This window comes from Cheilinus undulatus, linkage group 3, assembly GCF_018320785.1.
Source record: "Cheilinus undulatus linkage group 3, ASM1832078v1, whole genome shotgun sequence".
Lineage (NCBI taxonomy): Eukaryota > Metazoa > Chordata > Actinopteri > Labriformes > Labridae > Cheilinus > Cheilinus undulatus.
In genome coordinates, this window is record NC_054867.1 from 35362191 (window position 1) to 35506369 (window position 144179).

Below are 144179 nucleotides of genomic sequence, written 5' to 3' on the forward strand. Positions count from 1 at the left end.
ATTGTTTTTCAGGGAAGTAGTAAAATGTCTCAATTTTCATTTTGTTTCTATTTAAATTTCACTCAGCACCCCAACTTTTTTTGGAATTTGGGCTGTAATTAATAATCAAATTTTATCATAAGTTTTTAAAGAAAGTTTTATGCTAAGAGAGACAGGAAAGAAAGAAAGAAAGAAAATCACCAGTTACACTAATAACCAAAGAAAGAAGTATACAGATCCAGTATCTTGATGTTTATTTTAGTCCATTTTACATTGTGTCATAAATCACTTGAATCTTCAACCTACAGTTAAAATGCATCTCTCTCAGTCTTAGATGATATGTCATGTTTATTATAGTGCATATCTCTCATAATTTCAAATTACCTTTTCACAGTAGGGGTGCCAGACTGGCATCTATCTCTTGTTCAAATTCAATCTTCAAGCTATCATGGAGGTAAGTGACATTGCACTGAATGCAAAAAGCTCACCACAGTGAGTGGTATATTAGAGGAGCCCTCCTCTCTGCTAAATAAAATCTATGAATAAATGATTAACTCAGTTGCAAACCTTGACTCCCCGCTGTGTTGCTCTCTGTCAGTCATGTTGCTGATAAACGACTCCAAACAATTCTTCAAGACCCTTCTTCTGTGAGTTAAAATGATCTAACAGAGGGGATCTGTAATTGTTAGAGCTTCTTTAATGCTAAAATCTTAATTTGTTTCTGGACAGGAAACACCACCTGAGCAACTGGGCGTCTGCAGCCAAATACACCATGGCCTTCACTTCCTCTTTATTACCAGCTAATTAGCGTGGTTAATCAGGCTGATAATGAGCCGGGGAGCCATGCCATTTCAATCTGACACCAGGCCAGGGTTCAGATCCACGCTGGGAGAGCACACGCAAGACCTCCCTGAAGGTGAGTCCTTCAGGTCAAAGGAGTAGGAGTAAGAAAGGTGTAAATCCTCCAGCTTTGTTGCTGCAGGGATGATAAAAACATCCACTTTTCTGCAGAGGACTTAAGGTACATGTTTGTATTTTATCTCAACAGATTGTCCCCTCTCCTCCTCCTCCTCAGAGAAAAAGAAATTCCGCTCTGTGTAACCCATCCTTTTGACCCCTTCAGACACATATCATAAGCCTCATGACACTTTCATCCCCAACATTTTTTCTTATCACAGCGCTGTAATCGAAAACAATCCAGTACTATCACCTCCCATCTGCTTCACTCCCCTCCTCCCTTCATCTATCCCTCCCTCTCTCTCTGCTGCCTCACTCAGACCCCGAGCGGCACACGGAGCTGGATAAACGTCTCCTTCAGCCCGCAGCACACAGGCTCATTTCTCCTCACACCAGCTCTGAGTGGATGCTCAGCAGGGGTGTGTGAGATATTAGTGCGCTGTCAGCGGGAGGGGGGAAACTCCTCAGGGACTTCAACCATCCTCATACAGACAGAAGGTAAGCCTGGGGATATTTTTTTAAGATAAAAATTCTTTTTGGATCTCAAGTGTCAAAGTGAAGTGTAATTGCTAGATTGTCAGGAGGCCCTGGATGGATTTTAAAAGTGCTTCATGAAGATGTTTGAGCTTTTTTGACATTTTTACTGGTGCATATGTAAGAAGTGCGCGGAGTTGTCAGCCTGACCTGCATGTGTTAATCCTTGTTTTGTGTGTGCAAGTTCACAGACAAAAAGTACCAGTCAGTGCACATGTAATCCTAATGTGCTTAAAACAAGGAGAATTCAAAACATTGAGCCAGATTAGTCTCGCTTTCTGTTAGAGGGTTTTATTTTTGACACACTGACCTGTTAGATTGTCAGTGTAGTAAGAAAACTTGTACATCTGACAATATGCATGACTACATATATGTTGTTGACCCTCATACTAACTCCCTGTGTTTGGATGGAGTAGGACAAACACTTAAATTTGCATTTCATTCCTCCTTTAAAGTGGAGGGACTTGAAAGTTTCAGAGCTGACTTGCACTTGTGAACTTAAATCAGTCAAAAAAAGGTCTGGAAAGAGGAATTTTTGCTCAGAATGTCTGCAAAAGGATGTTTTTTAAAGGGAGATGCAGCATAGATGGATGTTGCCCATACTTTTGCAGTTATCTTTAATAGCTGAAGTGGTTTGTGTTGAATATTATAATAACATTTTAATGTTGTGCTGTGTGACTGTATCATCTGCAGAGGCCTGCTGAGCCACACTGAGATGTTCTGCAGAGCTGATGCTGGGGGAGAGAAGCACATTTTCTCTGTCACTGCAGATTCTTATTCTGCTGTCTCTCTTCGTTTATAAATATGGAAATACAGTTGTGAGGTTCACTAGCACCTCAAGCTCACTGCAGTAAGTGGCAGCGATATGTTCTTTTCAGCCCTGGGTCTTGTCTTAAGATTTAGGGGTTAAAGCAACCACTCTGGTCCTTTAGTCAAGCAGAAAGGTTTACTTCCATATTTTTTCCTTGAAAATACACTCTCATAGTTATATCTGGGTAGCAACGTGTGACAAGAAGTTTGTGTCATCTTTCTTTAGAGTAGGTTTAACGGATTGGATCCAACACTACAAGAAATTAATGTAAGGCCTAAACAATCCTTAAAAACTTATAACAAGGACTGAGCCTTATCTTTCCAGAAGTCAGCAGCAAACAGATCTACTTTGATCATGATCTGTCCAGCTAAAGGAAACTACTCCATTTACAGTACTTTTTAGATTTCATTTTTACATGTTGTCTGTACAACACACTTCCCAGTGTTCACTGCACTTAAGACCAGAACAGTACGATTAGGTTGTGTTAACTTTAATATCTAAAATAGTTGTTTTTAAACTCCATTTTTCTGACTTGAACAAGTTTTTAGTCGTAAGTAAACAGTACTCAATCATTCTAAGTGTTTTTTTGCCATTGTACTATGTTATTTGACAATAATCCCTTAATCTGCATAGTTTTCCCAGAATGCCTTTGCACTGTACACTTTTCATCCATTAGTGAAGTTACTGACTCAGTTAGACAAGTCCTGCCTGTAGGGAGAAACTATAATATACAATGGATAATCTACTGATCATGATGGAAGAGGACTTCCTGTTTTAGTGCGCATCTTTTGGTTGATGTCACTTTAGTTGGTGGAACTAAAGTGGCATAAATGTTCAAGATTAACAAAGCTTATTTGATAAAAAAAAAAAAAAAAAGGAAAATTGCAGAGGATCAAGAACATGTAGCTTTACCAAAAATGTTTTAACATGTTGCTTTGAGTAAACAGAATTTTAAGTGTAGGAAAATTTCCCTAGTGTAAAATAAAAAGTCCAGTTAACCCAACATAAGTATGAGTAGAACTGAGTTGATATAACTCAAAATTGCTAGGAACCTGCCACTAGACAAATACTGTCTTTCATTTTCAATCTTTCGGGTGCTTCTAGTGTTTTGGGCTCCATTAACTCTTTGAGGATTTTTGTGTAAGATATGAATATTAACCTGAGTATACTCAAAAATGTATTTGCACTACTTAAAAACGTTGACGTCATCAGTTTCAACAAATAATTTGAGTATATTTAACTTATTTGGTTTTACGGTGTAGTTTTTTTCATAGAGGCATTTACAAAGACAAAAGTGGAAGCTTCTTGTAACGGAAAGTAGCATTTTTTGTCAGTTTGGGATGGAAATACAATTTACAAAAAAAAAGAAAAAAGATCCCATGTATTAGAGGCCATATATTAGTTTTAGTAGCTTTACTAGTTTGTTTGGGATACAGACCTGCTATTTTTGAAAGAAAATAAGACACCTGAGGTAGATCAAATTTTATGACATAAACTTAACCATGGGAAAAAAGAACTAGCTATGGATTGAAAAAGAAATAATGGAACCATAAAAAGTGAAATGTTTGACGTCACAATACGCAGATGATGTTTAGCCTATCCTCTTAGATTTTTTTTTTACACTAGAACCAAAATCAGGAAAAAAATATGAGGCTGTTTTTTAATAGTGTCTAGATTTAAAGTCCGCCAGTCTTTGACTTTTCCTAAAGATTTATTTTAGTTTATTTGGTTGTCATAGAAACATGTTTGCATAACTTAAATTTTGATGATTTTATCAATGACCATTTATACCTAGAACTGCCATGCAGGTAAAATTTACCCCATTAGAAACCCTTCATTTATTCCACACTAATAGATAAACAAAGGATGAAAACATGAAAACACCTTCTCTCTCTAACTGTGTTGTCTAATCAGAAGTCATGGATCAACCTTCAATGTTGATACCACAGGCAAAAAATAAGATTCCTTATTATAAAACGTTGATAGAGTTTCTCAATGCTTTGTAGGAAGGAGAATCTGATGGTGGGAAAGTTTCAGGAATATGCGATCAGTCCTACAACAGTTTTGAATGAGAAGGATCATCATCCACCAGTTATCTAGGTCTTTTTCTTTGGTTAATGAACTGTTCTTTGTTGGTGGCTAAATAGTTGCTCTTGAGCATTGCTGTTAATGAAAATCAATTAACTCAAATAAATTTTACCCACTGGTTGTTTTAGGTAAATAGATCCTTGGCAGTTCTAGTGTTAAAGTGAAATGAAACATAAGGGAGCAGTGGTGGACTTATTTTACACCACTGCCGCTGTAGGTAGATGCTGCAGTGACTAAACTAAAGTGTGGTAAAACGGAAAATCACATCCTGATTGATGTCACTGATGCTGACAGATTCTAAACAAGGTTACCAAATGTAGAAACTGAACACTTATTTCTAAGATCTACAGTGTTTTTAAGATATAAACAGCAATCATAACGATATAAGTAAATGCAAGACCTTTAATCACTATATTATTGTGCTCTGTATTATCGAGTTGGCCGGTCTTTATTGGCCATTCAAAGGAAAATTTATTGGCCTATCCCTATTTATAGGGCTAGACTCAGTCTGCTCTAGTCATACTTGTGTGATTTTATTCAAGTGCTGGAACTTTCACTCTCCTCTGTGACTCATTCATGAGGCTTACTTTGCTCTGTGTCCATAAAGTGCAGTTTGAAATGAGTAAGAGGAGTTTCAGGTACGCTGCTTCTGCATCTCTGAATCTTTAGAAGCTGGTCTTGTAATCTTAAGATTAAAAGTGTTGGAGGAAGATGCATGAGATTGTAGATGTTTTGACTGGTGACTTTTCTGCTTTGTGAACTTACTTAAATGTGATGCTGCTTGTTTTAGCAAGGACTCTTTTGTGAACAAGAGTAACCTCACTGAGGATTTACTGGTTAAATACACTGTAATAAAGACAATTAATTTAAAAAATTGAGTTGTGTTAACTTAAAAACCTGGAGCAGCTATTTCAGCTCTATTTTTCCGAGTTGACTGAACACATTCGTAGCCATAAGTAAACAGTACTCAATCAATTAAGATATGTCATTGCACTCAAATTATTTGACAATCATCCTTTAACCTGCAGAGATTTTCTAAAGTGTTTTACAACATTAGACATTTTACAAGATGAGTGAAGTTACCCCCTGAGTTAGAGAAGTCCTGTCTGTGGATAAATTCAACATGGCATGGATGGTGTGCTAAACATGATGGAAGAGCTCTTCCTGAATCAGTGTGCTCCTTTCAGTCATTTTTCCAGTATTTCTTCCTGCGGAGAGAGAAGTTAGACTGCCTTAGGTGGCATGAATGTTCAAACTTAAACTGTGAAAGATAAAAGTGAAAATTTCAGAGGATACAACATGTAGCTTTGATAAAAGTACTTAAACAAGTTGCAGTAAGTTGGGTTTAAACTGAATTTTTAGAGCAGGAAAGTTTCCACATGCAGATTAGTTAAACTTAAAAAAGTGAAGTTAACTTAACTTAAATATACAAGTAAAACTGAGTTGATTTAACTTAAAATGGTCGAGCACCTGCTACTATTCATAGAGTATTACTTTTTCCAGTAATCAGTTTCCTTTAATATTTTAAGTTCTATTAACTTATCAGGGCTTACAGTGTAACTTTTAAATCAAGTCAAATATAGACATGCTATGCTGTGTTTTCTGATCATGATTATTTCTTCTTGTTTCCTTAACAGAGGGATTCTTCTCATTTGAATGCAGTTAATCTTAAATTATGTAAAAATGCTCCCCATGATGTGCTGACATAATCTGATAAAACTGTTTGGATGTGAACCTAATTTCCTGCTCCGATTTCTTTTTATAAAATCAAATCACCCAGGCTGAAAATAAACAGATAAGATTCTCCTATTAATTTGTGCTGTATTTAAATGAAAATAAGTCATGGATGCTTTGCTTGTATCTCCCAGTTCTACCTTCTCCTGTCCTGAAAACAAGGAGTAATCCAAGTGTAATGCATCACCGCAATCTGCAGTCATTTAAAGATGTTAATCTGCCTTCTTATTAGGCAACTGATCTTGTATTGTATTGACACGGAATGTACATTATGGCACATTTTTCCATAAAGTGTGGCCCCTCTTTAATGCAGTTTAACAGGATTTGCCCTCAGAAGCACTTTCTGAAGCTCTAACAAGCCCCTGCCTGCTCTTCATCACTGTAGAGCCAGATATGTGCCCATGAGTATTCATCAGGCAGGGCTAATGGGGCACAGCAGCATGAGCATCTGATTTACAGCGCGGCCCCTGTCAGACCTAATGATAGGGCGATGGGGCGGGTTATGGAGAAACAGGTGCTGCACAATGAATAGATGCAAAGCAATGCTGCTGAAAGCCATTGGTGATTGTCGTTTTGTCCCCTGCACAAATGCTCATTTGCAATATTGTGTTCACACATACGTAATTATTGTGCATAGAAATTAGTTCTCTGAAGTAAGACTACAGGCCTGGTGTGTGCGTTTGTGTGTGGGGGCAGATATTTTAGCCAACAATAGTCAGTGAAAGTAAGTTTAATGGTTAATTTACTGCTCCCTAAATTGTTTCTAGAGTAAAAGTCACATTCAGTAAAGCCCCTGTCAAAGATTTTATTAAGAACAGATGGAGCTTAATGATAAATAATGTTGGAAATAAACACAGAACAAATGTTTTGAATTATTTCAGCTAATTAAACAGGTGGGCTGGGCCCTGGAGAGATATTGTTTTTATTAAGTAAACTAATCATTTTAACAACCAAGACATCATATGGTGTTAGGGCCAGACCATATGGACCAAGCACAACATTACTGATCGAACAACTGCTGAATTTACAATGGGAAAATAGATCATAGCTGCGCAGCACTGCTGGATTATGAAAACAGATATAGTGTAAACTTGAAAACTTTATTATGTCATGATGCCTGGTGAATAAAGACAGCTACTAAATGACCTCTTTAAAATGAGCACACAGAAATATTGTTGTGGGAATAAAGCAGTAGATCCCAACGTGGGGCTCAGAACCCTCCAGGGGGGTTCTGAGAGACTGGGAGGGGGGATCACAGGACGTGAAGGTAGTTCAGTTCAAAATAAAACATGGTCATTTGGTGATATTTAAGCTGAAATCAAAATAATGTTTAGAAAACAATTAAAATATAAGTCTGCTCATGGTTATACTTCAACTTTGCCTCAACCACCCATAGTTATAGTGGGGTCACTTTGGTTAAGCCACGTCAGCATCTCCCTGTAGCCTCAGTGATGTATAATAAGTCTACCACCACTACTCCTTAAAGTCTCATTTCACTTTTAAAAACTCACAGACAGCTCAGTGGAAGAGTCAGACGTCATCATTGTGTAATCAAAAATGTACCCTTTTACTGTTCCCCTATTATCCTGTTCAATCCAAAGCAAGTTCCTTTTTCCATGGTTAAGTCCATGTCATAATCATCAATCCACCCAAAGTTTTTATATACTTTCAAAATAAAAGCAGGTCTGTATCCAAACAGTAAGTTAATCCCTTAAAGCCTGTTGTATCATATTTGATACTTTTATGATACCTCTACCTAATCAATATGATCATAAATGACTAAAAAAAACCGTCTGAATACAATCAGATAAATGATCAAAATGCCCTCAAGTGTATTATCAGTTACCGACAACACCTAATGAATCAAATGAGATACAAAAAATATATATTTTAAATTTTATGGAAATTTAGATTTTTTTGGATTTCATTAGAAAGTGAAATAAACATTTCAGTTCCAAAAAATTTGAATTTTCTGGTTGTAAATATACATTTTCAGGCTTTAAAGGGTTAATTACCATCACTTTAAGACAGTACAAAAATCCAAATGAAACAAAAGCATTTTTATTTCAAAGGAGAGGAATTCATAAAGCTTACAGAAAAGGTGATCCATGGTCAACTGTATGGTGTATATACAGTAGTTTGCATAAGTTTAAGTTTTTTAGGGGGCTAAGTATTCATCACAGACCCCAATGTACCCCACACCCACTCACACCTGGAGTAGGCCAGAGTCAAGATCGACACGTGTCGCTCTGCAGCCAAGGTCAAGCTCGACCACATCTCTTTTTTCAGGGCCTGTTGACACCTGGTAATACGCCTGGAGACTACCAGGGGTTTTCAGGCCCTTGGGACATCCACAGCACAACCAGGGGTTCATGGCAACCCTTAAACCCACCCAGATGGTATCAAAGGCCGTATTTTCACCACATACACTCCTCACTCCACCCTAAATGTGGGGACTTTATTTTTTTTTCAACAGTTTATTTTCATGCACGCCTGGTAATATGCAAGGACATCCAGAGAACGACGGGGGTTGTGTAAATCTTCATTCCTGCCTGATGGCGCCCTCAGGCAGCATACTTGCCACATCTACGCCTTAGTTCAGGCTCAATTTTTGGCTCAAGCATGCCTAAAAGTTCTGCACAGTACTGCACATATGTACACACATGCATGTAAATATAATGATGTTTTTTATGGCATGCAATTTACCCTTCTACTTCACTGCACATTCATGGCTAACTTAAACTCAAGTTTTGAAGGATAAGAAAAGGAACAAGTCCAGTTTTGTGGTTGCAGCAGAATTAAAAATTGTGTGAGGAGGGCTTTTCAAATGAAAACCTGAGCTGAAACAGCCACTTTAGAAAAGTAAAGCACCATAAGTGACAAACTGTCCTCATGCACTGAGACGCAGTTTCACAACTCCTGTCAGTGAAGTAGTTGTAGGTGTTCAGCAGTTGAAGCTCACTCACTGCAGGTCAGCTGGCACAGTTTACCGTTGGATCACTGCACAGCCCACACACATACACACACACATAGATAAATATGCACACTGGTAGCTCTCTGCCTGGACCATCCCACACTCACACGCTGTCTTTCCTACAGAGCCGGCAGTCGTCAGGAGGAATATGGGCAAATCCGAAAGCCAAATGGATATCATGGAGAAATCGAGTAAACCTGGGAAGCGTCGCTGGACTGTTGCAGAGATCGGTCTCTCAGTGCTGCTGCTGTTGGTCAGCTGTGCCTTGGCTGGGCTGGTGGTCCTCTACACGTCAGTGGTGAAAGGTAATGTCTCTGCCAGGCTCACGATTGAAAGATGTAGATTTTACAGATGGCAGCGGTATTGACAAGTGTCTGTCTGATTTGATTTTGTGAGGACACTGAGAAAGATCCTGATCCTAGGGAAGCTCAAGAACTGCAGGACTGATGCATGAGTTCAAATAACGGTTAAAAGGTTAATTTTACTCAAAAGAATTTTTAAAAGTACAGGCTTTTCCAAACCAACTTACAGGAATACTTTTGACGAGCAGCTCAAGGCTCTTGTTTAGAGTATGTGTTAGAAAATACTAAACTTTTGGGTTGCAGATGGTGAAGGCGCACCCCTTGTACTACCTGTGGCTCTTTTCCTGCTTGTCCCTCCCCTACTCTTTTATCCCTGTTTCCAACTCTATCCACAGTCCTCCTCTCTGAACAAAGGCACAAAAGCCCTGCAAAATATATATAAGAAAAAGAAGAAAATACTGAACCTTTATGGACTTTTAAAGCACAAATACAATGATGCACAAGACTTAAACATCTCTCTGATCTTAAATGTTACAAATCATTACAGTGATCATTCCAAATAAGGACAGAGTTATCTTAAATGTGGCAAATGTTCTCTAACCCCTTCTTCCTTCCATTCATTTTAGAACATGCCACCAGGACGAGCGTGTCAAAGAGCTCAACAAGTGAAGGTGAGCTTGGGTTGTGTTAAGCCTGTGAGTATAAAGTGCGGGATAAGTGGGTTGGCATGTGTCATATTGGAGGTTGCACTTCTGATAGTCACCCTGTAATACTGTAATTCCCTTTACTGCCTCATCAGCAGAGCCACACAAAAGTGAGCAGAGTCATTGCTGACACAGACATTGCTTGTCCCTCTCTAACACACACACACATGGAAAGAGCAGCATGGATTAAGGCTTTAGAAATGACTTATTGTTGCACACAGAAAAATCTTGATTTTCAAAGCATGGGTGCAGTTGATCAAAAATGCTTTCTTAAAATCGTTGATTCTGATTTCTGCAGGTCAGCTGTTACGCTCTAGCCCCAGGGAAGTGTGCACGACTGCAGACTGTGTCATTGCAGGTGAAAGGAACTACTTTCTTCACACTCAAACAAAGAACCCTCTAGATGCATGCATTAAAGCTGAGGTTCCTATCTCTCTGTTTTGTCCCTGTAAAGCTGCTCGACTCCTCCAGAACATGGACCAGTCAGCGAAGCCCTGCGATAACTTCTATCAGTATGCTTGCGGGGGCTGGCTGGAGAGACATGTCATCCCAGAGACGAGCTCCCGCCACAGCGTCTTTGACATTCTGAGGGACAAACTGGAGATTGTCCTCAAAGGTCAGCTCAGTGTACGTGGGTCATTGGGTGACTGAGTTTGGAGCTGAGAGTGAGGAAATATCTGCATGTGTTTTTCTTGTTGCAGGTGTTCTGGAAACAAAGAGTGAACAGGACAGAGACGCAATAAAGAAGGCCAAAATCCTGTATGGCTCCTGCATGAACGATAGTAAGAATCTCTTCATGCAATCCTCATTAAATCTGGTTAGATTTACTTGATAGATCTCGCGAGAAAATCTGTTCTGAGCAACAGTGTAAAAGAAATACAGCTCTGTGCAGTTGCTGTAACATAATAGCAAATGCAACACACAAAATCATTAATACAAGTAAAATTAAGCTTACTGGAGCTTTGTTGGTACTTTAAGTCTATTCCTACAACCTTCTATTTATGAAAAAAAAATACATTTTGAGGGAATAACAGGATATTTAATTATCTTTTGCAGTTTTGCTCTTCCTGAAACATTCTCTTCTTTTGAAGTAACATTGGCTTTAAACATTGAAAAATGAAAATTGGAACCTTTTATCTTTCATGCAACAAAGGGTTGAAAGAAGGAAGAAGAAAAGTAATAACAGCAAGCTATTGAAGGGGACAAAAATGTTATATTCTCTTGTTTTAACTCTTATAAATCACATAAAGTCTGGCCATAAACAATAGGTTAGACATGCTGGGTTTGACTGGATGAGAAGCGGAGAAGATAACCTTTGCATGAACGATATCTTATAGAAATTTCAACCAATCCATTGAAAGATGGTAGGTCAGATTTTTTCAGTTTTAGACAAATGATGATAATAATAGCAAGAAATACTATAAACATGCTACACATATATAAGCTTTGACACATGCACATGCACAAATAGGATGCTATGGTCATGCATTAATGCAGGGATGTCAGATTTAAGGGCTGCATAAGTGAGCCTGCCAAGAGTAGTTAGGGGTTCTGTGCCTTGCTCAAGGGCAGCCCAACAGTACTCAGTCAATGAACTGACATCATTCCAGCTACAGGGGAATTTTGAGTCTCCGTCCCACTGGTCTCTTATTGTTTACATGCCACCCACTGTGTGAACTGTAGCAATTATACAGTGAGTTAAAAAACATATCAAGACCCCCTAACTTTTTATAATTTTATTACATTGCAGCCTGATGCTACAGTTGTTTTAATTAATTTTCTCTCATTAATCTACACTAAGTACTCTATAATGACAAAGGGAAAACTTATTTTTAGATTTTTTTTTTTTTTGCAGATTGATTAAAAAGAAAAAACTGAAATTGCCCATTGACATAAGAATCCAGACCCTTCCCTTAGCACTTAGTTGAAGCACCTTTGACGCCAACCAGTCAGAGGTCATGGGCGCTCTAGAACAGGTTTTCATTGAGGATAGCTCTGTACTTTGCTCCATTCAGCTTTCCCTCAGACCTGAACAGTCTCCCAGTCGCTGCTGCTGAAAAACACCCTCACAGCATGATGCTGCCACCACCATGCTTCACCATTGGGATGGTATTATGCAGGTCATGACCGGTGCCTGGTTTCCTCCAGACATAACCTGTAGAACTGAGGTCAAACATTTAAATCTTGGTTTCATCACACAGGAGAATCCTGTTTCTCACAGTCCTTCATGTGCTTTTTTTGCAAACTCCGAGTGGGTTTTCATGTGGTTTGCATTAAGGAGAGGCTTCCATCTTGCCACTTCACCATAAAGCCCAGATCAGTGGAGGGCTGCAGTATGGTTAGCCTTCTGGAAATTTGTCCCATCTCCACACAGGATCTCAGTCAGAGTGACCTTCGCGTTCTTGGTCACATCTCTTACTAAGGCCCTTGTCTGCTGATTGCTCAGTTTGGCTGGGTGACCATTTCTTGGAAGAGTCCGTCTTCCATTTGAGAATTATGGAGGTCACTGTCCTCTTGGGAACCTTCAGTGCCGCAGAAAATGTTTTTTAAGCCTTCCCTAGAACTGTGCCTTGCAACAATCTGAGCTCTACAGGCAGTTCCTCTGACCTTATGACAGAGCGATCAGGCCGTCATAGAGATGTTGATCTTTGTCTAAACACTGTGAAGGCTCTTATCCATGTCATGTGAAAGTCAAGTCTTGCTAAAACTATGTTTGTCTTTGCTGTGCTCTCTTGTAGTTCTGCAATGCCATAACGAAATGTAAATTAACAGACAAGGACACCACACTGTCACAAAATCAATTTGTGTGTAAGGCATCATGACTTACTGATGTACTGTCACAGAAATGCACTGTGAAGACATATTCATAAGAAGTTTTTTTTTTTTACCCTGCAGGTCTCATAGAGCAGCGGGACTCACAGCCCCTTCTGAAACTCATCGACAGTGTCGGAGACTGGCCTGTGGCGTCAGATGACTGGAACATCACAACAGGTATGAAGAAATACCCCTGAACTATACTCTGATTTGTGTTTACAGTTTGTCTTGTATGCTGTGCACATGCAACACATCCACACAAACATCTCCGCTCAAAAACGTGCTCACACAGAGCTCGTGGGGCTATATTTGTAGTCAGTGAACTGCTGAGTACGAGCTTTGTTGGCAGGATGGAGAGGCTGGACGAAGCTCCTCAGCTAAGCAGCCAGGTGTGGAGTTGTGGAGCGTGATGAGTGGGCAGAGGAGCGGGGCCTCACTCAGGACTGTGAAGGAGGAGGCTTTAAATAGTCTACTCTTCTCTTCCCAAAGCTCCTGGCTTCTGTCACTTCAGTTTAAATGTAATCATGGACAGTGGCTCAGACCAAATTGACTGCATATAGCTGCATCTGGCCAGGACACTCTTGTAAATGAGATTCTTGATCTCAGTGAGGTTCTCCTGGATAAATAAATTTAAATAAATAAATCTGCACATACAGAGAGCTTGCTTAAATGAGCAGAAGAGGGAAAGGAGGGGGTCTGGTTTTGCTGGCTGCCATGCTGAAAAGCTCTTCACGCCAAAGCTGTGTATAACTTAAGAACCAGCTGTGTCTTCTTGTTGCAGAGGAATCATGGAGCCTAGAGGACACACTTGCAACCCTCACTGGACGTTTCCACAAGAAAACTCTGCTGGACATGTATGTGTGGACAGATGATCGTGACTCTCGACGTCATATTATTTATGTAAGATTGCTGTCTACTGGAGTACAAACAACCATTTACAGATCAACTGTCACGCAGCAGTCATTGGTTGTTATTTATTTTTCTTTAGAAACAAATCCCATGAAAAGACAGAGAGCAACTATGTATATTTTAAAGTGTGGTTTAGGAACAAGAAACAAACATCAGCCTTTGGCCACAAAGACAAGACATTTTTAAATTAAAATATCTTCATTTGGCTTTCTGGACAAAAAAATACAGAAAAATCTCTTTGTCAATGTAAAAACAGATTTAAAAGTGACATCAATAAATAAGAATATGTCATGTAAAATAAGTTCATGAATATTCACTCCCTTCGAGTCAGTATTTAGTAGATGTACCTGTGACTGCAATAACAGCACTGAGTCTATGTGGATAGGTCTCAATCAGGTTTGCACATCTGGACACTACAATTTTACTCCATTCTTCTTCGCTAAACTGCTCAAACTCTGTCAGGTTGCACAGGGATCTGACATGATCAGCCTTTTCTAAATCCAGCCACAAATTCTCTATTTGATTGATGTCTGGGCTTTAATTGACTTGTAGAACATTTTCTTTGTTGTCTTTAAACCATTTCTGTGTAGCTTTAGCTGTATGCTCTGGGTCATTGTCTTGCTGGAAAATAAATCTTCTCCCAAGCCGTAATTCTCATGCAGCTTGAATAACATTGTCCTCCAAGGTTTTCCTTAATTTTGACATATTTATTTTACCTCTACCTTTACAAGCCTTCCAGGGCTGGTTGACGAGAAGCATCCCCACAGCATGATGCTGCCACCATCGTGTTTCACAGTGGGGATGGTGTGTTTGATGTCTGCCAAAAGAAGCATTATGTCTGTTGGCCAAAAAGCACCATTTTGTCTCATCAGATCTAAGAACTTTCTTCCACTTGACCGTGGAGTCTCCCACATGTCTTTTGGCGAACTGTAGACGAGATTTAATATGAGCTTCCCTCAACTGTGGCTTTCTCTTTGCTGCTCTCCCATGAAGCTTTGACTGGTGAAGAACATGGGCAACAGCTGTATTCAGAGTTTCTCCCATGTTAGCTTCTGAAGCTTGTAGCTCCTTCAGTGAAGTCACAGGTGTCTTGGTGGCCTCTCTCATCTTTTCTCTGAGTTGCTTGAAGTGTTCTGTTCTCTCCATGATGCAATGGTAGCCAGGAATAATGATAAACCAGAGACTGATCCTTCAAGACACATGTCTCTATACTGCAATGACTTGAAACACATTCACTGCATTCAGGTGATCCCAATTTGACTAACTGTGACACTACTAGCACCAATTGACTGGACCTCTGTTTAATAGGGTAAGTCACTTTAAAGGAATGAATATTTATGCAATCACTTATTTTACATTACATAATTTTTAATTGACAGTACTCTGTAGAAATCAGTTTTCACTTTGACATTAGAGAGGTTTTTGTAATTTTTCTGTCAAAAAAGCCAATTTGCATTGACCATGATTTTTTTTATAAAATCAACAAAAGGGTAAAACATTAAAAGGGATTTTTGGTACTTTTTTAGGCACTGTATTCACTCCTTGTGTGTGAACAGGAAATGCCTAGAATGCTGTGACAAACTGGTGAAATTTTGGAGGTAATGGTTCAAAGTAAGGTCACTGAGTCTCATAGTTATTCCAAGCTTGTAAACCCTTATCTGTAGAGCCAGTTGGGGGATTTCTTTTTTAAACTTTGCCCAAATGTCCACTCAAGCTTATTAGATTTTGGGGGTGGTGGTTTTGATCCATCACTGTACTTTCACAGCCTGCCAGGCGGTGGTTCTAGAATTTAAATTACACTGCTGAAATGTTGAGATGTTGAAATATTCATGTCATAAGGTTATGTACAAAATATGCTTAAAAACATCTTACATTCTATCTAGATTGACCAGCCAGGACTTGGAATGCCATCAAGAGATTATTACTTCAATGACGGAAACTACAAAAAGGTATGGCCTGAAAGGACATGTCCACCGAAATGGAAAAAAACATGTCACCCTATTGAACTAGGTATCTTAAAATGCAGAAGTTTGGTTTTCCCTATACAACTGAGGTGAATGGCAATATGTTTGTGGGTTTTAACAACCAGTGGCACATAAAACATCAAGTTGAAGTAACTGAAATTGTTCAAATTAGTAAAACTTTGGAAAACAAACTTTGGTTTAAGTTTAGTAACATTGTTTCCCTGTTTTGGCATTAGCTGTCCTGACACAACCTTAAATTTGTTCTGAAAACAAGTTTTATAGCTTTTGATTGCATCACAGGTTCGGGAGGCCTACCTTCATTTCATGGTTTCCATCGCAAAGATAACCCGAGAGGACAGGAACTTGACTCAGGATGACGACCGCGTGTGGGAGGAAATGATGCAAGTGCTGGATCTGGAGACAGACATTGCCAATGTGAGTGCCAGACAGAACAAGAAATCAAACTGTGTGAAGAGGGATAAAGAAAATGAATAATGACAAGATGAAAATGAGCACCTGCTCTCTGCTTCTATTAAATGAGAGAACCAGCTCATATTTAGTTTGAGTATAGGCAATCAGCCAGGCTTTTAACCTTCATTTCTGTACCTGTCAAGAGTATAACTAATAAGACTTTTCTGATGTAAGGAGAGAAAAATGTTAATATATAAACTTTATATAGCAAAGTTTGAGTTGACAGAGGAACTTCTCCTTCCTGTTGCTGAACAGGCTACATCACCAGCAGAGGAGCGTCAAGATGTGACCGTCCTCTACAACAAGATGACTCTGGGAGAGCTACAGAGCACTTACAGCCTTAATGTAAGTCTACATTTCTTTCTTTTTCATGCAGTACTTTAAGTTATCATTCAACATTAATGTCTTTGATAGTCAGGGTAAGGACATAGTATGGCAGTCTTTGATCAACTTTGTGGTGAAACAAAATTATTTAAAGCAGACATTTCCATGAAAAGTTTATCTAAGGAAAGCAAGTCATTCAAAATAAAGATAAGTTTCAGAACGCGAAGTTTGTTTCCTTTTTTAAAAAATTATTACTAAAGCTAACAATCAGCAAAAGACAGTGGATAAACAACAGAATTTTACACTTCATCCGAGGGGTTTGCATGACGGATAGTTGAAGATTTTCTCCTCAGCTTCCCAAAAAATAGTACTTTAATTTCTGTGCAGTAAATGTGAATCTAACTGTTTAGCCATCAATATAACTTAGTTAGTTAGTTATAAATAAGAAAGTAAGTTATAAATAGACGTTAGGTGATGAATATGGAAATTTGGCAGTTATTTGTACTTACTATAAAATTCACGTAACTTGTATTTTATGTTAACATTAATTGCTTAAAGAAAACAAACTTATTTTGCCTTAAATATCCTTTTCTAGACTGAGATCTGCTGTTGTTGCTAATAACATGTTAGCTAACTAGCAGATGCTAACATTAGCTACCACACTAGCATGCTAACATTATCTGCTACATCTCCAGTATGGCATTCACTCAGGCTGCCAAGTGTCCATTGTTGCACACTCAGTTCTTCGACGTTTTTTAGTGTGCCTGTAATATACTGCATTTTAGTATGGTCTCTGTTTGAACAAACTTTCTGCATTTATGCAGTCAGAATGTTTAGTATTAAGTACAGAAGTATGCAATTTGGGACACGCTAACTCAAAATGTTCAACCCACCAACACTTCTACATGTTTTATCTTGTATGTTCTATCTCAAAAAAAGTTGCCAAAAGAAAATTGTAGCTGGAGCTTAAGGGTGATAGGAACTAGATCTTTTTGATTTTAATCAAGATTATGGTCAAACCTGTTTGCATCCTTTGTGATTATCTAAGCTGAAGGCCACTGGCTCAAGCTAGCTCTTGGAAAGAATGCAAATAAGTGTATTATCAATGTTTCTTTCATAGTGTAAAATACAAACAGTAAGTATTGATAAAATTAGCAGTTAACATTTTTACAGGTAGAGATATTTTACCTCTGATCAAGGGTAGTGGAGTCTCCTGATTCACCAGTCTTTTGGCTACTGGCTAAGTTAAATACTGCTACCTTAACCTTTGTCTCTGCAAGAAAACAACCAAGTGTATTTCCATGAATGTAGAGCAGAGCTACCACTTTATGCTGAAGAAACTCAAAATGACTTAGGTAACAAGCTAAGTGTAGCTACAAAACCAGAAAAACCAGCCCAAAGGCCGATAAAAACTAGCCCAAAACTAGCCCAAAACCAAGCCCAATGCTGAAATTCAAAATAATACAATAAAACCTCTGCCACACTTGCTTGATTGCCTGCAGACATTCTGCTTCTCTGTAGGTGGTGTGTATGTCTTTGTGCCATGTTCCATGGTTTCTTGCCTCTCTGCTGGTTGTTTTAGTTGTACTTGAATGTAAATAGAGTAGGTTGTTCTGCTACAGAAATTAAATACCCATACACGTCATAAAAAATTAGTCTGCTAAACCCGCGGACAAAAAAATCTACCCGCGGCAGTATGTTAAAAGTAGCCCAATTCTGCGGGAAAACCGCGGATCTGGCAACCCTGACCGCTGGTGTGTTGCACCTGTAAATGTAATAACTGCCCACAAAAATAACAAACCACAAATGTAACTCAAGTCTCGAGCTTTTAATGTAACAATCCCACAGATATAATACATTTAACCACAAATGCAACAGCAGCAGTGCAAATGTAACAACAAATTCCAACCAATGCAATAACACTTGCAGGGATTTAATTTATTTGTTGAAAGGTAAAAATAGCGGCTTAAATATTTCTTGATAATCATGAAAACTAAATGTTTATAATTTTTGTTTGTTGTAGCCTACAATTGCCAGTGGGTTCAAGTCAGTTTAAGCTCAAGTCACATCAAAAAAACATTGTTATTTTTTTTTGCCATGAAAAAAAAAACTGCCATGACAATTTTTAATGTGACATGAGCTTAAGCTGGCTTGAACCCACTGGCAGTTTTAAAAAGCTTACAACAACCAATGACCACAAAATTCATTTTTCATGTTCACTTTACATTTGAGAGGAGCTAATATAATTTTGAGAGGCAGTGATTTTTAATGAAAATGTCATAGTTATAAATTTTCAGTTAGCAAACTTAGAACATAGCAGGTTACTCAGCTAACTTAGTGGAAGTTTGAACAAACACCATGTATATACAGGGGTTTACAAGTCTTATTGCATGTAGACTTAATGTTCCTGGAAGCTAAATGTCAGCCTACGACCAACAGACTTGAGACCATGCTGTTGTTTCTGTTCACTGACTTTTATGATATAAATGCAGGCATTCAATGACAGGCAAATTTGACAAATAAGAAAGAAAACATCATTTTATGCATTAAAGATATCTTCTCTCCTTTGTTTGTCAGGGTTTTAACTGGACACGATTTATTCAAGGAGTGCTGTCAGGTGTGTCTATCGAAGTGCAGCTGGAGGAGGAGGTGGTGGTTTACAGCTCTCCCTACCTCGAGAAGATGGATGACGTACTCTCCAGACACAGTGCCAGGTCTGTCCAAGAGTGTTATGCAAAAAGTAGCCTGTTAAGGTTTTATTGTAACAGATTATCCACAGCGAAGCCCACCATCTATCAAAAAGTAATTTATGTTTCCAGAACTATGCAGAACTACCTCATCTGGCAGCTCATCATCGACAGGGTAAACAGCCTGAGCCGTCGTTTCAAAGATGCCAGAGCACGTTACCGAAAGGTGAGATGAGCATGAACACAAGACAGCACACATTAATACAAGCCTGTTTATAAAATTAAACCACAGTGTGTTTCTGTGGTATCAGACTCTCTATGGGACCACTGTTGAGGATGCTTGGTGGAGGGAATGTGTCCGTTATGTTCAGAGCAGCATGGAGAACGCAGTGGGAGCTCTGTATGTTCGAGAGACCTTCGCTGGTGAGAGCAAACAAATGGTGAGTCCTTTTTACAGTAGCTGACACTGGAATAAGACTTCTTCAAGAACAAGTACACAAGCTCAAAATTGACACAACAATGAAGAAAACCAGTCTTTATAATGCCATTCTTTGAAATGCATATTTACAGTGGATTTTGTGTGTTGGTTCTTTAAAATTAAAGATTTTCTGGACATGCAGCCTGTATCATAATTTAAGTCATTTTGTTCTTCGCAAACCTTGTCAGCCACTGTAGTCAGCTCCATAATAGTAACAGAAACATTGCACTGGTGTCGGGCCAAAACCTCATATCTCCAAAATCACCACTTTTCAGGGAATGAAAAAAATGGTCAGCATATTGTGACACTGTATAGCTTTAAAATTAAAAACTACTGACAGGTATAAAGAGTGATGAGATGAGGTTTTGGTCTGATGCCAGTGATTGGCTTTTTAATGGTATGACAATTAGCTATCAGCTGATCAGATTTAGCTAACGTTATTGATCCTAAGAGGCAATTCATTTGTCTCATAAGCAACATTCAGCTGCAACATGTCAGCACTTAAAGCAGATGTCAGATGGATTTGCCAGACTCCATGTCTGTCGCCAGGGAAATACATCTTGCAAAGCTTCAGTCTATAAGGTTATACCAGACCAAGGCCAATGGTTTTGACCAATTGGCGTCATTTGAGGAGAACGGGGATTGGGGTTAAGTTGTACCAAAGCCAATAGCAATGGCTGTCAAGGGAGTACCAGTTAGCTTAAAAGGAGCTATAGTTTGGTAGCAGTTTTATCAGAACTGAACCACATTCGGTTATGAAATAAATAGGAAAGAACACCACTGAAAGCATTTAGTGATGGAAAAAGTATTTTTGCTCTTCTGCCAACCATCTTTATGAGTTTGTGATCATTACATGTAGGGTTATGTTGTACTTTAAGCCAGTGTCTACAATGGCTTCTACTACTGTACCAATTAGCTTGGATGTAGCTGTAGAAAAGCGGCAGTTTGATCACATTTGTTTATTAAAACAAGAGCAAAGAGCCACTCTGAAAGCTTCTCTCAGTAGAGAAGATGTTTTTGCACGTCTCCAGTTAGGCTACAGAATGAATTTTCTGAGGAGCACTAGCCTATAAAACTCAGGTTTGTACTGGTAGTACTAAGTACAAAATGTATCATGTTGGTAAAGATCCCATAATAATAGCATGGTGCTTTTTCACTGCTTACAGGTCAGCGATCTTATCAGTAAGATCCAGCAGGCGTATGTGGAAACACTGGAAGAGTTAAACTGGATGGATGCTCCCTCCAAGGAGAAGGCAAGAGAGAAGGTAAAATCACAAAGAGAAATTTAAGATAAGGATTTATCATCAGGAAGTTGTAGTTTTTAACCATTTGACTCCTGTAAACACCTCAGTGTGATCAGAGTTTGTTGTAATGTCCCTGCATCTTTTGTAGGCCATGGCAATCAAGGAGCACATTGGTTACCCAGATCATATTCTGCAGGACAGCAACAAGAAGCTTGACCAGGAGTATGCTCATGTAAGTAAAAACAGGTCTTCATCTAGAATCTGTGTTAGTAGCTGAAGGAGGCACTTGTTAATGATTTGACCTGTTTGTCTTCCCAGCTTAATTTTAGTGAAGAGCTCTATTTTGAGAACATCCTGGAGAACCTGAGGTCGGAAGCACAGAGGAGCCTGAAGAAGCTCAGAGAGCCGGTTGACCCTGACCTGTGAGCTCTTGTTGCACCCGCCATCACATCCTGTTTTTATTTTTAAAACACTCAGGCAGTCTCTGTGTTTTAAGTGCACGCTGTAGAAACATGCAGAATAATGCTCCTTGTTAAGACAGGAAACAATATTTGTTCTCAGTTGGAGAATGACTGTGCAAATCACGTTCACTTGAAGTGAACACGCCGGAAGCTAAGCGCATGGTCCAGTCCCATGCTTGACAAATACAAACGAAAGATAAGAGTCAAATTCTATAGTTTAAAGTAAGGATTGGAGGATGGTACATTTAGGTTCAAATAGAAGGATTGCTTTAAAAAAAAAATCCAAAATATACGACCATGTGCCAAAGTTTTTCACATCCACAGAAAATATTTTACCAGTTGCTCTATTTTGCCCATTTATCAAACAGTTAAAATGCATTTTACACATGCCTAAAGTATTAAAATAAGGAGAGACGGGAGTTACCAATAATTTGTTTTTCAAGTTTGGAAATAATTTGGATATCTGAAATGTCTTTGTCAAATAGACTCCATCGGGATGTCTTTAAGTACTTAAAAAGGTAGTGAGGCCGGCAGCAGGGTAGGATACCTCCCAGTGGAGTCTAGACACTGGTGGTAGTGATTGAAATAGTAGGATAAGATGACTTCTTAGGAGCTTGACACAGATACTGATGAGATGACTTGGAGGTGGTGATGAAAGAATACAGGATGGCACGAAGGAGCGGGACTTGGATACCAAGTAATAGAGGTGGCTGGGGTGGAGGAGGGTTGCAGCGGCCACACTGAAACAACAGACTGACTGCTGACAGCAGCAGGATGATTGGATTGAGAAAGATCATGACAGAATGGGACTGGCTCAGAATTTAGGTGGGTTGACGCCCATACCAGCTGATTACCAGAGCAGGAAACAGAGTGGGGAAAGGGAGACACGTGAATGTGTGAAAGGATGAATGGAAATGAAGCTGTCTTTACACATGTGAAGTTTTGTGTACACAAAACCTTATAACACATGATTTAAATGTTTTTAGTGACATATTCACACAAAACTCTACAAGCTCAGAGTCTTTATGACTCATATTTTCTTCAAGCTAAGCTAAGACTAACATTGAATGGCAACGTTTATTTGCTTGTTTCAGATGTTTAATTACAAACAAAAATTGCCCTGTGTTCTCATCAGGTAGTTCCAAAAGCACAACAGAAGTAAGACTTAAAAAGTACACAGTGGTGGTCTCTATTGTATTTGTTTTGTTCATTATAAAACATTTGTCAATCACTCCACAGGTGGATCATTGGTGCTGCTGTGGTGAATGCCTTTTACTCTCCCAACAGAAACCAGATAGGTCAGTTCTTCAAAGGCTGCCACAAGCCTCTATAACGAATCACTCTCTTTAAGTAGCATATTGAATTGTTTTCTCTTTGGTGTTTTCACTGCTGTTGTTTCTTTTCATATCAGTGTTTCCAGCAGGAATCCTGCAGCCGCCTTTCTTCAGTAAACAGCAGCACCAAGCCCTCAACTTTGGAGGGATTGGAATGGTTATCGGCCATGAGATCACACATGGATTTGACGATAACGGTGAGACAGGAGTGATTCATCATAGAAATGTTTTGTGATGTAAGCTAATGAATGCTGTTTGTCATTTTTGTGGCAGTTTATCATAACAGTTTCTCTAAAGTGTGCTTTTTACCTACTTCCATGCATCATGTTTTATAAACACTACGTTACTTGATGAACTATGTCTCTCTGCAGGGCGTAATTTTGACAAGGATGGTAATATGCTAAACTGGTGGAGTAATTACTCTGCGGAGCATTTTAAAGAGCAGTCACAGTGCATGGTGCAACAGTATGGCAACTTCAACTGGAAGCTAGCAGGTGGACAAAACGTAAGTATAACAGAGAAATGTACGACCACACATGTTTACTTCCTACTGAGTGTAATCCCTGACAGTGTCAACCACATATTAAGTCACTGCCTGAATGAGAGTTTTCATCTTTGCTCTGACTGCAGGTTAGTGGTATCAGCACTCTGGGGGAGAATATTGCAGACAATGGAGGCGTTCGTCAAGCATATAAGGTAACAGACAAGTAGGAATGCCGCAATAACAGCTGGGCCTTTGAAAAACCCAACAAATGGGTCCTCTCAGGTGTGATTTATTGATATCAGGGCATGTGTGGAGGATCAGTAGCATTAGGGCAATATTTCTAGCTAACATTTGCTACTTTCTGAGCTCAAAAGTAGGTTAACAAGTTATTGTTGGGTTTAAATGTTCTTCTCAGATGCCATATTTCTCAGAAAGGAAATGCTGTAATTTGCAGGTACAACATACTGCATATCCAGTTTAGATTTTTTTTTTTAATTCAAATTATTCATAAACCCAGTCTAGCAGTTACATCCATGAAATAACCACATTGCAAACAATACAGATTAAAAAACATTTCATGAATAAGGTAGAGAAAAAAGTCAAAGGTCTAATCCAACATAAAATTATGTACAGACCCATTTTAAAAGTAGCTACATGAACAGCGACTTGCTTAAGCTTTGTTGCCAGCATAGCTACATAATTTAACGTTACTACATGAGCCAATATAACTAAGTTAGCTTTAGCAATGTGAGCTTTATCAAACATAGCTATATAGACAATGCATTGCAATATATTTACATAGATACATAGTATTAGCTTTAGCTATGTTAGCTTTGTAACTATGTTATCTATTGCTAGGTGAGCTTTAGCAATGTGGGCTTTAATAAATGTAGCTAAAGCTAACTAAGCTACATAGATAATGTAGATATGTGTCTTATATGGCTGCTTTGTGAGCTTAGCCTTTAGTATGTTAGTTACTGGGGTGTAAATCACCAGTTTCATCACGATACGATACGATCATCAATTCTCAGAACACTGATTCGATATTTGCCGATATTTGCCAATCGATTTCAATTTGATTGGATTTAGAAGAAATAAACACAATATTGATACATTTTAAGAATTTTATTGCCAAATGTTTAAGGCATTTACATGAAAAACTTTCTTTAACAAAGTGAACAAATGCTTGTGTTTCACTTTAAAGTGCTGCAGTTTTCAGTTTTAAATACACAGTGTTTATTCAGCATTGTGACTCGTGGCTGGGCGAAACTGTTATAACGAAACGGGGGGGGGGGGGGGTTTCAAAATTAAAGCATAAGGTAAAAATGGCCATGAATATTGATTATTATACTTTCAATCGATTTGACTGAATCATTGCTCAAACAATCGATATATCGATCCAGTTCGATGAATCGTTACACCCCTATTAGTTACATAGCTTCATTATCTTTGACTGAGTTAGTTTTAGAAAATATAACTAAAGCTACCTTTGCTTCGTAGACAACATAGGTACGTACACTATATTGCCAAAAGTTTTCGCTCACCTGCCTTGCCTCGCATATGAACTTAAATGACAACCCATTCTTAATCCATAGGGTTTAATATGCTGTCGATCCACCCTTTGCAGCTATAACAGCTTTAACTCTTCTGGGAAGGCTTTCCACAAGGTTAAGGAGTGTGTTTATGGGAATTTTGGACCATTCTTCTAGAAGCACATTTGTGAGGTCACACACTGATGTTGGACGAGAAGGTCTGGCTCTCAGTCTCTGCTCTAATTCATCCCAAAGGTGTTCTATTGGGTTGAGGTCAGGACTGTGTGCAGGCCAGTCAAGTTCATCCACACCCAAACTCTCTCTCATCCATGTCTTTATGGACCTTGCTTTGTCCACTGGTGCACAGTCATGTTGGAACAGGAAGGGGCCATCCCCAAACTGTTCCCACAAAGTTGGGAGCATGGAATTGTCCAAAATCTCTTGGTATGCTGAAGCATTCAGAGGGAACTAAGGGGCCAAGCCCAGCTCCTGAAAAACAACCCCACACCATAATCCCCCCTCCACCAAACGTTACACTTGGCACAATGCAGTTAGACAAGTACTGTTCTCCTGGCAACTGCCAGACCCAGACATGTCCATCAGATTGCCAGATGGAGAAGTGCGATTCGTCACTCCCAAGAACGCGTCTCCACTGCTTTAGAGTCCAGTGGCGGTGTGCTTTACACCACTGCATCTGACGCTTTGCATTGCACTCAGTGATGTATGGCTTGGATGCAGCTGCTCGGCCATGGAAACACATTCCATAAAGCTCTTTTCGCACTGTTCTAGACCTAATCTGAAGGCCACATGAAGTTTTGAGGTCTGTAGTGATTGACTCTGCAGAAAGTTGGCGACCTCTGCACACTATGCGCCTCAGCATCCACTGACCCCGCTCAGTCATTTTACGTGGCCTACCACTTCATGGCAAAGTTGCTGTCATTCTCAATCACTTCCACTTTGTTATAATACCACTGACAGTTCACTGAGCTCCTGAGAGCGACCCATTCTTTCACAAATGTTTGTAGAAACAGTCTGCATGCCAAGGAGCTTGATTTTATACACCTGTGGCCATGGAAGTGATTAGAACACCTGATTTCAATTATTTGGATGTGTGAGTGAATACTTTTGGCAATATAGTGTATCTTACATAGGTTATTTGTGAGCTTAGGTTTAGCTATATTTTCTACATTAGCTACATAGCTCCGTTATCCATAGCTAAGTGACTCTTGGCGATTTGAGCTTTAGTAATTGTAGCTAAAGCTAGCTACGTAGATAACATAGATATGTATCTTACATAGCTTCTTTGTGAGCTTAGCTTTAGATATGTTAGCTACATAGCTATGTTATCTATGTAGTTTATGGAGAAACATAACTATGCTTGCTGTGTTAGACTGTTTTCATGGAGGATAAGGTTTTTTCCTGGAAGCAGACTGTTTACTTGGCTTTATTAAACATTTAGTAATAAGGATTTGCAGGTCAGAGTTTTAACTTGTAACCTAACCCTTACAATATCCCCAAACGTAAGTTTAATTTGATTTTATTTCTTAAGTTTTAGCATGCACTTCCATTCTGAGATATACAGCATCTCAGATGAACAGTCTGTAAGAGTGGCTGTCAGAAATGAACGGTCTGCAGCCAGACTGTCTTGTTCTTTACAGGCATCCTGACTTTAATGCATGTCATGACTTTGTTACCAAAAGAAAAGAAAGACTTATTCTATTTAGGAAAGGGGGGGGTTACATTTTGAAACAGGCTATGCTTTACTGAAGCAACAACAAATACAAGGTGCATTTTTGTTGCTTTGATAAGATGGTTAGGGTTAGGTTAAATTTACGATACTGTAGTTGTCATAGCTTGACTATGTTTTTGCTGTCCTACTCTGGACCCCGATGTGGCTGTGCCCAAAAAAAGCGCTCCGCTTTTCTCCGTCTTTCCCCTCCAGCCTTGAAGATAACATTGCAAAAATACATCATCACTTGTTGCTATTTTAACCATTCATCATAAACATCCTGCAAATGTGAAATGTGTTTAAAACATGTATTTAAATGTGTGTGTTTGTTTACAGGCCTATCTGAAGTGGGTGGAGATGCAGGGTGAAGAGCCTCATCTTCCTGGCTTAGACATGGACCACAAGCAACTTTTCTTTCTTAACTTTGCCCAAGTAAGTACCAAAACTCTGGAAAAATGTGATTTCCAAATGTCCTATTGTAGTCGACAGAGGACAGATTGGGGTTAAACGATCTGGAGTCGGGAGTCCAATGCAGGAGGTGCATTTTTCAGTGAGAGGTAAACATTGGGACAAAGTGAAAGGGTCAGAGGGGTGAAGTGCTGTAGCAATCCCAGAACAAATAAGTGTTCAACCGCACACACAGGGGACAAGATGAGGGGCCAAAGAAAAGAGCAAGCCTCTGCCAGGGAATTTACAGAATAAGCAGAAAACTGTCAGTGACATTACGCAGGTCAAAGCACTGAATTTTTAACAGCAGACGCAGTACCTCTCCTTACTTAGTGGGTGTTTGGTGGTTGTCAGTGGTGGGCATATACTTTCGTTTGAAGACATAATACTTACATATCTGTTACACACTACTAGCAATTTTTCGCACACAGAGGCAGAATGGTGAGGAAGTCATCTCACCCTTCATCCATCACTGGAGGTAGTAACAGAGGCATAATGGGGGAAGGAACTGGCAATGGGTTATGTATGAGTCAGTGAGGTGGATTAGTTCTGTGTGTGTGCATACTTGAGTGTATGTTAAACTCCTATTGCATGCTTAGATGCCGTGACTGTGACTCTCATGTTCCCTTTCACTGTCATGATATAATATGAATCTACACAGTTGGAATTACTTTTGTGCCACTACAGATGCATAGGATAAGTGAAAAGCTGTACTGATGGTGGAACATCGTCACAGCATTGTTTCTGAACTGGATGATATAAGCAGCTTTAATCTTCTAATATAAATAACTTCTATAAAACTACCACATGAAGAAGTTTAAATTTTTTTAGGCAAAAAACAGTATACATGTATAACTTAAGCTGAGGGTATATTTGTGCTGCAATACAAATTTTGCTGTCTGTTGTTTTGTTTATTGGTAAAGACCCTCTAAATGAGTGTTTTCACATCTGTCTTTTTCTTCAGGTGTGGTGTGGTGCTTATCGGCCTGAGTACGCCAGCCAGTCAATCAAGACTGACTCACACAGTCCCTTGGAATACAGGTAAAGAGCTAAAGTACGCTAGCATGTAAAGTACAGAACCAATTTAAATAGATTAATAGGTAGTTCAGAGGATCCTATAGGTTCTTTGCAGATGAGCAAAGTGCCAAAGTTTTGGGGTGCAGATAGCCTAGCGGTTAGGTCGCGCCCCATGTATGCCAGAGGTCTGGGTTCAAGTCCAGCGTGTGGCTCCTTTCCTGCATGTCACTCCCCCACTCTCTCATCACTATTTCCAACTCTATCCACTGTCCTCCTCCCTAATTAAAGGCATAAAAGCCCAAAAATATATCTTTAAAAAAGTCAAAGTTATGTGCTGTTAACAACTGTGCCAAGTGTTCAAAATATGAAAAAAAATCTTAGGATATTTTTTTGTCTCCAAAGTAGTGACACATTCAGGCAAAAAAGTGGCAGGATAGCATTGATTAAAAGCCTCCATCTAAAGCCTGGATGCATGGTGTTGAACAATGCTCGAGCACGGTCCCTTTCAACCAAGTGGTTTGCTTTGGTTCTGCACAATTTTAAATGATATTTTGGGGGCTCTTACCCTTATTTAGATAGAATAACTGAAGAGTTCGGAAACAGGGAGGGAGCTGGGTGGGACGTGAACCAGGCAGCACTGTGCTGGGAATTGATCCTGCGACAAGTGCATTAAGGACTATAGCCTCTGTATATGGCTGACTGCTCTACCCACTGAGATAAACTGGCACCCATTTCAGCACATATTGGCACGGTAAACCCTGATCTGCCTGTCTGACCATCCTTGCACATTGCAATGGGAAATCCATCTCTTTCTAGAGATCTGGATCATTTGGTGCAGCTCAGTATTAAGAACTGGTCTCTTGGCCCCCAAATGCCTTGTCACTTTGGCTTTTTAAAGGTGTTAAAGAAACACTAAAAATGATGGAAAGGGGACTCGTCTTAAATGGGTTCCAGCTCAAGAATCTCATTAACAAGAGCCCTGGCCAAGACAGGCAGCAGGCATCATCCTTCAATGCCTTCAATCTATTTTAAAAAGATTTAAAGAGACTAGCTTCCCAAGACAGGGGAGCTGCAGGAGCAGCAACCCTGAAACTCCTTTTACCTAACCTGACACGCCAGATTGATTTGTTTCACACGTCCATCTGGGAAAGCTTCAATAGGACACATTTGAGAAAAGCAGAGGCTTTGAAAAAAACTCAGAGTGTGATTGGGTGAACGTTCTGTCTGCCACATCTCTAAGGGCCAATGAGAGCAAAAAAACATGTGACATAGCCGCTATCAAGCAAAACATGGCGACTATATACATGCAAGTACTCGACTTTCGTCGTTTTTGAAAAGTAAACAACTCACTGCTGTTCTTTGTTCTTCTTTTGACAAAGAAATGTTGTCAAGTTCTGATAAAACTGATGCTCTAGCAGCATCCATGCTAAGCTCTTCCTCCAAAACTGCACCGCATCTTGCTGCTGCTTGTTAACGTCACAACTCTGCTGCCCCTGAAAGTACTGCCCCTTGTCGCTGATTGGTCCTGTCACTTTCTAACTGGCCCAAACGGTTCAGATGGGAGCTTTGCAAGATAGATTCGCCAGTGAGAAACAAGGAAATGGGCATATCCATCTGCTTTGCAAGGTTACCTTTTACCCGTTTCAAGAAAAACTTTGGGCACAGCTAATAATAGTCACCAAGAAACAAAAAAATTAAGGGGTCAATGTGCAAACATGACTGGCACAACATTAAGTCGTACTTCTTCTTAGACCTGCTGTTGTTTTGTGTTGAAAGCTCTGTTGAGCATGTGGACTGTATCATTCCAGCCCAACAATCACCATGACTCTTTGAAGATCCATTTCTAAGCATAATGCTATGAATCATGACTTAAACCTGATGTATTTTCTTTGTCTTTAGGGTGCTCGGCTCTCTCCAGAACTTCGAAGCGTTCTCAGAAGCTTTTCAGTGCCAAAAGGGGAGTCCAATGAACCCCAAGCAGAAGTGTCGTGTCTGGTAGAAAGTTTTACTCTCCAGATGTTTATTTCTAGACAGGACACCTCAAATGTAAAAGAGGAAGTAGTTCTTGTTCAACCTACAGAGACATTGTCCTTATTTCAATATATTGGAGCAGAGTGATGACAGATGTTTGCATATAATGTAGATGTATTTAAATTGGCTAAAATCCCAGACCACACACTAGTTAAATTCTACAAGCATGTATACTATAAAAAAACTTGAGTTTCTTCTCAAGTTTAACGTGTTATGGAAAAGTTGGTCATCTGTCAGAATAACAGATGAGAAAGAAGAGTGACTTACGTGAAAAGGTTAGCGCCTTAGAGGATGCCACTTTTGAAAGAATCCATACATTTTGTCTGTTAAAATCTTGTGACTTAAAAATTTACATCTGGCACAGAGTTACCTCTGTCTGACTGAATGTTTTCAAGATGTGCCGCCACAGAAGTGACATGGGTGAAAAAAAATCCAACTCTATCACTAGACTATAAAATAAATGAAATCTGTGGGCTTTGCTGAAGTTATGCTTCGATAGTATTAGTCACACTCTGAGAGTTTTGCTCATTCACTGTTACATTTAACAAATTATCTAAAGACTTTAAGACTGTTAAATCTTTGCAGCTTTAACCTTAAATTAACTTTCTGCTAAAGCTGCTGCTTTCAGCATTTTTACACTGACAGAGTGGAAAAAATATTTAATATTTATGAACCTATTGAGTTCTTTTTGAGGGACATTTTTTTCTAAGTTTCTTTATTAGGTTCTGCAAAGGATCATTGCTGAAAACTCACTGCAGAAATTTCTATGTATATCATGACTGTTTGCTGTTAAAAACATATTTAGGTATTTTGAAAAATATTGATGGTCTTCTGCTTTGTAGCTTGAGTTCAACACAGCTGTTAGTGAAAGAGTGGTGAGATGATGAAAACTCTTACCCTGTTGCTAATTGTTAATTTTTCAGATGGCTGCTAATCACATGATTCTATTTACCCCTTAAGTACAGTTTTAAGAGGCTTTGAAGTGTTTAAAATGGGCCACCAAAATGATTCACATGTGCCATTTGTAGGACGGTGCTTGCATACATTTATTTAGATTAAACATGTTTAAATTAGAATTAAATCACCCATATTAGTGCTGCAAATGGGCAGTGTTGGGTAGCGTTACTTTTGAAACTAACTCATTAGATTACTGCATTACATACTGAGAAAAGTAATTCATTACGTTACTGCGTTACCTACTTCTAAAAAAACACATTAGAGTACTTTTGCATTACTAAATAGTAAAACCCTTTAGCCACTTGTTCTACTCTGCGGTTGTAAAAACAGATAACAACCGCACATCTGCATTTGAATGTGCAGACTCTAATGCCAATGTACAGCCTGAACACCAATTTACAGCCCATAATCTGTATCTCTGCGGCCTGAGAACACCGCTAACAGAAAGGAAAACCTTCACAGCTCTCTAACATGTTCACAATCTGACAACAAGCTGAGCAGAGGCAGACAGAATTACTCAAATGCTGTGCGTAATAACAGCGCGTAATTGAAACAGCTGCACAGCTGAATCAATGATAGCAAACGGAGCTTTTAAACTTATGTTTCACTGTGATGCTGTTATTGTCACTTTTATCTAAAAATCCATAATAATTGGGATAATTCCCCAGTGTCATGCTGTCCTCTCTATCATCGGGCTGGTTCAACAAGCTAACAACGGGCACGTAATGGCACAGAATGTTTACCTTCTCTGGCACGGCACTACGTGCCAACGTGACTACGGGAAGAAAGAAGGCCAGACAGAGCAGATGCTTCAAGGAGCTTCTTTTTTTTCTTCCTCTCTTTTTGAAGCCACGGAAGAGAGAGGAAATTTGGGATTTTTCTTTCAGTAACGGATTACTTTTATGAAAATGTAACGATTAACGGAATTACTTGAGTTTTAAAACCAATGCGTTACATTACTCGTTACAACAAAAAAGTAATCTGAGAACTCTAATGGATTACTTTGTAACATGTTATCCCCAACACTGCAAATGGGGGTTAGTTGTTCACAGCAGCAAACAATAAAAGCAAAACAGATGAAGAACATTTAAAGATCTGCAGTTGTTCCCAGTGTCATATCACACAATCACAGAAAAAATATTTAAAATATATTTTAAAAGTTTCTTTTTAACTTGAAATACTGACTGATTTGATAAGAAACGGTACTTTCCTCTATACCCTGGTGATTATAAAGCTGTTTGCCTCTAGGCATGGCCAATTACATGCTAAAGGGGGCAGCAGGAAGAACCTTCACAGATAGCATCACACATGGACGAGCAGCAGATGAAGTGGTTTGCCCTCTGATTGACTCAATTGACATTGATCAGCTCTGTGTAAGATAAAAGGATGGAGTGCAGTAAGCTGAAGCATGGTGACCGCTGCAAGCTGAACCACAAGCTCTGTGACAGAAAGGCAGGACAAAGGGGGCTTGCCATTATAAAGCCGGCCAGGGACAGGACTGTTATTTTGTATCTTTATTAACAAGTAATGATGGGAGAATCAAAGCAGAAAGGATGGATGTTGTATCTGCAGGATGTTTTTTTTTTTCATGCTGAACAGAGCTTTCATTTAGCAGAAAAAAACAGCCTGTTTTGTTTGTTTGCTTGTCATTGGTCAGATTCAAAATGCTGTGGTAACCCGAGCAAGACTTTAAGCCCTCAACAGAGGCTGTTGAATTGAATGTGCATATTGAAGCTTTAAGCTCTCAGTCTTCACACATTGGCATTTACTGTTGCTTTTAGCTACTCAGAATGTAAATGTTGATAACATGCTGCCACGTTTAAGCTGAACTTTGGCATTTTGGGAAATACACCAGTGGACTTTCTGGAGATAAGATGAAAGGTAACACTTAAGACACAATCCTGATTATTAATCATGAATTACAGTCAGAAAGTTAGGTGAGGTTAGGTTAGGTTAGGCTAACTTAGGTCAGGTTAGGTTAGGTTAAGTTATTTTAAGTTAGGTTAGATAAGGTTGTTATTTTAAGTTAGGTTAGGTTAAGTTATTTTAAGTTAGGTTAGGTTAGGTTTGCTTTGGTTAGGTGTGCTTAGGTTAGATTAGATTAGGTTAGGTTAGGTTGAGTTAGGTTTGGTTAGGTTAGGCTAGGCTAGGCTAGGCTAACGTTAGGTCAGGTTAGGTTGAGTTAGGCTAGGCTAGGTTGAGTTAGGGTTAGGTTAGGCTAGGCTAGGCTAACGTTAGGTCAGATCAGGTTAGGCTAGGCTAGGTTAGGTTAGGTTTGGTGAGTTAACATTAGGTTAGGTTAGGCTAGGCAAGAATAGGTTAGGTCAGGTTAGGTGAGGGGATGTTAGGTCAGGATAGGTTAAGTTAGATCTAGGCTTGGTTAGATCAGGCTAGGTTAGGTTATGATAGGTTATATAAGGTTACATTAGGTTAGGTTAGGTCTGGTTAGACAAGGTAAGGAAACATTAGGTTAGGCTAGGTTAGATTAGATTAATTTAGGTTAGGTCAGGTTAGGTTAGACAAGGCGAGGTAACATTTTGTCAGGTTAGGTCAGGTTATGTTAGGTTAGGTTAGGCTAGGCAAGGTTAAGCAAGGTTTGATTAGGTGAGGATAGATTAGGTTAGGCTCCTAGGCTATGTGACGTCAGGTCAGGATAGGTTAGCTTGGGCTAGGTATGGTAACATTAGGTTAGGTCAGATTAGGTTAGGCTAGGTTAGGTCAGGTTAGGTTAAATTAGGTTAGGTAAGATTAAGGTTAGGTCAGCTAGTCGGTTACACTAGCTTAACATTAAGTAGTTTAAGTTACTCTGCGCAATATATGCTACCACGACTTCGTCCACACCTAAATCAACCTTTATGTCCAAGTTAAATTCTTACAAAATCTTGAAATACATCATTTTGAGGGGCTGATGTTCTGAAAAAGCTTTCATTGGACTTCCCAGTTTATTTTTGATTTCCAAGCGGAACAGACCAAACTGAATATGGATGTTAACCAACCATCTGATCAGATCCTTAAAATCTGTGATGCAGCAGTTGATGGAATAGCTACATAGTTTGTTCCAACCAAGTGGTAACCTCTGATTTAAAAAATTAACCCACTGCAGGAGTGCAAACACCTGCCATCCCCTTAGCATCTGCTTGATGCTGACTGCAAAAGTCCCAGAAGTCATCAAGACTGTAGAAGATATAGGATCAGGCCCAAGTAACGTCAGCCATTAAGTTACTGGAGGGGACTTTAGCGACTGCCATATTGACAACAAAGCCTCAGACTTCAGAAGCTGGAAAAGCAGTGAGCAAGCTGAGGAGAGTCTACACCACTTGCTTATAGTTATGTTAATTTGACCTTTATTTATACTCAGGAGATAACTGAGGGTCAGCCAATTAAAAGACAGAAAACAAATCATTACAACACAGATATATGCAAGGCTATTAAAACATCTCAAACCAAAGGATTTACAAGAAGCCAGGGGAGTTAAAGAGTTATTTAAACAAGAATATAAGAAATTAAAATGTCAGCCCCTAATCATGCATAGCTTGAATCCTTTTAAAAACCAAAACTGATGAGTTTAGACTCTAAACCCCTGATCTAGATGTTTGAAATACAACAGCTGGGATGAGACCTGTTTCATTTTAGATCAACTCTTGTGACTGGCTGGACATGAATTGGGGTTTAGTAGAAATCTGTGTGAACTAGGAGGAGCAAAGGTAAGCTAAATACCCTCCAGTGTTATAATTTCCTGACACACGACAGTGGGAACAATCCTATGACTTTCTCTTTCCGAATAAGTGAGCTAGTGTATTTCTTCAAATGTCAAAGTCTTTTGAACAACTAGGCGCATGTATCATGTCTGGTACAAAGGCATGCTGGAGGATAAATCATTAGGTATGGTGCCACACAGGGCTGCTGTTTAAAGGGGAACAGCTGAAGCTTTGACTGTTGTTTATTTTGTCTATTTTTATTCAAAGTGGAAGAAGAAAAATAAAAACAGTTAACCAAACACAAATGGGAACAGTATAATCACGGTTTATTGTAGATACTCGATGTTCTATAATGCAGTATTTACATATGAAGAAAGAGAGCTTCTTTTTCTTGCCTTAGTTCTAGCGTCACATCGGGTGAATTTGTGTTTAGAAATTAAAGAGCCAAGAACAAATACATTTTTGTAATATATCAACATGTCTATCTGTATACTCATCAGAGGATTTTATTTATCTACATGAATATTTATAACATTGTTGCTTTGCAAGAATTCAGATGTCTAAGATGTTTTATGAATGTTTCTGCTGCTATGTAATTATCTAGATTGCCATTAAAGTGACTGTCTCTACTGTTAAAACCTCATCTCTCTTCTTGTAATGTACTTTAACCTCATTAATTCATACACCAGCACAACAGTAAGTGAAACATAGTTTTTCATTCACTAAGGGTTGTAAATTAATTATGTTGTTGTTTTTTACCCAGACATAACTGGGAATAATGCCTGTCTGCAGGTATCCTCATAAGGCTTACAGGTGCATCTAAAAAGATTAGAATATCATGAAAAAGTTCATTTATTCTTGTGATACATCAAGAAGAGAAATTGTCGTATATGCTAGATACATCTTATACAAAGTGACACAAGACTTTTTTTTGTTTTGATCTTGATTACAGCATACAGCTCAAAAAAATCTAAAATCCACTATTTCAAAATATTAGAATATCATGTAACTTTAGTCCAAAAAAATTATTTACAGTGTAGGTATGTTGAGCTTCCGTAAAATTATGCTAATATATCAACTCAGTGATTGCTTAGAGCTTAGTTTAGATAAATTACTGCATCTATGGGGTGTGTTTCGGAGCCAGTCAGTCTGTTGCTTTGAAGCAGCCTTCAGCTCTTCTGTCTTGTTGAGTCCGGTCTCTCATCTTCCTCTTCACATCTCCCCAGAGATTCTCCATGGGTTTCAGGTCAGACCATTTGGCTGGCTAATCAAGCACAGTAATACCATGGCCAGTAACCAGTTTTTGGTAGTTTTGGCTTACTGAGGAAAGGTACCTAGTCCTGCTTTGAAAAAGAAATCGGTATTGCCATAAAGCTTCTCAGCACATTGGAGCATTAAGTACTCTAAAATCTCCTGGTAGGTGGCTGACAGTGTTGACTCTGGACTTGATATAGCACAGTGGACCAACAGCAGCAGAAGACATGGCACCTAAAACCATTACTGATTGTGTGTGGACTTCAAGCACCTTGGATTCTGTGCCTCTCTGAGCCTTCGCCAGATTATGGGACCTTAATTTCCAAATGAAATTCAGAATTTAATTTCATCTGAAAAGAGGACTTTGAACTACTGAACAATGGTCCAGGTGAGGTGCTGATAGCACTGTCTGTGGTTCAGGACTGGCTTGACAGCGGTCTTCCCCATGACTGCAGGTGCTGAACCAGAATGACAGAATGAGGGCTCAGGAGACCTTTGTCAGTTAGACTTTTCCACTGTATTCTCATATTTTTAGATAGAGTTTTGTGAGCTGTAAGGTCAAGATTAAAACAAAAAAGTCTTGAATGTGTCACTTTGTATGAGATGAATCTAGAATTTATAAAAGTTAAACTTTTATAAACTCGATTCAGTCGGACTCAAGAAAGTTGTCTAAATGATGTTATATTCGAGTAACAATTAGCTTAATAATTCCTCCCGTAGATACTTCAGTTCACTTTGGTTGCTTCATGAGCCAACGCGTGTCTGCATTAACGTAGTGGTCTGATATGAGGCAGACGGACAGACAGCAATGTATGGAGAGAGATGAGTAGAGAACCTTTACAGTCAGTAGTAAAACACAATGCAGCATCAAACTGCATGGACTGTCACAGACTGTGAGAATAAAGAAAAGTTTAGGTAACAGGTTTACTTTTAACCATTTAAATTTAATGTAGCCTTCTTATTAAGTCTATCACTCTGTGTTTGAGAGAACAGAAGGATTTCTTAATTTACATTATAAACATCAGTTAGGACCCAGTATGATTATACATGTGGATGTGTCTTAAAGTGTTGGAAATATCTAACTGGTTGTATTTATTTTATATCAGGGTTATGAAAACTGTGGCTCCTGGGCCAATTGTGGCCCCTTTTCTAATAAATTTAAGGTTATTTCTATTTAATTAGTGAAAATTTTATTCATTTATGTAAACAAGACACTCTTTCTTTATGGTAAAATTTATGGAAATGTTAAAAAACGGAATTCCAAAAGATTAAAACAGAAAAAAAAGGAATTTGGAAAAAAAAAACAAAACAGATTTTTATAGGGCCCTAAGAAAGGCCCCAACCGGGAAGCGAACCAGGGACCTTCTTGCTGTGAGGCAACAGTGCTAATCCCTGTGCTGCTGTGCAAAAAAAACAATTCACACAAAAAAAGCACAACAAGATTCTACCAAGCAGGGATCCCTGGTACTGAAAAATTCAGTCATTGCAATCTGCAAAAAAACAAAAAACAAAAAACAAAACAAAAAACAAAAACTGCAGCTTCTCAAGTTTCCACTAGAGCAGTGGTTCTCAAAAAGTCAAGCCTGGGGACTCACCATCAACTCTTCAATGACACAGTGCGACCCAAATTTTGTTTGGACCTTATGAAGTCAAAACAAGTGGCAAATCAAAGAGAAAGGACAAAACAGTCGTTTTAAAAGTTTCATGGACTTTTTTGAACATTTTTTGCTTCCAGAAACCCATTTGTGACCCACTGAAAAGGGCTCCACAACCCTGAGTCCTGGCCCACCAGTTGAGAACCACTGTACTAGAGGCTGGCTCCAAAAGCCAGTAAATCTCCACATGAACCCTGAATATAATGCCAATTATTACAGCTGAAATGCAGCTGTGTTAAAAATCAATTTGGTGTGAGCAGCTCATTTCTTCACTGCTGAACACAGTATGTGGATGATCTGTTAATTCATCATCTGTTCTGATTTTAACAGACCTAAAATTCATTCATACATCTTCATAATTTGGGCCATGACAGTACGATGTACTACAGCTGTTTACCAGGCTTCAGGCACATCTCCAACTCTTTACTTCCTTCTATAATATCACACTGATGAGGAGTAAACATTGATGTATACATATGTGATTTGTTGAATGGTATCATAAACACTTTAATGGTACTGTGTAATCCTTGATAGAAATTTGACCGTTGTCCACAACACAACCTTGACTTAATCTGACAGTGATATCTACTTGCCTTCATTAAAACTCCATTCAGTCAAGACTCTGCTCACTGCCTGATGCAATGTGTTAGTTTTCACTTTAATACAACATAATTATTTCAAATCAGAAACTGCGAGTGCAATAGAGGTATATTCATAAAAAGCTAGTAAAAAACAATCATAATTCATCATAATTAACTTATAACAATTAAAGAGGGAGGTCACTATAGCTTTTACAGAATATAATATATTAATAAGAGTAAAAAAGGAGTATCAAGCAGTTAAGAATTTTGGCAAACATTCGTGAGTTCACTGTTGCATTTGGAGTCACTGCGCTTTTTCAATTTCCATTTCAGCCTGTCGGTGTGTCTGATAGGCAGCTCCTTCTTCATCGCGTACAGACATCATCATTGCACTGCAGGAAAAAGCACAAGGATTTAACATCAACAGTGACCAATTTATGGTGTTTCAACATGGATTTACAAGCATAAGAGTCATTTGTTCAATGAAGTTACAGTTTAGCAAAAAGCCAATATGGATAATGTCTGACAGAAAAGATGAGTAGATAAGTCAAATGATCAGGCAACTAATCCTTTACAAATGCATGCTGATTTAAAAACACCAACCATTAATCCTTAATGTCAATACCTCCAATACAGCTGACAGGGATTTAAACTTTGAGCAAGTTCACCTTTCGGAAGGGAAATGGTTTCTCTCACATTTAAAAAATAGATTCAAACCTCCATAACCCCAGAGGTGTTATAAATGCAGAGGGCACATAGGGTGCATACAGACAGACAAGAACTAATCTGTCTTGTGAACTTAGATGGAAACGTGTTTATTCATTTCTTGCTTAAAGCCTAACAAGTATCTACTAAAACAGAGCTGTCCAACCTCATATTCTGTTTGCCATCCTAGATGTTTTTAGCATCTTAAAAACTCACTCAGCAGTGTTTCATACCCTCGATTCTTGATGAGGTTTTCAGATGTTATGTGTGCATATGAGCTGCTTGATCAGATTATTCATATGAGATTATGTGTCAAACTGACAGAGATAGTGTGTATTTTTGGCTTGCTAGTTAAGTATATCATAGGATTTTTTGTTAATGTAATTGTTGTCAATATTTTCATACAAATTTAACTTTTGTATTTCTGCTTATTAAAGTTCGACAGACTGTGTTTATTTGATAAACATTACACAAGTATAGGTCGAAAAGAACATCTGTTTCTTGCCTCCGAAATGTGACAACCTCTCTACGTTGGCAAACAAGGACAAATGATGGTGAATGGCAACATATATTATAAAAGTCAACATATTTAGAAATGTTGCAACTTCAAAGCAAACATCCATAACAAACAAAACATCTGAAACATACTGCAAATGAAACAGACCAGAAAAACTATAATGCCAATAAAAAGTATTTACCCCCTTGGATGGTTAGTGTTGATTTTATAAATCAATCATGGCTTTTGTGACAAAAAAAAATATATGTATATCAAAACAGATTTCTAAAAAGTAATCAGCCAATTGCTGCTAATAGTCTCACAATTAGTGAAATGGGGATCACCTGAGTGCAGTGAATGTGTCTCGAGTGATTGTAGTAAAGAGACGCCTATGTCTGGAAGGTCCAGTCACTGGTTAATCAGTATTCCTGGCTACCATTACACCATGGAGGACAAAAGAACACTCCAAGCATCTCAGAGGTTATTGAAAGGTCGAAGGTTACTGAAAAGTAAGTCAGGGGATGATACAAAAAAATCCAAGACACTGAACATCTGCCAGAGTTCAGTTGAATCCATCAAGAAGATATTGAATGAATATGGCACATGTGTAAATCTGCCTAGATCAGGCTGTTCCCCCCCCAATCGAGTGACTGTGCAACAATAAGACTAGTGAAAAAGGCCACCAAGACACCTATGACTACTCTGAAGGAGTTATGAGCTTCAGCAGCTGAGATGGGAGAGACTCTGCATACAAAAACTGTTGCCCAGGTTCTTCACCAGTCAGAGATTATGGGAGATTAGCAAAGCGAAAGCCACTGTTGAAGAAAACTCAAAATCTTGATTAGACTTCACCAAAAGGCATGTGGGAGACTCCATAGTCAAGTGGAAGAAAGCTCTTTGGACTGATGAGTCCAAAATGGTGCTTTTTAGCCATCAGAAAAGCCAATATGTTTGCCAGACACCAAACACTACACATTACCACAAAAACCACCCCCACTGTGAAGCACGGTGGTGGCAGCATCATGCTGTGGGGATATGTCTTGTCAGCCGGCCCCGGAAGGTTTGTAAAGGTAGGGGGTAAAATAAATGAATATCATGGAGGATAATCTTATTCATTCTGCAAATGAGCTACAGCTTGAGAGAAGATGATTTCCCAGCAAGACAATGACCTGAGGCCTATCATGAAAGCTACACAGAAATGGTTTAAAGACAACAAGGTGAATGTTCTGGAGTGACAGACTCTAGGCCAATAGAGTATTTATGGCTGGACTATACACTCACTTATTTTACATGACATATTTTTATTAAATTGACATTACTTTGCAGAGATCTGTTTTCATTTTGACATTAAAAGTTTTATTGTATTTTTTATTTGAAAAAAAAAACTTAATTATATAGCCCATGATTGGATTATAAAATCAATAAAATGGTAAGACATCCAAGGGGGTGAATAGTATTTTTTATAGGTACTGTATCTAGGTCTGATAAGCACAACAGGCTGCTTGTGACTTTTTTTATTGTCACATTTTGACCTGTTTGAAAAAACAAGGCTCAGTCTGTTCCTTAGCTGCTCTGTTGATCTTCAGCCTCTTGTATACGATGCAACATCTCTGAAACGCTGTATTTTGACGCAAGCAACAGAGCTGCAGGGCAGATGTTGTTCTTGATGTCATGGACATGCTGAACGCCCTGATGATCACAGGACAAAACTAATAAAAGCTCTGGACTAGAAACATAAGGCCAGTGATAATGTTCACAAGGAATTTCTCTTTGAATGTGCTTTTTGGTGTGAGCGGATATCCCATTCTAAGTTGTGATCACACAATCCGAGTCAACAATGTGACTCATTTCTCCTTGAGAGTAAGATACTGTGTGTTTGTTTCATTCATGTTGAAGGACAATGCTGCTTAAGCAAATGTTTGGACACCCTCTGTGCTTTGCTTTTGCTGTCTTGTAATTTGTTTGGTGTTCTCAAGTGCAAACTCCTTTTTTCTGTTGTCTTTTGTCTGAGGTAAAATTCTGTCTATTTATAAAGGTAAAAAGAAACTCCTGAATTGATGAAGACCAAAAAGCTACTCCTGGGTGAATATCAAAATCCTCACTTTCCTTATTATTCTAAAAAAAAAACATGAACAACATCATTATCATCACAAACTGAGACTGAGTTTCTGTACAAGAAAGCATTTGAAAATATTAGACAAGACAATTGTTCTGAATCAGTAACATTTTCTTCAGTACAAACTGATGAAGTTCAATCATTTCAAAGGTTTTAACTGTACGATGTACAAAGTCCTACATGGGTTGGCACCACCTCCACACATCAAACGGAAGCCATCTTTATTTAACTCAAGTGATTTTTGTGAAGGCGTCTCCTTTTCATCTGCTAATGACGTGCATATTTTTCTCTTGTCTCAAGCTGAGTTCTCTCTGAGCCTCCATCGATGAAATGTTATAAAAGACCCAATTGACCTGTGGTTCCCAGCACTTAATCTCTTCCTGAAGATTTTTCTTGTTTTCCCACCAGAGAGAGAAATATTATTATGCTTTGCTTGTGGCCTGCAGGGGAAGATTGCTTCATTTACATGTTATCGTTGGGAAATGGCATGTAAAATGTTTTTTTTCTTTTTTTTTTTTGTCCTATCTCTGTTGTCAGTCATACGTTTTGTTTTATCCAAGATTCAAACTTCAACAGGTTTCATTTAATAAATAGGAACTGTTGGAGGCTGGAGTCCTCAACGCACTATTTATTTAAATTTATTTATCCAGGAGAACCTCATTGAGATCAAGAATCTCATTTACAAGAGTGTCCTGGCCAAAAGTTGCTGGGAACCCCCCCCCCCAGCTATCCTAGCTGCATAACGCCTAAAAATGAGTCTAAAAAACATGGATTATTATATGGATATCTGTAAACTAATGTACAGTTAATTATGTTTGGTTTCAGCTAGTTGTGCTAACTGTGCTTTTTAAGATTCGATGTACATTTATTATGCACTATCAGCCTGCCAGCAGAATAGATGGATGGAAATTGGCTTAAGGCTACAATCTGGCATATTAACAGGCTTTTGTGCATTAATGTGACTCTTCCCATTTTATTTTGATAACACAGGTAAGCCCTAATAACACAAGACATTCTGAATGATAAAAAATGATTTTGCATTTTTAAATATCTTTGTCCTGACTAAAAAAATATTACACCTTATGGTGTATGGTGCTGTATCCACAGAATATCCCAAAAAAATATATTTTCCAGGGTGAGATTGAGACAGCAAATTTTTTCACCCCAATTTTAGTAGGAGTACTTCCTCCCAGGCCCCTGGAAAAAATTCCGTGTGAAGTTGCAGATGTGAAAGTGCTGCTGGAAATATTCAGGAACACTGACTGTAAAAGAACTGGCAGTTTTAATATTGTTACTAATGCGATCACATAATGTATTTGGTTCATTATGTTTTCTGTACCATTGTGTTGATTTCCACTCATTCTTTGATTAAAAAAAGAACAAGCGAGGACTTAGCATGAAGATTGCAAACAACGGCAAAAGTTAGCCCAGAATCTGACAGTTACAAAGCCCCCTGCAGCAAAGCTTATGTTTAAAATGAACACAACAGTTACTTTAGTGTTGTTTGTGAAAAAGCCAGAGGGGTGCGTTTTTAACTGGTTAAACAAAAAATATAATGACACCTGAATGAGTGAACTTTAGCTACAGTTAGGCAGAATTTTAAGCCGTTTAGTTATAATCTCATTTCAATTTTTGTGCAAGGTTACACTTGCAGCAGCAAGGTAGTAGTTTCATATTCCTGTAAAAGCATAATGCATTTTTTGTCAAAATCTTGGCAGAAGAAGAAAGAATTTTAAAGCTAAAGTCTTAAATTAATCATTTATTTTCATAAAGAGTGTTATTTTCTGTCCAAATGAGTAATCAGACCTTAGCACTTGTTTTTCTCTTTTCTTCAGGCACAACATGTTGGACTTTTGATTATTTTTGTGCTACAATAACATGAGCAAACGTTTCATAACTTGTGGGAAAGGCTGCCGATATGTTTCCAACTTATACTGCAACTAGTCAAACTTTTAAATCCTGATTTGCCTCAGAGGAATTAAATGGTATATGTTTAATAACTTCTTTGTTTGTGTTGCCGAGAATTTTTAAATATAATTATTTACAGACTGAGATCATTGCTGAAGTTCAAACTGTTTTTCGGGGCTGAATTGAGACACTAACAGACCATGAAGATGGAGTAATAAGTGTGAAATTGTCTTTGAACGAGATGCTGTGTGGGCTGCTACTGACGTAAAACAAAATCTACTGGAAAAACATCAGTCCAGTGTGCTTCAGTAAACCCAGAGATAACATTTTCTTCTATTTTACTTGACTCTTCACGAAACAACATAAAAGGAGTTTAAAAGGACACGTGAAGAAAAAAGTGTGAGGAAAAGGAAGATAATCCTAATAGTATGTAAAGACAGATACTATCTTTTGTTATGGGACGTCTTACCACCGGCTTTTCTCCTGCTTTTGCTGTGGTGGAGATAGTCAAAGCATTGGAAATATCCTCCAGAGGTACGTAGTCTCCAGGTGATTCCTGGACAAAGTGTAGCAACACCTTTTCCCCACCTTTGAAAATACACCAGAATGGAAACACTGAGTAAGAACCTTATCCCCATTTATATGCCTCCATTTAGATTTGGAAAACGGGGGGGGGCATCCCTGAGGACAACAGCTTCTTCACATGGGATGTGCCCCTCATTTTCACATAACTAATCCTTCCTTCAAATGTGTAGAGGCAACAGAGAAACAGTGATGGGTGAGAACTAAGGATGAGCAATCAATTTAAATTATCAATAAATTGCAGTTATGTTTTACTGTAAGGTTTTTAATTTGCAGAAGGTGCAATATTTATCTACATTTAAATGTGTGTAAAAATCCAGTTTAGAACTACCTTTTCTGCAGCAGAGATGTTATGCTCTACATATCATTGCAAACATTCAAGTGTATTTTTTAACAGTTAGCAATAAATCCTCCTTTCATTATTATTGCCTGTTTTCTTTAAAAAAACGAGAGTCACATAAAAACGGTAATTCCCTTCAATACAACAATTCGTATCAAATTTGCAATAAGAGTCAAAATAATTACTATTAGGTTTTTTTAATGGTTCATCCCTGGTTTAATCTATCTGATATTGTGTTTGTGTTTGTTTTAATTTGGAATCATTTATTGCTTGTGTGTGCTGAAAAGTACAAAAGATGACACCAGGGTTCACACACTTTTAAAATCAGATTTAAGAATTTTAAATACCCTTTAAAGAATCAATAATCCAAAGGAAGTTGCAAGTCTAAAAACTTTAGACGTTGTAGAAAGAAAACATAAAGAGGAAAGAAAAGCCATAAACTGTGTAAAATACCGACACTGATGAAAATATTCTGCCCAATCTACTTAGAAAAACCTAGGCAACTTTTTGCATCAATTTGTTTTTTGTGGATTAGCCAGATTAATCTTTCTAAAACTAGTTCAAGAACAAAAAAATCGAAGTGAAATCTACTTACATTTTCAAGTACATTCAACAAGACTTAACTTGATTAAAAAAAAAAAAAGCAGTTCATCTATTCCTGATTGTTAGAAAAGGCATTTATCACCAATTTGCAATATCCACAATACACCACAAGGGGCATTTATTCATGGATAATGTAGTTTATTTAGTTAGTTTGTAGTTTGTAGTTTTGAAAAACCGAATGAAACTGAGTAAAGGTAAAAAAGTCAGGCTTATTTATGTGGATACATTTTGGAAGATTGGCTTACATTACCTAAATTATTCTTGTTTAGGAAAAAATTCACAGTGTTTTGTACTTTTAACAAAAGAAACTGACAACAGAATTAGATCTACTTATGTCAAGCTAAAAACATGGATTTTTATTGTTGATATCAAAGATTAAATTAAGTTAAATTTACTTTTGCCCAGATTTATTATACTCAATGTAGTGAGAGTAGTTTGAAAAGATCCCTGAGAACTTTTAGCACCATTTCAAAAATGTGATGCAACAGTGCTCTCTACAGGACAAAATGAAAAATGCAGTTTATTTCTTCATATCAAATTAACAGGGCAAACTCAACCATTACTGATACTGGACTACAAGGTAATTAATGTGTTAATGTGTCCATTCAACTAGGCCATTTTCACACATGCAACCTACTCAGACAATTTCCTGACTTCTTGTTTACACTAGTCTTCTAAGCAGGACATTTTCCAGCAGTTTGCCTGTCAGGTAAGGGAGGGTGGGAGAGGAGCAAACACTCGAGGGCTAGTAGGAAAATTTCAGGGGTGAAGCATTTGTCTGTTTGCGTTAGCACATGCAGCTCATCCAGGTCAATTTGTAAACATTTCTGGAGTTTTGTGCAAGTTTAAATAGGGAAGAGAACCTAACTAATACTCTCCTCTTGTGTGTATTGAATGTACCTTTGGCTACAATAAGCATGCCTCCACTTTGGAGTAGATCCCCAGAGAAGTTGCCCTGGATGCCATCAGCTTTGGCCTGAAAACAGCAGAAGAAACACACAGTCAGAGTCTAGTGTGCTACTCTTCATCTCAGTGGCTAAATAAAGCCTATTAACATAAAAATCATTGCCCATATGCTTGAGTTACCTACCTTGGCAGCTACTTCTCGAACTTTCTTCCCGATAGCAGCAGGCAGCACACTAATAGCTGTGTACCTGAATTTGAAAAGGCACAGTTTTTCAGTATAAGATTTAAGGAGAGCTAATCTATTGCATCTAATCCTCATATTTGAAATGCTGGAACTAATACAGGTTGTATTATTTGCTTAAGAACAATTCGTAATTTGTAATCTAAAGGGAGCTGGATTTATTTATTTTGCGCAACTAGCACATTAGTCAGCTACTTCTTAGAAGTTTGAAATATTCATTTTTATAATATTAAAGCAAAATTGTTGCATGTGAAATTAATATGCATTTTAGATTTTCTGCACTCACCTCTTGAAGCCTAAATCCTTGTAGGTTTTCTTTTGTTCATCGACATAAATGGCTAAAAGAGAAGGTGAATTTTGATTATTTATAACTAAACAAAATGACAAGCCAGCGAGAGTAAACAGTCATAATAAGGGCTTTGCATCAGAGTTTGAACTAAGTAAAATATTAGTGATTTTGTTTTATTTCCAACGTGTCATAAATGTACTTCTTTCCAAAGTTAGGGGGAGAGGACAAGCAAGTTTCTGGTATTACTTTACTACAACTAGTCTCATACAAGAAAAGTAATGTAGGTTAGTTTACTTTTTGAGGCACAGTTCGTGAAACACATGACAGATTGCATTTTGGTCTTGCTGTTTGGTTATTTTTTTCTTAGAAAAAGTTTCTGCTCATATTACACAATGACCAGCTATACAAAACAAAAAATGACCAATTAAGGTTGTAGAGTTACAATAGGTTTACTTTATCCGATTAAGGCCTTTGGAAAGAAGCCATGTATGAAGATTTGTTGGTGTTATTTTCTTGTTTATTTCTGTTAATGCAGCACATACTGTTCAATTCAGAGAATTAAATCGGTGAACACAACTAAAGGAAAAGACCTGCAACTGTACTTGATGAGTGAGAACAGCTTACATCCTTTGAAAAAGCCTCCATCCTTGAACTCCTTTAATCCAAACTCTTCTGGTCCAACACCTACCAGGGCTACCCCACTGGCCCTTAGGTCTGGCTCTAGTTTGCTGACCTCTGATGCAGTCCACCGACACACCTGACAGCCAAACCTGCGCAGGAAGAAGAAGACCACTGGCTGATCCTGCCACAGAGACTGAAGCTCCACATTCTGAAAGGGAAAGACTCGGGATGAGATCATAAAACAGGTAACATATGGGAAAGGCTTATTAGTAGATAGATCCAAAATACAATGTAATCTTTAGTCATGGAGCCAAAAACAGCAGTATCATGATTCATAGTCACATTACTTCCCTGAAGGTCATCCTAACGTCACCCTGGGGGCTTCATTTAACAGCAGCTATTTAAATGCAGAGAGCTAATTACAGGTTAAATACAATATTTAGGCCTCAGCAGGGAACACACACCTCTGAGGGGAATATGTCAACCTCACAGTAGGAAGCATTATCAGACTAAAGCTGCTTAAATATCAACCCGAATTCATATGTCAGCGATACGAATGTTAAAAGATATGCCTCTAGCTCTTTCGCTTAAAATTTGTACATGTAATAATAAAGTTATTACCTCTCCAGTTTCACCGCTTTTCAACAAGTTTTTTCCAACTTGGGCGAGGTCGACGTTTGTCATTTTTAACGAGAGAGACACACGTACCGTAAGCTGCCGAGAAAGTTACAAATGACTCAGACATTCAATGGAAGTCTATAAAATCTTATACAAATGTGTTTGAGTAACGCCCGCACAGCCAGTTGCAAAACAACCATATCCTGATACGCCCACCAAACGATGACGTCCAATCAGAATATTTTGGCGCTGAAAAATCCGCCAATCACAGCGCACCCTGCTTAAAATCGAGGCGTAGCTTCTGAAGGGCCACCTTGAGCACGTGCACATTTCATACAGATGATAGTAAATTATGTTCTACAGTAATTAGACAAATCGGTTTTGTTTTATGGTCAGTACTCGTCAAGTTTCCCCCATGACGTTAAACTGGATGTGAAACCTTTGTTGACAGGACTCAGAGCATACGATTAGAAAATATTAAGTTTTTATAATAAAAAAAAGCGTTATATTGCACAACTGTTGCATAAGGTGTTTTATAGCTGAGCTCAAAGGTAATACCTTGTCTTTGTTAGCTGCCTTCATAGACTGCGCTGATTTACTTTATAGCTGTTAGTATATGACAATATGACTGAGCCTGTCCACTAAGTTGTTTGGACCCCTGACAAACCAAGAGGACAGGCCCTCTCTAGTTGTGATTTGATACCATCAATGTATGTTTGTTTGATCAAAGTACTTTATTGTGGACATGAAAAGTGTGTCAAACAATTGTTGGGTTTTTGATGTTGAAACATTTTATTTGTGCCACTTTTAAACCCCTTTAGCAAAAAATTCCAACCAATTTTGCCACGTACAGCTATAGTACTATACACTCACTATAAATATTTACTGTGTACTTTTGCCACATTATAAAATTTTTTGCCAGTTTTTCTTCATGTTTCCACGTTTGACCCTTTTTTAACTTTCTATTTTTTGCTTCTTTCAACCTGTTTTGGCACTTTAAACCCATTTTGCCTCCTGTAACTTATTTTTGCCACTTATTAAAACCTTCCCACCACTGTTTCTGCTCATTTTTGCTGGTATTAACCCTTTTTAACACTTCCTACCATTTGTTGCCTCTATTAACCCATTTATGCCACTAGTAACTGCTTTTCACCACTTTCCTGCCTGTTGTTGCTACTTTAACCCCTTTTTTTTTTTTTTTTCCAAATTCTGCCTATTTTTTCCCTGAACACCACGGGGAATCTCTGGGGCTTAAGAGGAGGTTGAGAGACACCAGATTCAACAATAAAGACGAGCTAAAGGCTGCCATCAGAGCAACCTGGGCTTCATAACTCCCCAGCAGTGCCACAGACTGATTGGCTCCATGCCATGTGGCAGATGCAGTAACGTGTGCAAAAGGAGTTCCAACTCTCTACACCATAAATGAGCATAGTTTTTCTGAATATCAACTTTCTGTATTATAAATCCTCTTTTGGACTGGTGTTTTGTGAAAGTCAAATATCTAGAAATAGTGTTTTTTTTTTGTGAGCTGTAAGTTATAATCATCAACATTAAAACAAAAAGAATATGTTGAAATATTTCACTTTGTAATTATGAATCTAGAATATATGGAAGTTTCCCTTCTTGAACTAAATAACATTTAACTTTTTCATGATATTCTAATTTCTAGGTGCACCTGTAAGTCCCATCCTGCTGTCTTTATGCAAACACATCACTTCATTTGAATATTTGCAGTGAAAACGAAACAAAGGCTGTTTCTGCATGTTTGACACCTACCCCCACACTATGTTTAATTTTTGAGTGTTAAAAATAAATCTGCATGAAAGTTATTGTTGTTGTTGCTGATGGTTTTGTATACTTTTGCAGTCCACACAGAGAGACACTGGCATTAATATCACTCTATTTTGTAAATATGTAAAAGTTCACAGTAGCTTTAAAATTGTATTTTAAAAGATTTACTCTGTAGCCCATTTCACCAGAAAGAAAAGCGGTATAACATTTGGTGTTTTTTTTTTTTTTTTTTTTTTTTTTACAGTTTAAGAATAAACTGAGAGAATTTGAATATTTCTAACTGAACAACAAAGTTAGTAAATATTGACCAACCTGGGTACAGGGGTTGTACTTGTACTTTTGAGTACATTTTGAAATCAATACGTTTTATTCTTCTTAAGTTTTATTAATGCACTTTTATCCACCTCTGTTGATTACACATAAGCACGTAGAGAGAGAATGATTTTTACATCATATCCCAAAACAGCTGTTGCACACAGCTAAAAAACGGATATCAGAGTTAAACATTTAAAAGTTGATTTTAACTCCCAAAATGCCATTTTAACTCCATTCTGAGTGAAATGGTCTTTAGTGTTGGAGCTAATTGACAGTGTCGATCCACCAATAGTAATTAAACTCTGTAAGGGGCCAATTGATCAAACTATGACAACTGCAAATTCAAATCTGTGTGTGTGGATAGACTGTTTAGATGTGTTGAATGTTGCCTGTTGTACAGTGATTTCTGCTGGGGGGGGGTTTAGGTCATGTTTCTGATGTATTGTTGTTTTTGATGTGAGTTATATTTGCACCATAAAGTAAAGCGATCCGCTGAGTTAGAGTTCCACCTGTGACTTTTGATGTCCCTGAAGGATATATAGTCTATATATATATATATATATATATATATATATATAGTCACAGCACCTCTGTTATATTTAACACTTTCAAAGTTTAGGTTGGCTACATGTAGTAGAATGATTTGAGAAAATAATCTGCGCAATCTTTCCCCCAACATTGCAATTGTGATTTAATAAGCAATATTTTTATTTAAATTGTATACTTAAACCTCAACTGGAGTTATTTTATTGAAAATTCGTTATGAATAGTTGTACTTCAGGGAATGATCATTGTGTGAACATTATTATGTCATTCTCATTTTGATAATGAAAAACATGTAAAAGTATGTTTTTTTCATAAAAGAATATGACAATTGAATGTTTGCATAATGAACATATCTTTGTTGCAAAAATATATTAAAATGGTATTTTGACATTTCAGATTAAAGAAATATTACATTTCTGCCCACTGAAAATCGCAGTCATACACATTTAGATTTAATCCAAATATCAATTAATTTCCCAGCTTTAATATGTAGTGCAGACCAATATATGCCATTTTAAAGTGTTGAATTCAACTCTTTATCAGTTCAATTAACACTACGAATTGTGCTGTGTATTTTATTTTATTATAGAGGTGTAACTTTACCTGAACAACCTGGTTGGGGATCTATTCTCTTGTTATTCTTTCCAGTAAAGACAGATAATATTTGATGATATTTTGCTGTACAACTCAGTAGCTACTGAGCACTTACTGAACTTTAAGTTGAATATTTTTTACTTGAGTAGTTAAAGATAAGTACTTTCACTTTTACTTAAGTAATTTTTTTACAAGATTAACTGTACTTTTACTTGAGTGCAATAGTCGAGTACTTTCTTTCATCTTTGCCTGGGTATAAGAAGATTGAGTAAAAAGAAGGCATTCAATGTATAAGGTATGTTAAATGCATCTTACGCACACTCACAGATGGAGCATATTCATTAGCTATAAAACAATAATGTCATCACAAACCGTTTGAAATAGAGTGCTTGAAGGAGAAGACTACAGGAGTACAGGATGCATACTGTGTGTATAGGTACACAGTCCGCGGTGCTGATGTTGCAGGGAGGGGCGTGACGTCACGGGAGAGACCGGGAGGAAGAGTCGAAGGGGGAGAGGAGGGGGAAGGAGAAGGGACGGAGGAGAGAGCGGGGGGATGACTGCATGAAAAGGAAAAACTAAACAACAATCATGACTCCTGTCATTCATCCTCCGTTTATATTAATATCGCTCAATCATAACGCTCGGCCTGGTTACCGCCACAGTTTGCCGCAATAAATGACGAGCCTCCCCGATAAGGTAATTATCATCTTTAATCCTGCACGCCTTCATCGTCTTAAGTTGATCGTGTGATCCTCACCTATTGAACCAAAATACAAGCCAATGAAAACATCGAAAATAAGCTGATTTGTCGAGTACACTTTAACCGGAGCAGTCGATCGTTTACGTGGCTACATAAATGAGCTATTTTGGTCAAATGTTACGTCTAAATTCAAACGACAGTGTTACGTTATCCCTGTCACTCCTTCGAAAGCCATCATCGCCACCTCCTGAGGCTCCATTGTGTCCGATTTAAGCTCCCTCCATAAAAAATTAAAATGGAAACAGGCTTCACGAGAGCGGTGCCGCATCCTACACTGCTGTAGTCAGCCACGCCGAGCACATGGGCTTTGCGCACAACACTAACATGCGCATTGGTTGCAGTGCGTCGTGCCCATCACTGCTGATCACTGCAGTGTCCTCTTAGTAACACCACGCACCCATTTATAGCCCCAAGTTACCAACATCTATGCTATGCTACATTGTGATGATCTTGAATGACCTCTGATGTGTGGAAAAACTCAACCCAGAGCAAGTTTTGGTGTATTTTCTCCTTTTTTTCTGCAGTCTAAGCTGGCTTGAGAGAGATGTCATCTCCGGGTATGGGCACCCCCAGTGACCCCCTTCTGTACAGTTCAGGAGAGGGGTCATCATCCTTGTCTCAGGAAAGATCCTGGAGGAACTCATTACCCAAAACAGCCAGCTTCCCAACATCCACAATCCGGCACCTCAGTCACCGAGCCAACAACTTTCAGAGACAGCCAAAGCGTCAGAAGCCAATAAGACCCTCACCACCTCCTCCACCTAACACACCGTGTCCCCTCGACCAGCTAGACCTCAGTGAGCTTCCCCCAAGACGCACCTTACGAGAGCTTCTCTTCAACGGCAGCATCCTGTTTGGTATTGAGTTTAGCTATGCCATGGAGACGGCTTATGTTACACCTGTACTCCTGCAGATGGGCCTTCCTGATCAGTTCTACAGCTTGGTCTGGTTTATTAGCCCCATACTGGGTAAGTGAAAAATAAGGCGGGATTTCAGTGGTGGTGCCGTTGCTTCAACGACTCTTATTCTGATCCATGTCTTCTGCCTACAGGATTCCTTGTTCAGCCTCTCATTGGAGCATGGAGTGATACATGTACATCCCGGTTCGGGCGAAGGAGACCCTTTATTTTAGCCTTGGCTATAGGTAAGAAACTGATGCTAGCAGTTTGTACTTATGTACATGACTTAAAGTAAGAAATTACACATGCATGTGTTACTCTCAGAGGTGATAGAAATATAATGGCCACTAACGATGCAACTAAGAAAGAGATATTACTGTGTTTTTGCTTTATATTATGCACTTAAAGTCAAAACACTTGTTTTATTTGCTTCCCATAATGCATCTTAATATTCAAGAAGACTCTCCTGAGAGTGCTGTTTTGCAGATTATTATCAAGGCTGAGATTAGGTCTCAGGCACAAGACTACAGGCTGATATTCAGGAAATCAACTCACACACTGTCTTTTTTTTTACTACAGCTCTACAAGCTGTATATTATTAAGAAAAATGAGTTTGGTAATATTATTATCAACATAATCCTTTTACTTGGCTAACACAATTAATACCAGTGTAGACAGATGTGTTCGGTCTACTGCGTCTGCTATTTACTTCACACAGTAAGACTGGCTGTTTTTTAGTTTGATGATGTAGTTCCTAGTGTTTGGCTGTGCATCAGGTCCTAGCTGGCCTTAGCTGACCCTGGCTGATAGTTCATAGGTTCTTTAATATTTACTATGGGGTTTAATATAAAATATCTTTTTCCTTAATTGAGACTGGAATGGCAGGGATGGATGAAGTGATGGATGGATATTGCGGCTGATATTTGGCCTACTGAATACTACTCCCAGACCAATGTAAGGCATTTATGCAGACCATGAATTAATAAAAATCCATATATATTAAAAATTAAAGGGGTTTATTGGCATGTGAACGCAAATTTTATATTGCCAAAGTAAATGGAAAATAAAAGTAAAAATATCTGATGATAGATATCCATCTGCACCACTGGTACATCTAGTAAGACCTGCAAATACAGTCCCCAATATAGAGAGCCCCATTGAAATGCAATACTGATTTCTGGGGTAACAACTCTCCATAGTAGTTTGAAACATTTTGATTCAGTTGACGAATCTAAACACAGCCAATCATACTGTTTACTGTCACTAGCAGAAGCAGGACCCCGGACATTTCTGACATCTGAGCACATCTGGTACCTACACCAGAACTTGATTGGAACTGGACTGCTGCTAAACAACACAGGAAGAGTGATACAAAAACTATGTTAAAACTACCCTTTTGTTTTTCCTATCTAGTAGATTATGTCTCGAGAACTTGAGAGGCTGTTTTAAATTACCAGTCTTTCAGTCTTCATGCACAAACTGACACTGTTGTTTATGTTCTTTCATATTTTTGTTTCACACTAATACAACTGGTTTGACTTGGATGTTTTACTTTGCATCTACAGTGCCTAAACATTGGATCTTTTACCCTTTTATTTATTTTAAATCAATCATGGTCAATATAATTAGATTTTTTTTTAACTAAAAAACTCTTTAATGTTAAAGTGAAAACAGATTTCTTCAAAGTAATGTCAATGAAATAAAAATATGTAAGGTAAAATAAGTGATGCATGAATATTCACTCCCTTTAAAGTGACTAGGTGACTTGGTGCTAGTAGTCTCACAATTAGTGAAATGGGGATCACCTGAGTGCAGTGAATGTGTCTCAAATGACTGTAGTATAAAGACAACCATGTCTGGAAGGTCCAGTCACTGGTTAATCAGTATTCCTGGCTACCATTACACCATGGAGGCAAAAGAATGCAGCCGGGCCTGGAAGGCTTGTAAAGGTAGAAGGTAGGATAAATGTTGCAAAATATGGGAAAGTCCTGGAGGACAATCTGATTCAGTCTGCAGGACAATTACAGCTTGGGAGAAGATTTATTTTCCAGCAAGACAATGACCTGAATTATACAGTGAAAGCTACACAGAAATGGTTTAAAGACAACATGGGCTTGAGCAGTTTTGAAGTAAAATTGCAGAGTACAGATGTGCAAGCCTGATTGAGACCTATCCACACAGACTCAGTGCTGTGATTGCAGCCAAAGGTGCTTCTACTAGATACTGACTTGAAGGGGGTAACATTTCATGCAGTCACTTATGAAGCATGTTTTTACCTCCAGTACTTTCACTGGACAACTCTGCTGTTAACATCTTGTAATATCTGCCCATGTATATTTATTTATGACATTTCTGCTTCTCCTCAGAAATTTCTTCCAACAGTTTCGATCAAGTATCCTATTTTCAGCTCTGTCCATATACCTTTGGTCTCTTATATATCCCTTATACTTGTGTATAAACTAATTTGTTATACAATTTTGTTTACAGTGTTATACGGTATTGCTAGTATTTTTTGGTGTATGTCTTGCCTTTACTGTCAGTGCAAATAGTAATGTGCTATCTATCTATCTATCTATCTATCTATCTATCTATCTATCTATCTATCCATCCAGGCGCTTTAGTTGGTCTAACCCTTGTGCTGAATGGGCGGGACATTGGAGTAGTGATGGCTGACACAGCAACAAATCACAGGTGGGGAATTTTCCTGACGGTGTGCGGTGTGGTTTTGATGGACTTCAGCGCTGATTCAGCTGACAACCCCAGCCATGCCTACATGATGGATGTGTGCTGCCCAGAAGACCAAGATCGGGGGCTGAACATCCATGCATTACTAGCAGGTAAGAGAGCAGGGGCAGATCTAAAATTAAACCCTTTGTTTCAGTCGATCTAAAAATGAGCTTGTTTTCTGCTTTTGCAGGACTGGGAGGTGGATTTGGTTACATTGTGGGTGGAATCAACTGGGACCAAACACGGTTTGGACAGTCACTGGGGGGCCAACTCCGGGTTATATTCCTGTTCACAAGCATCACGTTAGCATTTTCCACAGTCATGACTCTGTTCAGTATCCCTGAAAGGCCTCTACCATTAAGCCAGCCGAACAAAAAATCTAAATCTCATCTAAAAAGCCCCAGCCTCCCTCTTCCACTATCCCCTCCTGTTCAGGGCTCAGCTTTAGGAGCATATGATGACGATGAAGATGGTCTTTACAACTACGATTTCTCAAAGTCATGTAACACTGACCCCATGGCCCATTCTTGTAGTGCCAGTGCACGCCTTTGTGCAGGCCTTACAAGCCCAATATCACCCCTGAGTCCTCTCACTCCAAAATACGGCAGCATTATCAGCAGGGACAACTCGATCAATGGCATTAATGAGTTTGCCTCCTCATTAGGGACCTCCTACATTGACAGTGTGCTCATAAACTGCTACACAGGTCCGCAGACACCACAGGCCCTGGCTCCTAACTCAACCACTGCGCCCCTGCCCCCCGGGGATTCCCCTCCTCCTCATGAGTGCACACAGGTGTCAGGAAGTTACTCTGCAGAGCTGACCCAGGCTGATGCAGCGTCTCATCAAGCAGAGGAAGCTGAGGATCCAAGAGAGTCACAGACAGAGGGAGATGCACAATCTTCTGGAGCATCTCAGGTCCCATCTGGGGTTCATTCCAACGCAGGGTCACATCGGCGCTCCTCTTCTGGTATCCTGAAGCGACCCCAGAGCCTTGCACTACTAGACAACTCTATGTCAAGCCAGCTTGTTGCATCGGAGAATGGACGTAGGAGAACAGTGACCTTTAGCCAGCAGGTGTGACCTTTTTTCTGAAATTTTCAAAAGGTGTTTTGCAGTATTCATGAAAGGATTTTCTAACACAATGTCTGTCTTTTTTCCCTCATGAAGGTCGCAAATATTCTTTTGAATGGAGTGCGATATGAGAGTGGTCTGAGTGAGAGTGTGGAGACAGGAGAATGCCAAATGTCGTTAAAGCTTCTGTGTATAGCCATCTACAGGATGCCGCCTTCTCTGCGGAGCTTATGCACTAATCATTTTCTGGGTGAGAAAAATCAGTAAGCAGATTTAGTCAAAACAAATCTCTTAAATGCTTTTTAAACTGTCTGTTTTGGAGTTGAATAGTATCTGAGTTGATGCTTACTAAATCTCTGCAGGCTGGCTGTCCTTTGAAGGAATGCTGCTCTTCTACACTGACTTCATGGGGGAAGTTGTGTTTGAAGGAGACCCCAAAGCGCCCCATGACTCTGAGGCTTATGAACGCTACAATGCTGGTGTTAGCATGGGTTGCTGGGGTATGTGCATCTATGCATTCAGTGCTGCTTTCTACTCAGGTAAGCTATAATAACTGGGATATTCTAGTTGACGTTACAAGAAATTTACCTGCTTTTCTCCAGTAAGATTCACATTTATTCCTTCTGTTTCTCTCTGGGTTTCTTTTTCAACCTTCAGCCATACTGGAGAAACTTGAGGAACGTTTCTCTCTTCGCACACTGTACTTTTTTGCCTACCTGGCATTTGGTTTGGGCACCGGACTAACCACACTGTCCACCAACCTCTATGTGGTACTTTCTCTGTGTGTCACCTACGGGGTGCTCTTCTCCTCTCTATGCACGCTGCCTTACTCTCTGCTGTGTGAATACTACCAGAGCCCTCAGGTCAGTACTGGGATATAAAACTAACTTACTTTTAGAGCAATATTTCTTATCTGATGATTGTCTACTCTAGAATCAGCCTATGTATAGAGTTAAACATAATGGATATTACAATTTTTTTTCTTTTTCAAAACTTGACTATTGATCCCAATCCCCTGTGTACACTAAATCTGAACCACAGCCAGCCGCTGGTTAGTGTTGCAGAGGTTGGAACAGGGTAACATAATCCACAAAACCATTGCCTCTAAATCTTACTAATTAGCAAGTTATATCTTCCTTTCATTATTTAAAAAAACAACTATGCTTTGTGGCTTAAAAGAGCTTATGTGCCCAACTGTGTTAGGCGCTTTAGAGACACAGGCACCTTGAATAACCTATAAGCAGCAAGCAAGCAAGCTTTTCCAAAATTTGGGTTCTTTTTTTAACTCTAAATTGGATTTTCAAAAAAAAAAGAAAAAAACAATTACACAATAATCTCATTTATGAATTCTTAAGCATGTATCTAAGTTTGGTGTAGCTTTATCTTAAGCACTCAAGTAGTTCATCCCTGCCTGTCTTAACATGACAGGTCTGAGGCAATTGCCCAAATGCTGAAGTATACCTTTACACACAGTAGTCATTTGTGGTCCCCTGACATAGACTGTACGTCATGAGTGAAGGTATAGGACTGTGGCTCCACAGATGGGCTTGTGAACTATCATTTTGTAGCCTTGAGGTTAATATTTCAACTGTACAACATTCTGATATTCACCCAACAGGATGTATACTCATAACTACTTCTTTGCTATATTTTGGGTTGTAAAGCATTTTTAAAATGATCTGATAGTTATCATTTCATTTATTGTGTAAGTGAGAGAAAAGCAGTTGACAAAATCTGAAGGAAAACTGGCCATATTCGCTATGGTCGGGCTACAGCTAATGTTAGCATTCAACTGTTTAGAAAGTAACCACACAGGAAATGATAAAAAGGTAATATGTTTTAGTAAGTGTCCCACATAAGACAGGACCTCTCCCCCTGCAGAATACTTCAGTGAGATGCTGTCTCTATCAAAACAAAAATGCATGCTAGAATCTTCTTTTTTCTGATAGTCTTTCATCATCATATGAAGTTTATATAACTGTAAAATGTGCCAGAAAAATAAATAAATATTGAAATCTGAATGGTAATGCTGAGGGCATAAATACAAAAATCAATTGTATAATTTGGAGAGAAATGTAGGGGGAAACAGGCCAGCCATTCTAACCCATACTCCAACTGAAGTCATGAAGATAGACTGTAATCTATGAAGGCTGATATCCTTATAGAAGCAACAAAACAGTCAGGCAGGACATGGGGTTTATGCAAATACGTTAAAATTGGATCCTATATAGAATGAAGTTTATTCTTGGTCCCTTTCAGTGAGCATTTTATCTTTTCTAACTGAATGAAATTCATCAGGTGATTCATCAAGTCACTCAGCCATATGGATACTTTAGGTGGGTCTGATGATTTCAAGTATAATAATATTCTTCTGCATGGAGCCAGTGTTGTAAAAGCAGTAATGTTTTTATGTCTTTTCCATGCTAAAACTTTCTAAATAAAATCAGATTAAAATTCTGGTTAGGGTTGGGCTTAGGGTTAAGGCAAAGGTTAGGATACCAAAAGTTAAAAGTCAAAAACCTGACCTGAAAAACCTGATTACAAAACCTTTAATAATGCTGAGAATATACTGGCTTCTTACAGGAAAAAACATGTCCTCCATGAAAACATTAACATAGTAGCTAATGCTAATGCTAACAAATCTGAGCAAGCTACATTGATAAGGCTGCTAAGTTGCTAACATAGCTAAATCTAAATCTAACAAAGCTATGCATGCTAGGTAGATTGAGTGGCTAAGTAGCTTATGTAGCTTAACCGAAAGCTAAAAAAGCTATGTTAGCTACGTAGGAAACTATTTACAAAAGTAACTTAGCTAAAGCTAAAACAATGTTAGTTGCATTAGCTTATGTTACCTAACCTAAGGTGTAAATTCCTGGCTAACATTGCATAAAAGCATTAGAAATTTCTTCACAGCAAACATCATGTAGGCCATAAATGGTAGAATGAACTGGTAGGATGCTAAAATTAGCTGTTGTAATATAGGTTATCAAATGTGTTGTTTTTCCATCAGAAATGACCAGGTGTGCTTCAAGATGTTCATTGATCATTGTCTCTGAAGGTTGTTCCTACATGTGATTCCCTGGCTAACATTCCATTAGCCCAGTATAATTTACTTCACAGCTAACAAAGCACAAGCTTGGAAATGGTTTAATGTTCATGCTAGTTGCTGTTCGAGCAGGTTTATCAAAATTTATGTAAGCTAAGAGATGATTAAATGCTAATGTTAGCTGTTGTCCAATAGCCTTTTTTGGTTTATCAAATGGTTTGTTTCGACTGACAATATGGCCCCTTTCCTCTAAATTTGAGTGTGTCCTAGCTGCATATTCCTAGCTTACAGGAATTAACAGCTAACAACATATACGATAGGAAGAAGTCAGTGCTCGTGTTAGCTGCCATGGATGTTAGCTGCTGGTGTTATGTGCTGTTTTAAGATGTCCCTCTAATTGGTCATCTTTTGTTGTCTTAAGGTTTCTCCTATATGACCTTACAATAAAGCATTCAAATTTACCTCAAAGCTAACAAAATATAAGCTGAGAAGTGGTTAAATGCTAATGCTAACTGGAGTCTGTTAGCAAGTCTTAGACTATAAGATATGCTGTTTAAATTATTAAGTTTGTCCCGATCTCCCTGAATATTTTTACTGTTATGACGTGAAAGTTGCTAATCAATCAATCAAACCACTAAAGTGACATCTATTGGAGTCTGGGGGTTTAGTAACACACAAACTTTAACAGCAGTATGATGTTCTGAAATTTGAGTGTACCTCAGAGAAAAGTGTTTATTCCTCTTGTGGTTGCAAACATTGTGACTTATTTTGGTATTTTGACAAACACTGAAGTGTTCTCTGCTGACCATTAGAAGGAATGCAGGCAATGTAAGACATTTTGCATTGTCTTCACACCAAACAAAGAGGCTGTGTCCACCCTCTATACAGGGTAATGCCCCACAACCAATAACCTTAAATCTAAATAAAATATTTATTTTCCAGTTTTGTGGCTCATCAGAGGAAGGGACCAGACGAGGGATGGGGGTGGACATCTCTCTGCTCAGCTGCCAGTACTTCCTGGCTCAGATCCTGGTCTCTGTGGCGATGGGACCCCTGACCTCACTGGTGGGTGGGGCCCAGGGAGTGATGTACTTTTCAAGCCTGATGTCATTCGTTGGCTGCCTGTACTCCTCTCTCTGCGTGGTGTACCAGCTGCCCCCCCCTGAGGGTGAGCCCCCCGAAAGCGAGACCCAGCCACTATTGGTGAACACGTAGAAAAGCCTATAAATTAAGTTTACCTCCCACACATATACCACACAGCATACACGCTCTCACGCTGTTGCTTAGTGTCTGACAGTGTCGACCTTTAACGCACTGACAGGACAAACACACTGTACAGCACAGTCACATATATTATTTCACATTTATCAGCACTGTTCTCCTCAGAGCTAGACAGACAGACAGACAGACATTGGCCACTGCTCTAATATGTGTATACATGACCAGTGTGCGTGCGCCCATACATTTTTTCTAACTTTTGCAAATGATTGTGTATGACATTTTGAAAGCATCGTGTGACAGAGGGATGTGTGTGTTTGTGTGTGAGAGAAACTGTCTGGTCTAACTGCATATAGGTACACCTCAGCCGTTCTTGTGTCTAATTCTTTGCTGTAAATGCTCACGTCTCCTCTTGCTTGTTGGTGTCTAGTTTAGAAATGCTAATCTATAGCTAACCACAGCTTTCCCTCTCTTTTTCCTTCTTTTATCAGTTGCCTAATGTCTGCATGAGCTGCAATGTATTCCCTTTAAAGCCTTGTGTTAATGTTTTGTTTTGGTCACACGGCCAGGGAATGTCTACCTGCCTGTTTCTCTGAGTTAGCATAGTAGCATCACACCTGAGGTGGGATTTTTTGGACTAGATGAATGTGCTGCCAGTGACCTCTCACACTCACTCCATGCATTCAAAAGCTCTTCTTAAACACAAAGCAGCCAAGTATGTCATATTCATGTTAAGCTGAACAGGCTTAACCACAGTTACAGTCTTGAAGGGCTTCACACTGTTTATATTTTATAAGCTATTAGAATCAACACTTCCTACAGTCCATTAATTATGAGAATTGGCAGTTTGCTGTCCTCAAATTCAACTTTGGTGCTCGTTGAATCTTAGTCAACTCCCAAGTAGGAGTGAACTGCCAACCAAACACAATTGAAATAGATGTCTGCCACACACATGCACACATTTGTATACTCACTATCAAACACAAAAATTTGTACTGGTGGCCAACTGTGTCTGGGCCCTCACTAAGCCATGGACAGCTGTGCGCTGTCATCCTACTCCTGGCCATGCGATTGTAATAATGACAGTGATTCTTGTCATTATCAGGAAGAGGAGAAGTTGAAACTGGGGTGTGAATCAGCATTCAGTCGGAAACCGAACAAAACAGAAGAACAGCAAACAGGGAGAAGACTCATGTGAACTATGGGTAACCCTGAAGGTGGACAACACTGACAGAAAAGACTGTGGGGGTTCAAAGAGCCAGCAGCAAGTGCTTATTTTCATCTGTAGGGCGCATGCTAAAAGTAGGCTTTGCCTCCACCATGCTCTCAGCCCATCAAGTCAGTATAGTAATGACCTTACATGTATAAGCCAAGTTCCTCACAGGGTGTTCAGACTTAATTTTCCATCCTTGAAAAGCCATTTTCATCATGGATTTTTACATCTGGTGTGTTATGGCAAACAGTTTGCTTTATCTGTTTGGCTTCATCCCCGTATCACAGGCCCCCAGCCTGACTCAAAGGCCTTAACATAAGGTTAACTTCAGTACATACCATCGTGATGGTTTTATTGACTGGCTCTTCCAGTGAACATCTCAACATCAAGGAGCCAGTTTCAATTGCTGCCTCAGCAGAATGTCAATAATTGCTTATTAAAGCCTCCTGGACTGACTGGATGCACGCCATGCTAATGTTTCTGAGGAAACAGGTACTGTATGGATCATACTGTTGCAGCTTGCTTAAGATAAAATAAAACACTGTTTTTGTGTTGTTACCACCTATTGCTCGATCTTAGCAGTGTTGCTGTAAAAGCTACTTTTATTCAGGGTTTCGTTCAAACTTTAAAATGATAATTTTGGACTCCTGTGTCTTTTGTCTTCTTTTCTGATAAACATTACAGGCCTGTTCCAGTTGTCACACTGTAAGGTTGACTCAGGCTAAAGTAAAATGCAATATTCATTCTCACCACATGAGGGAGCCAAGAGACGGCACCCATTGATTTGGTGCACTTTTCCATTACCAAGTAAGATTACTCCTTTTCCTTCCTGCATCTTAGCCAGCCATTTTCCATGTAAGAAAAATTGGGTCAAGTGACATCATCTATCCATTAAAACATGGTTTCACAGAGCAATAATGAGATACAAACATGTATGATGCACACAAAGCAGATATACTTAAGTAAAAAGACAATTTATTTTTAGTCAGAATATACAAAGCAGTGGCTGAAGTAACCGAATGTCATTTTGTTTCTGAAAAAGGCAGTCTTGGACACAAAACTGTGCTACCCAGCCATAACATAAAACTCATTGAAACATACAAAAAAACAAAGTATAAATGGTACAAACTTGCGTGGAATGCATACAGAACAAATGACCAAAGCTTTAAGATTTAAGAGGGGTTAATTAACATGGCAAAATACAGCTTCCATTTAACAAGATCAAGTTATCTTATCATGGATGAACAAGACAGAGCCCCTTTAATTATTTGCACCATCTGTTAAGTTAACAGGGCAGCCAAGCCAGGGATTAAGTAGCAGCTCAACACAAATAACTTTTGCCTCAACTAATAATGCTAACAACTGTCCATTAGCCCCTGCTTAAAACTTATCTTTGGTCCTTTAAGTGAATCTGAGAGGTCAACATGAGCCTGGTAGGGAGTGAGCAGCTGCCTGTATGAATGAATCATCTGGTCAGCACTGACAATAGAGATTGTGCTTCAAACATACTGATATAAGACCTCAAGAATGAAAACAAACTGATCTCATGATGTGGCCCTTTTTGTACAAATAAAAAAAAAAACTCATTTTAAAGACCAATAAATAACATTTCATAAAAAAAGGATGTGGGCCACTATGTTTCAGGACTCCAGTGCAATGTGATAACATGGGAGCAAACAAAAAGAAAAATTTCTCCAAGGTACAGAAAGCACAAGCTCTATAACAAGATGTTGACCAGGCTGGTTAGACAGTGCTGCAAATAAGTAGCAAGGTAGAGACTTAAGCCTCCACCTCTGCCTCTTTTGAATCTCCATTCTCCTCTGTCTTCTGCTTTTTTGTCTCAACCTTGACCTAATGAGAAAAGGGAAGATATTTTAAGATTTAGCTTATGTGATAGATTACCAGATTGGTCAACACTTTTAAAATAGTTAAATAATCGTCTGTGCATCATATCCTGGTGACCACCCACCTCCTCCTCTTCAGCTGCACGCTTCACTGGCTGTGCATCAGTCTCCTCAGCAGGGGGCGCCTCCTCTGCATTCTCTGCAAGGACAGTTTATCACTTCAGTTAATACTTCTGCTGTAAATAAGACATGATTGATGGTAGCATTTTCAATTTCTGGCCACACAGGGGACAGCACAGGACTCGAAAGGACAAAATGGAGCTGCTTAAGATCAAGTTATTCTTTTTTTTAAGTGATACTGCTGTATTAAAACCTACCATCTCCATTCTTGTGTTTCTCCTCTCCATTTTTCTCCACTTTGTCACTGTGATCAGCACCATTCTGTGTAAAGAGATAAATATTAGTCTGGAGATATACACCATTTGCAGCTATCAGTTTGCTTTTAATATAAATTCAATTCATATGGGTCATGGAAAAGGCTGCAAATAGTTTTAAACAAACAAATAAATAATGAAATCCCAAGCATATTTGACATAGTCCTCCCACAGTCTTGCGTGGCTTGGACTCCTCAGGGGGCATTTAAAAAAAGCATGTGTGAGAAGCTCTCATTATTCCCAAGAGGATTAGCCACCAAGCTAGACAAGAGACCCAATGGAGATGTCCTCAGACTTGCCCACTAACATCTGTGCCATTTCACAACCCAAACAAAGCACTGCGTGGAGAGCAGCTGAACGGGGGGAAGGCGGGCACAGCGACACCTGCATGATGAGGAGTGCTAAGACAAAAGGGCCATGAGGCTTGTCCTCGGCTTAAACTCACTGTGCCATTGGCAGGTGCGTCTCCGTTGTCGGTTTTCTTCTCCTCAACTTCTGCTTCTTTCTTCTCTTTCAGCTCCTACAAAATAAAAGCATGTCAGGCTAAGCGACTAGCATATAAGTGCTGCACATTCAATTCATGCTTAATAAAAAAAATTTCCTTGGATAATAAACACATCTTTTAAAGCTAATATGTGTAAATAAGTAACTATGAGACGGTTTTGAACGTTCTCACCAAATGCGGTAATGTAACGTAAACGCTGCTGTGGCTTCCCGCCCACAGCAGCGCTTCACCAGCTGTACTGTTTCTACCGCTTTGTCTGCTCAACAAGACATTTTTTTTTTTTGACTAACCACATCACAATCAAGTGGAGTTTCCAGACTAAATATTTTGCTGCCGTCACTCGAAATAACACATTAGTCACTTGAGAGGTGTAAGGCGGTCGAAAAAGTTAAATTTAAAGATAGCTGTTGAGGTATTTGCAATTTATTCCTACTTTAAATATAGCGGGGATAAAGAATAGCGAGCGGTAACGTTTACAGCCTTACTTTAAGTTGTTGAGTTCAAGCTAGGTAAAACAATAACCATGAACATCTTAAAAATAAAAAGTTTCTAAAATCTTTTCACTCGACACCTCAACCGACGAAAAATTGAATGAAACCTACCTTGGCTGTAACCTCTGCAGTTGCGGTCGTGTCAACAGCTGTGTCGGCCATGGTTGATTTTGGTAAGCTGATGTAGAAATAATATTCCCTTTCAGAAAAAGACTTTTATTTCTTGGCTCTTTGCCTTCGTGCGGATTGTCCAAAGAGACGCTGAAAGAGAAATGATGTCTGCTCTTCTCCGCTTTTCTCTCGAGCTGGTTGAAACTCTACTCTCGTTGGATACAACGGATGAAAGCCGCACATGATTGGACGAGGTCGACCAACGGGGTATCGGATTGGAGGAAAATCCTGTCCATCTTGGCAAGCTCTCCCACCTCCTTTCCAAGTCATCGTTGATTGGTCAATTGTTTTAAAGCGCTGCACTGTGACACTAGAGTTGTCTTTTCTACTACCACTGGTTTACCTTTGATTTGTCACCTTAAATCCGAACAATGGCTTTAAGTGGCTGACCGTTACAGTTATTATAACTCACAAGAGTCCATTAGTTAATTTTAGGTGGAATATATTTTTTGTAAAAGTTGAAAACAATGCACGTAGTAGGTATCTTTTGTCTTAGCGCCCTTTCTCTGCAGTGATGGAGGTATCAAATTACATGCAAAACGGAACAATGTGACGATGTGAAAACCATGATGCCACTCCTCCTTTCTATATTTAACACTTGTAACGATATGAGTTCCTGCTTAAGTGTGCTCACGCTTTAAGTCGTTTACAAAACAGACAAAGGGGGGCGAAGCACTACAAATTTGCATATCTATCAAATTTATCTCTTTTAAACAAACTACTTATAAAAACATACTTTCACTGCCACTGAGCTTGAAACATTACTGGTATATTATTTGTATACATGTTCCATATCATTTGGTGCTCTCAAGCATGGTGTAACAATGCCATTAAAGTTTTACATAACTTGCACAGGTGTTACAACATCGATAGTAAAGCGATCTATGTAGAAATCACATGGTCAGTTTTTTTACACATAATATTAAGGGTAAAATGTGCTGCCTTCTGCAGAGAATAAACCAAAAAATCAGTGTGTAGCCTTGTGGTTTGTGAGTCTATCAAGTACAGTAATGGCGTGTGGTACAATAAGCATGCACATACAGTACTTTTACTTGATGCATTCAAGCACTGTTGTTTTTTCACCTACAAAGGTTAAACTGGTTTTTAATTTCCTGGGAAATGCACTCTCAAATGATGATGAAAGGCTGTGCTAAGGTCAAGTTGAAATTGCATGGCACTGATGTAGCCTTGCTAGAAAAAAAATGAATGCAGGCACAGCAATAAAATCAAAATTACAGCATGCACTCATGAATATGATGTGTCTGGAGGTATTTGCCAGACCTCAAAGATGCCTTAACAACAATATTCTTAATTCATACACCAAGTGTTACTCTAAAAATGACTTATATTTCCCATAAAGTCCTCTTTTTGGCCAATTAAGAACCCTTTGGTCTTGTAAACCCAGTTTTGCATAACATGCAAAACTGACTGTTTTTTCTTTCTTCCCCTTCATTGAGATGATTTTTTTTGCAGCCTTCCTCTCTTATCCAACTGTAAAACTAAAGGAAGTGGTAAGAAACAGCCTTATGGGCTCTGAACTCTGTCATTTCAGTCTGGAAATGGTCAGTGCCTCACTCTTTGTTAAGAAAAGGTTAATGTATTGTTTATAACTTGGCACAAAAAAGTAAAGGAATCTGTTTGGTAGTTAATTTCTTTGTCGGAACAATGATTTTTGGCAGTGTTTCTTATATTTTTGGAAAGTCTGTTTATCCATCTTTGAAATGGTGCCACATTTGTAAGGAACGTGCATTTGTAGGATGAGAAGCAGAGCTGAGTATGTGGGTTGAGTATACATGAGAACTTAGTGTTCTGCAAAAATCAAGTTGCAGCATTATTTGGAGTGAGCCCTAGTACAACTCCAAACTGGAGGCCAAGTTCCATATTATGTGGGATGTCAGAGACAGGCCGTGAAGTGAGCATCCCAAGAAGACCTCTTCCTCACCCTGCAGCACTTAGGATCTATAGGTTGTCTTCCACAGATTCGTATTTAAGGTTTACAGGATGATATGGCTGATGGCTCTCTGCCCAGACAATCCGGAACAGATCACAAGCAGCTGATCTCTGGTAGGCCTGCCATGACTGCCCCTCACCGTCAGGCCCATTTGGTGTCAGCATCACGTGCACTGGAACCTGAACATGTGAAGAAACATCATGTTCAGTGATAAGTCCAAATTCTGCCTGCAGCAGTTGTATTGTAGGTTCAAAGTGTGGAGAAAACACAGAGAACGCTATGCTGATTGCTGCACAGATAGAGTAACATCTTACGGTGGAGGCAATGTGATGGTGTGGTGCAGCATTTCCCTCACTGGAAAAACAAGGCTTGTCATCTTTGACTGCAAATTCAATGGAGGGAGATATCGAGATGAGATTCTGCAGCCAGTGGCAATACCATATCTCCACAGTCTGGGACCGAACTCTATCCTCCAAGATGACAATGCTCGCCTCCAGAATTCGGGAGTGTAGAAGATGGAATAGCCGGCCAGCAGCTCTGACCTCAACCCCATTAAACACTTGTTGGATCACCTTGGATGTGCTGTTCATATCAGAGTGAACAACACAACCACATGGGCTGACTTTCGACAGATACTGGTTGAGGAATGAAATGCCATCCCACAGCAGTGTGTGACCAGGCTGGTGACCAGCATGAGGAGGAGGGGCCAGGCTGTTGTGGCTGTGTATGGTTCTTCCACACTCTACTGAGACTCCTGTTTGTTAAATGATGAAATTGTTAAATTGCCAACATGTCTTGTTTTTTCAGACTGAAATTATCCAATCCACCATGGGTGCAATTTTTAATGGGTGCAATCCACATACTCAGCTCTGCTGCTCATCACACAAATGCATTTCCTTACAAATGTGCCATCATTTAAAATGAAAATAAACAGGCTTTCCAACAGTATACGATTAATTGCTAGAAGCATTGGTACAACAAAGAAAGCTCTACCAAACAAAAACTAGGTTTATGTCGCAGGTTAAGTATTCTATGATGCACCAGTCTGACCTACAGTTGAATTCCTTAGGTGTCAAGAAAACCATTTATCCTTAAACAACCTCATCTGCCACACCTGTCATTGTTCCTCCCCACCCAAGGTTATCATTTATTACATACGACCTTTACCTGGCTGTCAGAACAGGACAGTTAGTGCTGCTTGCCCAAAAAAAGTATTTGCATTTACTTCCTATGACACTCTGACCTGGATTTTCAAATACTTCTACATGTTTGCGTCCTGAACTTGCCTCAACACACCCAGCGAGGAAATCTTGACATGAAGTATTTCTTCATCCTCTAATTTTAGGGCGTCCAAGAAGCTAATCCTATGCCGCCTCAGTTATCTTCTCCCAGCCATGCCCGTATTCAAGGCAAAGATTTTGAAGAAGCCTTCAGGCACTATTTACCCATTCACCTCACATTCTGCTGAAATATAATTACAAAGACTGTAATTACATGCAGGGATCAAAGGGTTGTGTGTCAGTGTGGTAGCTGCTTACTGAGATTTATTTTCTGTCTTTTATAATCTTTTTTTTTTTTCATTTAAGCTGAGAGTGTTGGTGCACCAGTACCTTAATGAGAATATACTGGAATACTGCTGACTTCTTCTGTTGTCACAAAAATCAAACAAAACAGAGAAATCTGATCAAATTTGATATTTTGGAGTCAAAATGACTGAATGTGCAACAACGAGGAAGATTTAAGGCGCATCTTGCCCTTGCAAAAGTGTGGTACCATTTTAATGTGGAAATCAGGACCATGTGGAGACTGCAGGGCACTGAAGCAGACTTCCACAATGCTGTGTTGTGTTGTCAGTATGTAGAAACATAAGTAGATCCAGGGGTGGAACAGAGGAGAAGACTAAAGAGCAGCAGAAAGCATTACTCACTCTTTCTCTGGAACTGGAAAATGGGAGCAATCGAGGAGGGGGAGTGTTTGTGAGATCATTTCCTGTGTGTTTTTTTTTTATTTGCCTACCCCAACATGTTTCCATGCGCCACCAAACTGTTACAAAGAAAAAAAAACCTATGTATGGGCTGCCTGTTCATGCAGCAGGTAGAGGACTGAGGCAGTAAGTAGGGCAGACAGGGGAAAGTTGAAACAGGGATAGAGTTTATGTCAGGATTTAAAAAAAAATCTTATATGCCAACAACTGGAGCGTTTACCACACTTTCCACAAGTGAGAACTGGAAAAGATTTTTTTATGCTTTCAAAGTTCTGGGGCCACATACTGTAAGAAAGAAAAGCCTCTTTGTGTGCACAATACCACTAGTTTGAAAGTTAATTAAATATTTGCAACAACCCCCTTAGCCTGGGGGAAACATTTCCTCGAATGTTAAACTGTTTTCTGTCATGCCAACAGCTCAGAGGATATAGGATGGGAAGTAAAGCACCTTAATTGCACCTTAATTTCATGAGGACAAAGGACTGACCTGACTCTAGGAATGTCAGGGCTGGAGGGGGGAGAGCAAAGTGGGGCCCATCAAAGAGCAGAGGTCAGGATTAGGCGGGGGAAGGGTCCCGATAATTGGAGGAATTGGTTGGAGCAAACTGAGCTCTTTTGTTTTGAAGCAGCAGTGTCCTGCATGGTCCGCCTGGCTTTCTCTGCAGCTCAGACAAATCCTGCAGAGGACAAGGACAACATTAAGTTGACTTCTCACTGGGAATCTACAGTCCAATGCACAGTGAGGGCGAAAGTAACATCATATTATTGATCTTTAATTAACATAATTAAGTGCAGTCATTGCCGACAACAATGAAAACACTTGACATGCTGCCAAAAAGCTCCAAATGTATCTTCACGTACAAACTGCGGTCATGTTCCTAGAATTATAGTTAATAGCAAGGTACAATTAATAGATGAGTACTGTAAAAACATTCTTATTATTTCTGTAAATGAATAGTTGTAAAAACAAAATGCTTGGATCTATTTTTAATGAAACATCAAATTTAAATTGACTTAGCCTTGAAAGATTTAAGAAGTTATTGCAAGTAAATTGTTATTTTATTCCTAAAAGATATGGAGAAGATAAGGCAGTTTTATTTGCATGGCAGATTTCATACTCATAGTGCTTTACAGCTTTATAAAACATAATAAAAGACTTGGATTTACAGTTTAAAGAGCAATAAAATAGCAGACAGCAGTAACCTGGTTAAAAGACAAGAATTTATGATCAAAAGAGTGGAGGTAAAATATTTAAAATTCACTTAGATTAATTAAAATAAACCAAGGCCACAGTAAAAATGAAACTGACTGGTTTGCAGCCAGTGAACTGCAGGGAAGAATCTGTTAAAAGTAGAAAAAGTCTAACTATAGCACGTGTCCAACTGAAACTGGAAACTGAAACATGTTACTCAAACTAACACCTAGAGACTAACCTTGCGAAGCAGACGGATACGCCCGTTTCCTTGTTTCTCACTGGCGAATCCATCTTGCAAAGCTCCCGTCTGACTGTTTGGGCCTGGTTAGAAAGTGTCAGGACCAATCAGCGGTGAGGGGCAGTACTTTCAGGCATGGCAGAGTCGTGACGTAAGCAAGTAGCAACAAGAGGCCGGTGCTATTATGGCGGAAAACATAAAACTGCTAAAGTGCCAGTTTTATCAGAACTTGATGACATTTCTTCATTAGAAGAAGAACAAAGAACAGCAGTGAGTTGTTTTCTTTTCAAAAACGACAAAATTCGTGTACTGACATGTCTACAGTCGCGATGATTCGCGTTATGTAGTTCTAAATGGAGTTTATTCCTCAGTAGCTGCACATGTGCACCTCAGTAGCAGCGACGACGTCACGTGTTTTGTTGCTCTGATTGGCCCGTAGAGATATGACAGACAGAACGTTCATCCAATCTCACTCCGAGTTTTTTTCAAAGCCTCTGCCCTTTCCCAAACACTTTGTATTGAAGGTTTTCCAGATGGATGTGTGAAACAAATCCATACGATGTATCAGGTTACCTAGAGACTGGAGTCTGATTTTTCTCGCACATACACACAGTGGTTGGACCTTAACTTAACCATGCATTCTGTGTGTGCTCCACAGTTTCCACACTAGACTTTGAACTTAAAGTTGATGATGTGCAGCAAAGCAGTAGTCCTATTGTTTTTTACCTTTGGGTACTAGTGTATGCCAAAAGGATAGTGTGCATCACATTTGGGCTAAAAGTAAAGTGTTGAGTATGTGCAACAAGTATGAAGCTGGAAAGTTTGTCAGTGGTTTAACTATTTGGCATACAATTGGTTTGCTGTTTTCTAACTTGTCAGCCACGTCAAAAAAAGAAAGACCCATGAGCTGAAAGGGGGCATATCGTCATCTTCCGCTCCCATCAATAAATCAATTCCCCCACTGTACATGTATACTGGGACAAGCTCAGTTGTCCAGTTAAATTGTCTAATCAATTCAAAACCCTAGCCCAACTTTACTATGCATGTAAACATACTGACTGTGTTTTACAACTGTGTTTGGTCTGAAATCTTTCTGAGTAAGGGCCTGTGTCCATAGCTGGCTTTTTTGCCCTGGCAGCACTCAGGACCTCATTTCCAGAGAGCCTCTCGGCAGCACTTATTGTTGCTACGTTACAAAAAGTAAATCCTGCCTCCCTGGGTTGCTTCTGTAATGTTGTTTTAAAATAGATCTATGTGCTTCATATTTCCATATTTCAATGAAATATCACACAGAAAACATGCAGACAATGTAAAGGAATCCTGTCCTGTCCCAGGCAGCAGCTGCAGACCTAAAAATTACCCTTGAAAAAGGACGAAGAAACCCCAGTCACATCAATTTCTCCTCGGCTATTGTCAGGAGTCCCGCCCCTTTTTGATTTTGATTGGTAAGGGAGAAGTGACACTGACGAGCCCAGTGCTGTTCGAAAAGTTGAACAATTTCCAAATGAGGCCGCATTAAACACAGCAACAAAAACAGCTGACGCTCAGGGCCTTTTCCAGCAAGACAATGACCAGAGTGAAAGCTACACAGAAATGTTTTAAAGACAATGAGGTGAATGTTCTGGAGTGGCAGAGTCAAAGCGAAGACCTCAGTTAAATATCAAATTTGTGACTGGAGTTGAAAAGTGCCGTTCATGCCCAGTCCCTCAGCAACCTGACGGAGCTTGAGCAGTTATGCAAAGAAGAATGGAGTGACATCGCAGTGTACAGATGTGCAAGCCTGACTGAGACCTATCCACAAAGACTCAGTGCTGTGATTGCAGCCAAAGGTGCATGTACTAAATACTGACTTGAAGGGGGTTAATATTTATGTAATCACTTATTTTACTTAACATACTTTTGTTAAACTGACATTACTTTGTAGAAATATGTTTTCATTTGACATTAAATTGTATTTTGTATTTTCTTTTAGGTTAAAAGAATCAGATTATATTGACCATGACTAGTTTATAAAATCAATTAAAGGGTGAAACATCCAAGGGATTATACTTTTTCTAGACACTGTATTTCCTGCTTGTTTTGGGACTAAGATGCTATAGCTGCAGCCAACTATAGCAAACAGATAAAAGAATAGAACAGGAAAGCTTGAATAAACATCATGTGATGCTGTTCAGGTTTAAACTAAAAATTTGATGTAGTATGTTTTTAAAAAGGCAAAAGTCAAGTGAGTAAAAAGAAATTTATATTCAATTTATATTCAGTATAAAATGCAAATATGAAAAAAAAACCAGTGTCAGAGTTTATAGAGGCTCATATAATGTAAATGAGGCTCCAACGAGGCACAGTGCCAAGAGTTCCTGGTATCCTGCAGCTCTGGATATTGTTGTGGGTGTTGTGGCTGACATCGCTCCTCAGTGTTGTGTGGATTAGGCTGTAGGTGCTTTGAGGATTTGGAAAATGCCACTGCTCATGTTTGCCTTAGCTGCAAGTATTTTACTGTCTGTACATTCAGATTTAAAAGAGTGTTTGCTTCTAACTGGAGGTAGTTCAAGATGTGTTTCGGATTTACTCAGGGACGTGTGTTGTGCCCCACTGTGTTTGTAACTATCGGGGGCAGGATATCAAAGTGCCGACAAACACTCAGGAGAATGTTGTTCTTGTCATGTTTGGTTACGGAGTCGGCTGTTTGGCTCCGTTTCTGATACACAAGAGAAAAGTGCTGCAGGGTGTAGAGTAGCTGAGCAGAGGGCTACTGTGTCAGAGTGTCAAACTCTTTCTTAAAGGTGTCTATATCCATCCAGGTGAGGCAAACAGAGGCAGGGCTGTTGGGATATGAGACTGGAGAAATGAATGGATCTGCTGGTGGAGTTGCCAATGTCGAAGCTGGACCTTTAAAAGTGGGCAATGTTGTGTTTATTTTGACCAGTAAATACACACATATACAGTATGTATGGACTTGAAATCTTGGAAACCCCCAGAGGCTTCACAGGATTGAGGGCCCATGGGAGCCAGCATCTTTGGAAAGAGCAGACCTGGGACATGCCGCAGGGACTTTGTCTCTCAGTTGGCTTAACAGCTCATGTTAAAGGTGTTGAAGGAAACTGCAGAGGAAACAGGTCACCTTGGATACAGACTACGTTGTCAAAGCAACCTTGACTCTAGAAAGCAGCTGAATGAATGGATGGGTGAACACATGTACCCATGAATATCACATTACACAGAGTATTGTGTATGGATGTTGAGTGCTTGGGTGTATTTCAAGACACACGTTAAATTTCTCTCCCCCTGTGGTGGATATTTTTTTACTGATTATAAACAATGTAGGAAATACATGTTCTGCGTTTAATACAAGCAGCAAACTGAAAAATGAAGCTGATGCGTGACTTCAGAAAAATGCAGTTCCTGGAGCGACCACTAGAGACTGACTGCAGAAGCACACGTTGTCACATACACACCCCATGTTAAAATGCAGATTTTTACTGCAGAAAAATGTAAAGCCTCGTTCAAAAAGTGGTTATGGCCAAAATAGTTGGTGTCTATATTGGGGATTTATTTTAACACCATAAAATCTGAACATAAGTCGCCTTGGTGTCTCTGCACAATTATGACCTAATAAGTGACACCAAACCAAACCTCCTGGAAGATGTAAAGTCCTCTGTAAAATATGGCTGTCATGGTGATAGAACTTGCAGGATGACAAGGAGATGAGGATTTTGCTGTGCAAGATAATTTCCGCCACTGTCAAATTGTCTCGCTTTATTGACAATTTCATCACTCAGTATGAGAGTTGTTATTTTATACTGGCTCTGGGTTTAGCGTGCAGGCTCTAATATTCATGCTAAATGCTCTGTCATACTTTCATACACTTTCAAGTCTGAGTATTAACAGCAGTTATTTTAAGAAATTTGCCTGTTTAGAGACATGAGAGGCAGCGTTGAAACAAGCAATGGGTTAAAAACTACTTTTCCTTGATTGGTAAAATAAAGTGAAAAATTGACAATATTTTGGTTAGTGTGGATATAAAGCTTTACTATGATCTAACTCACGTCTCTGTAGTGTAACCAAACAATGTCACAGCTAAAGCTATAACTTCATTCTTTCACTGTAGGGTTTAGTGTGGACTTTACACCATAACTTTAGTCTGAGCTTGAACTCCAAATAATGTTGGAGTCTGAACATAGCTGGTGCAACACGCTGCAAATTTCACAGTTCTCGTTAAATTTTGAGAAGGATATCAATTATGCATAATTAGGGGTATGGATGATATGACATCAAGCTAGCACAGTGTAGCTAATGGGTCATCAGCTACATTTGGACAAGAGCAAGCTTTTTCTTGAAAGACACTGAAGTGGCCGGACTTCACAAAAAATAAATTTAACTAAATATATTGGCCCAATTAACATATTTGTACTTATTTTTCCTTCAAAAATGTAAAGAATTTTTGCCTTTGGCAGGGAGATCAGCCCCAATTGCCTGAGCTGCAAGTGCCACTAGGGGCAATTGCAAAATTTTGGCTGCATATCTATGGGGCTGGGATGCTGTCCATCACTGGGTTCGATGCTAAAATGCTGTGTTGGGATTGGTGGGGAAAATGGGCTGGTAACTGGTCTATTGTTGTGGTTCTATGGCAGTAAAATTTGAACTCTCTGAAGGGGAAAGTTGACAAGTAAAACGGGCGCTTTAATCAAGAAGAGACTAATGAGTGTTATCATACGTCATTTTCACTCATAATGACTAATGGATGGATTTCTGTAAAATTGATCAAACATTAAACCAACCTTTTAAATCCTATATGAAGGTTTTGAAATAACATACCCCACATAGCACAGCATAATTTCCCCTGCACATTTTCTGATTTTAAAAATCATCTGGAGGACAGATGGAAAGCTGTGGTGGGCCTAATGTGGCCCCCAGGCCGCCAGTTGATGATCACTGGTGTAGCTGTCAGGAGGCCTCGGCTCTACATCTGTCGGTTTCTCTGTTAACATGAAGTTAGATTTGGCTGAATTTTAATATGGAGACTGACCATGGATTGGCTTAAACAGTTTACTTCAGAAATCAAATAGCTGATGTCACTCAGGCTTTGTCCAATATTGTCTAAACCTGTGGTTTATTAACCTTGCAAAGCAGATGGATATGCCTGTTTCCTTGTTTTTTACTGGCAAATCCATCTTGTTAAGCTCCCATCTGAACCGTCTGGGCCTGGTTAGAAAGTGTCAGGACCAATCAGCGATGAGGGGCAGTACTTTCAGGCGCAGCAGAGTCATGACGTGAACAAGCAGCAGCAAGAGCTGGTGCAGTTATGGAGGAAGATATTAGCGTGGATGCTGCTAAAACACTAGTTTTATCAGAGCTTGACAACATTTCTTCGTTAATGAAGAACAAAGAACAGCAGTGAATTGTTTTCTTTTCAAAAACAACAAAAGTCGAGTACTGACATGTCTACAGTCGCCATGTTTTGCGTTACTCCTCAGTAGCTGCGCAGGCGCAGCACAATAGCTGCTACGTCACATGTTTTGTTGCTCTTATTGGCCCGTAGAGATGTGACAGACAGAACGTTCATCCAATCACACTCCAAGTTTTTTTCAAAGCCTCTGCCTTTTCTCAAACGTTTCCTATTGAAGCTTTCCCAGATGGATGTGTGAAACAAATGCATCTGGCATGTCAGGTTAGTGGTTTATATGTTGAAAATAAAGTGTTTATCTAGACTTACCAGGTGAATGTAGTGTTAAATTTGTGTAATTGTATATAATTGAATAAAATTACTGAATACATATTTCAGTTTAAAGTACAATACTTTGTGGAAATCTGTTTTCACTTTGACATTAAGGAGTTTTTTTGAAAATTTGTAAAAATTTGTAAAAGAAAAAAAATCAATAAAAGAAGTGATGACTATAGAGGGTAAATTAAGGCCACAGGAACCTTGAAGTTTAGTTGGTCATCAATCATGACACCCAGATACCTGGCAGACGTAGTGAGCATGAGTTTATTTGATCCAAGCTTAATAATTAAGCTAAGATTAGAAATTGAGAGGATTAATGATGCAGATAATCTCCCAAAGAGTTAAACCCAGAATTAAAACCAAATAATTGACAAAAAAAGTAGCATAAATGGCAAATGCTTTCCTCTGATTTGCAAAGCCTGGATGTCAACTCTACTACCTAAATTTACTTCACCTCTTGGTTCCACCCCCTGTGGTTGCTTTGCCAGAGAAAAGTGGAAATTTCCAGTAATTCCTCCTGCTTTGCAAGAAGTGCTCCTCCTCCTTCTAGTTTCCCGCCTTTCACTCTTTACCTGCTCTCTCTCTCTCGTCTACTGCAAACAGACCTCTCGGCCCTCTGCTGCTAAATTTTGTAGTGGTGCAGAAGATTTTACATTTTTTTAATTAAAGGGCACCAGATATGTTTCTGGCATCAACATCAGTGTATAAATCTATGTACTCTGACCCTGAACTAGAATCCATGTATTACAGATGTTAAAGATTAAGGTGTTAAATCCCTTCTTCATTAGGATAGGGACCAGATTAGAAATTAAAAATACTATTTTAAAATTTATTTGAACAAATTTTCTTCAGAGAGATCTCCCAACTGTTTCTTTGTTTGTTTTGTGCATTGAAAGCTTATAATACCTATTAAGGGTTAAGCTATGTAGCTATTACATTAGCTCTTGAATGATGAACAAGCGTTGGTTTGGGATCACAGAACAGATGGTGGATTTGCATTTCTATTTCTCTGGCTGATCTGATATTCTGGTGTGTGGTTGGATTCGGAGATATCAAAGCTTTTCTACTACTGACACATCAGAGAATCCAAAAAAAAAGTGACAAGAGCTTTCAAAGATTATAAAGAAGGCTTAGGTGTGGCTTAGATATGAAAAAACAAGAAGATAACTGTTATCGTGTTTACAGCGTGAGAGGTCCTGGCTATCTCACTGCGGCATCTGTGGTTTTATAACTTCCTCTTAATTCAAGAGCACAATATAACCGTGTGCACATGAGCAGCCCTCATGCTTGATAGACAAACTACAAATAAGACAGCTGGAGAGGAGAAGTTTGAGTGTGCGTGAGGCACACTGACCTTAGACTCATTGTGAGGCACCAACAAAGAGCCATCTGCACAGCAACCACAGCTGAGATGAGGGACTCACACAGGGGGACAGAGGGGAGGGGAAGAGGGACACAGGGGCCTGGGGAGTGTAAAAAAAAAAAGACAATAAATACATGATAAAGAAATATTTAAATGGGACTTTGTCAGCTGGCTCTCATCTGAAACACTGAAGCAGTTAGTGAACATATCTCAGAGCTCTGTGCACAAGGAAAACAAGAAGCTGTTCTGTACGTGGAGCCCTCCACTGCTGGTTGAGTGGAAGACAAGAGCTGCCGGCCTAATCACTCTGGAGCACATTTCCTGCCTCCTGCATGGTGAGATGAAGCAACCAGGAGCTGAGCAAGGCTAATATTTAACCCTGCCTCACAAATATGGTGGCTATTTGAAACATTCAGCCAGTAGAAATATGCACGATCTGTTTGGAATGAGCCAAACTGTACTACAACACTGCCTGAGAGGTTGACATTACTGTTTTATGCTTTCATGTGCAATATGGTGCAGTCCAGTGTGGTGAAAACAAAGAAAAAATGGTGTCAGGGACATCTGTAAAAATCACAAATATTTCACAGGTAAGACATGAGAGTCAGGATTGCTTAGCAACAGCAGCAAAAAAATTCTTGCAGCCAGTGTGGTAACAGAGAAACTGATGCTGCTGCCACCATGTGGTAGACGGTGAGGACAAACTGGAGGTAAAACTTAGCACTGAAATGATCAAAAGCTCAAAAGCATGTGTGTGCAGGGAGATATAACAGGCCCAAGTAGCTACAAGGAGCCGACCCCAGGATTAAAGCAGGAAATAATGAACAACTGATATCCTTTTTTTCTTTCTCAACCCTGTTTGAAAATATGTCCGCTAATTTGATTGACTGCAAAATGCACCGGCTCTCATGCCGGGTGGTTGCCTAGCAACACTCATGGGAGGGAGAGCTGGATGTGGGTGGGAGGGTGTGAGTGTTAAGGGGAGGGAGGTGGGGCGCTTCATCTAGGGGATGGTGTAGCATTCTGGGTGCAGGAGGCAGACTGACTGACTGGGGAAATACCTGGCACCATTCCCAAATAAACAAGCAAGAGAGAGAGAGAGAGAGAGAGAGACAGTGAGCGAGACAGGGTATTTTCCAGATAACAGACTTCTGTGCTGTGATAAAGAGACCAAGACATTTTCTAAACGCTAACACTGTTATTTTTTTCACAGAACAGAGCCAGACAGGGGACAGGAAGCAGAGAGAATTTCAATGGAAACTTTAACAGGACTTCTGCAACACCATATCTTAAAACCAAAGGTGGTAAGAGTACAGGACTGTTGTACTCGAGTGAAAGTAGAGTTACTCTGGTTAGAATTGACTTAAGAAAAAGTACTGGTCCATACATCTACTCAAGTAAAAGTAAAAATTATTAGATTTAAAGTTTATTCCAAGTATTGAGTAGCTTCTAAGTAATCCAAATTTAAACTTAGCACAGAAAAGTAGATTATTTCTTTGTTGTAACACTGCTTCTTGGCAATAAATCTTATACCACTGGAGAGTCTGTTTATTTCCCTTTTAGATGGTGCCACATTTGTAAGGAACATGCATTTGTGGGATGAGCAGCAGAGCTGAGTATATGGTTCACGGCTCTTGTTTTGAGCTTCTGATACCCCAGAGTGCTGACTATCTGGTGCCTGCACAAAGGCAACTTCAAGCTGGTGTTTCTCAAAACCAAGTTGCAGCATTATTTGGAGCAAGCCCTTGAACCATCTTCAAACCTACAGCCAAGTTTCATATAACAGGGGGTGTTGGAGATATGTGGCAAAGTGGGCGTCCAAAGAAGATGACACCCAAGAAGACCTCAACCTGTCAGCACGTAGGAACTGCAGGCTGTCTCCTACAGATTTATAGTCAAGGTTTACAGACAATCCAGGACAAACTGCACTCAGCTAATCTACGGTCTCACAGGGCTGCCTTGACTGCCCTTCACCAATCAATGGCAGAATAAGCTGTTGGTATCAGCAGAGATTTGGCAGATTTTTCCCACATACTCAGCTCTGCTGCTCACTCCACAAATGCATGTTTCTCAGAAATGCAGCACCATTTGAAAGGGGAATAAACAGGCTTTCCAATGGTATGATATTAAGAAACATTGTTGCAACAAAGAAATAATCTACCAAACACAAAATTACTTCCTTTTTGTGCAACATTTAGATGCAGTATGTCCTGCTGCATTTTTCCCAGTGCAGAATATGCAATATTACTCTTAACTCAAACGTGTCAAAATACCAGTTTAATACATTTTTGCAGATTTTATGCTCTACTTATCATGCAAGAACTCAAGTGTAGTTTTTAAAATCATACTCTTTAATCCTACACCATTGTCTTATTAAAAAGCACTTCCTATTGAATCTGCAATATGTGTCCAAATAATACAATTAGATAATCATACAAAATCATGCAGCCCTATTTGTTACTCACTCCTATATTAAAGTTTACACCACAATTGTTTGGTAGAGGTTTGTGTTGTCATGGTGATTGCTAACAAGGCTGTAAGTCAAACAAATTAGTTTACTTACTACTATTCTTGAAGTAGACAAATAAAAATTTCATTCATGTTGATTCATGCATAATCTAATATGGCCCCAGCATACTGGAGTGGCCTACAAGAAAGAACAGTTTATGTTTAATTTTCACAAAAGTATTTACTTTTTTTTTTTAAGTAAATACTTGTACTGAACTCATCAAACCATGTCTTTATAGTCCTTACATTGTGCACTGGGGCACAGTCATGTTGGAGTAGAAAAGGGCCTTCTCCAAATTGTTGCCACAACGTTGGAAGCATAGCATTGTCCAAAATGTCTTGGTGTGCTGAAGCATTAAGATTGCTCGTCACTGTCGATAAAAGGGCCTAGCCCAAACCCTGAAAAACAGCCCCATATCTTTATCCCTCCTCCACCAGACTTCACTGTTGGCACAATGCAGTCAGACAGGTAACGTTCTCCTGGTGTCTGCCAAACCCACACTTGGCCGTTTGACTATGAAACAGATATGTGTGATTCATCACTCCACGGAACATGTTTCCACATTTCCACCAGCAGAGTGTTGGCCCCTTAGCAGTCATTGACCCCACTGTGATTTTACATGGTCTTCTGCTTTGTGGCTGAGTTGCTGTTGTTCCTAAATGCTTCCACTTAGAATAACATCACTAACAGTTGACTGTGGAATATCCAGAAGGGAGGAAACTGCATGAACTGTTGTTACCACACTTGAAGTCACTGAGCTCTTCAGAACGACTCATTTTGTATCACAAATGTTTGCAAATGGAGACTGCATGGCTGGGTGCTTGATTTTGTACAAAATCTTATTAGTTACTTTCCACCTCTGCTTAAGACTAATGGACTCCAGACATAGTTTTTCAAGTGACTGAACTACACTGTGGAAAAAATACACAACAGACATCATGGGAGCTGGGTTGTAGTTGTAAAGGCCTGACAGTTTGAACAGGCTTCAAACAAGCATACACTTCAAGATAAGAGTCAAGAGCTCTACCTGGACCTGCATGTTTCTGCTTGCACAGCTACCTGCGTGGGTGTTTCCAAGCAACTGTTTGGGTTATTTACCTTTTAATTAAGAGTTGTGCTAAATGGAACACTCTCAAGCTTACAATGTATACAAAAGATCAAAAAGGAAGGTCTAACAGACAAGGCTATGGGTTTTGAAGCAGGAGTTGTATGTGAAATTGTAGAGACTGTTGAGCAAAAGGAGGGAAAAGGTGGAAAATGTGCTTATATGGAGAGGAGGGCAAATAAGAGTGGAGTTGGGTGGGTACAGGAGAAGGAGGTGGGCCTTGGAAATGGCGGGCGGTCTCTCTTGCAATGAGGACTCTTTGTAAGGAGTAGGAAATGAGGTTTGTGTTGTGATTAAAAGGAAGGTTTCTATGGCGATGAAGAGAGCCGTGTGCACAGAGAATTTGTTGGGAGTGGAGGGGGGGGGGGGGTGTAAGTGAGAGTAGAATTTCAAAGAAAGCAGCCTCCTCCATCTCATCTCCCTCCACTGCCACCCCTCTGCTTTTCCACGGCGCCCTTTTATCTCTGATAATCTGTTTTCATAGCCACACAGTTGAGACTGCAGAGGGGATTATCCTGACCAGAGCGACTCGCTGGTCGATGATTCGTAAATGTTTACAGAGCAGCAGTTTCACTTCCTGAAATTGCTGCTGTCACAACCTCAGAACAGATGGGCTTATTAAAATAATACACCTCAAGCTTAATAATTAACATAATGACCCAAAAGTGTCGCTTTCTTGTTTTGGCAGGCACACTTAGTAAAATCAGCCCTCCTTCTTGAAAAAAAGAAATTGTATGACAGCATCAGTGTGACCTTTAAAGTCTAAATTTAGAAACAAGCTTTGTTAATTGTTCCACTGAGTAAAAACATGTTTCTTAAAATAAGATTCCCACCCAGGAGTTGTCTTTTGTGCAGAGGAAGTTGCTGCCTGCAGCAGCGGCTGCCATCTTTACCCTGACATGGGCTCTCCAGGATGTTTGGATAACATGACATAATGAGAAGTTTTGTCCCTGCAGTTTAAAAGCTACAGAAAAGACACAGAAGCTGCTCAAGTTACTGATGCACATGAGAAATTGATCTGTATCATTTATATGGTTTGAAAAAGTTAAGGTTGAGCAATAAAACCAGTATGATGGATTAAGGAGCTCATAAAAAGAGAGGTAACTTAAGAGAAAGGTAATTTGGAGGACAGTAACCTAATATAACCACAGATTTTAAGGGAATAAATGTAATAAATTAGTTTGATTCACCTAATTACTTTTTAAAAAATCATAGCTATCCCCAAAACAAAATGTTCCCAGAATCAGTGGTTACAGTGAAGCTCTAAAGCCTCTTACCTCCTTTTTTGGAACACAGTATCAAGGTCTCAGCATGCCAATTACAATTACAAAAGCTTCTGCTGCCCCCAACCTTTGCTTTTGAGCATAGCAGCACGCATCATGTAATGAAGCGCTGCCAGTGAGAGGCCGGCTGTACTCAGACCAGATTGCCAAGTCAAAGCCAGATGGCAAATTGCACTTCAAAGGGACAGCTGGTTACCAGAGTCTAGAAAAAGCATCTTTATAACTTCAAACATAATTAAAAGTAATCAAACCAAAATACAATATTCAGGCCATGATACTAATTCATGATAAAGGTGAAAATAGCAAGCATTATTCAGCATTAAATGTTTGAATTAACATGGTTCCATAAGCAGTCATGACCTCCATATTGGTAAATAGATCAGCCAACTGCACATGAGATTTTTTAGTGCCACATTTTGAACTGGTCATTTTCAGTATTAAACCAATTTAGTCTGGTATTATCACTGTTCAGTATCCTGCCCTAGTGCACCCTCATTGTCAGCTTTTAAAAACAGTTCAACTTTTTCAACAGCGCTGCACTTGTCAGTGTCATCTCTCTCTAACTAACTGATTAAATTCAACAAGATCAGCAAACAATGGTGAAGTACTACTAAATCTAGTATACTAGTCTAATACTAGTCTGACTCATCTTTTCTAGGCCGTCATTTCTAATTTTACAGCTGCATACACTGCCTATAAAAAGTATTCACTCCCTTGGATGTTTTACCCTTTTACTGATTTTATAAATCAATCATGGTCAGCATAATTTGCTTTTTTTGACACCCCCCACCCCCAATAAAGAAAAAAAAAACCCTCTTTAATGTCAAAGTGAAAACATATTTCCATAAAGAAATGTCAATTTAACAAAAAAAAAAAAAAAAAAAATTAAAAAAAGTAAGGTATAATAAGTGATTGCATAAATATCCCCTCAAGTGGGTAGTATAAAGTTAATCAGTATTCCTGGCTACCATTACACCATGAAGACAAAAGAAAACTCCAAACAACTCAGAGAAAAGGTTATTGAAAAGAATAAGTCAGGGGATGCAGACAAAAAAATTGGGGCACTGAACATCCCCTGGAGTTCAGTTAAATCCATCATCAAGAAATAGAAGGAATATGGCACATGTGTACCAGTGCAACAATGAGACTAGTGAGAGAGGCCACATAGACACCCATGACTACTGTTAGAAACTGTGAGAAAGCCACTGTTGAAGAAAAATCATATTAAATCTTGACTAGAGTTCACCAAAAAGCATGTGAGAGACTCCACGGTCAAGTGGAAAAAGTTCTTTGGTCTGATGAGACCAAAATTATTTGGTAGTTATAACTGAAATTACATAGTTGGAATTTGATTTCGCTTTGACTTTAAAAAGGGTTTTTTTGTTTTATTTATTTATTTATTTTTTTGTCAAAAATGATCAATTATATTAACTTAGATTGGTTTATAAAATCCATAAAAGGGTTAAACATCCAAGAGGATGAATACTTTTTGAAGGCATTGTATACCAGGACAGGAATCCTTACATTGTTTACATGTCCTCTTGGTGATATTTTCTTGAATAAATGAAAATATGAAATGCACAAAGTAATTTGAAATTGACTGGATATGACAGAGGAAAGTAGAAGTAATTTTTTTTGCAAATGCTGGTTAACTAGTGGGCTGAAAATGAAGTTACAGGTGCTGCCAGTGCAAAAACAGCAGCTACTGACACAGGCTCTCAGTCTCAACTACACCACAGGTCAGAGTTCTTGATCATTGCTTCTTCCAGGGATTATTCAAATCTTTGAGGCTTTACTTGCTGCCAGCCGACCTGAGCTCCCTTTATGCTGAACCTAAAAATAATGTCCAGAGAAAAAAATTAGTTTAAAAAGTTGATCACGGAGTCAACTATAAATAATCACTTTATTGTAAGACAAATGCACTTACTGCTTTCATGATTCTTCTTCGAAGCTCCCCCTGTGAAAGTGGCCGTTCTTCCTCATCAGTGACAGGAGAGTCGTCTGCATCAAAGTCCAAACTGAGGAGTTCAACAGCAAAGGCAAAAACTTGTTCATGTTCTAAGAATGTTCTAAGGAAGGTTAACAATACTAAACAAGAGGCAAATAAAATGGAAAGATAAAAGAGCCACCTGTTGATGGCAGGTTGGATGTTAATATTCTGCTGTAGCAGGTCTGGATTTTGACCCAAAAGAAATTTTGCCAGGTCTTTTGGGTTGTAGTTCTTCTCCAGGTCCTAAAAGTAAAATACAAAGGATGGTTATTTTACCATGTAGAAATTATGTGATGACATAAAAGCATGTGAGTAAATGCAGGACAGGAGCACAGGTTACTTTAGAATGAAGGAAAGCTTGTATTGTGAGCAGCTCATTGGTTTTCTGCTCCACTAGGCCCAGGTATGACATGATGTTGTTCTCGCTGATTCCTGCAGAGGAGCCCAGTTTATCCTCGATTACTGAGCGGTCACACTCTATCTTAGAAAAGATGCTGTTCACTCCTGAAAATGAGAAATAAGTGATAAAGATTTGACAGAAATCCAGCGAAAGCCTCAGTAAGTTAAAAACACACTGTCTTTCACAGGTCTGTTATCACCTGATATTTTCATGGGACATTTTCTTGGAAATGTAATTTGACACTAATTACAGCCAGACCTGTTTTTATGTCATCCAGAATTTTGCTTATGCTGCTGGCTCGGTTTTCGTAGTCCTCTGCTTGGTATTCGATTTCCTTTTGTTTCTCATCTAAGCCTCTGAGCTGAGAGCGATGTTCTTGCTCCTTTTGCAAACTCGTTTCTCCATACTGCTCAATCTCTGATTGTATCTGCAGATTCCCACAAGTTAACAAATCAATGTTTAGGTAATTAACATGCACAAACAGATTTCAGGCAAGTGTTTTTTAGTCCAACAAGGGCAGTTCCTTTTCAATACTTACCAGGTTACAAAAAACAAAACTAACAGACAAACCCAATAATGGTCTCATGTCAGTGACAACAAATCAGCAGAAGCACAACTCCAAAACGGGAAGCCACAATTAACAACAATAAATTCAACTCCAGATAGGTGTATCAATAAAGTAGTAACAAATAAATAAAACCCAGGTGTGATTCACCCGAGTACACAGGAAGTAAAAGCAAAGCACCCTAATAATTTAAAACTTTCAACCAGCCACATGTATTAAATGAAAAATAATACCAGATTTTTGTACCCCTAGGGCTTCTGTACATCAAACAATTATTGACAGATTTTTTTTTTTCTAGGCACACATTCACAACCCACTAAAAACAGCTCTGCAACCCACTTATGGGACCCGACCCACCAGTTGAGAACCACTGTTCAGAAGAGTAGAATTTCTTTGTAAAAACACTGACCTGAGACAGTGTACAGGTATAACTAAATCTTAAAGTTAAAAATAGAAAGGATAATAATGTCTTAAAAGTCAAATACAGAAGACAAAACTGACCTGGCTTATTCGATCCCTCAAAGCCTCAGCTTCATTGTTTTGCTCATTTACAAAATTGAACAGTGCAAAGTTCCGGTCTTCAACTACACAGCAAAACAAAAGTCAGACACACTGTAATCTTTGTAAATGATACGTTGAGATTTCCAAATAACAACCAGAACATGGCATACTTGCTGATCACAGATACATAAGGACCAAAAGATGCATTGTTTTGTATATTGATGACATTGAAGTCCTACCCTGTATGAACCTGCTGACCAGCAGGTCCAGGTTGTCCTCGCCTGTCACTGTCTTGATCTTCTCAAACACTTCCTCTAAAGTGTCTAGAGACTCTTCTCTTGAGTCCATCCTCCTCTGCTCCTTCATCTCTGACACTGTGACAACCAAGTAACAAACACATCTCAATCATCGGATTTACAATTTGTTTGAGAGGGGTCTGGCTGCAGACAGTGCATCTCTGACAGGGAGTCTCAAAGACCTTTCATCTGAGATGCTGTCTTTGTCAGAATGGATATACACATTAAAACTTTCAAAATGAAATCAGATTAAAATTCTGTTTAGGGCTAGGATACAGGTTGAGGTACCACAAGTTAAAAGTTAAAAACCCAACCTGCAAAACCTGATAAGAAATCATTTAATAAAGATGATTAAGCAGTCTGCTTACAGGAAAAAAGCTCAACCTTTATGAAAACATTTTAACAGACATGGAGAATGAAGAATGTAAAGAAAAACATTTAAGGATTGGCAACCCACTCATGTTTTTGCCTGTAAGTTCATGTATTGCACCTTTATAATATTCTATTTCCATTTCAAACTGCATAAGATTATGTAGCCTGGTTAGCTGCGGAAGCTACACAGATAAAATAGCTATAATGCTAGTGTAAGGTAGCAAAATTTAAGCTCACAAAGCAGCTACATAAGCTACAAAGCTAAGTTAGCTTGCACTGTGTTTGCTAAAGCTAACAGTGCTAAAGCTAACTTAACCAGATTAAATAACGTTGTAATGTTAATTACGTAGCTAGCATAACTGTATTAGCCTTAGCTTGTTAAAGTGAGCCACCGTTCATGTAACTACTTCTAAAACTGGCCTATACACAATTGAATCCTAAATTAGACCCCTTTTTCTTAGTTTTATTTATGAAATATTGCTTTTTCTGTAATGTTTGCAATACATTTATTTCATGAATGTAACTGCTAGAATAAAGTTGAATTTAAAAAGGAGATATCTAAAATGTTCAATCAGAAAATTCTGGCATTCTTATTCTGAAAGAGATGGTATCTCAGATGAATGATCTGTGAGAGTTGCTGTCAAAGATATTTGGTCTGCAGCCAGACTGTGTTGTGGTTCGTTTTGTTATTTCTCTTTAGTCTATACTAGGGGAAAAAAGATGCTTAGTTTATGCTGAAATAACTCCTGAACATTTTATATTTTTCTACATTGTAATATTACAAAGTTAAAAACTCACTGTGTTATTTTAGAGTGGTCAGTTTCAAAGCCAACAGGAACATTCAAACTATTTTCTTTTTTTTTTTTGTGTAATCATTTTTTATAAGAGCCAAAATGGGAGTTTCTACTATTTCAGTTCTGATGTGGTGTTTTGACTGTCCAACCTAAAATTCCACTAACTTTTTTGTTTGTATGGCCAATATTTGCAGCTGATAAAGGAGCGAGAGAACACTGCACGTACTTAGTGATCACATATGGTACCGGTCTCCAAAACTAGATATCTTGAGGGTTAATATACTTATGTGTGACGGCCAGGTAAAGTTTATGTTTCATCACCATTGTATACACTTTACCTGGATCATATTTATCATGCAAACACAGGACTGATTCAAGAGAGAAGAAAAATGCGCTCAAAGTGAGGCACCCCTGGGTGATAAGGCTCTATGCGCTATGCGTAGTCTGCATATAGGCAGGAGTGGGCCTGTGTCTGACAATATTAATATTTCACTTTTTAAGCTGATATATGCCAATACTGATAATGTATCATTAATATCATGCATCCCAAATTTTCATTTTTTACATTACACTGAATGATGTGTATCTTTTTGGTGTTCAGCACTCAGATCAACAGCAGAATCATCCCATCATCTTCCCCCAGAAAATCTTTATCATGGCTAAGGTATGCTTTTCAGAATGTGGAAATCATTTAATCAGCACTTTACACATCTCTGCTAAATTAAAACCAGAGTTGGTTCTTCTTGAGCCTGTGATTATTGGATATATTGAGGGATAGTGTGTTTGTCAGTATTAAACAGTACAAACTAAGAGTTTGACCAATTTCCTACTGAATAAATACTGATTTATCAGTATGTTCCTTTAAAATCACTGGCAAGACCAGTAACAAGTTAACCATTACTTTCAATATATGGATACTACAGCTATATGAGCAACAACATAATGTCTGTGTCTCACCTTGTCTGTGTCTGGTCTCGTGGCCATCATCCTGCCCGCTCTTCTCACTGCACTTAGTGGTCATAAACTCTTTCAGGCTACACTCATGTGAAATCACCCGTTCCAGCTCCTTCATCTCAGCGTTGTACAGTGCAAGGTCCTTCTCTGCTTTCTCCTTCATCATGGTCATCTTAGATTGAGCCTCCACCCTGAAACAGAGAGCTTTGTAAGATATCAAACAACAAAGATGATAAAATGCGTATCGCTCTACATCACAGTTTCCAGTCTGACCTGGCATCATAAGCAGCAGTGGACATGGTGACGATTTCCCCGATCTTCTTGCAGATATCGTACAGTTCCTTCATCACAAGAATCAGTACATGAATGTGCAGTAAAAACACAAGACAAACAAAAACATCATCTAGCATGGCCACTTACTTTTTCAAATCTCTTTTTTAGTTGCTGGAAACGGGCACGCTCAATTTGAAGAGTCTGTAACTCCTCTCTAAGGTGACTGTTGTTGGTTAGCTGCTGATTGAAGCGGGTTAAAGCCTGGATGAGATAGAAGAGACCCAAACTTCAGATATGCATTGTAGAAATATCAAAATGCCAAAGAAAATATTTTAAATTGTATTATTAGATAATTAGGTTTGAACTGTGCTTCACCACTTACTCTATCCAGTTTGTATTCCAAAGAATGTATTGCTTTCTGCGATTGTTGAATCTCAGATCTTTGTGCATCACTCATGTTGACCTTCCTTTTTCGTAGCTCGGCCATCTTTGACTCCATGGTTGCAATCTGACACACAAGATACACATGCCTTAGTCTGTGTTAAAAAACTTAAGTAATCATAAGAATATGAAAACACCTCAGCTAACCTCTTTGTCTATCTCTTTTTGACACTGCTTCTCTCTTTTCAGCTCCTCCTCCAGCATGTCTTTTTGTTCCAGCAGAGCTCGTATACAATGGGTGTCCTCACTGTCCTGCTGCTTGCGTGACAAGCTCTTACATGCACCAAGGTTTCGATGCAGCTCCTCCTGCTCCTTTTGTAGCTTCTCTATCTCCAGCCTTCATTTACATTACACAAAGAGCCAATCAGTCAATTGGAAACACTTGATTGTGGACTGTAGGTGTGCTGCAAACTCACTCTTGCTTGCGTATTTGCTCACGGGCCTGAAGACTGTACGCCTGCCGATCCCCTTCCATGATTTTGAACTGTCTCTGCAGTTTGGCCATCTCAGATTCTGCTTGAAAAATAATAATTTTGACACTGTAGCTGTATGACAAGTCCACCTGGCAATAAAAGAAAAACTAATGTGCATTATGGTCCAATATTTTCAAAGTGAATCATGGCCACCATTTACTGTACCGTCAATATCCATTTCACTGGCGTCTGAGCGAGCACTTGCAGCAGATCTTCCTCGGGGCATGGCTCCACTGGGCATTAATGGGTAAGAATGGGTAAGAAAAAAAACAAGTAAATAGATGCTGTACACAGAAAATACTGAGCCTGTAAAAGCAACAATGTCTTCCTTGTATAGCCATTGGGTTTAAAAAAAAGCCTTGCTCTTCAGTCATGTCTCCAGCATCAAAACGTGAACGTAAGATTACTTGTGTGTATTTATTGTTGTTTTTAGGTGTTTGTGTGAGGAAATTACAAAGACAAATTTTCTGTGAGGCCTCAACCATTAAAATTTCAAGTATTTATTTTCTTATTGTTGCATTTTATATTATTGCATCTTACAGTCGGCTACAAGAAAATGAAGTGTATCCTAATAACTTATCTTTCTTCTGGTTGGACATTACTGATTGATATAACAGATATGTTTAGCTACATTTACATTTAAGTTTCACGGTTGGAATCGCTAACCTAAATCACTATACAGCAGTATTGTTAGCAAAATTACACAAAAGTTAATTAAGTAGGCTACCTAGCACAACTAAACAAATTAACAAGTCTTACTGTCTAGCTGTTGAGAAAGAGTTATCATCCTTGTTAATAGTTAGCTAGCATAGAAACAATATTTTATAACTGTATGTTGTTTAAGCAATGTATGTTTCTACTTACCAGTAATAGTGTAAAATGTAAAAAACAGTGAAAACCTCTCGGGACAAACACAGAAGGCTCACAGCAGCAGCAGGAGTTGTTAGAAACCGTTGCCAGGCATCACTGGGCCTCAAATCCCTGAGTGTGGCCTCACAGGCAGCAGTCACGTTTCGTACTCAGGTTTATGTTGAGTGACAGCCTAGGAAATTAGCCTACAGCCATGTAGGCACAAACCTGCTTACTCTGTCCTTACTGAATCTTCGAAATACGTTCACTTGAGTAAGAGGAAGAACTGCTAGAAATGACCGAACACCTGTAGCTCTTGGCCAAAGCTAACCGGAATAACCCCATGGACTTAGAGACTCTATGGCGTAACAGGACAGCAGGAAGGGGAACAGCATAAAAACTATCTACAGGTTTATCTGGGCAAAGTGAGTAGTATAATATTTGTTATTCAGTGTTGAAAATAACTCATAAAGTTATATTTATTCATCATTTTGGGTAGCTTTCTAGGCAGGTTTTTATTTTAGGCACTGTTAGCATACTGTAGGCGTATTTCAGGAAGGCCTACTTGTGATTAATGCAGCTTTGTACTTCCACACCACTGACAGGGGCGTAACTAGGATTTCTGGATTTCACAAGATATTTTATTATATCCCCACCACCACAGCTAAACTGACCTTGTACAGTTACTTAAAGATTTTTACACCACACATGTGACACAAATAATGGCTTTAAAGAACTTCAACAGTTGTGTTTAAAGGGATATTTAGTTATTCCTAAATTGGGTTGTATAAGGTCAGTGCAGGGTATACGTGGGTATACGGAGTATACACACTTATTTTTTGTAACATGGAGTATACCCACTTTAAAATGAGGAGTATACCCACTTCTAAAGAGTTTATAAATTAAGAGTAGCCTACATCACTGTACATACTTGGCAATGGTAGTGGCATTAGCCTCCAGTGATTTCAATGAATTGCTCCTTTAAAAAGGACAAGCTTGCAGAAGCTAGGCTATACAGCGTAGCACATGGTGTCTCTGAGTAATTAAGTTCTATTTTGTAATGTCAGCTTTTGCTAGATGGCCTCAGCATATCTGAGCTGCTGTTCAACTCTGCTGGCTTCATTGGAGGAAACAGCAAGCAACTAATCTAAAACTAGTTATTTCAACTCAGATTTCCACTTCAACAGCTGATGCAACATTTTCATAAAGTGAACATATCTTACTAACCATAGCTTGTCTAGTTATCAGCGATTAGAACAATAAGCCTGAAGCCTGCAGACACAAATTTGTTCAGATATGCTGAGGCGGAAGCACATGTAGCCACTAGCCAAAGCTTGCATTGCAAAATAGTGCCAAACACCAAGGCTTTCTGGGTGAAAAGTGAAACGTTTAAAAAATTTTATGGGTTTTTTTTGCCCACTTTTCCTTAAACTTGATAAATTACACGACAAACTATACCCGCTTGCTGCCTAGCTTATCAAGCTTGTCCTGCTTGAAGGGGCAGTACTCACTGAAATGACTGAAGGCTAATGCCGCTACTATCGGCAAGTACCTTATACAACCCAGCTTGAGAAATATCCCTTTAAGTACTATCTTTGAAAACACACCCAAGCCCCCTCCTGTATTTCTCCCCTACAACACCATTAGCATCACAAAAATGGCAGGAATCAGCATGTTGTAGACTTTATTATGATTATAATACATTGTGCGTTTCTGTGATGTTTCTATACAGTGAACACAACTAGCCTGTGCATATTGTTTATGATTACATATCACATTATAGATAGACCAGGCTGCTGTAGTCTAAAGTACAATATGAAGTGTTACATAAACCGTAGGAAAAAGTTAATACAAAATTTACAAAGATAAACATGCAAATGCTAATTTTACACAAATGGTAGGACAACGTCTAAAGCTTTCATGCATTCATCCTTGAAACTTCTCTTCAGTTTATTGCTCAGGAGCTGGTTCTGGCTGTGGTTCTTCCTGTGGTGGTGATGGAGGAACTCCCTCTAAAAAGGTACAGAAGTGGTCTTCTACATTGAGATCAGGTTTTCTTAGAAGCAAATAGCATTTTGGGAAGAAGTAGGCTGCCACCAGTCCAAAGTTGCTTGCCAGAGTGAAAGACACATGCACGACAGATTTACTCTTGACATTCAAGCCTATATATATGGGAATGAAGGTCACCCAAAACACACAGTAGATCAGGGAAGAAAACGTTATGTCTCTGGCCAGGTTATACTGATGAGGAGGCTTCGCTGCCATGAAGGTGCACATAAATGATGCAAGGCACATTGCACAGTTGTAACCTTGCATTAAGGCAAACCCTTCCAAGGGTTTCACTGGACATGCCAGAAATTTTCTAACAAAGTTGATTGTCATATTTGCCCGATATTCTGACAGGGTGGGCCCAGCCTGGACAAACCAGCCAATGATACCTGCCTCCACAGCACAGCAGGCCAGCAAAAACAACCAGCTTCCAGGACCCCGGATTACATGCAGGTGAGATGCAGCCATCTCTGGGAACTCTGACACGTAGACGATCTATTTGAAGAGAAGAGTGAATACAACATACTTTATTTATTATGTCCCATTGATAAGCATATCACATACAGGAAATGACGTTCTAAATATTGACACTATATTTAGTGTAACGGCTCAAAACAAGTGAGATATTGCCTTCACATAAGAAACATTACCTGATCTGAACAAAATGTTCTATAAAGTACAGTAACAGTTATAATTTTAATTTTTCACCTGTAGTGAGATGTACATGATGATGGAGAGGGCGACTGTCTGGAAAATGCAGGTGAGGGGCAGCTGAAGACGACAAACCACATCATCTGGCTGCCCAAAGAAGAGCAACAGACAAAGGCAAGCTCCCATCAGGCTTACCAGAGCTACAAAAACCTGGGTCCCCCCTGCAGCTTTTACCATCAGGGTCCCCCGGTGTTTCAGGAATACTACTCCCACTGACCCAAGACATACAAGCAGCAGAACCCCAACCAGCATCATCACCAGACCCTCAGTGGAGTCCCAGGACAAAACGTCAAAGGTGGGTAGAGTGCAGTTAGTGCTGCGGACCAGAGACCACTGACCCTTTGGGCACTTGGTACACTGGATGTCCACTATATGATTGAAAACACAGGGAGGCAATGTTAACAATCAACTATTATGTACCTGATGTATTGTTTGTTTGTATCACCACTGATCCTCCTCCTACCAGTACACTCAAATCCATCCTCAGCTAGAATAAATTACTGTAAGACAGATAAATTACACTTTGTTTCACAGGAAAGTAAATTAGAGTACAGCATAGATCAGAATTTCTCCCCTGATATTGTGTGACACTTTGAATAAGAATCCATGGCAAGCATTAAGTCAGTCAATTAATAATATTGGCTCAATTATTGTTTTGATAGGTTCTTATATGTTTTTTGTAAAATATATATTTCTGGGCTTTTTTATGCCTTCATTTAGAGAGAGGGAAGAGAAGGGTAGAGCTTAAACTATATACATGTAATAAGAGCAGTTGTTTTATTAAATCAATGCAGATATTTTACTGTGGAAGTACTGAATATTCTATAAGAAATGAGAAAATCTTTTAAAGAAAGTTACAACTAGTTAATCAGTTGACAACAACAATAACAATAGATTAAAAGGTGCATATGCTTCTTTACTGTCTCAGTGGAAATAGGTGTAGATCAATCTCCTAAGAGATATTGCTATCTAAATTTTAAGCAATTTCTAATCACCCAAATCTATCTAACGAAAATGTTGCAGTCTGGAACCCAAATTGAATAAAACATTCTGAACAAATGGACAGGACAAAACAAACATGTTTAGAAAGCACATCATTACAGGACATGCATGCATGGATCTTTTTAAACTCCATTTCCCTGAGCCAGCTTGGAAATTTGGGGATTTCACAATGAGTTTTCCCATTATCTTGGGAAAAGCAGCTTTGTTACCCAAAGAAAAGGAGAAAAATTATTTAAAATCTTGAGAAAAGTACTGAAATTTACCCATCATCATCATCATAGGAAAACCTTAAATACACATGTATGAGTTTACTGTATACCCACTTATGGCTTCCATACAGAGACTTTTTGCCACATTTTTTTTCTGGCACATATTTGTGACCCACTTTTGGGTCCTGATCCACCAATTGAGAATCACTGGCTTAGATAAAATTGCAAAATGAACATCATAACTAATATATGATAAGTGAGAGAAAAAAAGTGTTTTCTGCAACCACATTACCCTCTTTTGCCTGGTAGGTGCCGGGCTGACAGTCGATGCAATCAAAACAGCAGGAATGAAATCCTTTGACTCTGCGGACTTGTCCGCTCTCACATGCTGCTGAACAGGTGGACTCAGGAACCTGCAAAAGTTGTAGTGTCACATTAACAGAACCAAAATGTTATTCTCCAGGATCCCAAATTGAGTCATATTTAGTAGTAATGGAAAAATGATACCACTAATAAAATATTAAGGGTGAAATATTAGTTTACCTGTGAGTTTGGGGTGTGCCACGTGAAAAGTGACTTGTTGATTGAAAGTGTTATGTAAAAGTTTCCAACTGTCTCATAATCCCAAACAGAGTCATTCCAGACCCACTGGATAACATTGTAACCGATGTTTGGGTTGCCATTACTGTCAAAGACCAGATTTGTGCCTTTTACTTCTACAGATGTATTCTTTAAAACCTTCAACAGCTGTAGAAGAAAATATCAGTTTTTTAAGTATCATAAGAACTCAGTTGAAATAGTATATTAAAGATGGAAAAGTTTGAATATAATAATCACCTTCCATGGATAGATTTTGGTTTCTGACCCCTTGTTGCAGGTAGTTGCATTGCATCCCAACATGTTGTGCAGTGCCTGTGCTGCACTGTAGATGGCAGCATACACCCCGAAAGCTGACCTCTTCACTACAGGATCCTCCACCAGGCTGGTGTTAGCAGCTGTCATGCTCCAGCATTGTGGGCAGGGATTGTCAGGATTGCCATACTTTGGAGGTGGCGTTGAAAGTGGGGTATTTGCCCTCTCTTTGCTCAGTTTGGTGAGGAGCTCCTTTGTGTAAGGGGTCAGCAGATCAAGAGTTTGAGTGTTGTCGGTGAAACCAATGATTGTGCCGACAGATTGAATGTTTGGAAGACCAATGAGAAGATAATGGATCGCCCAACTAGTGCTGGCGATCCACACACCTTTCATTTTCCTCCGAATTATCTGTAAATATACATAAGGTTATTCACCCTGAATACTGTAAGATCAATAAAATCTACTGCACTGTAACTATTTGCGTTACTAACCTCTTCAAAAAAGACCTTAGCTGGATCTGGGAGTGAAAACAGCACCACTACTTTGACTTTGGCTGCTTCAATGTTATCAATGATGGTTTTGACTGCTGCTTCAGGGGCAGTGTAGACAGGAATCAGGGCCTGATAGGCCACACATACAGACTTATTTTCTGTTATTTTTGAGAATTCCTGCACACCTCCTTGTCCGTATTCCTCCTCACTGCCCACGATGGCCACCCAATTCCAATCAAACTCATTCAGCAGGAGTGCAATAGCCTCCACCTGCCATTTGTCACTGGGCACGGTGCGAAAGAAGGACGGGTAGAGGAGCTTGTTGCTGAATTTGTCGCTGGTGGCACCATAGCTAATCTGCAGGGCAAACGGTCACACCATTGACTTGTCGACAATTTTTGATAAAGAAATCCATGTTTATTTACTGAGTCTTAAATATGGTTGGCATGCTCAATATAGACTGCAGGTGGTTTTTAATAATCACACTTTAAAAGATTAAGAGGCTAAAGCAGTTAACAAATGACAAAAACGACAATTCAGACTTTAATGCAGCAAAAGTACTTTGCTAAAACTCAAATCCAAGCAAGTGTATTTGTCTAACTCCAAGTCAAAAAATATCTCATTGCATTTAATAGAAGCCACATTGACTGGAGAAGTCAAGATAAGCACCTTATTTTAATATTTACAAGCAAAAACTAAGGTGTAAATTCCAGAGATTTACAGATTTTAACAGCTAGGGCTGATATTGATGCCAGTGTTTTTTTATTACGTATTTTGGCGCAACACTCCCACAATGCTGATATTTTCTCTCATTTTAACTTCTAATAGATTATGGGAAAAACCTCAGCACTGATGATAAATGATTTTGAGATCAAAAAAGCTCAAAATGATAAGTTTAAAGGCTCAAAATCTGAAAAAAAGTCAAATTTATGAGTTCAAAAGGTCAAAACATAAAATTGAAATAAAAAGTAATGTTTTTAAAAGGCAAATATAGGAGATTAAATCCTAAATCATGAGGTTTAAAGGTCAAAATATGAGTTAAAAGTCAAAATTTTGAATCTGAAAGGTCAAAATATAAAAAAAATGTAAAAATCATAAGTTTAAGTCATAATTGTGAGATGAAAAATCGAAAATATAAGATAAGATGAAAACACAAATAATTTATTTTCCAACATTGCTGACTTTTATCTAATTATTTTCACTCTTTTTCAAGCTTTTTAAACCTAACATAGATATTTTAAATCACCAAGGTTAAGTTTACATTCTTATACTGGAGGAAATCTGCAGATCCTACCGGTGGGCCAGTTATAATAAAAATATGATATGATCTTGCATTCTGGGTATAACTACCACAGGATGGATTTGGCCCCTGGGCCTAGAGTCTGACACCCCTGAGTTAAAGTATAGATAATGTCCTAACTAATATGCAAATTCTTGTTTTGATAAACTTAACAATTACATTTGCATTAAGGCAACTCAGACTGTATTTTTTCTTCTTTTGAAACAAGGTTTCTCTACATATATCAGGGAAATATGTCTTATAAATCGGTCTTTGCCCAGAAACACCTATTGCTCTTTTAGTCTCTTAAAAGGCATTCAGACCACTGAGGTCCCCTGGGACAGGTTTACTCATTGTTCCCAGAATCAGAACCAAGCAGGGCAAGCCGCACATGCTCCTCACCTAAGGATTCAACTAGCAGAAAACCTTTATAAATCTTTTAGCTCTTTTAAAACAGATACTAAAACATTTTTCTTCACTACTGCATATCTATAGGTTTAATCTCCTCTTATCTTCTTTTAAACTACTCTTTTATCTGGTTAATACTTATTTTTTAATTGACATAATCTTCTTTGTAGGTTCCCCTTTTCTTGGCTATCTTCATGAAATTTAGTCATTATTTTATCATCATAATTCAATTCGTATTCTCATTTTTGAAGATGTGAGTTTATTCTAACGTCTTGTTTTTGCTAATTGTAATTTTTTGATTCTCTTGATGTAGTAAATGCCTTGTTTTTGGCTCAGTAAAGCACTTTGAATTGCTCCATGATTGGAAAAGGTTTGATAGATTGTAAATTGTGGCTTGGAATTAGACAAAAGCCCTGTATAAACAGACGTTTTCATAACCAAACCTGCGGCATCAGGAAGAATCCCAGCAGCTTTCCGATGACTGACACCATCTCTGAGCTATAAGGGCCGATCACAACTGATATGCTGGTCTCATAGTCGGTGTAATTACACTCCACAGAAAGCGCGTTAGTCGACTTTTTAGTGAGGAAAGACAGAGTTGGTTTCACGATGACGGCAGATTGTCTGCATGTGTCGTAGATTTTATACCCCAGCTTGAAGCCAGGGAGCAGAATTTGATGTGCGTTGATCTCATCCACTGCGTACTTCATTACCAGAGCAAGGCCCAGTCCAAAATTATTCACACTGAGTAATAAGCAGAGAATCATGGGAGATGCCTTGTTTGGCAAACATTCTGACACAGGGTCCTACAACTATGAAGGCAAAAACACATTTTTCATTACCTTTCACAGCTGACGTTGTCAGGCTCCCTTCTCTGGGTCAGATTGCTGGTGAGATCATTTAGCTGGAAAAGCCCCCCAAGCATGATGTCCCCAGATAAATCGAAGAGATTAGTTGATATGTTGTTGAACCACTCAGGGGAAGTCACACAATAACTCAGTCTGAACATCGAGCATAACAACAGCAGAGCAGAGTGTGCAGTCATGATGCTGAGAAGCTGCACATGGAAGGCGGATTAAAAAGAGCGCTGTGCATAAGTGTCAGGACAAAAGGAAAAAATTTTTGCATGCAAAATTACCCAAAGTGAGTTGGTGTTAGGGGCCCCTCCTCTCCCTGGCCACCTGAATGTGTAATACCAAGTAACTGCAAATCATGTGAAATTACCCTTATAATGTTGACCTATATTTACATTTATGGTCAGAAAAGCTAGATCTTCACTAAGGTTGTGATTAGGACTAAACTGAAAGCACCTTTAAAGGAGCTGTGATGACAGCATCTCATTTGATGGCATGTTGGGTGAAAATGAAAACTCTCTTTGCACCTTGAGTGAGTGTGTTTTAGTTTTGGTGTGTGTGTGTGTGGTGTGTGTTTCACACAGGTTGGGTTTGCCTTTCCGGAGCATTTTCCTGACATTTGCTTGTGGTTTGCTCTTTGATTCTCTTTGGTGCAACTTTCTGTGAGGACATGAGCACATAAGCAGTTTGAAGTCATGTTTGCCTGCTTATGCTGGGTTATTATAACAGTTAAACCTCTTATTTATCTCTTTGCAAATGCTACTTTTTCTGTGGGTGACTGTTGTGTCTTTCAAGTTTAAAAAACTCTAAACTACCTTCAACCTGTTTGCTGAATTAAAAACAGGAGTGTAGAGCTAGATACTGCTAATGTTAATAACATCATCTATGTTCTGGGTATGCTATCTTTTAATTGAATGTTTTCTTAGTCTTTTTGTAATGTTTTGCTTTCACCTCAGTATTAGTTTGCATGTAAATTTGCATGCAAAACCACCCCTGGCTATTTGTCGTCCATACAAGCTAATTGACATATTTCCTCCCAAGATATTTGCATAACCCTACTGTAAACACATGCACTTTTATATTAAAAAAACAGACAAGCCTCGATATGTGTGTTTATGATGCAACTTTTGTTGCCATTACAGGGTTAGGCTACTCATTTGTAAAGTTCTTGTTCACTGATTAAGGTTTTAGTATCTCTTAAGCACCAACTATCAAAAGTATAGATTTATTGCTACAGTTATAAAAAATAATGGTAAAAAACCCAAAAAGCTATTTAACCCACTGATATGAAGGTTTATAAATCATGGGCAAACACAGGAGTGCAGAAAATGATTTCAAAAATGAAAACACAATTTTATATTAAATTAAAGTCAGGCCAACCCACAGAATCAGCTAGACCCCTGAAAAACCCAGGGAATGGGCCCTCTCCAGTTGTGATTTATTGATGATATAAATGCATGTGTGCTAGATTTTGGTGCTTGCATCCTGGCAAACAGATACCACATTTTGGAGCTGAGTGTATCAGACAATTATTGGGTTCTAATTTAATTATTTATTCATGCTACTTTTCAACCTGTTTTGCCCATTTTTGCTGTTTCTTTTTTAACATTCTTAACTAATTTTTGCCACTTTTGACCAATTCTGCCAATTGTTATTGCCCTATTAACTTCATTTAGCAGCATTTTGCCCATTTTGCCACTTCTTTTTTCCTCTTTTTACCCATTTTTGCCACGTTTTGCCACTTTTATCCAGTTTCAGCCATTTTTCAGCCTTTTTAAACCACTTTTAATCAATTTTTACAGCTTTTTGCCCTTTTTTGCTGCTTCTTTTTTTCACTTTCAAGCCATTTTTTGAATGTTTTTGCAGCTTTTTAAAAATGCATTTAGTACATTTTATCCATTTTTTTTGCCCATTTGGCCACTCCTTACCAATTCTTGCCATGTTTTTACCACTTTTACCCCCAAATGTGCTGCTTTTCATTCTTTTTAATCACTTTTATCCATTTTTGCAGCTTTTTGCCCATTTGTGCCACTACTTTTTTAATTTAGTTTTTTTTTTTTTTGGCACTCTGCAATCATTTTTGCCACTTTTAACCATTTCGTGCTGCTTTTCCTCATTGTAAGCAAAATCTTTTTGCCCTTTATAACAATTTTTGCCACTTTTTATCCATTTTTGCCTCTTTTGACCACGCTTTTCAAAATTATTCAAATATTTTCCAAAAAATTGGCCTCAGTTTCTTCTACCTTACTTTCTGATATCCTGAAATTTGTGCACATCATGGCTTAGCTATGAAGTATGAAAGAACTTTCTTTATCATTTATATCAGTATGCCCATCCACATTGTTATCATCACCAATAAAAAAATAATTCTGTTTGAAGAAAATGAGTTTATATTTGTTAAAAGCCTATATTGTACCACAGCATAAATAAATGAAATCCATTTGTTGTTGCTTTGATAAGAGTGGCTATTATTCAGGTTAGAAATAAATTATAGTTATCACAGCTTCACTTAGTGATTGACCATCATTTTGCTGACCCCCATGTGCCCCCATTTAGTGGGGCCCCAGAGAGCTCTCCCCTTTATCCCCTGTATGGGCGGCCTTGATGAAGTAAAGTTACTACTCCAGCAGCCAAACCTTCATTCTGTCCCGTATCAGTCTTTGCAAACAGGAAATGTCTTAGTAGATACATGGCAAACCTGCTTTGGTTTACATTTACTTGAACCTTGTTGGAGAATGTATCAGACACCAGGGAGGAATAATGAGTAAAACTAAGTGAATCATGTTTGTTGCACTCGCCACAAGCTCACGAATAATATGTCAGAACAACAGGCGGAAATTAAAGGGGGAAAGAAAAGGGAAACCTATATTACTGTTACTACAAGGAAGCGTTGACTTTATCTCTTTGATGTCTGCATACTCACTGTCATGCAAAGTCCAAGACTGAATCAATGGATGTCCCCACATGGGCATCACCACAAGATTCTACTTTGATTAGTAAGTGAAGAATTAGTTGCTAAACCGGGTTGAGGAAGCTGCAGTGCGATGCAGTTGTCATGCGCAACCTGTTGACCTTTAGCATGCATGACTGCAGGTTCTTGTTACTATAAATGCCTTCACTTTTTTGCACTTGCATTAACCTCGTTTTCTTGTACTTATCTTTTCTTGCATACAAGCCAGATTTGTGGATGTATCAGGTACAGTAAGGGATTGTTCAGGGACATAAAGGAGGTATTCTGTCGCCTATCTTGTTAGTCATCTTGACGTAAGAAGCTCGATGATGAAACTCGTGTGTTTTTCTTCAGTACAGTCTGCCTGTTCATTCCACAGTTTGCTTTTCTAACACAAGCTTCCATTCAAGGTTTCTCCTGTTTGTTTACAGTTAGACTCACTTTATTTGCACGAAAATGCAAGATTGCTTACATGTCTGTGACTGTATCTCGTGTGGGTTCATTTTCACTGCCCTGCTCTTAGACGCAGACGCTGGATTCAGATTAACATCATGTTTATGTTTGAGCAGCTTTCTTCTTCAAGCGTGAATTCACCTTTTGCCTTGTTTTGTTTGGCTGCTGTGGAAAGTTGTTACCGAGGATCTCTAATAGAGTCACGTGTACAAATATAATTTCCATTTATTGGCTTAACCACAACACAGGAAATGCAGAAATCAAACCATACATTATGGGATTGAAAACTTAACTACTTTACAAAGAATCATACATGTATTTTTTGTAATTTGCCAAAACTCTATAGATTTACGTAAGTATATATTGCTTGATTTAGAAATTCACATGCATTCACATTTTTTGTTACCTTTACCCTTGATGCCCCTCTCAGAAAAAAGGCAGTTTGTGTTGTAAACAATATATGTAAGACAAGGAGAATAATAAAACATAGCCCTTTTCTCATCAAATCACAACATCTGAATCAAATTTGCCACATTTTAATCACACCACTTTATAATTTATCATTTAACCCATAGAGGTTGTTGAGGCCATTTTACAGCATTTTTTTCTTGATTATTATGTATGTGTTGATGCTAACAACATACATTTTGAAGAGTACTTTTTTTCAGAAGAATTGTATCATTTCAATATCAGAACCTGTAGCAAGTCAATAATAAGCTCTGTACACTCTTTGGTTACACTCAGGGTGTTCTTGGCCAAAAATGCCATATTTAATCCCAATGGGCTTAAAAAAAGCATGCATTTTTGCTTTATTATGTTTTGGCTCTGCAGTCCTTGTTTGAAATGTGCAGTTTTTCCTGTTTGTTATGTTTCCTGGTCCTGCATGGTTACTATAGTGAAAATTTCTTAAAATCTTAAAATTTTAAAATAATAAAGCATAAAAATCTAAAATGTTGCTCATTTAACAAATTAAGGGCTGTGATGATTCCCCTCAAGCAAATCCAGTTTGTATGTATAAAAACAAAAATTCATTTTTGGGTTTTACACATAACAAAAAATAGTTTTTGTTGGTTTTTTTTGCCCTTAAACTCGCATTGAAAAAAAAACTATTAATGTTTGATATTTATAATCAGTCTGATCTTGATTAAAGATTAATGGAACTTAGAAGATTTTTTTTGTTTTGCATTTTTATTACTATTTATATATGGGATCCATTTTGGCCACTAAGCTCTTAAGTGTAACAGTTTAATACAAACCTTAAATTTTTTTTTTTTTTTTTAAAGATTTATTTTTGGCCTTTTTGCCTTTATTTGATAGGACAGTGGATAGAGTCGGAAACAGGGGAGAGAGCGGGGAGAGACATGCAGGAAATAGTGCCACGGGCCGGATTCGAACCCGGGTCGCCTGTGTATATGGCATGCGCCTTAACCACTCGACTACCGGCGCATGCCACAAACCTTAAATTTAAAAGAATAAGAAAATATATATAAGTTGTTGCTCATTTTTATATATGTTCAAGGCTGTGATAATGTATATCAAGGAATTCCAGTCTGCATAAAGTATAGAAACCATGTTGGTTTTTTGTGTTTTAAACATAAAAAAATATCAATTATTTTGCACTTAAACTGACACTGAAATTGTTCAAATTAAAAAAATCTGAATTTGATATGTATGATCAGGTCTGACTTTGTTTAAATATGTATGCAAAAAAAGTAGGATTTTTTAAAATTTGTCGTATTTTTTTAATTGATATTTAGGTTTGGTGTTCGGCCACTTACGTCCTGGTTGTAACAATTTATTAAAGATTTTAAGTAAAATAAAAAATGATAAGGCACATATATCAAAGTTGTTGCTCATTATTTCCATATTCCGGGCTGTGATACTGCCTCTAAAAGAAATCCAATTTTCATGTAGTTTATTGAAAAAAATTTGTTTTTTTTAATTTTGCAAAACTTAGGGTATATTTTGCAATTAAACCGGCATTAAAAAAAATTAAAACTCCTAAAAAAAATTAAACATTTGATGTTTATGATTAGTTCTAACCTTGATTAAAAATTAATGCAAGAAAGTGTTTTTTAAGTTTAGTATTTTATTGCTATTTATGTATGGCATCCAAATATGCATATATAGATATAGATGAATATAAAATTATATTGATATATATTGTTTTTATTGTTATGTGTGTATACTGCCATTTTTGGTCACGGACATCCTGAGTGTAAAAAAATTATCTAACACCATCTGAGGTTTAACTTGTAAACTCACATGTTCTTATCATCACCCTTACTTTAATTGTTACCAATCATGTTGTTGTCTGTTTAATTAGTTTAACAATTCTGACTTACACAGGTCAGCCACTAGGTGTCAGATGTGTGCATGCTATCATCTTTGTCTCTCAGTCTGCAGATGCTGCTGGACTGTAATCCGTTTCTTTGCTTGTACATACAAGGAAAGAATATGTTAAAAAGAGCTGCAGGCCTGAGGTGAGAAAATTCAGAAAAAGACGTGTTGTGTCGCTGGTGATTGAGCATAGGAGGTGGAGCTTTGTACAGCTGTGTGGGCAGCAGGTACATTGTCTAGCAAAAGGCTGTTTGAGCAACTGATAACCGAGGGAAGTTGACCTGCACACATGATGAAATGGTTTTCTTGCCTCTTATGTTTTTTGTTCTTTCTGGATCTGAAGTAACATGTTTCTCTTTAAACATAATACAGATTTTCCTTTGGCTGTCAGTAGATTTCCATGGTTTAGCCTTATAACCTGCACAGAAGAAAACACTGTTGCACAACACTTCTCAGACTGAGAAAACTGGCATTGTTTGCACCAAGGGGCATCATACCTGCGTCTTTATGTGAAGAGATATATTTTTCTGCAGGCTAGGATGATTTTGGTCAACATTTTTGTACTCTTGTTGGCCTAGATGATAATCCACAAGTGTTTCTCCTGTCCTAAAGAGCAGAGCAGATTGCAAAACACAGTGTGAGCTACACTCCCTACCTGAGAGACCCAGGAATACCACCCTTCCTTTTTGCCCTCTTCCCCTCCCCCTCGCGGTGGCTAGATCAGCAGCGCTCTCTAATCTCCATCTCTGGCCTTCGAAACACTAGGCCCGTTGTTGACATGCTGGCCCCATACCCCACAGGGGCTGACAAATTATTAGCCAGCCTCTGTGTGCAGAGTGAGGACAGCCAGCTTAGCCAGGCAGCAGAATACTAAACTGTGCTGCCATGAGATATGAAACCATCTGTCCTGATCCGCTCTGTGGCAGTGATGCTGAAGGGAAATAATGTGGGAAAGATCCTGTTGCACGATGTCGGCGTGGGCGTCCGGTCAAGGTTGACCCAGCTGTGGTGGTGTAACATTGATCAGTTTACAACATTGTGCAGAGGAGTGTGTAAGTGTGTGAACATATGTGTTTTGGAGGTGTTTTACCTTACCTTAAAGGGTTAAATAAAGGATCCATCCTCCCCCACTTCCAGCAGTAAAACTTGTTCTTCTTCGTGTCTTCAGCATGTGTGTGTGTGCGTGTGTGTGTGTGTGTGTGTGTGTGTGTGTGGCTTACAAGTGTGTTGCAACTTGTATTTGTACATACATTGACATGTGCAGAGCTATATAAACAATGGCAGACATTTTTGTGCATTGTTTTATTGTACTTATAGTCAGAGGACTTTTAAGGCTAATGCTTTGTTTCACACTTGCAAATACTTCAACTTGTGTAACCTCTCTGTGGGGGTTTATCTTCAAATTTGCCTTCAGGATTTACACTCACAAAGTCCAAGAAGTGGTGTAATTGTACAAAGAAGTGAGAGCATGTTTTCAGTTCAGCAAATAAAACCTAGACATGTCCTTGATTCTTGTGTACTGGCACTAACCAAGGACTAGAACAGTGATGTTTGCACTCCAGATTGACTAACCTGCAGGTCAGGGGGGAGAAAACATGGTATTTGACTCTGAAAACCATGTGCAGCGTGCAGTTCAAATCAGGGACAAGAGTGTTTGGCTTCATCTGGACCAGTCTGCTCTGCTAAATTCACAAAACACACTGAACAACTGACTCACAGCCAGCAGCTCCTTGGGTTTATTGAAGCAGAAGGAACTTTATGAGCATGTTGAATAATCAGAATAAGGAGGGGAGAAGTGTTTCACTGTGTGCTGAACACTTGTTCTGTGTTATGAAATGAAACAAAAAGAAGGGATCGGCATGAACAGCTGACTCGCGGAGTTGACACGCAAAGAGTAGAGCTCCTGTTTTAAGTGTTGAAGATGTTTGCATGACTTTATCAGACTGTGGGAGCAGAAAACTGATGAGGGGGTGAGTGACATGGAGGGACCTTGAATTTTTGCCTGTAACGATTGATTTGGTTATCTTTCAGTTTGTGCAATGCACACAGGTTGTCCCAGCTGTGTAAACTCTGTTGACATAATAGCCACATGACCTGCAGGCTAGTTCATGGTGTACAAGTAGTGCCAGAGCTGCAAAAAACAGAGCTGAATGATGCTGCACCTACCTTATTATATGTGTCAAGGCTCCAGTGAGTTTTTTTAAGGTTATGAAACAGGCTGACAGCAAAATCTATGACTACTTAGGAGATTAAAAGCAAATGAGTCCATCAAGGACTACTTCTAAATTCATTTTTAATGTCTTAAATCCCTTTTGCAGGGTTGATGTCAGACAAGGACATCCACAAACAGCCTATTTTTAACAATTTTCATGGCATGGATTCACAGTGAAAAATATTTAAAGTCATAAAAGATACTAGCACATGTGCAGGACAATACTTGCAAATAGTTAAACACAGTATGTAAATTCTATCATCTTCTATAAAAGCTGCAAACTGCACTGTGTAAGGTAAGTAAACCCACAATTTGTTTCAGGGGTGACTTTGACATAATTAGGGAGAAAAGCTGTTAAAAGTAACCTTCATGGTTTGTACTGCAAAATACTCTCAAGGCAGCTCATAAGTAACAAGTAAGCAGTGAAGGTGGGTACGTTAATTTGTGAAATATAATACCTTTATTTATTTTGACTCTAGCCTCTATTATTCATTTTTCAACTTATTTTCCCTCCATGGACCCCAACACACAGTTTTCCAAGAGGGGAAAGGAAAGGAATAGGAGGTAGTAGGGCTGGGTTTTAATTTATGCAAAATAAGAAAAAAACACTGAGTAGTTAAAGTAGTTTAGTTTTTCATGTTGGAGTAAGTTGTAAAAACACTTGTTTTTTTATTTAGATACCATTGCGCACTTGTGCTGATTCGCAGGTACCAGGCATCGGTATTGTATCGATTCAAATGTGGCATCTACCCATCTCTAGAGAGAGACAACAACGTATCTTTAGTGGTCAAGGTTGGACTTATCCAATGTAGTCAATGGAAAATGCACAACAGTGATCATAACAGATTTATCAATTATAAAAGACATGAAGAGGGGAGTTATATGTGATTGAAATATAAATCTGGAAGTTTACTCAACCAGTCAGCTGATTACTATGTTAATTCTGTTTTATAGTGAATATTAGTATAGTCAAGGAGTACCCTAATATCTTCTTATTTAAAATTAATACATTATTTAAAATAAAAAAATGCAAATTGAAATAAATGCAAATTGAAATATGTGCAGTTTAGAGCAATGTGTTGTATTAATGAGTGATTAAGTGTGGCGTGATACTGTCATATAATTGTTAGTTACTAGCTGGTGCAGTGGTTTCTCATGCAAGATCATGACTCATGTACTGTATGTCAGTGAAGGACCGCAGACTAGCTTATGAAAACACAGGATGGGACGTTACAACAGTGCCAGAGCAGAGCACTGAAATACATACTTGTGGCGGGTGTTCTCCACTTCAGCAGGTCCCTGCGTAGCCTTAAAAGGGACATATTATGCAAGAATCACTTTTTCAGGCTTTTCTAACAAAAATATGTGCACCTGGCCTGTCCACAATCTCCTCAAGTACCAGTGCTGAAACAAGCCATTCTCTAATCCCCTTCATGATGTCATGTGGGGAGTTAGCACCGCCCCCAGGTTCAGCTGGTTTGGATGTATTTGTTGTGCGACTACATGCATCAAACCATGACCTGACAAGTGCAGATACTGTTACACCCCTCGTCACAAGTACTTGGTTCGCTGGTTAGCTTGGTTCCTGGATTAAAAGTGTTGATATAAGGATTTTGAGGAATGCCAATGTTGGATTTGGTTCTTCCAGAACCAGAGACGTAAAAAGAAAATGGACTGGCACTGTTCTTTTTACTTAAGCTTATACAGTAAATATACAGTGTTGTGAAAAAATGTTTGCCCCCTTTCTGATTCCTGAATCTGTGTGAATTTATGAGATTTGTGCTACTTTATTTTACTGGTGTGCCACACCAGTTTCAGATAGACATGAATGATGCAGCAAAGCACTTTATATGCGAGTTTATGTGTGTCATGTTGGACTGTGTGGGTGTTAAGAGAGAGAGCCTGTGTGTGTGTGGTGTCGTGTTACATCCCAGAGCTAACTGATAGCTCTCATCTGTCATCCTCCAGTCTGTGACTCATCAGACGAGTTATCTGTGATCTCTGAATTCGTCTGCTCTGCTGCTGCTGCGGTTTTTACCCTCTGGCAGATGGTTGTATGAGCCATTTCCGAAAGTAAAAATAAAATTGAATCTGTACAGCAGAAGCAGATCATGTGTTGCAATAAAGCTGACTGAAATGTTTCAACATCAAAGTGCCTAGAACTTTCCATTTTCTTTAGTACTCTATGTAGGAACAGTCTGACAATGTGCAAGAGGTCTGCTACAGGAATGACGGTAGCATTAATATCACCTTATCTGCATCCGTGCCAGTGAAACACCTCTGACTGTTTCACTGTTTGGCCACAACTTAGCTGTTTTGGTTCACATGCTCATATTATTGCTACAAAACCAAAAATACTCTACCTGCTGTGCTGACCCTTAAACACCACCTGCTGTTTAGAAATCCCAGTTCAAGGCACTGTTAACCTTTGTTGGCCATGTTTAACACACAGAGGCAGAGTGGTGGGATGTAGCGGTCCTGCTGATGATTCTCCATTGGAGGTTGTAACAGAGGTGTAATGGGGCAAAGATTGTGGCAATGAATAACGCCAGAGCCGGCAGAGTGGAACTGCGCTGTGTGTTTGCATGTCTGAAGGTCATGGGCCTAGTGTGAGTGCACACTAGGCCCAACTGCACCGTACCATGCTGAAGCATGATAGCACCCCCCCTCCCGAAGCTCCTTGCTGGCCTGTGATCACACTGTTCAAGCCCCAACCGGGCCTCAGCATGGTTACCATTGGTACCTACGTCATCACATCATGATATGACAGGAAGCGCGGTCTCGGAGTCACTACAAAGGAGAACAACACAGAGAATGTGACTGCAGTTTTACTCATTTTGTTGCTAATTTTGAGTTGTTTTGATCAGACAAGGCCTTATAACAATCCACCTTTGTTAAATATGATTATCCAGAGGAAAGGTCTCATTGTTTTTTTAAGTCATGTCCATACTGCACACCCACGTGCATGAGTAGAAGCCCATCTCTTCCAAGGAAGTGTGCTGTGCTTAATCACAGTACAGAGCACTCTCACTCGCCAAATTAACTGCACTGTAAGGGTCAAATGAGCTTGGGCACAGTGTGGATTGCCTTGTGTGTGTGTGCCCTGGTTGTGTATATGGAGCTCCTAATTTTTGTTCGCATGCTGTGCCTCCAATGCCTCCATAACTCCACGATGAAACTTAAAATCACACTCTGAAACACCTACAGTTGTTGACACTGTTGCAGATGCATTTGTAAGTACAAGAGCGAAGACATTGGAACTTTGTTACAGCGGTTATGGAGCAGCAATGTGTAAAGGGCTACAGTTAGTGTTTTGACAGTGAGCTAAGTGCAGCATTTAAAGGCTAAAGAGTAAGAAATAGCCCTTAATCAGAGCAACAAGAGTTGGACTTGCATTTTTCAGACAAAAAACAGCTTCATCTCTAAGTGACAACAATATTCTTCTGTAAATTGTTACTTACTAATTTAACATAACATGCTAAGATGCAATACAAAATGTGTGGTAAGCCTTTTAGGATCTATGGTCATGTAGCTGGCTTTAGATGGAGGCTTTTAATCCATGCCTGCTGCTGTTGTATGGTGAGCTTTTGTGTCATTTTTGCCTTATTCTGTCTCTGCTTTCAAGGCTCAAAATTAGACATAAATAACACAAAACTTTGGTATTTTGATAATGCTTCTTTATGCAGAAATCCCCTCCTGCTCCCCATCTGGAATTCTTTTCCATGACTTGACATCATCTGCAAACAACCTATTGTACACACATGTAACAATAGAAAATGCAACAAAAAATTGTGTTTAAAGAAACCAGATTAAATTGTACCAACCCGTAATACCAAAACATCCGTCCATCAATGAATCTGTCAGTAAACTTATGCACATTGCTTGCCAGCTAGGTACTAGAAACAGTACAGAGTGGGAGGTGTTATCCACTGGTCGTCAACGTTGTTTTTCATTTACCCAGTGAGAGGGGGAGGCAATCTTTGAGTGGGCTTTTGGCTTTGGTATCATCTGCCTGGCCCTGCAGTGGCTGGTGGGTAGTTTGACTGTTGACACTATTGGCGTGTGTTGAGGACGGCAATTATGCTGTGTCAAATGATGCAATGCGCCGGTCTGGCGTTGGTGTATTTTGGGCTTAAGAGTTGATTCTGTGACTATAGGTATGCGTACTGAAAACCAATATGGTACTGGTACTTACACATCCAATACCTACCCAACCAGATTTTAACTCTGATTTAGGTTTTTTATTGAGGTACCACTTACTAAATATCTGGGCCAAAGATGCTCAACCGCCTCTGAATTGCCTGCCGAGAAAACTATCCAAAACTGCCCCTTAACATTCAGATCTGTGCATTTCATACAGAATATGTACTTTACTTGGTGCAAATGAGATAAACGGCATACTTCTAACTCATAAAGATATCTTAGGGTAGACAGAAATTCAGTTTTTTCCTACATAAAAGTATTGATTCAGGCACTGTTTAGACACCAGCCCCAATTTAAAAGTAACAATATAGAACCAGTATCAGAAAACCCAACCCTACAAGTGACAGGTGCAGCAAGAACAGTAGCCTGAGTATATTTGGTGCCAGCACTATTAGGTAAGACAAACAACATACCATATAGTTCCACTTTAAGGAAAATGATAAATTGCTTTTAGCATTTAACAGCAACATATAGCTAATAATAGGCATCTTCTCCCACTACTTGATAGCTACTGCTGTCATGTTAGTGTGTAATGTGGGGCCTTAATACTCAGGAACATTGTAAGATGTCATACTCTTTATATTTCAGCTAGATCCAGCTATGAATAAAACATAATTTTTAATTTAATGAGACAAGTTTTGTTCAACACAGCTGGATACAGTACACACTTTATTTAGTTTTGTCCATTTTCAGAAAGAAAACCTACATTATTACATACAGCAACTTGTCCTGAGTGGCCATTTATCTGATTTTAATTTAAATATCTTGGAGATTAAAGTTCTGCAGTAGCAAAAGTATTCATAATACATGGAGCAGTTTCATGAGACCCATGGGAGCGAGAGGCGAGACCACTCACAACAATGACACACAGTGTTGTCAGATGATGGACTCTCTTTTAAGTTAAGCCTTTGCTCCTCTCAGGCTTCATTTGAAGTGAGGTAGCCTGTTTGTGAGCAGCTGGAAAAACATCCTACGAGTGGGCGGCTTGATCCGAACAGTAACAAATTGTTGTCGCTATGGGCTGAAACACTTGGAAGTTAGACAAGCGGGGAGCAAGCGAGCTCTGTGGAATTTTACCAGGTCAAGCTTATGTAAGAGGCTGAGCTGACATGGGACAGAGTCAGACAGACGGAGACAGGGAGGCAAGAGCCAGGTTACCGTGCTCTGGAGTAGGAGGAGAGACATGCTGTTTATGAGGAGACTCATGAAGGGAGATAAAAGCTTTGATAGTCTGCTGCTTAGAGCTCCGTCCTCTCTGCACGACTCCGCCTTAAAGTCCTCTCGTTCAGTTTTTTCCCCCCTTTACTGAGCCTCTTCCTTCTCCGCTTCCGTCCAAAGCCTGAGTCACACTCTGAGGCTGTCAGTCACCGGATGATTTGATGTGGGTTTATTAAAAGGAGGTGCGTCTCTCCCTCTGACTCAGTAAGACCGATGGGATCAGCATCTGCCGTGAAGAATGGAGGAGTAGGAGGTGGTGGGGGAGGAGGAGGTGGAGGGGGAAGAGGAGGTGGAGGTGGTGGGGGAGGAGGAGGTGGAGGGGGCTGGTAGCCAGTTTTAGAAACATGCCAGCTGCCACAATCTGACCCTCAGGGTGTCTGGCCTCCTCAGCACAGGTTCAGAGTTGCCTCATGCCCAGTCATTTCAGGCTATGTGTCTGTGAATGCAGTCATCCTCCTTTTCACGCTTCACATCACAAACACAAAGACATCTTCTTTATCATCATTAATCATATTCATTAATGTTATGTAAGGAAGGCAGGGCTTATGCTTTCAGTTCATATGTCTTAGCCAGTTTTTCTATTTCTATTGTTTTAGATCAATTTTGTTGTTTTTTAGTGATAAAAATGACACTGTTCCATCACTGAGATCACCAGCCTATAAAGAACAATTAAATAATATACCTTATACACTTAATTTTTTTTTATTTATTATGTTTTTCTGTAAGGATTGGTAGCATATACAGGTCTTAACATTTTAAAAATGTACCTAATAATTTACTTGTCAGCAAGGAAATTGCAGTGAGTGCATTTACATGATCACATTAATCAGATTAATCAGAGAATAACTGAGTAATAGTAACCTGAACTCACATTTGCATGCACTTCAGTAATTCCTGTTCACTTCAAGTCTCGTTTACATGATTCTGCTGATAGTCTGATTTCTTTCCAAGTAAATGACAAAATATTCAAACTTCCTGTTGTTATCAAAACACCTAAAACAACACAGTTTTACAATTCCTCCCCAAAAAAGTTTTAAAAACTTAGTGTGTTGTTTTTAATATGTTCATCAGGGCTGTTGTTTAGCATGCAAAAGATGGCTATCTATACTTGCAAAGCAAATGGATTGGCCAGATTCCATGTCTCTCATCAGATGGATCCATCTTGCAAAGCTTCAGTCTGAAACAACTGTGCCCAGATCTCTGAAAAGAGACTGATTTCTTATTGTAACGAGCCAGGAAAGACAGACATCAGCTGGGAAAAAATGCAAGCAAGAACAGGGTTAACCATGACAAACTGTGGTGTACAACACTGAACCAAACTGGAGATAAAAAAAAAGTACACAACTACTACGACCCACAATGTATTTTTAGAAAAGAGTATATTTAAAAAAAAGTAATGATTTGAAATAAAAGAGCATAGATGGAGAAAAATAGCAGCATATATCAATCATTTGACATGACATACCTTAATTTGGCAGGTAAAAATGAAGACAGACTGGTACCCGGATGAAGAGCCATTCGAGAGCTGAAAGAACAGACTCTTCCAGCTGAGCTGAGCCAAATGACCCTGATCACTGGCAAGAGCCGCAATTCCCATCACTAGTGGCAAGGTAGGTCTCCTCTGGCAAGACCAAAGTAGAGTGTCAACCTCATAACAAAGCAATAAATACTGATGAAGAATATGCTCTAAATGTCTATTAGGAACAGCTTAAGTCACAGGTAGGAACCCTAACTCAGTGGATAACTTCACTCATTGTGAAAATGTGTGTTACATAAAAAAACAACAACGATCCACCAGAAACATGACCCAAAGAACCCCAGCAGGGATCACTGTACAACAGGCAACATCTAAGCACAACTAAACCTATAAAACATGCTGTCCAAGGGCATGATGGGGAAACTCTGCCCACACATTTTCCAAGATTTGAAATCACAGTGTGCAGAGCTTAGAGCATTAGACTCTTACACTGGTGGATCAACACTGCCAAATAACTAACACTGGAGACTGTTTCACTCAGAATGGAGTTAACATTTCACTTCGGGAGTTAAAATCAACTCTAAAATGTTTAATAGGAGGATAAGCACAGCAATATTTTACTCCAGTAAAAGTACAGTTACTCTGGTTAAAACGTTCTGATTTCAAAATGTACTCAAAAAGTACAAGTACAATAATAATAATGAATTTATTTATAGATCACTTTTAAAAACAAGGATTTACAAAGTGCTTTGACATGGTTAGCAACAAGAACAAAGCAACTAACAAAAGACAGACAACAGAACAATGATACCCAGAAACATCAACAGAACCCAACAGTTCAAGAACAGAGAACATGATCAAGATAATAAACTAATAACATTAGTACCGAGATGTCACAGACACCAAGTAAACCATGAAATCATAACGTCATTAGTGTGCAGGCATTGTAAGAGACCAACTAAGACATCAATGATCAGTAGAGCACAGGCATCATAGGTACCATAAAAACAATAAAAACATAGGAACCGAGGCAACACAGGAACCCAGCTACACAGGTTGAGACCAAGAGGACCAAAACCCAAGAGTGAGCAGTTAAAAGGGACATAAAGAGGTAAAAAAACAAGAGACATAAAAACATTAAAAGGAGGGTAAAAGCAATCAGACGTGATAAGAGAAGCAGAGCAAGAGCCAGTAAAAAGGGTACATTTGCATGAAGAGGACAAAATCTGTGAAAGATAAAGCTCTGTCCAAATGAGGCGTTAAAACTGATCATTTGAGAGCACAAGCAGAAAGAGAGCAAACAATAAGATAGAAATATTAAAGGGGTGAGGTAAAAAATGAAATGAAATAAAACGAGTAAAAAGTGGAATAATCTGTTAAAAGATTAGAACCAAATTAAACCATTAGAACCAATTAAGAAGACAATATCACATAAAAGCAAGACCGTAAAAATGTGTTTTAAGAAGTGATTTAAAAGAACTGACGGAGTACAAGTACTCGGTTACAGTAATTTGAGTATATGTACGTAGTTTTCACCCCTGGTAAACGGTCCAAGCATTTTCTGACACCACTCTTCCAGGCTTTAGACAGAGGTCTTTCATCCATACTTTTGGGACTAAAAACTATCTTAAGTTTGTTGTCTTTCTAGTTTGAAGGGTTGTTACTGTCGTAAACAGCACAAAACATTGGCATTTTATAGCTCTTCTCATTGCAGCAATCACTTCCTGACCCTGATCTGGAGATCCTTACTGTGACATGAAATCATCTGGAAACAACCTATTAGTCAAAGTGATTTCCAGCAACAGGAAGTCTGTTTTACACTTCTTGTAAACCCTGCCTCAGTCATTTCTGTAGACATTTCTTAGGTATTTTGCTATTTCTTTATTAAACTTGAATCTATGAGTTGAACTGAGTATGAGCATTTGTTTCATCATCACTCCAAAGATGCTGCTGCTAACCATGTCTACTTCTTCTTCCAGTCATGTACTTTCACATTGTCAAAAATGGCCCTTATTCGATAAAGAATATCAGATTATGCTGTTTACAGGATTACTTGAGTAATCAGGTACCTCCAGAAATCACATCATAGGGAAGGCGCTGTTCTTTGGAGTTATAAGACATTGTCTACATTTGGGCATTTTCCAGCCTCTTCCTCCTCGTAATGGAAACCCTGGCTGTTAGTTAGCTGCTCATTAGCAAACAAGACTGCAAACCTTGAACATCCTTTAACCAGAGCAGTCTGCACATTACTCCAATCGCTCCATCACTGGCCCACATTTTCCAGCCGTCTCCGATGAGCTGCAGATGAAGGCACAACCTCTGCAGTTTCCAGCTGCTCATTAAGGCTGCTTAACAGTGTGTCACTATTTCAATTATTTTTAGAGCTGCCAGCCCAAGGGCAGCCGTGGTTAGGTGGGGAGAAGCATGGAGACGCAGGAGATGGAAAGGAATAGAAGAGGAGAAATAAGGTAGAATAATAAAAAAATTCCTTTTATTGGAAGGGAAAAGTGCTATATTTACTGTTTCAATTAAACAGATAGGTAAGCTTTATATTCCCAGCTACTGTCATTGTAGAAGGCAAGCATCATTATATTTAAACCTGCAATAACCTGGTTTTAGCTTTTGGAAACAAGCTGATACATGTGTGAACTGTGGCATTATTACCACACAGTTGCCAATTAAAAAGCTTATAACATTCACATTTATTTGGGTAAATCCAAAATATGTATTGGGTTCTGGTCTTTTTACTTCTCTGAGAAAATATTTTCTCCTGTGTTTGTGCTTTCTTTCTGGGCTGGTGTTACAGTTTGTTTTTGAGATAATCGTACACTGTCACAGCAAAAAACGCTACTGACAGCAGCAAAGAAGAGTATAAATCTGAACAGACAGTTTCTACACCACAGATTATGAACTGCAAGCTGAAAGGATCTGTAAATCTCTGTAGAGGTGAGGAAACAGCTTTAGTGTTAATCTTCAATGACCAGTACTGTATGGCTTCTGCTACTCCTTGAATTTGAATGGTGTTTGACAAGTTTGCAGATATTCTACAACATCAGATACTTGCTGTCCATTCTGCATCCATTACAAATTGTATTCTCTGCCATAGCTCCCCTTATCAATATCATGATATCTACTTCTTTTATTTGAATGAGGACAAAAGAAGGTGTGGTGCTTTTGTATTGACAAGCCTTTGACTGCTTTGAGCCAAATAGTTTTGCCTCTATGTTGGCACAAGTTAAAAAGCCCAAGCTACAAACAAGCTAACAAGCTCTGTTGGGTGAGGAAAGTGAAAGAAAATAAGGAAATATTCCTTCCTGACTCTCCTGATGCCTTGTCGTCTATCTCTTTCCTTGTTCCTCACCCATTTCAATGTTTGCAACAGAGAGGAAAATAGGAATCCCTCTGCATCAACTGCATGCTGTTAGGACACTATACATCAGTCAATCAATGTAATTAAGCTTATTTTGTTGCTGAAGCTCACCTGCATAGCATGTAGTTAGGACACAGAGTTAATCTGTTCAATATTTCATTCTTTGCACTGTAGATTCAACATTTTCCCTGGGCATCTGGTGCTTTAAACAGAAGAGTGGTGCTTTGTGTTAAAGACTATTTGTTAGTCTAGTTTTGCTTCTATGTTCAGTGCATATAGCCTATATATGAATTGCTATCTCCACTTTATGAAACAACATAAGCTCTGTTGAGTATGTAAAGGGTGAGACAATCAATGAAATATTCCTGTCAGACACTCCTGGTGTCTTGTCATCACCGTTTTTCCTTGTTTCTTGTCTGTGTCTGTGAGGGCACTCACTCTTACTCACTGAGGCAGGTGAGGGAATCAGCTCAGATGATTAGCCATGATTATGACCAGGTGTGGAGCTTATATAAATATTTTTGAGCTCCAGTGCTCAGTGCTGATTCATTATCTCTACTTCAGAGAAAAGGAGGGCTTTCCTTGGTTTTTTGTGTGCTTGGTGACTGTAAAAGTGTGCTTGGACATTTCCAAAATTTTTAATCGTGTGTTTTCTCTTATGACACCACTCTGATAACCTTTATGTTTGCAAAAGAAGCATTTCTCACTCTCCTCTACAATCTTAGTTTCTCATCAGCTGCATGGCTTTAGTGGTTTAGTTTAGATAGGAATGGGGGATTTTTGAATTTACTTTGTACTAAATTAAAGTAAGGGCATTTGTTTTTACTAGATTATTTCTGTTTATTTCCTTTTAAAATGGAGTATTTGTCAGATCTTCTCCTCCAATGCCAAACAGCGTAGCCTTTGCTACTGACCCTTGTTTTGAGCTTTCTGGTACCTCCAGGTGTTCAATCAAGCACTTGATTTTCATGATCGGAGACAATCTCTGCAGAGAGATATTGAGATGAGATTCTACGACTAGTGGCAATCCCATATCTCCACAGACGGGGACCAAACTCTGTCCTCCAAGACTGCAGCACTCTTTAGTTTATTCTTTGTTTCCCTCCTCTTTTGCAATCTTAGTGGTTATCCCTGTAGGGAACCTTTAGGATAAGTCGACATGGCAAAATTTTCCCCATAAGGCCCTTTTAGGTCAATGGATATATTTAAAAATATTAAACATAAGAATTTCTTTTTTTTTTTTTTTTGGTCATTTACTCCAGTCCTCATCGTGTGAAGCAAATGTGAATTCATTTTCATAATTTTAACCCCTCTCAATGCAAGTTTATTTACAAAATGCCACTTTTATTTACATTAAGAAATAATTTCTTTTCAATGAATGCAGAGTGGAAATTTTTGTGCAGGGATTATCAGTCTGGCGTATGTCAATGATTATCAACAAAACTGATTTAGATATATTATAACTTTTTGTGGAATTACAAAAATACAAAAAAACTCACACTCACACCCCCTGTAGTCCTGAAAGGGATACTATAGATAAATAGCCTTCATACATGATAAAAACATGTTGCAGGAATATTACATTCTAGTTCTTTTATCAACTTTCTGAAGTCTGAAATGATATTGATCTCAAACATGTACTTTTTTTTTTTTTGAAGACAGAAATGTGTGATTCTGTCTCTGGCTTAACTTCTAACTCTTTAAGGCATCTGCATAATCAAATAAAGGCATCTGGTTGCATTTTTTTTAAACATTCTGCTCTGCAGGGGTTGGCTGCTTCTTGGCTCACAAACTTTTTTATAATGCAGACATGGTTGAAAAGGTCAAGGAATACAAAGGAACCACTTTCAAATGAATAAGCTTGGCTTGTAACTCTCTAAATCTCTCTTACCCTGAAATGAGCATTTTGTGCCATAGAATGTAATCTATTGGAAATACGATGTAATGTCTCTGCAAATCAATCACATAAGAAAAGAGTGAATCAGATGAAGAGCACTAAAAACAAAAGAATCGAAGGCACAAGCCCAGGATGCATTCCCATCAAAATCAAATTCATGTTTTTTATGCCATGGCTATGAGATACAAAAACACAGTTTTTCTTTGTTTTCATCAATTTTTTTCAACACAGATTTCAGTGTGTGTTTTGGCTACAACTACAGACTCACACGCACATGCACTAATTTCTCAATACACTTACACACCACACTCTGACGTACATAGAAACCCCCCAAAGTAGTTTTAGTTGAACTAGTTTATTCCACTGGCCTACAGTGACTTTTATATCCTTTCACTTCAAACAAGGTAATTATCTCCCACAGTGCCTGTGCAAACATGGAAAAATGGCAATTTCTGGCATTGATTTTTACCTCCGCCAAGGAGGTTATGTGATCAGCAGGGTTTGTTTGTTAGTTTGTTAGCAACAGAACTCAAAAACTTGTGGATGGATTTTGGTGAAATTTTCAGGAAATGTCAGAAATGGCATAAGGAAGACCTGATTAGATTTTGGGATCACTGTCTGGATCCAGGAATTTTTTAAAGGATTCCTCACTGTTGGGAGATAGGGCTAATGGTGTAGGTCTGCGCTCTCCGAGTGCTTTTCTAGTTTGTGTCTGCAATTTGTTTTTGCCTCTGAATAACAGGGATACAGAGGAATCAACAGGATATCATATTTATATATTGCAATGGCAGTAAAATGAAAATAAGTGGTTTTACTGATATTCAGTATGGCCAAAAATGGCTCCAAGGGGAAGAATTTCAGTTTTTATGTCTGCACAGTGGAGGGTTAGGGTTAGGGTTTTTGAACACAGTGTGGATGCTCAAATTCCACAATTCATTAAAAATAGCCCTGTTAATATAAACTTGTTAAGGCTTATGATTAATCTTGAAATCTTAATGCGTTAAAAAAATAATAACGCAATTTAATCATATGACAAAGTTTGACCACAACTTCCTCCTGTAGTTCTCCTGCATGTTTACGTTCCTGGGGTGAAAAGGTTAAAGGCGGGTCAAACGCAGCCAGCAGTGATGATTGAGGAGACAGACCCAGGTCTGCTTCATGGCAAATTTTGATTTAAAAAACTGCCTAATGGAAGTCTGGATAAAACAAAAGTTGTGTGTACATACTGCGGTGATGAACTGTCTTTACTCCGAAGTACAACGAGGCTGAAGTACCACCTCCGGGAAAAACACATCTTTGCTAATGTTAGCAAAGACACTAACAACAACACGGGATCAAGCCATAGCACCAAGCTACACCGGCACAGTCCAGCAGACCTGAATTTGTCCCCAAAACGATAACATCTAAGCTAACTAATGTGATCGCATTCGCACTAATGGGTCGCCAGAGATTGCAGACCATCTACATTGTTGACGACAAGGGCCTTCAAGACGTCATCCAGGTTGCCTCGGATAACCCGTACCACAGAACACCTACGAGAACTACTGTCACAAGAATCCGTGAACTGTATGACAGCTAATAAGGAGCAGCTGGCCCGAGCTACATTTATTACACTGATGAGAGACCACTGGACATCAGTCAGCAACTTCAGCTACCTCAGGGTAACAGCACACCTTTACAGCACAAGTTATTTTGTACCTGATGTGTTCGTCTGCTGGGCTCGTTTGCAGTTCATAAATAATATTGCTCAGTGAATTAAGACACTTTAATTTACAAACCACAAATAAGTTCAAAAACTGTAGTTGGTTTAATATTTTTTTTCAAAACACCATACTTGTACTAATGTATCTCAACCAAAAATACAAGAAAATTGTAGTATTTTAGATGTTAATTTATAGATAATTATAATAATAATAATTAGAATAATAATAATAATAATGCATTTATCGTTAGTAAAAAAGCGCTTTCAAAGGGCTTTACATAAAGTTAAAATGATGAAAATAAACTTGATAATAGGAATGTTTAAAAATCTAAAAATGACTAAAACTAAAGAAATGCTGTGATTAATCATGATTAATGGGTTGTAGGAAGGCCTGAGGGTTAAACTGGCTAATCGGAGCATTTTTGATTTTTTTTTTTTTTTTTCTTTTGCTGAAATTCTGCATTCACCATCCTTGCAAAATGGAACACTGCATGTCCTCAAACAGGTCACGGATAAAAGCTGAAAACCAGGTTAGAAAGAGCTGCAGTTTATCTGCTTGGTATATCTGCAACAAAGCTTCAAACCCTAGCTTACAGACATCTAAGTGCTCTTTACTTACAGCGGCTGTATTACATTTTATTTGGATAGATGACTCAGTTTGTGCTCTTGAGCTGAGGGTTTTGCGTCACTCTGGTCACCTTACAGGAAAATCCACATTGCAATACTCCCTGCAAGTGACAATACCAGTCATCACCATTATGATACATTGGTAATAGCCTTCATGAGGACAAGTTGGCTCTGTGATAGAGGGCAGGGCTCTGGACTGAACTGAAGACCCCCCCGAAAATTGATGTGAAATATTGTTAAATGGGCCCAAAAACCTTTTTATCATCACTGTGTGTATGTTGCATTAAACTAAGATTATAAGCCTGTTTCACAACGCTTGCTATCCTGAATCTTAGTCAGTGTGATCTCTACCTGTACCTGCTTTCTTCCAAGCTCCATACAGTATGACTGAGAGATCAGTCATATGTAACTTGTTCTAAATCTGTCAGCGTGTAAACACAGACACCCCAGCTGCAACCCCCCGACTGTCTCCAGAGTGATGAATGATAATCTGTGTGCCGCAGCTCCTTCTGACTGGCAGCAGGGTTCGCGTGTGAAGTTGCAGGCTGTCTCACAACCATAAACCTAAAAGACTTGGGGAAGGGGGCGGGCAGAGGCCTCCCTCCAATTGCAAAACACCTGTATGTGACTCACCAGTGTTAATCACACACCTTTCTGGCACAGCAGAAAAACCCTGCACTGTTCCTCAACAAAGGAGCAGAGAGAGGATGTGTTTCATCCGTATTAGACCTTTAATTACAGTGGCAGCAGCATTTATCCAATTATTCATCATCACCTCACCATATTAGAATTTCATCACCTAATACCCTCAGTTTTTAAATTAAGGCTGAATTACTACTGAAATAACTTCATCAGTGCAGTTTTCTACAAATTTATTTAAAAAAAACACTTCACCTAACCTTGCAAAGCAGATGATCCACCCATTTCCATGTTTCTCACTGGCAAATACATCTTGCAAAGCTCCCGTCTGAAGCGTTTGGGCCCGGTTAGAAAGTGCCAAGACCAATCAGCGATGAGGGGCAGTACTTTCGAGTGCGGTGGAGTCGTGACGTGAGCAAGCAGCAACAAAAAGCCGGTGCAGTTATGGCGGAAGAGATTAGCGTGGATGTGCTAAAGCGCCAGTTTTATCAGAATTTGATGACATTTCTTCGTTAAAAGAAGAACAAAGAACAGCAGTGAGTTGTTTTCCATTCAGAAACAACAAAAGCCGGGTACTGACATGTCTATGGTTGCCATGGTTTGGGCTATGCTGTGCTATATGGACTTTATTCCTCAGTAGCGGCGCACGCCCACCTTGGTAGCAGCTACAACGTCATGTGTTTTGTTGCTCTGATTGATTTTTATGGTCTTGGTCTTGCACTGTAAACCCGGACTTTATATCTAATTAATTGATTTAATTACAATGTACATGAATTATTTAAGTTTGATTGCATTACTATAAAATGCTAAGTATATTCTACTTATTTGTTGACATAGTTGAATGTGTGATTTAAATTAAATGCCCTAAAATACTAAGTTTTAGTCATAACCACGCCTCTTCATCTCTTTTGCAGTGTGGTCTTAAGTGTTGGAGTTGTTTGACAGTGTTGATCATATCAACTCTGCAGAGAGTCAATTGATTTAAGCCCTGCCCACTCTTGTTTCAAAATTTGAATAATTTTCCCATGATGCCCTCATGCAGAGTGTTTATAAGTGTTTGAGATGTTTTGAATTGTGTTTGGATATGTTTAGATGATGCCTATTGTACAGTAACCATTGCTTGGAGTCCTTTGCTCATGTTTCTGGTGGATTTTTTAAGATTTTTAAGTTTTTAAACTTTCCACCATGAGTGAAATTGTTTACTGAGTAAGTGACTTCCTGCCTGAGGCAACAATGTCTAGTGTATCTGTACAGAAACAGTGACTGCATAAGTGAGGCAAGTGTAAGTGTCTATTGCTTGCCATAAGTCTCTATTGTGTAATAGCCTTGTTAAATTGCCTGAGTATTACATTTAAGCAATTTCTATGGTGTTTGAAACACCTTCATGTTAGGAAAAGAAACACTTTAATGCTATGATATATCACTATTGGAGAACTATATAAACTCAGCTTAGGTGTTGAGTTTAACACTATGGGAGTTGAATTACCACTGACATAGAGCTGATTTGTTATTACAAATGAATAAATAATCTAAACAACTGGGAGCAGTTGACTTTGCAAGAGATTTATGGTTAAATCAACTTGGCATTTAGTTTGTTGTACTTACTCAAGTTTTCATTATACATTTCTTAATTTTTTTAGGGAAACCGTTTTCCTCAAAATTTTTTAAGTAAATTCAACTCATCCGGGCTTACAGCGTGTCTTGTTCTCGACTTGTCTCGGTCTCTGTCTTGACTTGGTCTCGACCCCCAGAAGTCTTGGTCTTGTCTTGGTCTCGGTGCACTCTGGTTTCCAGCAAGTCAATTGGATAGTGTGGTCTTGAGTACAACACTACTCAGTACTATGCACATAAACTTGCACCATATGAAGATCTCTATCAAGATGGATGGATAGACCCACTGTGTTTTTACAAGGGGTGAAAGAGCCACAAAATCATCCTAACTTTTTTTGTCTTTGTTTTGCAAAAATTTTGCCACATTCAACGAATTTTTGCAGTGAATACAAAATAAACGCATCGGACTGAAGTGTTTTAGTGTGTGATGTTTTTTCATCAGATTACGGACTTGAAAAACGCTTCTGAAAATAACGGACTCAGTGTGCACAGATCTTTAGGCTGTAAGCAGATGAACAGCAGTGATGTGCTAGTCTTGAAACAGCTGACTTTATGTTCTTGCTTTTTCATGTGAACTTTTGTTGTTATTCAATACAAGACGGAGTAATGGTTTATTTTCTCCTCACTGCACAGCCACCTAATCCTTGGTCTTATGAGATTTGTTTAAGATCTAACATAATGTGAAACCATGCTATTTTGGGGAGTAAATTATATAATTGAAATTACGCTTTTCAATTTCAGAAAAATTTAATTTATGTACACATAGGTAAAAAATGCAGCAATTGACTAATAGCATCAAAATTGTTTTAAGCAAAGAACTATTTGTGAGTTGAAATAGCTGAGTCAAAGGACCCACATCACTTAAAAGAGGCAGTCCCATCACTAAATAACAAGGTAACATCCATGTTGGCATCAGCATCTGTGTGGGATGCACATAACATATCGACACACTTATGTGTACCATGGTTTACATAAGATGATCCTCTCCTGCATACCGCTGTATTTCAGATGTTGGCAAGTGTGCAAGAGAGAGAGAGAGATAGCAGCCAGCTAAATCCACTCACCACTGGACCTCATCGTGTGGAAGCTCGGCTGTATGTGAGCACAGAGGTTTTTTGTGCATGTGTGATAGTTCTGTCTAAGCGAGCTAACCAGGCTGCCATAGAGGGTAAAAAAATCAATCAGCTATAACTTTATATCATAAAGATCTCTAAGTTTTAGCTTGATCAAGAGGAGGGCAGAGTGTGTGCAGTAATACAATGTGTGTGTGTACATGAGTAAGACAGGCTGTGGTATGTGGTTTGGATTTAAGCAAAGAGGAAAATCTGTGTCATAGTAAAGTAGATAGTATAAATCAGGTACACCTGTAGAGTATATTATGAGTGTGAGAGAGGAAGGATAAGGAGGTGATGCTTTGTGTTTGTGTGTACTGAGGGGTGCGTGTGCTGAGGGTAAAGAGGATGGTTGACTCCACTGGAATGTGGCGCTGACTCAGTCCGTCTGTCAGCCACGGCCATGCTCGCTCTGTGTACTTATTCACACTCTGCGACCCTTTCAGGGGGGCGGCCTGTTGCCTCATGTTGGATTTCCGGCAGGGACTCTTGGAATTTCAGGGAACACAGCTCCAGGAAGCTCAGGAATATGACCTCGTTTGGGTTCACTGTCCCAGTGTAAATACGACTTATCTGGTTTATTTAGTTAGTAAATAAGGTCTGTTCAGTTCTGCATGTCTGACTGGAACATTTAAGCCTTATTTAAGAAAGAAAAGTAAAGTAAGTATTTTTGATGCCATTGCTATACTCATTTATAGACTTGGATTGTCTTTTTGGTGGAGTCTTTGTTTAAATTTTGACTAATTTGAGTTGAGATTAGAAAAGTGAGTAAGAGGTGGATATATAAGTTTTACTTCTACCTACTTCTTCTCCAACACAATGGATTTTGTTTGTTGGTTACATTTTGTTGTTTTTATTTTTTTTCATAATAAAGTCATTCATTCATTCATTAATGTGTGGATGCTGTATAATTGTGGCATGACTGGCCAGTTGTTTGTGTTGCTAGTCCATACTTTGCCTGCTGTGAATATTTTCAACATGCATTCATACAAAGTAAATGAAAACATGGTTGCATCTGATTTAGCGAGTCTCTAATTTCCATCTGTTGTCCCACATAAGACTGACACAAAACATACATAAAAGTCCCCACAACAAGGGCAGACACCTGACAAGACCACTGCTGACAAGACAAAGTACAAAAAAATACACTGTTGATCATTATAAGGATAGTAAATAAGTAGTACAAATTGTATTTTTTATATATATATATCTCTGCACACAGTGCAGAGCATGATCATAGAATGACCAAGATACAGTAGCAGCAATATAGAAATACATGAATGCAATTGATATGTCATTACCATTACACATTAGCAACATTAAGTAGTGCCTAAAATGCAATAGTTCAATGAAAAAGTAACCAAAAATCATCAGTTGCATTATGAGCTATAAAGTTATAAAAGAGTTACAAAACGTCCAATAGCAGCATTATGATGTGATTAAACTATAGTAATTACAGTATGAAACCAAAACCAACTGAACCATATATACATATATATAACGTAACAAATACAAGAAATTGGGTCCGGACCTTGGTCCAGACTTTCAGGTGGGAAAACACCCTGAGATGCTGACATTAAAAAACAGCTAAATGCTATTATTAAAAGTTTATGTTACAGTAATTTAACATCTGAAGAGGGAAAGGAGATATGGGGAAGAGAGTGGAGGAAAACATGCACTACATAGTGTCAAGATTGCTGTGTCAATTTTGTGGTGGCTTTGTTAAATTTAGTCTTGGTTTTAGTCTTTGAAATGAAATGTCATTAAGTCCAAGACACACATATAGTCATTTTTTAACCTTAGTATTTTTATTCAGTAAAAACTCAAAAACTTAGGTCCAGTTTTGGTCAGTGAAAGCCCTGACATATTAGCCTTTACTTTTAGTCAAAACACTTAGCTAGTTCATCAGGTAAATTGTCACGGATTACGGGGAAAAACTCAAAACGGAGGACCCAAATGCAGATAAAACAGAAAGATTTAATTAAAAAAACTAAAGTCCAGGAAAAAGCAACTGAGGATCATGAGGAAAAAGCTATTAACAAAAACTTACTTAAAACAAAGTCAAACAAAAGCAAAATCCACAGGGAGCACGAGGAGAAAACACTGAGATTAACACGAGGAGTGACAAGCATGGGGAAGACATTTGCAATGAACCAACACAGACACAGAGAGACACAGAGCTTATATACACAGGGAGTGATTAACAATGGAGGACAGGTGTGGACAATCAGACACAGGTGAAACTGGTGAAGGATAATCAAAGTGGAGGGAAAGTCAGGCAGGAAGCTAAACTGGAATCACACACAAGGGAAGGCAAACTACAAAATAAAACAGGAAACATGGAACCTAACACAAGAAGCACACGAGGACTGAAAACTGGACACAAGAAGCTAAACTACAGAAACACTGAAAACTTAGCAGGATACAAAGAACCAAGGACAAAGAGGGAGACTAAAACACAGGGAGGAAAACTGAACATGAAACACAGGGAGTAATTCTAAACATGGAATAACTAAACAAGAAGCACAGGGAATAAACTACACAAACACAGGGAGTAAAACTAAACATGAGACACAGGAATTAACTAAACATGAAACACAGGGAATGAAAAACTAACATGAAGCAGGGAATTACTAAACATGAAACACGAGGAGTAAAACTAGACATGAAACAAGGAATAACTAGACATGAAATACAAGGAGTAATAAAACATAAAACACAAGAAGTAACTAAATACTAGAAACAGGAAAATACTACACAAGAAACACGAGGGCTAAAGAAAACTCTGAAAACTCAGAAACATAATAAATCAAAACCTGGATCATGACATAAATTATAAAATTAATCTAAATGAAAAACACTTATTTCAATGCACTATCAATATTTTACTTGACTCCAAATATACTGAGGAAAATACTGACAATTGTTTATATGAACAATAGAAAAATATCATGGATTTTGAATGTCTGACAGTCCCACACAAACATTTTGGTCTCATTTTAGTCTCCTTGAAGAAAACCAAGGATGTTCTCAGTCATATATTTTCCTACTCGTGCATTTCAATTGTGTTTAACCGGCTAGTATAAAGAGGAGAAAATGCTTAGAAAACTGGCAAATTCATCCCAGGGTCATTGTGTCAGCAGGTATAAAATGTAAGGCTGGTTTACTGAGTAGAGCGTGGCTAAAGTTAGCAGCCAGCCTTCGTTCCTCTTATCAGATTAATATCTTACTAAATGTGTTTACTTATCTCTTCAGCTGAGTAATTATACATGAGTATAACCCTCAACAGCTAACATATAACTTTATTTTCATTTCATAGTTCAAAGTACTGCCACACCGGGCTGTCCAACGACATGCTAACCTCTAAGCTTCTCATGTTTACATATGGCAAAGTGCCAGGGGAAAGCTCTGGCAGGATGGCAACGTCCACTAACAGAGGCTACAGCGGCTACTAGTGGCAGGAGGCTAAACTACAGTCTTAAAAGAGCATAAGATTATGATGATTTCAGGCCTGTGTTTACAAAAAAAATAGATAATTAGTTTAACTTGTAAATCATGCACCAGCTGATTTGATATCTGATTTTAAGCATTTAGCCAGCTAACCATGCACATCCTGAACAAAAACTAAACTTACATTCTGAGTTTTTATCGCCAAAGATCTATTTATAGCTAGTCATAGTCTTCTTCCTCATAGAAAACATTTTTAGTTCTAGTTTTAGTCACCAAAATTAACACTGCACGATTGTTAGTCAAACCTGAGACTAGTGTGTCGAGGACTGCAGCCTCTGTATCTGGGCGTCTGCTCTACCAGCCAAGCTAAACCAGCACCCTTACACATGTACTTTACCACAAACTCTAGCTGGTACTTAACAAGAAGCTGCAGGTTTGTCAGCCTGTAGTGAATGGAGTCTCATATTAGTGATTGACCAGTGCCGTTGTGTAAAAACAGTTGTTAGAGAGAAGAAGGATTGTCTTGTTCTTTGCCTCCCACAGGCTTCGTCCCACCCTCTCAGACTGCTGTTTCTCTGTGGGCTCATCAGAAAGACTCCTCCTTCTCCAGATGCTGGTCGGGGAAGAAGACAGGACTAGAACAGACTGTCTGTCATTTAGTTGTTGTTGTTGACCTGAACATGAAAGTTTCCCCTTGTGAAAAGTACATTTTTTATTCAGTATACATTTGCTGCACTTCATTTACACAAGAGCTGTCATTCCTAGAAAGCCTTTTCGAATCCCGCTGATCCAAACACCTGATCCGGTGATGGCGATACGCTAAGGTGGAAGAGCAAGTGGCTGAAGGCTGAAGGCTGTCTTGCAAAATAGGGCCAAACACATAGGCTTTCTAGGTGAAAAAAAAGCTTCAAATGTTTCTTAATGTAGCGTACATTTGAGCCAGCATTGTGTTTTTGGTCCATTTTGCTCATTTACCATTACCATCTGTAGCGCTGTACAGCTTAGCTTGCTTGCTGGTGTAGGTACCAGGTGTGTCCAAGCTGAAACATCTGTCTGGGGTCCTGCACCTTCCAATGACCTCAAAAACATATTGATTATGGCAACTCCATGTGAACAAACTACATTGTGATCAACTTGATAGATATTTAATCATTCAGTAATCACTTTTCATAAATAAATTAAATTATTATTTGTTCTCTATATTTGTTACAATACTGTTTAAGACATCAATCACAGATTATCCTACTCAAATATATCAGGAGCAAACAGGGATTCATTGCCATTTGAGACACTGTATATGTCATATAATTAAAGTATTTTATTCAAAAGGATGTTTCTCACACCTTCAATACCATCTCAAAAAATATGGAAGGTCAAAAGCAGGTCATTCATGAAAGTACAGTATGATTAACTTTAGGACCATAAGGTTAGCTTTCAAAGTTAACTTCATGGAAAGCTGGGGTTTGCTGTCCCACCGTGTAAGTTTACAACCCATTATAATGCGACAGGTCATCACAACCAATCATAATATTAGAGCTGGGCAATTAATTGCAAATTAGATTTAATTGCAGTATGGCCTGCTGCAATTTACAAATCGCAGAAGTTGCAATATTTCTTTAACTTGAAATGTGTCAAAATGCCAGTTTGATACAGTCTTTTTGCAGCAGCAGCAGCAGAGATTTTATGCACATTATGCAAACATTCAAGTGTCAACACAGCGGTCCTTGAAGTATGATATACTTCTCACTAATCCCTGCTTGCATTAATGCTGATGCAACACCCTGCTAGTGCTAGTAAAACGTCTTTTCCTCCACCCCAGCCTCCTCCTTTATAGCTTAAATCTTGTTGCACCCTCATATTCAGATTCATGTTACTATGGATAAATTGCTTCTGAAATAATTTCATTGTTTTAAATATGCATCGTCATAAATGTATTTGTCCATACGGGGTGTCTAGCTATGCAGTCCTTTGAAAGTCAAAACACACTGCTGACTAACCCGGGGAGCATCTTAAAAGCAGAGCCTTCTCTGCAGAGAAAATCTATACATCCATCTTTCAGTGAAATGGTTAAATGTGTGATGAGTGTGTTCCTGATATGATGCAGGTTATAATATAGAATGATTTATTGCTTGAATTTGTTGAAAAATAGTAAGGAACCTCATTAACCGAACAATAACCACACATTAAATTGCAATCGCAATATTGTGTGCAGACACCAGACAGATCTAGCAGCCTGGACACATCTGGTTCTTACAGCCCCCTGCATGATCTGCTTAAAATACCAACACACATTGAAATCTCTGGAGGCTAATGCCATTGTTATTGCCAAGTACCTTATACCATGTATGCCATCCCCTTTGATTTGCTGGTCGTGTGTGTTAGCATGTTAGGCTGTTTCCATGATGTGTTTGCATCAAGTTAAAGAACTAGAATTTACATCCATCCATTTGCAAGTAGTTGTGTCTACCCTGGAGAGTAACACGCGTCCCAATACTGACAATATCACAGTAATATAACGGCTTAGAATTTGGATCATTGAAAGATTATAATTTTTAATTGCAATAAATATAAGAACCTTGGCAGCCTTACTTTAAAATGCATTCTGCTTGGGGCTATTCTGACAAATTATGAGTCCTTTAGATTTTTATTCAGCTAATTATTAACCTTTGCTAATGCTAGGCTATAGTTTGTGTATTCATACTGTTAAGTAAAGAACTAAATTCATGTTTTCAAGTGAAAACAGTTTAATAGTGCTGCATCCTGTGTAAAACACTTTAATTTCTTTAGTCTTTGCCCTTAGTGAATCTGTATGACTGGATTTTTTAGCCTCCAAACTGCGTTGAATTTTTCACACTGTGGTGTTGTAACTTCCACTGGTGTGTTCAAGTGTCAAGTACACAGAGTCTAAATCAACCAGATAGATTTAAAATATGTCCGTCCGCAATTGATCCTGCAGGATCAGAGTCCAGCCTGGAGCAAACAGAAGTTTCTTATAGCACTTGCCTTCCAGCCAACCAGGGCTTCAGAAAGTATGCGTAGAGACAGCCACATTAATCACACTCCTGTGTAACATGTCCTTTTAAAGCTCTATATTTTAAATACAGCCTCAGTGTGTGTGCAGCTCTCTCCTCTCTCTTACCACTGCAGAACCCTCCTGCAATGCTTCTCCTCTAACAGCATGCAGTTTGTGGCATGAAAGACAAACAGCTCATGCACACACACCACACAAACACACACACTTCCACACTACTTGAACCCTGGGGCAGAATGCCAAAGAGCTGGAGGAATGTGACCCGGTGACCTTGGCTAGCAGACTTCCACATGGAGACCGGACACTGGGATGGTGTGCATCGGAAGAGGAGGCCAGAATAGCTCGGGTGTCCAGTAACGGGAGGCAGACTGTGTTTGTAAACTGTGGCCATATGACACACTGAGAAAACCTGGGGTGCACATGGACATGCACCCGCCCACAGGTGATGGAAACACATGTACTTGTGTCCAGAGTTGAGGGGGTGGGAGATGAGGGAAGTGAGGTGCAGCTTTAAGTTCTGCATGTACAGTCTCTCATGTACAACACTGAGCAGTGTTAACCTTGCAGCCACACATTTTTCTGCTTTCATAAATCCTGACTTTCCTGTTTGACGTTTAAACTGTTTTTTTTCTTTTTCTTTAAATACACACTTCATACCGAGAGAGAGGCCAAGTTTGACTCATTCATCAGCGCCTCAATCTGCAAAATCAGTCAGGATAAAAACACGTTTTTCAGTGTTCTTGTTAGAGAGAAAAAACACTCCAACATGTGGGTGGACTCACAATGACTGGTGCACATGTATGCACGCTTCTTGCATATGTTTCTGCACACATTTACTTGCATGACCTGACGCACAGGACACGCAGTGCCAAATGGTTGCACAATGTGCTGACCTGTTTTTTTTCTCCTTCAGTGAGTGCATGCAGTGAGGATACAAGTCATGCATTGCAGATGTGAGGATAAAGTGTACTGCAGCTGCTAGAAATATATGTTACACTTTATTGACTGTATGCATACTGTCTATAAGTCACAATATGGACACAACAAGCAAGCTGCATTTTTTCATATCCTTTTATTATATAATCTGCACATACAGCTTAATGAAGTACAATCAAATCACACAAAGTAATTTTTTTTGCTAATATTCATTTGATCAGTGAGGAAAAAAATATTTTGCAAATCAGAGAAAATGTGGGACTGTATGTGCAAGAAGTACAAATCATTTTCTTCTCTCTTTTGCACAGACAGACCAGGGGTAAACCCCACCCTCTGTGCTTGTCAAGAGGACAGAGACACATGTGACAGATCAGGTCCAACCAGTCACAGATGACAAACCTTCAGTGTTGCCCCACGATTATCTGACAAACATTTTGAGACCTCTGCAGGAGTCTTTCTTTGAAAAGTTTCATTTTCTTGATAACACAGTTAAAAGTCTAAATTTCACACATTTACAGGTCCTTTATCATTTTGCAGATTATCACAGACGATTCCACATTTCATGTCATAAATTAATTGATTCTCTGTAGTTTGTTTGTTGAAATATTTATGCCACATTTGCTGGCACAGATTTGACATCATTGTATAGGTTCATCTGATTCTGCACGCTGTGCTTACTCATAAAGCGCTTCATTGCTCTGACTCAGGACACAGTCAACTTTAGAGCCTCAGGATCCTGTCTGCAGACCTGTGTGTAGAGTGTGTGTCCTATCAGGTTTGCTGAGCACACAGGTGCAGCTGAGCCTACCTGAGGCAGACGGTCTGGTGCCAGCGGGTTGTAAAGCAATCACACAGCAGTAATATATCCCTCTGCCTATCAAATGGCTAACAGAGCAGGAAAGGAACAGCCTGTCGATGCAGAAACAAACAGCATACGGCCCCTCTGCCCTCCCCATCTGGCCCTGTGGGGTCTGTTTTGGTCTCTCTCCATCACTGTCAGTCCAGAAACAGACTCCATGCCACTTGCAGACACTCCAGCTTTCTCCACACTTGAGAATGAAAAATTTACATGGCAGCAAAATTCCTTCTGATGTCATTCTTGAAGTGGGAAGCTCTTATCCTGTTATAATGTTACACTGATTATGTTCCAGGTTTAAAAAACACAGAAAGAAGACGACTTAATATTTTTTATTGTCATCAAGTTTTAAATGCACATCAGGGTCAGGATTACACACACATGCACACACAGGACCTATGGATATGCACAATGCATGATAGAGAGATGTCAGTGTCAGGCATCCTAGCAGCCGGACCATGCTCCATACTATCCTGCTGGGACTTGCCCTCTGGTTCTCAACCCAAGTCCCAACTGACTTGAGTTGGGAAGTACCACCATCCTAACAACATGTAAATGTGAATTAAATCATTAGACTACTTTTTAATGATAATTCATAAAACTGAAGAAATCTGTAGATAGGAAATCAGGCCATGAAAATTATTTGACAACTTATTAGATACCATTAGACTGCAGCTATGTATTATCTGGTTCCTTGCCATGATCACAATGAGGGTAAAGATAATAGATCCTCCAGCAGCACCACTGCATGTGTAAGAAGATGCTTGAAACAAGATAGATGTAATCCCGAAAAGGGTTTTAGGCCAATTTGGCAAATGACAAACACACGTATAAACTGGTGCATATATAGTTGTGTACTTGTTCATGGCATGGTGCTGGCACTTCTCTAAGGTCAAACTGTTAAATTTGCACCGGTGGCTGTAACGTGATCAACGTCAATGTCAGTTTACAAATATGGTAATTCTTCTCTCTGTGTGTAGATCAGTGATGAGAAAACTGCACAAGCTCTGTCAGGTTGCATGAAGATCAGGTGTGATCACCCCTTTTCAAGTCCAGCCACAAATTCTCTATTAGAGGTCTTTGACTTGGCCACTCCCGAAGATTCACCTTGTTGTCCTACACCATTTCTGGGTCTAGGTCTATCATTTTTTTCTTCCTGATACAATTCCGATACCAAGGTGTTGGGTATCGGCCAATTCCGAGTACTGATCCAACACCAGTCTGAACTTTCTGAACTGACTGTTCAGACTAGCCAATTATTTTAGATCTATATTTAACTCAGAACATGGCTCAACAAATAGAATTGTAAATGTACAGTGTCTCTGTGACCCTGAAATTGTTTTCCTGCTGGCTATTCGGTTTTGCTGCTAAATATTAAAATGACAATAATACTGTACAGGGGGCTGTATCACAGGCTCTCTCTATCTCTCTCTTTTTTTGATACAAACTTTATTGCACTTTTCCAGATACAATATTAACAATTGTTGTATACAAATATGTACTTAATGTATACAGTTGTGTAAGTCATCAAGTGCATTGCACTCTAGCTCTCCTTTCTGCTATTTCAGGCAGCATCACATGATTACGGAACAGCCTGCTATTGGCTGACAGACACTCACAGAGAGTAACAATATGGCAGTTAGCTTTCGAGCTAACGGTAATAAATGATGGTAAATCGATTAAAATGGATATATAGACGTTCAATATCAGGTTTACTGGTGTAGATTTAATCATTAAAGTCCCCAAAAGTCACACAAATTCCGGGCTCTCTGAAAATGCTGCCACACGGGATTCAAAGGCATCAACAGCGTCAATGGAAAAACACAACGGCTACACATTCACATTCAGATAAAAACTGTCAAGCAGCCAACATTCTTTGCTGCTGTGGGTCCCTTTTTTGTTCTTCACTGCGCTAAAAATGGAAGCCCGTTCATACAGTGGCAGGGAAGAAAAATTGATTTCCGGTTTATAGCACTAACATTTAGCATGGCTAAACAAAGCAAAATATAAAGCTAAACCAAACGGTATCGGATCGGTGTATAAACTTGTGTACTCGCCGATACCAATGCCTACATTTTAAACAGTATCAGATGTATTTCCGATACCGGTATTGGAATCGGAATTACCCTATCTGGGTCATTGGCTTTCTTGAAAATAAACCTTTCCCAAGGTGTAGTCTTGTAGACTGAATTAGATTGCCCTCCAGTATTTTCTTACATTTTGCCAAATTCATTTTAAACTCAACCTTTACAAGCCTTCCAGGGCAGGCTGCTGAGGAGCATCCCCACAACATGATACTGCTGCCACCATGCATCACAGTGGGGATGGTGTGTTTGTGGTTATGTGCAGTGCCTTGTGTCTACCAAATATAGTGTCTTGTCTTGTGGCCAAAAAGCACCATTTTGGTCTCATCAGACCAAAGAACTTTCTCCCACTTCACCATGGAGTCTCCCACATGCATTTTGTTGAACTCTAGTTGAGATTTCTCCAGAAGTGTCTTTCTCTTTGCCACTCTCCTATAAAGCTTTGACTGGTGAAGAACCCGGGCAACAGTTGTATGACGAATCTCTCTCATCTCAGCTGCTGAAGCTTGTAACTCCTTCAGAGCAGTCACAGGTGTCTTGGTGGCCTCTCTCACTAGTCTCTTTCTTGCACAGTCACTCAGTTTGTGAGGACGGTCTAATCTAGGCAGATATACACTTGCGCCATATTGCTTCCATTTCTTGATGATGGATTTAACTGAACTCTGGGGGATGTTCTGAGCCTTGGAAGTTTTTTTCGTCTCCATCCTCTGATTTATACTTATCAATAACCTTATCTCAAGTTGCTTGAGTGTTTTTTTATCCTTATGGTGTAATGGTAGCCAGGAATACTGATGAACTTGTGACTTGATGTTCTAGACACAGGTGTCTGTACACTACAATGACTTGAGACACATTTGCTGCATTCAGGTGATCCCCATTTCACTAATTGTAAGACTATTAGCACTATTTACTTTGGTCCCGTGTCTGTGTTTTATTGTTTGTTTTATTGTTTTAAATTTTTACTTTACAGCACTTTGGTCAGCATTTTGTTGTTTTTAAATGTGCTTTATTAATTAATTTGGATTGGATTGGATTTGATGTAACTGGATCTCTGCTGAGTAACTTCAGTCACTTTAAAGGGGGTGAATAAAGCAGTCAGTTATTTTATCTCACATGGTTTAAATTTAATTAAAATTAATTTGTAGAAACCTGTTTTTTTGTATTTTTTGGATGAAAAAAAAGCCAAATTATATTGACCATGATTGATTTATGAAATCAATTAAAGAATAAGACCTCCAAAGGGGTGAACATTTTATAAGGACTGTACAACATTCAACTTAGAACACATTAATAGGCCACAAACTTTTACTGCTGTGATCTTTAGAAACAAACATCACATTTAAGGAACATGGTAGCCATGTGCCAATAATATTGTAAGAACTCACTGAAAGGTCTAATTCTAGACTAAGCCTCTTTTATATAAACATATCTCTGAACAGACTGTATTGAATGCCAAATGCAAACAAAAGCAAACACCTCCAGTATTTATAGTTTGATGCTGGGGTTGATTTGAATTGTTAGACTACACTGTGTCTGGTTCATCTCTATTCTCATAACTGTATTTGAAGCAAAACAAATTAAGCTTTGCCCGACGCAACCCCCGCGCCATCTAGCTATTCAGGTCAACTATTGAGAGATGCCACTATCACCAGGGCAACAAGTAAAACAAACAATGTGTGGGTTCTGTATGTGTATGAAACACTAGACTCGAATCAGTCAGCCACACAAAGTGCAGTCAGTGGGAACAGAAGGAGGTGAGGTCTGTGCCCAGTTTAAGCTGTATTTTCAGCCTCGACCTGCCTTTGTGAGACAGAGTGGGTGGTGGGAGTTTTAAAAGCTGTCAGACTCTTTTTTTAATCCCTGTTTACCACAATGGGAAGCACTGTAAACACATGGGTTTGCCACAACATTATTCCAACAAGCCAGCGTGTTTGGATCCAGGGCTGACTGAGGTCTTTGAGTCCAGATGAGCTGGCTCCACACTGTTTAACTTTTCCCAGGCTCTTTGTAACATGGAACAAAGATGGGTCGGGTTGACCTTGGGGCTAATTCAGTAATCTGCATAACATTCATTTTACTGGCATATTTGAGATACAAGGACCACTGGCTGAAGTATGAAGTATGAAAAACCATCATAGAAAATGTGAACTTAGTTCTTCTTTTAGGAGCATTATGGGGTTTTTGTTCATGTGGGGGCTGGTGTGCAGTGAATAACATAGTCCAAGATAAAGGGCCGCTTTTGTCAAAGTAAATCACAGCAAATATCCAGAAATATGATGCATAATTTGGGATTTTTTTTTTTTTAACTTCTGAAACTTTTTATGGCAGATAAAGAATGTGTTTCTCATGACCCAATTGTCAGTGGTCAGTGTTGCACAGCCTTACTTCTTTGTTGAAACAGCTAAAAACCCTGAACCAGGTCTCTCAGCTGGAGCAGGAAGAGAATTGAAGAGAGGGCATTGTACCGACCTGGATCACATACCTCCTAACCTGATATTCATAGTTAAACAAATACATCTGTTCTTTGGATGAGGCTGTGCACAGACAGGAAAATATATTTTCTTAAAAAGGGCACTTCCTGCGTAAAGGTCATTTTTTGTCATAGGTGTTTTCACTGTGCATTCACACATCACTGTGACAAAGCCATTCATACGGACACATTAACAACGTGATATTTAGTGTCCCTGTCTGTCAGTCCACAGTGATATTTGAGAGATGAAAATGAGACAACAGATCTGACTTCAATCTCCGTGTGTAAGACTTTTTCATAGGAAACACCACCCGACTTTACTCACAGTGTAAGCACTAAAATGGTGTTGCCCATGATGTTGCCCATTTTTGCCTGTTTATTTGCGAGTTACAACCAATTTTTGCCCATTTGTGCCACTTGTTTTTACAACTTTAATGCCACTTTTAACTGACTTATGCCTTTTTTTGCCCATCATTGCCACTTTTTTTCACTTTCAGCCTCCTAAAAGTGACTCCTAAAAGTCACCTTCAACCCAGTTTTCCCCAGTTTTTGATGCATTTTACCCATTTTCGTTATTTTTCATGCATTTTTGCCACTTCTTTTTTCTACTCTGTTCTCAATTTTCATTTTTTTCCTCATTTTGCTAATTTTTACCCATTTTTGCCACTTTTCACCCATGTTTGCCACCTTTTTGCCACATGCCACCCATTTTTGCTACTATTTTTGCCACTTTTCACCCACTTTTTCCTTTTATCCCATTTTTGCCACTCCTTTAAGTCACTTTCTTTCCATTTTTCCATTCTTGCCCTATTTTGCTACATTAAACCCATTTTTAGTCACTTTTCACCCATGTTTCACAACTTTGTGCCACCTATTTTTACCAGTTCATTTACGACTTTCAACTAATTCAATTAAAGCTACGTTTTTTGCCAGTTTTTGCCCATATTAGGCACCTTTAAGCAACTTCTGCCATTTTTGCCAATTAGTGCCACTCCTAGAAGTCACATTCAACCCAGTTTGCCGTATTTTTCCCCATTTTTGCTACGTTTTAGCCATTTTTGTTATTTTTCATGTATTTTTTGCCACTTCTTTTGCTACTTTCTTCCCAATTATCTGTTTTTGCCCCATGTTGCTAATTTTAACCCGTTTTTGCCCATATTCACCCATGTTTGCTACCTTTTTGCCACATGCCACCCATTATTACCACTTTCAACCCACTTTTCCTTTTTCTCCCATCATTGCCACTCCTTTAAGTCACTTTCTTCCCAATTTTCCCTTCTTGCCCTATTTTTCTACTTGTAACCCATTTTCTGGCACTTTTCAACCATGTTTGCTATCTATGTGCCACCCATTTTTGCCAACTCTCTTGTGACTTTTTTTCCAATTTTTGCCTTTTTTTTTTCAATTTTACCAATTTTTGCCTCCTTTTAACCACTTTTAACCCACTGTTGCCCTTTTTTATACAATATCGCCACTCCTTTTGGTCACTTTAAACCCAGTTTGCAATTTTTGCCCTATTTTGCTACACTTCCATTTTTGACACCTTTTTGCCACTTAAAACCCTTTTTGTCTCTTTCACAATTATTTTCCATTTTGTTCATCTCAGTGTCTTCTTTATTTTCTGGCATTCTGATATTTGTACACACCATGGCTGGCTATAAAGTCTGACATTTCTTTCCTAATTGTTTACATCAGTGTTGTGTTCCCATCCACACTGTTTACTTTACCAATGAAAAGGTAATTGTTTTAAGAAATAGGGTTTACATTTTGAAAAAGGCTATATTGTACTACAGCAATAAAATTCAGGTTTTGTTTCTCTGATAATAGCTGTTATTTTTCAGGTTGAGAAAGAAATCTGGTTATCACAGATTGATTTTGCTGACCTCCAAATGCCTCCAATTTGCCTGGCCCCCCACAAATCTCTTCCAATTATTCCCCAGTACTGGCAGCCTTGTTCACCTGCAACTTCTTTCCTGCATCTGGCTTCCCGACTCTTGATTTAATAAAGTCGTGATGAACACAGTTCAGCCTCTGTGCTGTTGAGAAATCATGCCCTAAACTGCCTGCACTCCAGGAAAGTTTTACATCGTGTGTCACTGTGTGGCTTTTGTAGGCAGAGTCGATTTCAACATATCCCATCATGAAACACTTCAAGTCCTGGGAGAACTGGTAAGAACAGATTTATGCACACCACATGTGTTTGGTGTCCCAGTAAGAGCAAACAGGAACTATTCTGTATGTCGTAATCTCTCACTCTTATCTTAGTGACCATAGCAGGGAGGGTTTTTATCAGCCTGGCTGTGGGAGCAGGGACACAGGGAGATGAAAACAGGAAGGAAAGGCCAGGTGCTGAGACAAACAAAACATCAAGGGTTACATATAATCACTCATGATGATTGTTTACGTGGGTCAACAACTATTAAACCAGTGTTGGTGGTAACACAGTACAGTAATCTGTTAGAGTAACTGGTCTACTTTTTTGCTGAGTAATATGCTTTATTGTGTCCTATGCTGTAGTGCTTTCTTTAAAGCAGCTGTGTCTAAAGCTGAATGCATCTGCCTAGTTAGCTGTTAAATTGTTAGCATAATAAAAGAGCAGTAAAGGTTATATCATATCTGTTATTCTGGTGTTGAACTGTAATGTTACAGATTATTGGCTATAAACTAGGCTGTGCAATGAAAGTAAAGTCAATACATTCAAAGCTTGATAATCAGCCCCCTGTGTACCATCTGGACAATAACACCGGCTTGTAACAAGATGCTAGAGTACTTTGAATTTTGGTGACACCAAAGAGTGGATTAGCACACTTTGGTACGGTAAAACCTGATATTGCTTGAGTCTAACATCCTACCATACCCTTACAAGGTAAGCTTGGGTCTAGCCAAAATTGTGTCCAGCTGAACCCTTGAGGACGAGGACTGCTCTGTACTAAGGATGTTCAGGGAACATACTGGTTCAGCATTTCACCGCGTCAACCTTAGTCCCGCACTACTTTGGACTCCTGATGGCTATCCTCCAAGCCTACGCCAGGCCAATACCCCATCTCTCTAGGTAGCCTCCCAGCTCAGTTGCCCCTGGTGTATGGACCAGCCCGCTAGTCCTGTGTGGCCAGGGTAAGCATACCAGGTGCTTGTTAAAGCACAACTGCTGTGCCTGTATCAAGCAGAAATGTTCACCCTCACCCAAAGATGAACTGATTAGATTTAGAAAGTCAAAGTCAGTGGGCCTCATGTTCATTACTTGCTTTCCCAGGCATATTGGATTTTTGAGGTCATATAGGTCAAAAGTCAAGGACCTCATGGTCAACCCTTGTTTGTAACATTTCTACAATTGACACTACTACAGAATACACCACAGGCCTTTTCTTGACCAAACACTGTACTTTCCTAGGTTTTAAATCGTAAAACAGAAATGCATGAAAGATTTTGCCGGTCTGTTCCCAAAAGTCCAAGCACGTTAGAAAATGTTCACATGAAAGATAGCACTTTAAATGTGGACCATTTAGATCAGAGAGTTCATTCAGAGTTTAGTTATTCACTGCTGAAGCATGCCACACACCCTCATTGTCGCAACAGCGACAATCACCACAGCAAGCATGACTGCATGCCCTGACAGCGTGTTCTCTGCAGGGTCGTCTGTCATGATTTAGATAATTGTGCGTCTACTCTCATCAGTCGCCAGCCACTGTGGCTCCAGTTGTAAAAGCTATTGTCAGTGACTTGGACTCTCTGGTTTTTTCTCTTTATACTGGGCAGAACATCCCTGAGAAGAGCCCCAGTGTAATGTCCCCGTCCCGCCGTGCCAACCAAAGCGCATGAGTCAAGCCTCTGCGGTGAGAGTGGGAGGCTTCTCTGCTGTGACTACTCCCTGACCCATCTCTCTCTAACTCCCTCGCTCTTCCTGGGAGCTCCTTCTTTCCACTTGAATCATCGGACCAGATTTAGGGGGATGAATGTTTATCCCCAAAAATTCCTCTCTACTGTAAATATTACCAATACTACTCAGGCTCTGCTTGCCAGGCCACGGCTTATGTGTCACATGAGAGATCTGTATTACATCAAGTGGACACGTGCCTTTACAAACACAAAAGGCCGGCAGACAGTAGGGAGTGGTGCTTGTAACTTTGTACAAGTGAGGTGTTTTTGCAGGCTACATCAGCCCTGCAACTAAATCAATCAGTTTTTCTTTACACTACAATGGCAAAGCAAGGTCAATGTTGAAACAGAGAGCATCTGACTATGCTTAAAAAACCAAGAAGTTCACCATGTTGCTGTATGTACAGGCCATATCACTTCATTTACAGGCACTGTATCAAATAGGCAGATTTTGTAGGCATATGGTATGGCTATTCTGTGTCAAAAGGGTTCTATTTTCATCCACTAGTTTTTGTAGTAGGGTTTGCTTGTTTGCAGGAAAACAGTGGAGAGAAAATGAGGTTTTAGCTCAGTTCAGTCCTTGCTTGTATGCTTGGTCAACTGATTGGGATTAAGCTTTAAAATTATCTCTTCAAACATTTTCTTGGTGTGGCTAGGAAAGCTGTTGGTTTTAATGGGTCAAACATTGAGATAGGAAGTCTACTTACACACGTTAAACATTAATTAATCAGATAAATGCAATACACCTGGTAGTCTGTCAACGCCTGTCAGCATTCATTGGAAACGGTTTTCATATCATACTGATTGATTTCTGTGTTAATACTTCCTGATAACAGAGCCCCAGCTAAGTAGAAGTTTATATACAGTAAGTCCTTCAACTTTTGCCAGTCGGCTTGCCTGAGGCCACTCTCTGATTAGTCTCAAGGTGGGTGTCTGCACCCTAGACACTCCCACTTTCATTGACAGTTAACTGGTAATGCTCTGTTTTTTGTCCTCTAATGTTATTGGTCAACTGTTCTTACTTTTCAAGTCTAAAAGTACAACTTTAAATACTGGAAAAAACATTTTTAACTTTTAACCACTGGCTGTGCTTTGTAAGCAGTAGTGTAGGGTAACGTTACTCCTAAAAGGAACTCATTGAGCTATTTTGTTACCTACTGAAAAAAATAGCTATTGGATTTTTTAATGTCTAAAAACCCCTCTGTTCCAGCCCTGCTCAGAACAAGCTGTTTCTGTCTGTGACTATAAATGTTAATGAGCTGTCTGACTCCGCCCCTGACTACACTCCTCTCAGGAGATGGATGTGGCTTAATGCATGTGATTCTCCTGATCCTCCTCTCAGCTGGCAGCTGATTCTTAGGGGGGCTGTGGACAGACCAGGGGCACATATTTTTGCTAGAAAAGCCTGAAATTTGTATTTTGCATAATATATGACCTTTAAATCCCCTTTCTTCTACATTCTGATGCTCAGTTTGAACTTCAGCAAGTCGTCTTGACCATGTCTATGTACACGCCTAAAAGGCGTTGAGTTGCAGCCATGTGATTGGCTGATTAGCTATTTGTGTTAGCAAGCAATTAAACAGGTGTACCCAATAAAGTGGCCAGTGAGTGTATAGATACATTATATTGCCAAAAGTATTTGCTCACCTGCCTTGACTCGCATATGAACTTTAGTGACATCCCATTCTTAATCCATAGGGTTTAATAAGACGTCAGTCCACCCTTTGCAGCTATAACAGCTTCAACTGTGTGTTTATGGGAATTTTTGACCATTCTTCCAGAAGCCCATTTGTGAGGTCACACACTGATGTTGGATGAGAAGGCCTGGCTCTCAGTCTCCGCTCTAATTCACCCCAAAGGTGTTCCTGATGGAACACCTTTGGGCAATCCCCAAACTGTTCCCACAAAGTTGGGAGCATGGAATTGTCCAAAATCTCTTGGTATGCTGAAGCATTCAGAGTTCCTTTCCCTGGAACTAAGGAGCCAAGCCCAGCTCCTGAAAAACAACCCCACACCATAATTCCCCCTCCACCAAACTTTACACTTGGCACAATGCAGTCAGACAAGACTGTTGTCTCCTGACAACCGGCAAACCCAGACTCGTCCATCACATTGCCAGATGGAGAAGTGTGATTCGTCACTCCAGAGAACGTGTCTCCACTGCTCTAGAGTCAAGTTGCAGCATGCTTTACACCACTGCATCCAATGCTTTGCATTGCTCTCAGTAATGTATGGCTTGGATGCAGCTGCTCGGCCATGGAAAACGATTCCATGAAGCTCTCTACACACTGTTCTTGAGCTAATCTGAAGGCCACATGAAGTTGCGATTGACTCTACAGAAAGTTGGCAACCTCTGCGCACTATGCGCCTCAGCATCCACTGACCCCGCTCAGTCATTTTACGTGGCCTACCACTTCGTGGCTGAGTGTTGTTCCCAATCGCTTCCACTTTGTTATGATACCACTGACAGTTGACTGTGGAATATTTAGGAGTGAGGAAATTTTAACAATTGGACTTGTTGCACAGGTGGCATCCTATCACAGTACCACGGTGGAATTCACTGAGCTCACAAGAGCGACCCATTCTTTCACAAATGTTTGTAGAAACAGTCTGCATGCCTAGGTGCTTGATTTTATACACCTGTGGCCATGGAAGTGATTGGAACACCTGATTTAAATTATTTGAATAGGTGAGTAAATACTTTTGGCAATATAGTGTACATTTATACATACAGTATATGACAGATCGTTGACTATATTTTAGTGTGGTCTTCACATTATTAAGAGTGAATTCACAGTTTGCAGTATCTGATCTTCTACCCTAATCCTTCTATGTGATGTATGACAGTGCGATTAATTTGCCTTAAATTTTGTATATTGCGTTATTTTTGTGTGATTAATTACTCTAAATTAAGGAGTTTTTGACAGCACTTAAAATGATACATTACTTCAATTTCAAAAGTGAGGGGTTACATTTCTGGTTACAACCAAAAGGTTATTTATGTGCTCTAACAGACTACAGTGTAATGCCTAACCTCCAACACTGGTAGGCCTGTGGCCTTATTATTATGTGTTGAAAGGGTTCGGTTTGAAGTTAAAATATTAATTGTAAAAGTATAATTGCTAAAAAGTAAAACTGCTTATCGTAAATAGTTGCAATTGCTTTTTTAGCAGGCGTTGGTTGTTAACAGGGAATTAGCGGAAAGCAAAAGCAGGACATATTGGTTGAATTGCAGTCCCAGCTCCTAATCTGTGGTCATCTGATGGTCATTTAGCTTTAATCAGGGTTCCCTTACATTCAATAGTGGCCACCAATGCTATTTGGTGGACCCAGGCTTTAATA

The 144179-nt window shown here is 38.9% G+C and overlaps 6 protein-coding genes across 6 annotated transcripts; 2 read left to right on the forward strand and 4 right to left on the reverse strand.

Moving 5' to 3' along the window:
• The first annotated feature begins 1338 nt into the window (after positions 1-1338).
• On the forward strand, positions 1339-32974 carry mmel1 (membrane metallo-endopeptidase-like 1). Its single transcript, XM_041778711.1, has 24 exons — positions 1339-1434; positions 9203-9382; positions 10006-10050; positions 10382-10441; positions 10538-10699; positions 10785-10865; positions 12979-13074; positions 13679-13797; positions 15690-15755; positions 16071-16205; positions 16497-16586; positions 19143-19279; positions 19385-19478; positions 19564-19692; positions 20897-20995; positions 21123-21206; positions 21293-21396; positions 22675-22733; positions 22847-22966; positions 23141-23274; positions 23400-23465; positions 26851-26946; positions 27926-28002; positions 29878-32974. The coding sequence occupies exons 2-24, from the start codon at positions 9226-9228 to the stop codon at positions 29975-29977; spliced, it is 2310 nt and encodes a 769-aa protein (XP_041634645.1). The 5' UTR covers positions 1339-1434; positions 9203-9225; the 3' UTR covers positions 29978-32974.
• Positions 32975-38212: 5238 nt separating this feature from the next.
• prxl2b (peroxiredoxin like 2B) lies at positions 38213-47767 on the reverse strand. Its single transcript, XM_041778799.1, has 7 exons — positions 47583-47767; positions 46965-47169; positions 46338-46389; positions 45995-46058; positions 45805-45880; positions 43849-43967; positions 38213-38546 (listed from the first exon to the last, which is right to left on the reverse strand). The coding sequence occupies exons 1-7, from the start codon at positions 47643-47645 to the stop codon at positions 38520-38522; spliced, it is 606 nt and encodes a 201-aa protein (XP_041634733.1). The 5' UTR covers positions 47646-47767; the 3' UTR covers positions 38213-38519.
• A 3629-nt stretch (positions 47768-51396) lies between these two features.
• Positions 51397-62367, forward strand: slc45a1 (solute carrier family 45 member 1). The gene is made up of 10 exons (XM_041783978.1): positions 51397-51524; positions 52113-52556; positions 52640-52732; positions 55100-55324; positions 55405-56291; positions 56385-56538; positions 56651-56827; positions 56946-57151; positions 60277-60502; positions 61658-62367. The coding sequence occupies exons 2-10, from the start codon at positions 52133-52135 to the stop codon at positions 61684-61686; spliced, it is 2421 nt and encodes an 806-aa protein (XP_041639912.1). The 5' UTR covers positions 51397-51524; positions 52113-52132; the 3' UTR covers positions 61687-62367.
• Positions 62368-62720: 353 nt separating this feature from the next.
• Positions 62721-65350, reverse strand: si:ch211-222l21.1 (parathymosin). Its single transcript, XM_041783980.1, has 5 exons — positions 65151-65350; positions 64489-64563; positions 63987-64050; positions 63735-63808; positions 62721-63616 (listed from the first exon to the last, which is right to left on the reverse strand). The coding sequence occupies exons 1-5, from the start codon at positions 65199-65201 to the stop codon at positions 63545-63547; spliced, it is 336 nt and encodes a 111-aa protein (XP_041639914.1). The 5' UTR covers positions 65202-65350; the 3' UTR covers positions 62721-63544.
• Positions 65351-84336: 18986 nt separating this feature from the next.
• Positions 84337-89845, reverse strand: odad1 (outer dynein arm docking complex subunit 1). Its single transcript, XM_041783594.1, has 14 exons — positions 89773-89845; positions 89563-89662; positions 89294-89483; positions 89088-89213; positions 88853-88966; positions 88706-88773; positions 88436-88623; positions 86256-86390; positions 86017-86099; positions 85209-85377; positions 84891-85054; positions 84690-84793; positions 84488-84578; positions 84337-84393 (listed from the first exon to the last, which is right to left on the reverse strand). The coding sequence occupies exons 1-14, from the start codon at positions 89843-89845 to the stop codon at positions 84337-84339; spliced, it is 1662 nt and encodes a 553-aa protein (XP_041639528.1).
• A 2573-nt stretch (positions 89846-92418) lies between these two features.
• On the reverse strand, positions 92419-98514 carry LOC121507314 (taste receptor type 1 member 3). Its single transcript, XM_041783596.1, has 8 exons — positions 98312-98514; positions 97913-98213; positions 95783-96139; positions 95277-95699; positions 94983-95186; positions 94732-94852; positions 93226-93596; positions 92419-93012 (listed from the first exon to the last, which is right to left on the reverse strand). The coding sequence occupies exons 1-8, from the start codon at positions 98512-98514 to the stop codon at positions 92419-92421; spliced, it is 2574 nt and encodes an 857-aa protein (XP_041639530.1).
• Positions 98515-144179: the final 45665 nt, after the last annotated feature.

Excerpts from the sequence above, each read along its gene's own strand:
- LOC121507314 (XM_041783596.1), bottom strand. The coding sequence starts at position 98,514 with ATGACTGCACACTCTGCTCTGCTGTTGTTATGCTCGATGTTCAGACTG. Across the intron at positions 95,700-95,782 it reads CTAAGGTCTTTTTTGAAGAG|ATAATTCGGAGGAAAATGAA; the intron begins GTTAGTAACGCA and ends GTATATTTACAG. Across the intron at positions 94,853-94,982 it reads GGCACACCCCAAACTCACAG|GTTCCTGAGTCCACCTGTTC; the intron begins GTAAACTAATAT and ends CAACTTTTGCAG.
- mmel1 (XM_041778711.1), top strand. The coding sequence starts at position 9,226 with ATGGGCAAATCCGAAAGCCAAATGGATATCATGGAGAAATCGAGTAAA. Across the intron at positions 22,967-23,140 it reads ACATGGATTTGACGATAACG|GGCGTAATTTTGACAAGGAT; the intron begins GTGAGACAGGAG and ends GTCTCTCTGCAG. Across the intron at positions 23,275-23,399 it reads AGCTAGCAGGTGGACAAAAC|GTTAGTGGTATCAGCACTCT; the intron begins GTAAGTATAACA and ends CTCTGACTGCAG.
- odad1 (XM_041783594.1), bottom strand. The coding sequence starts at position 89,845 with ATGCCCCGAGGAAGATCTGCTGCAAGTGCTCGCTCAGACGCCAGTGAA. Across the intron at positions 84,794-84,890 it reads AAGCTTTCCTTCATTCTAAA|GACCTGGAGAAGAACTACAA; the intron begins GTAACCTGTGCT and ends TTTTACTTTTAG. Across the intron at positions 84,394-84,487 it reads GAAGAAGAATCATGAAAGCA|GTTCAGCATAAAGGGAGCTC; the intron begins GTAAGTGCATTT and ends CATTATTTTTAG.
- slc45a1 (XM_041783978.1), top strand. The coding sequence starts at position 52,133 with ATGTCATCTCCGGGTATGGGCACCCCCAGTGACCCCCTTCTGTACAGT. Across the intron at positions 56,828-56,945 it reads CAGTGCTGCTTTCTACTCAG|CCATACTGGAGAAACTTGAG; the intron begins GTAAGCTATAAT and ends TTCAACCTTCAG. Across the intron at positions 57,152-60,276 it reads AATACTACCAGAGCCCTCAG|TTTTGTGGCTCATCAGAGGA; the intron begins GTCAGTACTGGG and ends TTTATTTTCCAG.
- prxl2b (XM_041778799.1), bottom strand. The coding sequence starts at position 47,645 with ATGACAAACGTCGACCTCGCCCAAGTTGGAAAAAACTTGTTGAAAAGC. Across the intron at positions 46,390-46,964 it reads TGGAGGCTTTTTCAAAGGAT|CCATTTATGTCGATGAACAA; the intron begins GTAAGCTGTTCT and ends CTTCTCTTTTAG. Across the intron at positions 43,968-45,804 it reads CATGCTTATTGTAGCCAAAG|GTGGGGAAAAGGTGTTGCTA; the intron begins GTACATTCAATA and ends GTATTTTCAAAG.
- si:ch211-222l21.1 (XM_041783980.1), bottom strand. The coding sequence starts at position 65,201 with ATGGCCGACACAGCTGTTGACACGACCGCAACTGCAGAGGTTACAGCC. Across the intron at positions 63,809-63,986 it reads GAAACACAAGAATGGAGATG|AGAATGCAGAGGAGGCGCCC; the intron begins GTAGGTTTTAAT and ends CTGTCCTTGCAG. Across the intron at positions 63,617-63,734 it reads GTGCAGCTGAAGAGGAGGAG|GTCAAGGTTGAGACAAAAAA; the intron begins GTGGGTGGTCAC and ends TTTTCTCATTAG.